We start from the raw sequence: 123,827 nt of genomic DNA, 5'->3' as shown, positions 1-123,827 counted from the left end.
AATGTAAAATATGGGGATATTTTTCCACTTTCTAGGCGACCTTAAGGGCACAGAATTAAACCTGTTACGATGTTGAGCTCTTTACTGGATATGTTGTTTTATAGACGCACATACAGAAGCATTCTGAAAATAGTCAGTGTTCAACAAGTGTTTATAAAGTCCAGTGTGAAGTTTCCAGGTCATCTGCTGGTGTTGGCTGAATGTGATAAAACACAGTGGACCAAAATCGATGCAGCCATCTAAGAGATTGCAAAGCACTTCATGCTTCCAGCTGTATGTAGATGCTGATTTCCCTTTCAAACAGGTCTTATCAGCCCACAGTGCCAAAACTGCCACCAAACGGTTTGCTGACCATATTATCATTGTTCTTGATTGACTAAACTCACCTGAACCAAATCTCAGGAAAAATGTCAGCAGTGCCACAAGCTGAGCGCCTCCATGAACAATAATGATAATAATGAGAAACTAAAAAGCTAACTTTTGTGAGCTTTGAGCCATAATATAAACCAAAAGAAGGCTGTAAATATTTTATTTTACAAGCAATGAATATGCAACGTGAAAATTTTCCTTTTTGAATTAACCTTCAGAAAACCCCCCCCCAAAAAACCACCTGTCACTATAATCTGTTCAGTATCAGTACAGGTGTGTCCTGATTTAATAGCTGGAACAACAGGCGTGCATCAATCAGAAAGTAGCCTTCTTACACAATATATTAGAGAACAGAGAATAAGTAATAAAACCTAAAATACAGTTGGATCCTCATTCAGACCATTTATCATGTAGAAACTGCCTTAAGTCCTGCTTTAAAAAAAGCATCTATTTTGGACACAAGCTTTTTAGGTATGAACCGAGCCAAAGTAAAATCAAGACTAAAATGCGTACAGTATATGGAAAGAGTGTTTAATTCAAAATATTCTCGTAACACATTTGGGATGATAAGGGCTTTTAAACAGTGAATCCGATGCATGGAAACCAGACAACAGAGAGTACATGCTGTACATCAAGAGTTTTCTCGGTAACTGGGTATTGCACGACTTGTCATGTATGCTGGACAGTTAACACATGTATTATTACTATAACTGGGTGTCAAACTGGGAGCTGAGAGCGGACGGTTTTCAGAGGACAAGCAGACAAAATTGGCATTCCACATAAAGAATTGCTCTACGGAGTTTATCTTGAGATGAGTTTTTGTCAACTGTGCATTTCATCGCATGACGGTGGACCACAGAGCTCCGGGCGACAGGGGCAAGGTCACCGACTGTCACCGGCTCATTACTGAGATGGAGGCGCTCGCCTCAGTGCTGACTCACTCTTAGCAAACAGCCTCCTTCTCAGGGGTTGCTGGGAACGCACTTCAAATCACTCTGTTTTCTAGCAGTAAAGTGACAATGTCAGTGCTTTATATAAACTTTTGTTCTTCTACTTCTGTTTTCTCTAATACCATGCATTTTCTATTATCACACTGATACAGTGTTACGTAATTTACATCAAAGCTAGTCTAAGCTGGGTAATCTGTAATTATTTAGTCAATCAAAACAAAAAAATCAAAGCAACTTTCTTTTTTTTTCTCAAAGAATAGGACTACGTCAGGTTTGGACTACAAAACAGCAGAAAGGTGTCAGGGTTTGGGGTAGAAAACAAGCATTGTGCGCATAGTTTTCCAGTTGGCACCTGCATCTTTCCATCTGATGACATCACACAGGTCATGAAAGAATGCAAACTACTGGCTTGTGACATTTTCCAATCATGTTACTTGTCTGCTGTTTTGTACGTGCCACAATGTAGGGTCAAGTGAATAAGGCTCGAGTCACACAGCCTTAGAGACCGATGGTGCTTACCAGTTGACAGCAAACATCCCTGACCTGTTTTAGTACATGTATTTGTTGCCTTGGTTGCTAGCAGACTGTTCAGGTTGTAGCAATTGTCAGAGACTCACCAGCTACTCACTGGTGGAGTGGTAGCGCCGTTGTGAAAAGTGTGATAATAACCACAACAGTTGCACCTTTGACTTTTACTTTGAAGGTGAAAATTTTGCGTTTTCCATTTTCCTGGCACTTTTTAAAGTTTATTTAGCACTTCGCTAGTTGTTAGTGAGTGTTTCTAGGCAAGAAGGCATCTTTCACACAAATTACAACCAAACTTGACACTCTGCTAACAGCCAAGGCAATTGCAAGGAGGTTTTTGGTGCAGCAGCCTCTTTGAGACTTTACCCAGCAACATCCAGCAACCACTTGCAAACCAGTTGGGGAATACAGATTTTACTCATGACCGGTGGTTACGTGACATTCAATATGACGGACAACTCAAGCAATGTGCACAAATTACCTCTATTACTGGTCAAATCATTTCAGTCTATAGCGGCGTAATCTCAAAGGCCACTGTATCATCTGAACCTGGCTTAAAGCTGCATACACTCAGGGGGCGATTTGCTTGACCCATCGTTTTGGTAAACGACGCATAAATTCCAGGGTAAGGGTTAGGGTTATATGTGTTTACGAGTTAACCCTCTAATTTACTTATTAGTACTTGCTTCAGCCACTTGCCTTGAAGTTGAGAAAAGCTTGTCTCAGTACCCATCTACTCTGTGGCAGTGTTTTTCCCCCCTCCTCCACCCATAGCAGCTTAAAGTTGCCAAATGTCATTGACTTCCTGTAGCATTTTACTACAAACCGCTTCCCGTGCAGATGCACTTTAAAAGGACAACAGCCATGCAAGCAACAAACCTAAATGCTAGAGTTAGCATACTGATAGTGTGATGTTTAGCTTTACTGTGTTAGCATGCTAACATTTGCAAATTAGCACTTTGTTCTGATCGGATGGGGGCATAAACAAATGTTCAGATCGCAAGAGTTATTAAAAGAAAAATTCTAAGAGGGTTATGAATGCCATAACATTTTGTTCACACAATTTATCGGTTAAAGATATTGCACTCAAAATTCAAATGCGACCCTTGAGCGGCTGATTGAGGAAGTTGGGTTCACTAGGATGCGCCAACCAGGAACTATTCATGGTTCACCAGCACAGCAGTTTTGAACATTGATATAACACCACTTTACAGGATAAGTGAAAGCTTCCTCCTGCAGGCAAAGCCAAAGCCAAAGGGAATATTAGGGAATCATTATCATCCTGAGGGTACATCCTATGGGGACAATGAATGTACAGGATTCACAACATCCCTCCATTGCTATATTATCCATGGAAAAATTACCCAGCTACACCCAGCTTCTCAAAAGCGACTTTTTTCCTGCTCTTCTATTTTAATGTCAACTGAGTAAACTTCATTTTATTTTTCATTTTATTAAATTATATGTATGTATATGTAATTTAAATCTCTCCATCAAGTGTTCTGTTGCTAATCTTTTCCTTAATCTAAAAGAAAGCCTATGAAGAAGTAAATTCAAGTGAAAGTACTTCTTGAGCAGCACAGTAGTGAGAGTGAGTCACTTTCTACACCTGTACACAGCTGTTTGAGGGGATGAACTCAACATCCCATGTGCTTCAAAGCAGGATTCAGCTTTGCTGTTTATAAGGGGAGTGTTCACATTTATTTATAACTGATCGGTGCCTCGTCTAATGCCTTGTGAATGGTCTCCAACAGCTACATGCAGAAATGACTCACAGAGACACAGACGGACATATTGGGAGTCACCGTGTGCTTATTCAGAAGATACAGTATGTTAAATACAGCACTTGGTTTTCCATAAACAGCAGTGTTTGGTCAAGACTAGATGCTTTTGAGGGCCGAGGGGCACATTTGAATGAATGTGTAAGGCATGACTGGCTGCTGTGGATGGGAGAAGGGATCTGAAGAGAAAAGAAGCAGGGAGAGGGACGGGCTTTGTTCCTATTCTGAGTCCTGACCCCCTCACCGCTTTCTTTTTTTTACCCCTTGACCGCTCCACTTTTCTAGCTCCTCCTCACACCTTCAGACGACTTCTTTCCCTTCTCCCTTTCAGTCTCAGTCTTTTCTCTAGCTGTGCTTCGTTTGGGTTCATGTATTGTGCTTGCACATGCTGGATCGCAGCATCAGAGTGCACTCATGAGGGACTTCAGGATTTTCAATCATTCGTTGCCACAGCCGCTTTTCCTCCCCGTACGAATCCATCCAGTCGACCTCCTTCCCATAGCTTTCCCCTGATGGGAGCAGAGAGAAACACACACATTTGTTTTACTTTGTTAGAACTAGACAGCCCACAGTTAATAGGATTTCCATATGCTTTATGATTTTTGCTTAATGTGCAAACTGTGCATGTGCTTGAAGACAACCACTAGAGTAAGGTTTGCATGAGGTAGTTTTGTTTCTTTTCCTCATAAACCATTAATGCCTTTCCTTATTTTTGTACAGACATATGGATGGATGGATGGATGCATCGTTGTATTTTTACTCAGTTGTATATAGCATTTGTATTCTATTTTTATCTTATTGTATATTTTATTCTATTTTATTCTACTGTATATAGTATTTTATTTTATTCTATTCTGTACAGTTGTGTACTGTATTTATTCTTATTTTATTTTATTCTAATTTTTGCTTCATAACTTTTGCACTGTCCACTTCCTGCTGTGACAAAACAAATTTCCCACGTGTGGGACTAATAAAGGTTATCTTATCTTATCTTATGTTTAGATTTAATTTGAAGAGAGTTTAAAATAGTGATGTCAGTATATGTGGAAATAACGCCTGTGACTCTAATTTTGGACATAGTTCGAAAAACAAAAACAAAATTATATTTATAAGTGCGGGAAATCTAAAATGTAGGCTGAAGTGTGAAAATGTCTGTTACATTGTGGATGTGACAGGACTGTACCAAAATTATGAATAAATATAAATAATTCTGACTTTGGCTCACGGGAAAATTAAAATTAATGCGATAAATAAAAGCATCCATTCAAGCAGATTAACAACATATGAGTTGTAAAAAAAAAAGAAAAAAAAAGACATTTTCTGCAACACTTTGACCGTAACAGAAAAAATATATGGAAATTTCTCCTCTCATAACACTGGCTAACCAGATTATTTTGTTTTCCTACCACACAGTCTTACCTGTGCCAGCTCCCAGCCTCACCCCTCCCAGGAAGACGTTGCTGGACACAGTTTCTTTGTCCCACACAGTCAGCTCCAGGCAGACGTTGTTAAGGTCTCCCGGCTGCAGGCCGCAGTAGGTGAAGGTGTGGTTCCACTGTGGGTTCACGGTGTGTCGCTCCACCACGGTCTTGTGCTTGGTTGACTTGTTGCTATCAGGGAGGAGGTATCTAAGAAAAAGGATACAAGTTACTTAGTATATGCTCAAGCTGTGTTTTCTAAGAAATCACAACTTAGTCCACTATCATTCATTTTCCATGATACAGAATCAATATACTGGTAGGGGAAAATGGCATAAATAAAAAAATAAATGCCGCCACTGAAAAGAAATCAGAGGAGGACAAAAAAATGACATGAGATGCTCCAAGAGATGCAAGACTGACCTAAAGAGCCATGAAACAGCTTCAAAAGTAGTAAAAAAGTGACTACAGAGGCAAAAAAATGAGTCCTGTTGTCTCAAACTCTGTCAATGTAACTTCATGATTTGGACTTACAAATGTAAATGATCTAAATGATATTTGACGTCTCATTTCAGAAAATGTAATCTATTTTTGGCATTTACAGTATGTTATTCTTCAGTTTAAAATCTGGCACTAGTTGTAAGTTATATGTGTGCTTCATAAAAGCTGCGCCTACTCTGACGTAAAACCTCATTACCTCATTCAAATTCATAAACCAGTGTCTCACCCTTTCACAAAAGGATCCGAGTAGCCTCCAGACTTGACAGCAGTGAGATTTTTGGCTCCTTTGACCAGCAGCTCAACCATGCCCCCTTCAGGCAGAGTTAAAGGGCTCGTCTTTTTGCCCTTCAGAAAACTCTTTTTCACTGTGGCGGTAGGAAAAGCAGACAAATGAAAGCGCAAGTTTATATATGTAACTTTAGATACAAAAAGAGATATCGATAACCTGTGCACACTTACTTACACAAAAAAACTGATCACGAGTCAATAAAGAAATGGCACCTTTATGCAGAATCAATAAAGGCATTAGGTTCAATAATATCCATCCCTACTAGCTACAAAGCAGTGACTCATGCTTTTAAAGCAGATGGCCCTTCATGTTTTATTTATTCAGGAATTTCAGGAGACAAATTTAATTCATGCAAACCACAGCAATGAAAACCATGCAGTCACATGTCACACATGACCACGTCAGTTACCATAGTTACATGCATCATTATTAAAAATATAAGCCAGCAAAGAGGAAAAGTTTCACAAAAGAAGGGTTTAGTATATCTCTACTGTGATCTGGTGCTGTGCTTACTGGATTTGAAGTCAATGAAAGATGATGGAAGCCTCAATTTAAACCCACCTTTAAAATGAAGACCTATGTTAACCAGTTTTTGTAACTTAGTATGATGAAATCCACACGAGCATCATCTGTTGTAGACAGCATAGTGGATATTTTTGGAGTAAGAACACAAACGTAGTTTTTCCATTTCTGTTCAATATTTTGGACATTTGCATTTTACGCATTTTAAATAACTACTGCATGCTCATGATGCAGTATTGTTTGGCTTGTAATTTTAGTCAGGTGTTGGGTGGCTGCTAGGCAATGCAATGTCAACAGAATATAGCTTGCATAATTAAAGTTTTGCATTTGAAATAAATTAGATGTTGTGAAATTAAAATGATACAATGCTTTTATAAGACATTACAGGAGCATAAATTACAAATGAGCCTCTTTATCTGTTGGTAGGTGGCTGCTAGGCAACATGATGACACTCCACGATATAGATGAGTACCTTCAGGAGCCTAAGATGTACCTGGTTGTAAGCAAATTGATGTTGTGTATTGTAGTGATAAAATCTGGTGGTCAGGTGGTCATATTATCAGGATTTTCACAAGAAAAGAAAACACTAACCCCAAAAAAGTCTCAGCTATAGCAGCTATTGTGCACATTGGACTTAAGCCCCTGGTTTAGAGCTGCGATTTAGCCTACTGCATTCCTTCCTTCTCAGATTTAGCAGACCTGATCCATACATGCATCTTATGACAAGTATTACACTTAGTTTTGGAGTGTGTGTGTGTGTGTGTGTGTGTGTGTGTGTGTGTGTGCATCTGTATGATTAAAATAGGTTATACAGAAAACCCCCCCCAAAGAATTTCCTTCAAACCCTGACCCCTGTGACACTCCTCTGCTTGCACCAACCTTAACTACACCACTTGCTCTACAAAACCACGCAGTGCTTTATAGATGTGTAGGAATATTTTTCACTAGTAGCAAGCAGGAGGTCAGTTTCTGTTTTTTAATCATTTGGGCAGCAGTCGAGCAGCCGCGCTGCAGTAATTGGGGATAAAAACCAGGGAACGTCTGAAAGTAGCGAAAAACAATGTTTTCAGGTCAGACGGGGATAAGAAGGGTTTTATTTTAGATCCAAGAAGGTTGGGCAAATATATATTTATCCTCATTAGCAAATCAACAACTCACTGGTAGGTCACTCATTATCACAAAGTCATGCTGTGCAGTCAAACATTATTCAGACCCTTAGAACTTCAAAGTTTTAAATATAACAAACATGTTAAAGCTGAAATTTTGAGATTTTGTGGTTTAAAATGTCCCTAATAAGGAGCTAAGAATAAGAAGAATAAAATGTAAAAAAGAAATTCAAATGTCTGACAGCTTATCTGCTGTTTGTATGAGAACTGAAACCCTGATGGCTGTGGGTGTGAATGATTTTCTATATCTCGCTGTTTTACCACAGAGAGAGCGGAGTCTTCCAGTACTGATGCTTTTTTGTTTCATAAAGATGTTGTAATAAAGGAGGAGATCAAAGTTATTTAGGATGGCTTTCGTGTGCATCTTTCCACCACCTCCCCCCAGCATGTCCAGTCTGGCTCCAATTACAGAGCCAGCTTTCCTCACTAGTTTGTCCAGTCTCCTTGCATCCTTGTTTCTGATGCTGCGTTCTCAGCAGACTGCTGCATAGAACAGCACACTTGCCAACACAGACTAACAGAACATCTGCAGCAATTTACTCCAGATGTCAAGAAATCTTATTATATACAGTATATCATACTGTAAAGTTTAATGGTGATGGCAGCCATGAATGTACCTTGTACTTGGTCCGCAGTCGGTGTGACGTTCTTTCCTTCAGGGATGTACTTCAACACAACAGTCAGTTCTCCTTTATACTGCAGCATTGAGTCTATACTGCCCTCCACCTACACACACACACACACACACACACACACATGCACATTAATAAACCAGATGCTCATATTTATACGAGGTAGCTGAAAAACACTATACGTGGTGATTCAGGCTGCCACCTTGGGCTGCAGCGTGTACCACTCCTCTATGTGGCAATCGAATTTCCAGGCGTCAAAGGCCAGCTCCACTTCTCCCAGGAAGCTGTTGCGTCCAAACCGGTCGTGGTGCCATACGGACACCTGCAGGGTTCGTGTCTCCAGCTGCGAGTGGCTGATCACATACTGAGAGAGAGGAAGTTGAAAAAAAAAAAAAAAATCCCACGAGAGAAGATCAGCTGAATGTCGCTTTATGATGTAACATATTAATTCATTGCTCTTTAGCTCTCGTTGAGTTTTCCTCTCACACACCCGCAGAGTCTCATTGAAAACAGGGTTAATGGTGTTGGCCTTGATGCTCGTCTTCCTCTTACTCTGTCGGGACTTATCTGGCAACAGGTAAGTCTTCACATACCTGCCACAAGAACACACAGCAGGTTATAACAGAGTCCTCTTACGCCATTGTGTGTGTGTGCGTGTGTGTGTGTGTGCGTGCTCTCTTACGCGTCTGTGCGCTGCCTCCTCTCATCTCCTACTGCCAGGTTGTGACATTCTTTCACGAGGACACTGAGAGCGCCGGTCTTGTAGCTGTAGCTGACATTGAGCAGGATCTCGCCGCTCACCTTTGCGTTGCCATAGTCACCGGTCTCGCTGTACATGCTCATCGTGCTGTTTATACTGCTCTACGAGGCCAAGGCGAGAGATAAAGGCGTAGATATGAGACGGCGACGATAAAGGAGGGAAGAAGGGAGACAGGGGAGCATGTGATGCGAGAGAAGTGATGAAATACAGTGGAAACAAAACACGATGAACAAAAGAGGAGGAAAATCTGCACAATGTTCAGACTGAGGCTCACGTCAATCATTACTGTCACTGGAAGTTTGAGGGAAGTGCAAAACGTGAAGCTTTCAGGGGGTATAAATGAGAAAAAACATTTATATTCTGTCTGTGTTTGTGAACTTAGACAAAACTTATTGCTATGAGTTAGAGAACCTGAGAGTAATGAGCCTGGAAATGTCAAGACATATGAAAGAATGCGTGACATGTAGCAGCGTGTAGACAATGTTTCTTAGAAAGGATGAGCTGATTAGCTTCCCTGTAGGACTTATGGTTTATGTAGTTCCCATCTGTATCAAGCTTCCAGTTCTTCCTAAATTTTGAACAGCCAGTTTAAAAATGTTAGTATCCTTTCATGTAGCTTTTCAAAGTTACAAATTTACTGTCAATCAACCTAACAATTTGTCACTTGGCCAATCTTTTAGAAGTTTAACAGGCATTTGTTGCCATTCTTGGAAATTTCAGAGACTGAACATTAAAGATGTCGAGTCCACAGTCACATCAGACCTGTGAATGCAGCAAACTGTGTCAACTGAGAGTCTAGAGAGATGTGATTTTGCTTGAAAAACACTTGTTGCTGTTGGTTGTCAGCTTAAATAGTCAGATCCACAGGGTTATAACTGCCATAGAAATAGGTCTGCTCCGTCAAATAAAAGACACATTAACAAACATGTAATATAATAAAAGTGAACATTTTTTTAAAAAGTTAAAAAACGGTAAAATTCTGACTTGGGTGGCAGCTCCTCCTGAATTTTCACTAATTTGCCCATCAAATTAAACAGTAACATTTTTATGCCACATTCACCACCACAATTTTTTCCCTCACACTGAACACTTGCCAAACCTATTTCTCTGAGGAAAAAAAAAATCTTTGCAATCACAGCAGGTAATTATGTCTGGAACATTTCTTTAAAAGCATGACTGCTGTAGCTCCAGACAGGTTAGAACTGGCATAATCCACTGATAATAATATTGCTGTCCAGGGAGCAAAGGACTCCAGAAGCCAGAATTGAGCCACGTTGGCTCTCTCACCCCACCTCTACTGTAAAGTCTTACTCATTTATTTCCTGCAGGAAGCCAGCATGACAAATGGCTTTGTTAAATGCAAGGGGCACTAAATTAAAGCACCAACACAAAAAAGGAAAAGTATGAGCAAAACCATGCAGTGAGCATGCAGTTACACTCAGAATATCATCTTATGGTATATTCATGAAAATTCTCTATATATTATTGAAACCTGCATGTAATATTTAGGTTCTGGTGCTTTGCTACAGCACCTTTACTGTGTGAATGTGCAATAAAAGCATGCACAACTACCAAAGGAGAGGCTTACAGTCTCAGCATCCGAGTCGGGGACATTGAGGTATCCCCACCTTCTTTCTGATCCAGGAGTGGAAGACTATTTATAAAAGAGGCAGATACATATGTGAAGAAAGATGGAAGAGGAAAGCGTGAGTACTGAGCTCTCTGATGTGTTAGAAAGGCTGAATAGGCAAAAATCACAACTTGTCCAGCATTCTGCTGTGAAATCTTAAAGTATGCAAGGGATAGACAGCTGCTATGAGAAAGAAATGGGACATAAAACTATTAACCATCTTTTAAAATCTTTTCAGATTTAAATATTTAACTTTTCAATAACTGCTCATTAGCACTGCTCATATTAGTTTGGATTCCATTTAGTTGGATGTGCAGCAGACAAATCTGCAGAAGCTGTGTGATGCTATCATGTCAGCATGGACCATACTCTCTGAGGATGTTTCCAGCACCTTGTTGAATCAAAGCAGCTCTGCAGTCAAAAGACTGCCCAAACCAGTACTAGCACAGTGTACCTAATAAAGTGGCAGATGAGTGTATATCAGCCATTAGACTGAAAATAATGACAATACAAAAAAATCTGTATTGCAGTTCTAATGAGTGCAATAACAGTATTTTACTCCAATTTTCCTCAGCACTGATCAGCAGGTATCTGTGTCATACACATGTACGCACTTTGCAAGCTTTTTAGTTTGCTACAGCCATGAAAAAACCCACTACTATTTCCTTAAAAGTCTAATAAACTTATAGTTTAGTTGATATTTATGATATTTATACGCATCACCTTTTCCCCCTACCTCACCAGAAAATAAAAAGGTTTCGCTAAAAGTGAAAAAAGGGAAAAAAAACCATCTCATAGATCATGGGAACCATTAAATGCCTCTAATAGTAGCTCATTGTGCCTTCATTATCCACAAAAGCCCTCTGTGCAGTGAATCACAGCAGTGGGCAGAGTATATTAGAGCTCGAGTCAGTGACAGCGAACTATCTGCATCACATCTCATCACCACCTTCTACTTCCATTCATACTGCCAACAGCAGCTCAGTGACTGCTACTGTAACAGAAAGATCGACTGTCAAACAGGCTGGCCATATCATCCATTTACCTACCCAGCTCTCAAACTACACACGCTCACAAAGGAGACGAGCAGAGCGCAGTGAGTCATGAATAAGACTGTTATCTCGACGTTTAAATAACTGCTTTTCTGCCAAAGTAGTTTAGAGCTGGCTGTGACTGATTCCCCTGAAGAAGTTAATATGCATGTCTGAATCAAGTGAACGTATGAGCAATTAAGTAAAAAAAAACACTATCGCTTTGATATTAAATGAAACTTTGATTCATGTGCTGGTGTTGTGAGATACCCATCGCCCCACCTCCAGCCCCTCCACTGAGGGGATTAGAAAATTACATTTAAACAGTTTTTATTACTCCAGAAAACAAAGAGAAAAACCTTAATAAAGAGTGTAGCGTGGATTATCCAGAGTACCAGGTCCATGGTCTCTGGATGATGTTTAAAATATAAACATCTTATTATGCTCATTTCTAACTCTGTATTTGTATTCTGGGGCTTGACTACAGCAGATTTGCATGATTCACAGATAAAGAGATGCTTCTTTGTCTCAGTCTGCCTGTTAGCAGCCAGTTGGTCCGGTTTCTGTCTGAAAAACGTAACATTAGCTGCAGGCCTCACCCCTCTCTAAGAGCCCACTCTCTCTTCTTCAGTTCAAAGGCTTTTGGTTGAAAACAGGTGGACGAAAAACAGATTCAGACCAAAGTTATTTTAAACTAAAAACTAAAACTGGATGTGAAAAAACATTTCAGTTAACTGAAGAAAAAAAGCACAAACCTTTGAAAAAAAGGTTTAAATTGGGAAAATGAAAATACAATTTAAAGGCAATATTCTTTGTTTGTAGATTCGTTAGAGTGGTAATGATGACGCTCTGATGCACGCGATTGTTGAGACTCTGCATGTCTATGAGACTGAGAGTCAACTGCTTTTAAATAGTTGTATTTATTGTAATACCTGAACTGATTTTCCTAAATCGTACTCGTGACATTTGCCCTCCATACAATAACATTTTAAAAGACTAAAACCAATAAAAACTAAACTGAAACTAAACATCTTCAAACAATAAAAACTAAACTGAAATAAAAACATAAAGGTAAAGAGAAATTTAAAAACTAATTAAGGAATATAAACTATAATCTGGTTCAGTCTACACAGTAGTAGTCTGATAAAACGGCTGCTGAGCTACATCAGGTAATTATATTGTCATATTCTTGCTGACAGATGACAGACGACGTATAGGCCGGCGTCATCCCACACCTGTGAGATAGGTGCCATGGATCAACTGCAGTGTAAATAGACAGAGTGCGATACGGCTGTCTTGTTTTCAATAAAGCTTCAAAAAAAGAAAAACAGCTCCAGCTCGTACCAAGAGGACAGCAGAGGCTGCGCGTCTTTTAGTTTCCCTTTCTGTTTTTGACGATTATACTGTATATTGTTTGAAATGGACAACGTGACGGACATGACGAGTGAGAAAATGCAAAAAATCTGACACCTTAGTCTCTTTATTGGAACTTTGTTACACTACACATGATTAAACAATCAGTCATCATGCCCCAGAACTCACAGGGGAGCCATTTTTATGCTAATGTCGTGTTATGAGCGCCGTTCCACTTCCATAAAACGATCATCTCGAAATGCTTCTGCAGGACTGCAGAGTGAGATCATTCCTCAGAGTTCGTTAGAGGCCTCACATTACTTTCATTGTTAGTATGAAATATTGATGGGTGCAGCTTCAAATCTTAGCTTTTCATATAAACACACATCTCCACTTTTGAGTATTTACATATGGATGACATATTTCCTGCAAAGTGCACATCATTAACCTACATAAACACACTTGTACCCCTCAAAGCAGTGACCCTTCTCTCCATACGACTACTTAGTTTACGGAAACAGGGTTAAGCTTTCCTATTACAGGAAGTGTTCGTGACACAGCTGACTCTGTGTTTGCACAGTCAACACTAGAACGCACACATCTGAGTCACACATCTGGCGGTGAGCATACAGTATGTGTGCATACGGAGCATAATTGTGTACCTGTTTGACCACATGGGAACTCGTATTACTATTTGATTTTGTGAGTGATCCAACACGGGTGTTACCGTTGACACGGCGTTGCTGAGGCGTCTGCCCGTAATCCTGCTGTGGGCTGACATCAGGGCGTCGATGTCCTCCTCCTCGTCAGAAAACTCCTGCGGATGACAGCGGATTCAGTCAGAAGGGAGATGACACGCGAGAAGCCGGCCAGAGCGTCTTTGTGCTCTGTGCAGTTTTCCACGCGGCAGCTGTGTGGGTGGACGCAGGCAGCTTCCATAAATTTAATCACACAGGACCGGACAGAGAGCGGTAATTCAATTTTCACTAGCAAAACCACACTGTGGTTGTTTTTACAGTAAACAGTGCGTGCATGAATGGATGAGTAGGTAAAGAAAAAAACATTTGAGTTTTTCTGTGCGCTGCTCGCTGAAAAACAAACAAAGCAGCCCGACACTGACCATCGCATCCTCCACCTGCTTTTGGCCTACATCTGTTTAGATGCCTGTCATGCTCTTTGAAGTGAGCTCTGAAGTGAAATTAACATTCAGTCCCACATCTGACGCATCGTGTCGAGTTCATCGGCCCACAGATCCCAAGCTTACTGTAGTGTGTAACCACATCATGCATAAATGCGCAACAAAGAAAAAAAAAAAAATCTAGGTGTGGCAATTTCCCACTCAGAGATTTATGAGTTTGTTTCAAAAATCAAATGTGGGGGGTGGGATGATGGCCCTTACCGTTTCGTTGAGCCCGGGGACTGAGCGGCTTCTGACAGAGAGGGCATTGTCACTGGGTTCAGAGCCGGGAGATAACAGGTCACACTCTGATCGACTGTGATCTGATGAAGGAAGAGAGGCAAGAAGGCAAGAGAAATGAGGAAAAACTGTTCTGAAGGTGCAGCGCTGTAACATAAACACTGAGAAATATAGGCAGACAGCAGCAGACTTTTGGTCAGATTTGGAAACTCATTAACTTCCTGTTTGCTCAATCGTGCCGTCTGCAGCAGATAAATCTTCTTGTTATGATGTGGGATTTCGAAAGTATTTGTTGCTTTAAATTTAATTCAGTTCAATTCAGTTTTATTTATATAACGCCAAATCACAACAACAGTCACCTTAAGGTGCTTTATATTGCCAGGTAGACCCTACAATAATACATACAGAAGAAAACTCAACAATCATATGACCCCCTATGAGCAAGCACTTTGGCGACAGTGGGAAGGAAAAACTCCCTTTTAACAGGAAGAAACCTCCAGCAGAACCAGGCTCAGGGAGGGGCGGGGCCATCTGCTGCGACCGGTTGGAGTGAAATTAATTTATGTTCCTAAAAAAGGTCTAAAAAACACGGTTTATTGAAAAAAACTTCAGAAAGATTCAAAAGAAAGAGGTCCGTTTTGGATCCTTGTCTTGTTGTAGAAGGTTGCTTATTTCAGTTTCACTTCTTAGCTGCATGCTATTTGCTTTCAGAGTTAAGTGACATTTGTGGAAATCCAATCTTCCTGATCCATCGGCTAAAGCAAGGTGCATATACTTCTCCATTTTTCTCTCTGAACATTTGAAACCTTGGATTGTGGCCAAACAGCTCCATCCGAACTCCATGCCACTTCCTCCCAAAGACCTTATGCCATAAAATCATCTTGCAGATTTGCACTAGACCTCAAAAAGTTGATTGTGTTCATCGTGCGCAGCGTTTTCAGTGGGAGAAATGTTTTACCACTCGTCCATCTGACTTTTCTAATTAGATTGCAGGTAAGGCTTCCTTCCGATATCTCCGCTGTGTAGACCCTGTTTGTGCTTCAGCACTTTACCATAATCCCCACGTCAGCTAAACCTTCCTGCAGGTACTCTGCAGTCATATGAGGGGGTTATGCAGAGCCTTTCTAATTAGAAAGTGCGCATTTCCTCCCCTCACTCAATGTTTTCTTCTTTTCTCCAGATCTTGTTTTGACTTCCAAAAATATCTCCTCAAATGTTTCTAAATTAAATTCTGGAGAGTGGAAACTGAAAGCTGAGGGGTCTTTTTTCATATCTCAAGTCAAGTTTTTAGATTTTCAGTCCATTTCCTGGAGGAGCCCATCGGCTGTTGAGTGCCAGCACAAAAAAAACTTTAAGAGCTCATTTCTGCGTCCTTCCTCTCTCTCTGTGCTGGAGGAACTGCCAGGCCTGGGAACTGAGAGTGAAGCCTTTTCCAAACTACACCATTTTGCCTTTCTCACCACTCCTTATCGTCACCATTGGTGCTAATGTTTAGAGCTGTGGTGCTTGGTCATTTATATCTGTTTGCTGAGCGGTAGCCAAACGGTACAGGTACACACACATTAAGTGATTCCTTAAACGTTTGCTCATGTTTTTGGTGTCAGAGGGCTGTATTACAACACTGTCGTTAAGGTGTCACTGATTTCTTATAATGACAAGTGATTAGATTCTGTCTATTGATACCCATTTCTATCTAACATTGCCACATGCTCCGTGGATGCATTGGAGAGCAACTTGGGGTTAGTATCTTGCTCAGAGATTTGTCATGCAGAATGCAGCAACCAGGGATTGAACCACAAACCTTCCAATTAGAAGATGACCTGCTCAACTACTTCCTGAGCTACAGCCATGTGCTACAGCTTGTATCAATCAGCTAGTAGCTGCTATCAATGGTTCAGGCTGATGGTGGTGGTGTAATGGCACACTTTGGGCTTCTTAGTACCAGCTCAGCATTGTGTAACCACCACAACCTACCCGAGGATTGTTGCTGACCATGTCAATTTCTTTATGACCATGTCAACACGAACCAAAAGCTACTTTTTGAATCTGCGGCATGAAGGATTTCTTGTGAAGACAACAGGGACAACAGAGCTAGGCTGTGTACCTAATAAAATGCCAGATGTGTGGCAGTTGTTTTATAAAAGCATGTTAAAAACAAAAGAAAACTGAATTAAAATTTTAAACCTGAAATGAGCCTCAGGCAGCTTAAAAAGTCTCAGAGTGAAGAATTAAGCTGTGAATAGTTCTTATCGACCAAATAATCAGGCACAGAAAAATACTAAGAGCAAAACAACTATTTTTCTACTGCTTTGGTCTGACAACTGGCTTTGAGTAGAGATCTTCATTCAGCAGTGTTTTAACTAAAACGCTCATCAGAGCCATTTTAAAAAACCTTGATAAAGTTACAGAGCCAGCAGATAGGAGCGCAGGTAAGCGCTCCCAAAGAGATGAAGAGGTTCGGCACTTCGGAGTGTGGAAGTTAATAGTGTAGTTCGTGCAGATGTGACATTTTCTCCAAAAGGAAGGAATAATTTTATGTTTTGTGAGCTACAGTCTGAGTTGAAGTGGAGACGAGTGTTTTTGCATCGTTCTTGAAAGTGTGACTTATTTTGATAGCTTGTGAATTATCAAAATGCTTGGGTGAGAGCTATGAAGCTGTGAAACGGTGGCAGGATTCACATCACCTCGTTGTGCAGGGACAAAAATGAAAATACCTGATGAAACCGAGGGCCTGGATACAGAAATGCTCGGGCCGGAAGGTTTCTTCTCAGGTGCGCCCTCAGGGTCGTCACTCTCTGCTCCTTCAGGCTGCATTAAAAAAAAAATATACACACAAACTATTAAAATAAGTTTTTCCACCCCAAATGTAAAAACTTTCCCCAATTTTCCCAGTGCGCTGCTGTTTGTGTGCATCGATTGCTGACCCTGACCCTCCGATTAGCATCAAGATTGGATGATCTGTCCAGAGACCGGGGACGTAGGTCTTTGGATGCCATGGACTCCATACCCTCTGCACCACCCCTGAAAAAACACAGAGGTCAGCTGAATGACAGCATCTAATCCAGATTTTAACACTGAAGGCAGTTCCAGAGACGGCAAACGTTTTAGCTTTGCTTCTTAAGCAGTTTGGATGCTGAAAATATTTCAGATTAACTTTTTTTACTTATTGCTTGTATTCTGAAACAAAAACAGAAAGAAGAAATGAGCCGTGACTCAAGACTTTTGCGCAGCGCTAAACAGAGATGTTCAGCACTGCATCTGTTTGCTTTACCAGTAAAGCGAGTGAGTTTAGTAACTTACTCGTGTGCTTTGCATCCTGCAGAGGAAATTTAATTTGGGCTCCTACATCACTTCAATCAAATAAGGAGGTTGCTTTTGTCAAAAATGTAATGGAGCAGAACCAACTTTTAGCCACCTTGGCGTTGCTGGTCTGTTAGCCTGGACAAAACTAGTTATTTCATCAAGTGATAAAATAACTGCAACTCCATGAAATGCTGAAAGTGAATCCCTATCGTCTTTTGTTTATCAGCTGCTCTGCTTTCTGTCTATATGCCTCTCTGTGCTGCCTTCAGGAACCATTAGAGCGCAGTCAAAATGAGGAGCGATACCAGGCGGCACAATCCAATTACTGCTTTTCTGCTTTACTAAATGTACTTTAAAACACATTCAGGGTCTCAGATATGTATATAAATATGTTATATATATATATATATATATATATATATATATATATATATATACACACACACATCAAATGACTGTCCACTTGATCTTTTCTAATGCTTTCACACTGAGGTGCACACTCAACACATTGCACATTTACTCTCTGATGATTTTATCCCGTCTATGTGCTGCATGTCCTCCATGCATTATACATTCATGTTGTTTAATTCATTAAGGTCAGTATGTGTTTGTATGAAGCTAAACAGCTGTTAAACTCTGCGTTATCTGCTTACCCTTTTCTCCTGGCACCATTGAGTACAGTTAATCTGTTGGATACTGCAGGCTCAGGTTTCTCCTGCTTTGAAGGGGCGGCCCTTTTTACTTCTGGGCCTTCGGGAACAAACGCATCAGCGAGTGAGTTTTGAAATCAGCACATTTCATGCACCGTTAACATGTCTTTTCAACTGTAATCATTCTGGTTTGAAGAACACAAGCAGTCGGACTCACTCAGTGGGGCGCTCAGGATCGTCTGTTTGACCACGTCACTGCTCAACTGCCCCCGCTCAAAGCGCTTAGACCTCTCCTCCAGGAACCACTCTCCGCTCGACACCTTCAGCTCCCTGTCGTACAAAGACATTAAAGGGGAATCAACACCTCAAGACAGCACATGTAGTAAAAGTAAAATCGCAGGAAACAAGAAGGAAGGAAAGTGCTCTTTTCTCCCATGTCGCACATTATTTCCAAGTCTCTGAATTCTCATTTTAATCATCACAACCGACTCAAAGAACTCCGGGTATATAAAGCAGGCAAAAATGAGAAAAACATTTGAATTTTAGCTTTGGTAATACTTTGCACATAGAAAAATATATTTCTCAGAAAGTGTTGCTGTTGCAATATTACATCTTTGCATTACTGGCCAGCGATTGCATTTCTGTCTCATTAACTAACACTAAACACGAGTTGTAAATCATACCTTGACACTTTTATGTCATGCTTTTTGCATTTTTAATCACCATTGTGAACGGATCCAGCACAAAGCAGAAAAACTATTGATTAGAGTGGTGGGCATTTACTTCTCTCTCTCCCTTTTACCCTCCTAACTTCTGAAATTAATCCGGCACCCCTAGGCGAAATCCATTTTTCTGGTTCGGTTTGTGATCTTCTGCATGTAAACCTTTTCGCTACACGTGTGGGCGTGAGCTGAGAAAAGTTTTACTTCTTGGAGACATGATCTTCTGGCCTCAGCATAATTATTCAGACTAAGCAGTGGAAAACCTGGCGTCTTTATTTCTCAGAAACATTTTTTAATGTGAATGTTTAGTTAGCTCGGAGCCACCATACACCGGTAGTTGGAAGCTTGGAGCTTAAAGCTAAAGCAGATTAAATCAAAAGTGGCATTACAAAGCCTTCGGACAATTACTCCCACCAGGAGCACCCAAAGGTTCAAAGAAACGAGGTTTGGAGATATTCTAACACACTCGGTTGAAACAGAGCTTGAAATGCCTCGTGTTATTTATCTGGGATTGACACCAAAGCTAATTAAGTTCAGCGTTAAAAATAACACCTTTATTCATGAGGGTTATAATGTTGAGTTATTGCTGAAACTGTTTTAGAGCGTAGCTTATTTAAAAGCACAATTATTAAGCTGCTGTGACACTAATGAACTGCGCAGGGAGGTGTTTCTGTTATTTAACCCTCCATCACAGAAATCAGCAGGCGGGGAGAATAACTGGAAACCTTCGAGTGCTCATTAGACTACATTTCTTTCGAGTACTAGTGCGTCAAGACGCTTTGTCACCCAGAAACTGGGGATATTTGCATTAACTGCACCTTTCAAATATTGTACGTACGGTACCAGTTTAAAAATCCCTGATTCAAAATATCATCACACAGGAGCCAAGGCTGGTGATGGCTCACGGTTGCTGGCTTTTTCACTGTCCAGGTGTGCGACAGTCAGGGACAGTGACTTGCCAGAGCAGAGATGGGATGATTTATGGTTCCAAACAGAGCTCACAGCACCTGATCAATCACACTACAGTAAAACAACCAGCTGAAAAATGAGGCTTTACAGCTACAAACAAACAAACAAACTAACTAACAAATAAGCAAAAACCCTGCGAATTTTAGAGGACAGAAAAACTCTAAATGTGGCAATGCTGCAGGGTAAGTTCAAGAGAAACTAACGACAATCGTGATTAGAAAGAAAAGGTAATGAGTGCTTCAAGTGTCAGAGAAAGATGTTGCACAATGTTGCATCTGTTTAGTCCTCACATGTTAGCTCATTTAACTTTTGAACATGATAGATCTACACAGACTAGCAGTGCTTTTTTCTCTTTTAAGCCCTGTAGATCACAGCAGTGAAACCCCAGGGCACCCTCACTGATGAATGAAGGCAGATGTGGTGCAATTAATCATCTTTAGCACAAAAAAAGCTTGAACGCTGCTCTGGTCCCCCTTCAGACGTCAGACTTACGTGAGCTTGTCACAGAAGGTACATCTCCACTGGCGTGATCTGGGGTTCACAACACGGCAGCTGCTGCAGATGCGAGACTGGCACTCCTCGCAGAGATCGCCCCGGTCGAAGATCAGGCCCAGGGTCTTGAGGCAGCGAGTGCACTGTCGGGCTCCCAAATCCTGGGGCCGGATGAAACCCTTTTGTTTGACCTCCAGCAGCTCATTCTTCAGCCTCCTGTAGGACAGAAATACAAGAACGTCACAGGACACTAAGAAAAGTAAACGTGATGACGGTGAGTTTAAATGGTGACATGGAAGTCCTCACCGAATCCTCTTCTCCTCTCTTTTCCTCAGCTTCTCGTCTTTCTGCAGCACCTTCAGGATCATTTCTCGTTCATGTTCCAGCAGAAAGGAGAGGTTCAGATCCTTCCCAGATTGCTCCATTGATCCCACGGTCACCAGTTATCCAGTTATGTCAGCCAGAGGAATAAGTTGCATGGAGGGCGTCAGCAAGAACTACATCATCCTGCGGTGTTCATCTTGTTCTTTTAGTGCTGGAAAGGTATGAATTCAAAGCTGCCAGGGTCTCTCCAGAATTTCTTCTTTTATTTGATTTTTTGGGGGAAAGCTGGAACTCCCTGGAGACCTAGACAAGGTCAAGCAGACACAAAGAAAAGTCACTAACATACATCTGGCATTAATAACTTTATAAATCATCACGGCTTCGAGGTAAAAATCCTGTTTGATCCTGGTTAATATACCTGTCTTCAGGCCAGTTTGAAAAGCATTAATTAAAATAAGACAATGATTTTCCGTATTACAAGTGGAAGCACAAGTAATTGGTAGACATTTGACGGCTCCACAGCAGCTTAACAACCTCCCAATTAGGAGCTGAGCCTGACATTCAGAGCACTGCACCCACATTGCTGAGCTTACATTAGCAAAGCTCTATCTTTCCGTGAAATTCCCGACAAGACGTACTAATTATCTGCACACCTGCAAACCAAACCACCCAGCTTCACGGCAATGGCTTTTATATAACCTGACACGGCCACAGAGATGGCAGTATTGCTCAGTCTGCTAAGACATGCAGATATCCATAATGCAGACAGGAACAATCATACACACAGGATTATATATACTATAGTACATATAGGTTTTATCATTTTTATTTAGTGAAATAAGCTTTTAAATCTTTGTTTTACTATGAATTCATTTCTCAGGATATCATTTAATCTAATCTTACAGAAACAAAAATATACTCTGTGAGTAGTTTTCTGTTAAGGTTAAGTCAACAGTGCCTTTTATAAATTTGTCTACTGAACACAAAGGAGCTCACATGTTGATGTTTCTGAGCTGCTGCTGCAGCCTTGCATGTCCGCGAGAGCACCATGTATGATGTGATTATTCTTGGTGGAAATCTGACTGCGCAGAGGTGCTGAGATCAGGTGCTCCAACCTGTACTAATGCTATTCTTGCAGCAGCACCCACCCTGCGGCTGTTTCACCAGAACAATAGCTGCCCTCCCTGCTGTCAGAGCAGTGCAGGCCTCTCTGGATCAGGAGCATATCCAGACACTTCGTCAGCCACCATTTAGTCCTGATATGTGTCCTACTCAACATACCTGGGACATGTTCATCAATAATCACTGCACTCATGCAGGACTGGAGAGAGATTCCTCAACAACAGATCTGGACCCTTGTGCAGTCCATGTGCAGATGGGTCACTTTCTTGTCCATACATACATTGTAATGTTGGTACTGTTAAATATTTTAAACACAAACTTCCACGTTTATGTTTTTTACTGACATGTTTCAACAGTTATTGAATATATTGCTTTAATTAGCACAACTTCATTTTAACCTCTAGCACCGTCACAAGGCAGCTTGCTTTTGTCCAAATACCTTCAGTAATACAGACCTTTTTGTATCACAGGTGAATCAAGACATAAGGGCTTCCATGAAAAGGTCGCAGCAGTCAGTGTGGGTCATCAGCAACAAAACCACCATTTGTTAAGGCATTAAGAAAAAAGAAGAAGCGAAACCATCCTAATGGCTGGAAGCTAACTACCCAGTGATGGAGCACTGGGATTATCGTCTTCGAGAAATGTAAACCAAATTACTCTTCAAATGAGACTAATTAAATGCAGCAGCACAGACAATATCAGCACCGAACATAAGGGAACATCACCAGAGGACACAATCAGCCACAGCGCTAAAAACAGAGTCAGAATTCCTAAACTATAATCAGTTTTACAAAAGACTGAAATACTCAATACTGAAAGCCAAACATGAACCAAAACAATCTGTCTGCAAACCAACTCTGTAGTGTTATAAACTTGCTAAAAGGCAGGACTGATCATTTGCAGTGTACTGTATTTAAAATCAATGCAGTACACTGCATTCTTCTGCAGCAGCTAACGGTTATTCATCTCCGCAGCTCTTCAACCTACAATAAAAGTTCTAGCTGAGCCACTATATTAATAAATAAAAGCACCTAAGGCACTCAAAAAGTACAACAACAACTTTAAAAATATAAATAAAAGAAGGTTGATGCTACAAAGCTACAGGAATATGAAACAATTTCAGTCGGTGTGATCAACCTGCGCTCTCCTCTCCTGCTGCCCGTGATTACCCTACCTATTAGTTTGTGCCTCTCACATGATTGGCCCTCTGTGCTACAATCCCATCAGTAAATATTAGCATGGTAACATCCTACCAAAACCAGGACAAATCAAAAAGCTGAAATTACCAAACATCATCTCTTTCATTGTTTGCATCTGCGCACGCTGATACTATTATTTAGTTTAAAACATTTGTGTTTGTTGGTGCAGCCTCAAAGAGCAGCAGGTTGGAGTTTAGCAGCGTCTCGCTCCAACACTTTTATATAATTTATCTCTTTTATCTAGTCTCCCTCGAATGTTGTTTTGATCTCTGTGCTTTGAAGTTTGTGAATTTTTAATCAGAAAAACAACCGAAAAAAAAAAGCAGAAAACTTACAGACAGACAGGAAGATGATGAGGAGGAGCTGGGAAACAAACCACTAACCCTACAATTAATAGCTGCACCATCTGAGCTATAGCAGTCCTGATTATGATAAAAGGTCCACAAGGAAAAGTGTAAATGAGTGAAAAAGCCAATCCTTCCTGTGCTTAGGAAACCCTGAGTGGCTTTGATTTCTTCTGATGTGTCTGAAAGTATCTGAACACACAGAGAATATTCTCTGTCTCGCTGCAGTGCCTGATCAAATAAACCGCTAAGAATATTGTGCACAATAAAAGCAACCACAAAGATGACATACTAATGCATATGGGGTGAAATGAGGACAAAATTCTGCCTGTGCTTGCGTGAATTAAGTCGGGAAACCAAATTTGATGGCTTGGAGAGATCCGCCCAGACCCACACCAGTCTCCTTCAGTCCTTATTCATTACTGTCTCTTTCATCCTCGTCCTTTCTTCTCTTCCCTCTTCCTTTCACTTTACATGAATTAGCACTAATGAACCGGCAGACTTCATCACGGCTTCATTTGCAGCCAAAGGCGCATCTTGACATCAGCAATTATGGCATTTTAAGCCGAACTCCAGCTGCATTGTAACCTATGAAGAGATACTGCTTCACCTTTTAGACGTCAGGTGGGGAGAATAATAAAAGATACCTTAGAATTTAAATGATTCAAGCAGCTGAATTCAGATATGCCTTTATCAGCTATTAACTTAATGTGTGATTTCTCTTGGAACAAGAAAAACTGCTCAGCAGCAAAGCCTGACTGATATATGGGCTGGCAAATATTTTAGGATGATATCAACCTGTCAGTGATACTGATAACAATACCAGTGCAGACATTAGAGCAGCAGTTTTATAGAGAATATAATGAAGAACAATATGTTTAGGATAGCTTGACACATCTTTCTATGCTACAACTCCGCTGTCTGGAGCAAATGCAGCTAACTAGCTAGTGATGAAAAGTCAAAGTTGGCTCAGATATATCAAGAATGTATGGAAGCTTGTTTCTATCACTGGAAAAATAAATAATTAAATAAAAATGGTAAATAGTAAAAAGGTTTACTGTCCATAAGTCAAAATTTCAGGTTATTACCTCAAAATTTCAATGCAAAAATCACAGTAAATAATTTGAAATTGGGAGAATACTTTAAAATTCTGACAAATGTCAATTTTTTTTCTTGTTTTTCAGTGGTGGAAACAAGCTTCCACATGAGATCTTTTACTCGCCAAAAATGGGTATCTGTCCCAGAAATCCTGGATTGGGTTGAGCCTCTGCAGCCATACTTCTAGCTTGTGCTTAAAGCCAAGGAAGAGCAAGCATTAGCATGCCAACTGTTTAATTTGGGGATGTTAGCATGCTAATGTAGAAGATGGCAGGAAAAACATAGGTCTTTATTGTATCTGGTCCTAAAGCAAAGACGTGGCCAAATATTGACCTTGTGATACGGTTCAATGAGACGTCAAAGGACTGGAGGATGTAGTTCAAATAACAGCTGCCGAGATATTCAGCCTCAAGTTGGAGCTGAAGAAAACGCGTTGTGACTGAGATTCAGTGGGCTTCTTCTTAAAGCTCAGAACAACATCCAGACTAAAATCTGTTTTAAAACCTTCTGATCTGCAAAGGGTTATTCATGCTTTTTTACATCTAGAATGGACTGCTGTGAATGCACTGTATACTGGAGTCAGTCAGTCATTTCTTTTCATATACAATTAGTCCAATAACTGTTGCCAGATTACCAAATAGGACAATACAGCAGCCTTGCACTGGTTCCCTGTGTATTACAGAATCCAGTGTAAACTGGTACAGTTTGAATGTAAAACCTTAAAATGTTTTGCACCTGCATGTGGTAGATAAGCTCTAGCCATGAACTCCTTCAAGATCGTCGCTTCCCAATCACTCGACCATCCTGAGGTCTAAGCTTTTTAGGAACTTTTTTAAATGTATTTTTATTTTTAACATTACGCACTTTGATTTAAAATTTGCTATATAATTACATGTTTCTACTTCCTTATCTGTTCAATACATGTTGGATTATTTACTTATTATTATTTACACTTACATTTAAAATAATAAATACAATGTTCTTATACATGTACTAGTTTTATTTTGTATCATATTTGCTATATTCAGCATTTCTCCCTCAATTTATTGCTTAAAAACTGTATGGTGCAATTTATTTAGGTCTTTTGAGAGAAAAATATCATACTGATGATGCAGAAGCCTCAACAACTCACAAAAATTCATGATACACTTGGCATTACAGGGTTAGCAAAATATATGTGAGCTTGTAGCTTCTGGTGGCATGAAAATGGAAAATCTGGAAACTAGCAAAGGACATTTTATCTCTGCATGAGCTAATTCATACTTCATGTGATCCTCTAACTGCCCGATCTAATGAAAATTACAAGGATTTCCACTTCTGCATGGACAGAAGCAAGAACAGAAAATAAGATGTAGTTACAAGGTGATTAATACGTGCCTTTAAAATATGAAAAAAGAAAAAAAAACCTCATAAAGGTCACAATCATCACTGTTGCCAAGGGATTTTGCTTGTTTTTATCAACACAATAATTTTACAAATACTGAAAATTTCTGTTATGATTGTGATAGTGCTTAGGTTTAGTTTTGTGCATCAAATAAAAAAAATACAGAGCAGAACAACACAGCCTATGTCACATGACCCTTCTGACGTACAGTCCGCTCACGAACAATAGTTGGTCAACAAGATAAATAAAGCAAAACTAATATTTATCTAAGCTCCTGTCATATTACAGTCATGGGCACTGCACTGTGTGTCTGTTTGTGTGTGCTACTGTAGGGCTGGTATCCTGATGCAGCCCTCCCTGAGTACACACAACACACATTCCCGCTACCGCTCTGCCCTGAGCAAACACGAGTGAGGAGGCAGTGAAACTCTGGGACCCGAGTGGAAGAAACACACTGGCTGCTCAGCTCTGCGCTAATAAACGTTGCTTCGAGGAAAGTACGGTGACTCACTGTTTCGTTCCCTCTCTGCACAGCGGTGGTTTTCATATTTTGCACTGTTCACAATTCAAGCATGTAATGGATTGTTTGTCACTGACTCTGTGCTCTATCAAGGACATCTGGCCACAAAGCCACACTGCGGTCTTCTCTGTGTTTTGCAACTCTGTGGCATTTCACCAGCTGTCAGTCTGGTCTTTTCTGCAGGTGGTCGAGCTTACAAATAGCAGAATCAATCTGCCAATTAAAGGCCGCAGGTGGGCTCCACTTGGCAGAAGAGCAAAATAGATATGAGTGAGAAATGAACATGCAACAAACGTGAACTGAGCATTCAGCGGCCGGATGGAATAATTCAAAGTCCAAGGCCACAGGATGCTGGTAGAAAAGCGTCGGTATTTTAATTTCAGCTCTTTTCTCTCAGAAAGGAAACCTTCCAAGGGGGAAAACAGGATAAGATGAGTCATTTTATTTCATTTCTCATGCTGCAGAAGGGTCCAGGTCTGTGCTCTACACACCAGGTGATATTTGGCAAATAACAGCCCTGCCAGACACAGCATGTCTGTCAGCCTCTGAACGACGGGTCTGTTGATATTTTCCTTACTGTCACAGATTCCCCTCTGAAGACCAAAACCAACACTGAGTGATCCTCGGTACGCGTGCTACGCTTTTATCCAGAGTCATTTAATACATTCATATGTAACAGAGCCTAAAGACAATTAAAAGCTGCATTGCTGCACTGTTTCTTCACTGTGAGGAGTATAAGCACTCATGTTGATTCAGTGTGATATCCTGCTGCTGCGTAGCTTTTTAATAACTGATTCTAAATGCTTCTGAACTTTTTTTCCCTCCCCCCACACTGAGATCCAGTCATCTTGGGTCCGGAGAGAAGACGGGGAGGAAATATGAAATATCAGAGTCACCATCTCCCTCGTGTTTTTCGTGTTTTGTTTGTAATGGTTGTTGTCCCCTCTGCTCACGTTGTTTTGCCGCTCTGATTAAAATAAACATCTGTTCTCCCCAGCTGTTTAGCACTTTAAGATTTGCAGAAAAAAAAAAATTAAAATTGAACTAAATTCAAGTAGTGATGTCGGGACTATCTCGAGCTCCAGTATGTTGCTAAATGGAACTCTATACACGCACCGTGACTGGCTTAACTGGAAGACTTTATGACTATAATTTTGTTATTTGAGCATTACTGCATGTTGCAAACAACACAATATTTCACCGAGTACACCCACATCAGTGCTTACTCATAAAGCAGTTAGTGAAGGAGGCATTCCCCTCTGCTCCACACTCAAGAAATGATGGGAAAAAATACATACGCAATTATTTAATACTGACTGCTAATGTGGTTGAAATCATTACCGCAGTTTATAAACAACAGAATAAATCTGTACGCAAAATCATGAAATTATAATCAAACTAATGTTGCGGGAATAAGCCAAACATTAGTCATATCCAATAATCTCGCAGGGGGTTAGAGATGTCCGCTATTTTCTACATTTAATTACTGTGATGATCTTCTTTAACAAACACTTTTTACTTCACTCATAAAAACAAAAAACAAAAAAAAGAGTTTGGCACCTTTATGATCTGCTCCTGTCACCTAAGAACAGGAATCTGAGGCCGCAACTCACACAGGCTCACCAGCATTGGAAAACTGATAAGTCTTGATTTCTGCTGTGACATTGAAATGGTAGGATCAGAATTTGGCAAAAACAAAGTGAAAGCATGGATCCATCCTGCCTTGTATCAATGGTCCAGTTGAAGGTGGTGTAATGCTGTATTGTTGCTGATCGTGTTATTCCTTTATCACAAGGATAGCCATGTCTCAAAGCTCAACCTGGTTTCTTGAGCATGACGATGAGTTCACTGTACTCAAATGGCCTCCAGTGTCAGCAGATCTCAATCCACAAGAGAACCTTTGAGATTTGATGTTTCGAGCAACCTGTTGCATCTGTGCCATGTCGAATTCTGCAGTTCTAAAAGCAAAAAAGGGGACACCTAGAAAGGTGTACCTAATATAGTGTCAGGTAAGTGTACATAAAAGCAATCACTGCCACAAATTGAGCCAGACAGCTGTAAATGCTAGCTTTCCAATTTTCTTTACATCGTCATCTGCTGCAGACAGTTAACCTTACAACTAGGGTTCAGTGCATCCCAAAGACCAGGAGCAGCCCTCTGTAATATTTTATGTGTGCCCCCCCACCCCCACCCCCACCCTGGAGTCTGACAAGGTAAGAAGGCACCAATGTACAGTTCATTCATCCCTGTTACTTGTGATATAACGATACAGCAGCTCAGAATGACTCCAAGGGAGCATTTTGCTTCAGCTTAACTGTTATGTTCCATCCATCATAGCCGATTAAACTCCCCAACATTAACAAACACAGCTGGCGTTGTCACTAAGGATTTAAAAAAAATAAACCAGTGAATTTTCTTTAAAACAGCAAACAAATAAAATAAGGACATAAAATAAAACGCTGCCGTCCTTTCGTCAGACAGCACATAGAGTCTGACTTCTATGGAGAGAAGGTGTGAAACTAAAACAGTAGCACAGCAGACTCCTTAATGTCAGCACCACAGGAATAGCATTAGCTACTGATCACTGCAGTATATTTTTAATTATAGCTCTCAATGCCAGATATGCGTTAGATGATATAAGGTTTTGCTGCAATTCGATAAATCATATTGGATTATAAACCTTGAAAGCCTCGCACAAAGCATTTCTGTGAGAGAGTTCTAGCGGGATGAGCGAGGTTGAGAGAACATTATATAGTGTGTTTTTGTAGAAATGTGGGTCACGCTGACTTCTTCAAACTGAAAATTCACCGGCTTCGACTCCAGCGTCAGACATGTTATTGCGGCAAGAAGCAGCTTAGATCTTTGACTCGAGAGATCAGTTTTTCCTTAAAGAGTTATCCCTTCACCTTTAATCAGCAGATTCTTCATCTCCTGGGAGGCAGAGGTTTTTCTAGATAACTTCCCCAGGCACAGCAATATATATCGCCCAAAGAAGTGTTTACAAGAACTGAGAGTCTGTATAACCTAATAAAGTTTAAAGATTTCCAGCTCTATGTATCAGACAGCTTCATTTATTAACAGTCAGTCAGTCGGGGAAGTTCTCCCCAGGATTAAAACTGGCAGATTGTGCTGTGGCTCAACTCTTTTGTTTTAATGTATAGCTTCTGAATCCTCCTGTGGCGATTCACAGGATGCTGAATCATTAATGCAGTCGGACTCGGTAGTGATGATGAATAACAGAGAGCATCCCTGATGACCATTAAACAGCGGGTCGCTTGACACAGCCGCAGACTACCTTCTGCCGGATTCAGACAAACAACACGGGGTCTTTATGTGGAGCACACACAAACACACAAGGGCAGACTTCCTCTAAGTGTAGGAAGCATCAATTATTCACCATCCAAGGTCAATAATAACACACTTCACAGCTGCTTACGCCTTGCCACTGCAAACACCAGAGAATATGACAGAGACTGACAGAGCAAATCCCTGTTTTCTTTGGATAGCAAGTGCCTCTTTTCCTCAGGTACAGTACACCTGTTTACGCACACATTTTTAATCACCACCCCTCGCTCGCGCGTTTGTCGTGTTCGTGTTATATTGACAGTGCTGCAAAAACACATTTCTGACTCATAAACGCTGCTTATGTTACCATGCAGACTGCACCAATACAGCAGACCTGCTTGAAAGAGCAAACAAATATAGAATGTAATTACAACCCATTTAACTGATATATTGATAGATTCTCAATTTATTGCCATCATTCAAACACTTTTGTTTTCAGAGTGGAAATCTTTACAGTCAGCACGCGTCTGTTGAGCATATTGAGATAATCAAAGATCCTTTCGATAAAGTGCTAACAGATGAGCACGATAAACAACTTATGCTTAAAATTAAACTTCAACGTCATCTTGGTGATTAGTCACATTTATCACAACTTCACATCCATTAAATTACAGCACTGTACAAAAGTCTTGAGTGATTATGAAAAAGGTCACGTAGGGTCCGATCAAATTAAAAGAAAAGGTTGTGAATGAATATGATCCTAGCAGGGGATTTGAAAAGATCTCCAAATAACATGAAATAAAATATTTTACTGCGAGATGCTCGTCTAATTTCGAACAGCCGCCAACCAATAGGAACAGGCCATTTGGTGCAAAAATGATGCTACTAAAAACAAACGCCTCAAGGTGTGTTTTATATTGTAAAGTAAAGACGCTACAATAATCATCATGTGTAAAATCAGATCCTGTATGGGAGGTGTGCCAGACAAAAAGCATCTGGTATTAGAGCAAACATCAGTGCATAAAAGACTATTGGCCAATGTACATGAAGACAAAGAGCAGCTGTGTTGGAGTAATGTGCTGTGGACACAGAGCTGTTTTGCACAGTTTGAGCGGACGTGTTTCGTGCAAACCAAAGAAAGCTTTTCGGGAGAGCCTCAAACCAGCCTTGAAGCACGGTGGTCAAAATGTGGTTTGGGGCTACTTCACTGCCTCGGGCCTGCTTCCAGTCATCGATTTAACAATAAATACTGCATTATATAAAGAGAGTGCTTGAAGATAATGTCCAAAACGTGTTGCTCAACCAGAGCTGGAGCATTTTAACAGGAAAGCAATTCTCGGCACTGCCACATACATCCATCTAAGTACAAATTGAAGGTATGACTCAAATGGGCTTGCTGTGGTTCGATTTAAAATGCTCAGATACTTTTATTTATTAAAAAAAAAATAAAATTGATGCCACGATGTTGACTTGTGTCTTGCTGGATACATCTTTACAGTGTCAGCAGGACAAAAACTATCAAAATGATTTTCAAGAGCGTGTGCTAAGGAAGAAACCTGTAGGTTTTTGGATAATTCCTTAATACTTTACAAAGGCTCTTCTAGTTTTCGTAGCCTGACCAGACCGACTCTGTGCCTCAGCTCTTGTGTTTCTTTAATCTTGCGTGTGCTTTGGATTCTGCCTCGGCCTGCTTCCTGTACGCCGTTTGCTTCCGATCTTTTGCACCTGTGAGTCAAACAGGGTTGTTTTTACCCACATAGTTTTACAACCAATCTGACAATGATGACAAATCTACACTCAGACATAAAATTCAATTGCTTCTCTAAGCGTCAGAATGAGATGAAGCACAAACCTCTTGAGATAGACGACTGCACGTGAAAGCCAGGCTCGGGACAACGTAATTTACCAGCGGAGAGTCTTCAGACTGAGAAGCTCTTTATAAAGCAGTTAGTGCACAGACTCTTACTTTATTGCTTTCTGCTGTGCAGATACTGACAACAATCCATAAGCATGTTCAGAATGGTTTCCAGCTCAACCGCCTTATCTGAGGACGGAAATAAGATTTATCCTGCTATCTCAGCCGTGCATCTCCACACCATGTAATCTACTTCCTGCTATCGGATGTGAACCAGTGTTCACAGTGGGGTGAAATCAATAGGCAGGCTGCGTCTTCACCGGAAAGCTCGAGATGAGATGTGGTGCGCTGGGGCAGAGTGGAGAGGTTTCTGGGAAGAGACGTGAGGTGGATTTGGGTGAGGACAAAAATCACACCAGCAACAATACATGACGTGTTTGTCCGACTGGAAAGCATTCGTAGATTTCTCTTGACTGTCTTATCTTTTTCAGTCTCTTGCTTAGACTCTAACACACACACCTCAGGGTAGATAATATATCTGCAGTGCACTAATGACCCTTTCTCTCAGCCTGGAGGTCTGTCAGACACACTGTTCGTGTCACTGCCAATCAGCGAGAACCTGCTGTCAGCGTGAATTTCCTTCACTCCTCGCTCATCAATTCATTCCCTGAACTCCCTGCATACCAATAACTCTGCCGAAACACGGCTCACCACGGTTTGTCAACTGGAATCCAATTTAAAACCTTAATTACTTGGTTGGCTTAAAGGTAATGAAGCAGCATTAGGTGCCGATACGAATAACCCACCTCCATCAAGCCTGACACTTTGCATAACGGTGACTAACACTCTGTCATCGCCTGATTTGGCCTTTTGTCTGCGAAGAAGGTGATGCCAACATACAGCAGAAAGACATATATAGAGAACGGCAGCCAAACTTTGCGATATCATCCTCGATTGGCTGTCTATAAGTCATCTTTCCTGGATGGAAGATTAGAGTGGGGTGACTTTGTTCACATATCTGAAGGCAAAAGCGCTTTAAAGCTGCTTCAAACCACCACAGGCAAAGCTGCAAGGTGACACATCATGATCGTAAAAAAAAACCATTACACTAATCTACAACCACAAAGTGTGGCAGAAGTAGCTCTGTGGAACCACGAGGGAGTTTTAGTGTCTCATCTCCCAACAGACAGTCGACCGCTGTGTGATCATAATTGTTCGAGTCTGGCTGTTTCAGAAGACTGTTGGATGCAAGCTGCCAGTTTGCTTCAAATGAGGTGCTTTTCACATTCGCTTTCATCTCCAGCCTCTCCATCCCCCAATACCATAAGCACCTTCCCAAAAACAGAACTGGGGGAAGTTACTTTAAACTACTCCTGCAACATCCCTAAAAGTTGTGACCACCTGTGTCGGAGAGAGAAAACGGGTTTTGTTTGAACTTCTTGTCGGCTGCTGAGTGAAGTCTAACAAATGTCTTCAAAGAAAGGATGACTGCTAGCTGAGCTATCCGATCGCTGCGTCTCGCCCTGTGTGAGAGCATTCAAAGCTGACTGCTGAGGAAAAGCTTTAGAAAACCTCATTTGTTCAAGCTTCATTATTCCAAGATAGCTCCCCCGCCCATGGATAACCCCACCGTCACACCAGGCGAAATACTTAATTTGTTTGTTTTGTTGTTACATATCTGCAGCAGTCTGTTTCCACTAATGTTGGCTTTGCAGACGTTTTTTTTGGCGCTTTCACAGTGCTAAATGTTGGAGGGAAAAAAAAAATCACTGCCCTTGACACTGTATCTCAGTAAGCTGTTAAAGGCCTTGGCAGCTTGTTACCACACAGTGTGAGCAATATGTCAAGAACCTGCCAATAGACATTGGTTAATTAATCCACACTTAGTGTCCCAGTAAGAACATCTGTAAACGGTAAATGGATTGGTGCTTATATAGCAGTTTTGTACTCAATTTGAGCACACAGAGAGCCTTTTACTAGACGCCTCATTCATCTACATTCATACAAGCACTTTCTTCTTAGCTTTAAGCTAATATTCACACACTCATACATCTGACATATGCTACAGGAGTGACTTAGGGTTCACCATCTCGCCTCAGGGTTTTCTGACATTCTCACTGGTGGAGGAGCCAAGGATCAAACCATTAACCTTCCGATTAGTACACAACGTGCTCAGGATATTTGTTTGTAATAGCAGTTGGATAAATCTGCCTCCTACTCACATCCCAAAATTTGTAAATTTTTTCCTATAAATGGGGAACAACACCTCTCCCCTCCACGTTTGCACAGTTTGGAACAATTATAAACACTTGTTGATTAAGACCTCATCAAAAATATATTGTAAATAGTAGTTCACTTCAAAGAACCTGATACCTGCAACCTCCCAAATATTATTTTGGATTTGTGGGAGACAAGGATGTTTAAAGCAGGTACAAACACTCAATAGCCGTTTGTTAGGTGCACATGTTCAGGTGTTTCACAAATATCTCATCAGCCAATCACATGGCAGTAACTCAATGTATTCATTGTATGGTCAAAGTAATCCCCTGGAGTTCAAACTGAGCATAAGAAAGGGGAAGAAATTTGATTTAAGTGACTTTATTGGTGACAGATGGGCTGATCTATTTCAGAAACTGCTGATCTGCTGGGATTTTCCACACAAGCATCTCTAAAATTTACAGTGAATGGGTTGAAAAACAGAAAATACCTAGTGAGCTGTAGTTCTCTAGGAGAAAATGCCTTCTTGATGAAAGGGATAAGAGGAGATTGGCCAGATGACTTCAAGCTGACAGTAACTCGAATAACCACGCGTTACAACGTAGATGAAGAAGATCATTTCTGAACCTTGAAGTAGATTTTAGTGATAAGTGCTGGTAGAGTGAGAGGGGTCAGATGGTAGGGCAAGAAGTTTTCAAAAACAACAAAAAAAGCATAGCTCAATCCTGCCTTGTATCGATGGTTCAAGCTAGTGGTGATGTAATGGTGTGTGGGATTGTTTCTTTTATGACCACAGCGTACCCATTTTCTAATGACTGCTTCCAGCAGGATAACGCACCATGTCACAAAGCTCAGATCATCTAAAATTGGTTTCTTGGACATAAAAATGAGTTCATTTTACTCAAATAGCCTCCATTTAGTACCAGATCTCAATTCAGTAAAGCATCTTTGACGTGACATCAAGTAGTGGATGTACAGCAGACAAATCTGCAGCCAGTGTGTGACGGTATGATGCCATTATAGACCAAAATCTCTGAGAAGTGTGTCCAGGACTGTGTTGAATTCGTATCACAAAGAATTAGGACAGTTCTGAAAGCAAAATGGGGTCTAACTGAGTACTAGCAAGGTATAACTAATAAAGCTGTCTAGAGTTTATAGAGTTTATATGAGGTTTTCCATCTTCTGCCTCTTTATACTAGGGCTGTAGATGAACGGTTACCTGCTCTAATGTTTACTGTTTGAGCAATTTCTCCTGGATCCGACTGCTGTCAGAATTACTTGGGTAAGAAGATCTAACCCAACATCAATTGTCTTTCAGGACTCCGCCATTATCTTTGGCAGCAGGAGGAACAAGCTACTGCTGAGAAACCAGAGTTCACTCAAACTTAAAGTGACTATTAGCTTAGTGAATGTTTACTCTGAGTCAGCTCCAAACTCAATGACACTTAAGAAGGAAATTGACATTGTGGCAGCATTTTGTTCAAACAGACAAACGAGAAGTCCATTACCAGAAGGACAACTCATATTAAAAAAAATAAAAACAATGGTAAGCTTACTTTTTGTTATGGTGTTCTGCCATCCTTCATTTAACAGCTTAAGCTTTGAGTGAGAGCATGTCAGCAATTTGTATAGTTTATATATTACATTATGTTAGTAGACACCAGATGAGCTTTTTTTTACTGAAATAAAATTATTACAGTTAGTTGCATTGCTAAAATGCTACCTAGAATGCATAAAATATGCAGATAATAAAAGAAAAACATTGGTTTGAAAGTTTGACTTGTGATATTTCGGATTAATATTTGAAAAAAATTTCCTTTCTTGACTTACTGAAAAGAAAAAAAGAGATTTCCTCCATGGCCGCCTTTCACAGTTAGGATACAAGCCACCGATGTTTAACACATTTGCTACCAATCCTTGACCAACATTTAAAGCGCTGCCCTTACAGCCATGAAGCACACATGTCACAGCCGCTGTAACATTACAACTCGCAGCAGAGCCGTCCTCTGTAATGACCTATCAAGCCTGCAGGCCTCCACAGTTCCCTGCCAGGCTCAATGGAGCAGAAAATAGGAAAAACAAACCAGCATAGACAGTTCCTCTAAAAAAAAGAAAAAAAAGTCTTATCCCCCCCACACCCTCTCTCAACCCCCCGTCAACTGTGCTCTCTTAATCTCCCTGCACTCCTCCTTCCATTTTTTCTTCTTTTCACCTTCACTGAACTCTCGGGCATCACTCTTATCTGAAGGCTGCTTGTCCTTGTGCTGAAAGGTTGCTTGTGTCATTTCACCTGCTAATTAAGAGGAAAAGGGCAGCGTGAGCTCAGGAAAAGGCTGTTTATCCTCCAAAACAAACCAGCAGAGAAACCGCAGAAGAGACAGAGCCAGAAAATTGGTCATGATTATTGTGCTGTGCTGTTAGGTGTTGCTGGTAAAATGAAAGACTTCCAGGAAGAGAAAAGCCCATCTGGACTTCAAAGGGAAAGATACTTACACCAGGTTTTTACCTTTAATGCACACCAAGTGTTCTGACCTCAAAAGCCTTGATTGGAGTGCAGAATACCTTAAAAACACAGCGGTTTGTGAGAGAAATACAAATCAAACTAAAACAAAGGACCTTTCTTCTCCTCATCTCAGCATTGTGATTACTGTTGCCTAAAACTAACAGCTCCTCCAGCATTCCACAATCAGGACAAAAAACCATATTGTTCCTCCTGAAGCCAAGGTTTGACTAATTTACGGACTCTCCTACCCAATACCCTGGCACAGACCTTTCCAGGGAGGCTGAGGAGTATGATCCCCTCTGTAATTGTACCATACCTCCAGCACCACTTGTTAAAAATAGGCACCACCACCACCTCAGACCTCCATGCAGACAGACCACAGCATCCAGAACTTCAGGCTGAATCATCCACCCCAGGGGCCCTGCTATGAGGAGAGGTTTAACTACCTCAGTGAGCTTTTCCCCAGTGATGGGCAAGCCATCCCCCTTTCCTGGGTCATGCTTACACTACAGAAGGTATGTCAGTGGGATTGAGGAATCCTCAAAGTTTCCAACTGTACACTGTATCATGTTCCTTTCCTGAGTCACCTTACGGTTTGCCAGATTTGCTTTTAGGCTGACACTGGCCTCACGCAGTTAGGTTTTTGCTTCAGCTGTTCAGCCAGCGCCGCACTGCATCTGGAGTCCCACAGGCCAACCAAACCCAACAGGAATCCTCGTTCAGCTTGATGACTCACTTCCTCCTCCATCTGATTCATGCAGGAACAAAGATGGAGTGCTTTGTAATTGTTGGAGCAACTGCAATTTTGTTTGGTAATCTACACTGAAGCTGATATGGGTGTATTTTTGAGGTCTTGTCTTATACAAGAGGACACAAAAAGAGCTGTCATGTTTACAGTGAACGGTGTACTGAACAGTTAAGACATTTGAAGGTAAACAACAAGACGAGAGGGAAAAGAGTTGGTTTATAGTGTGTGGGCTGCACACAATGCACCGTAAGCAATAATACACCATGTCAACACAATGCAGCTAGCAGTCATATTACAGAAGACAGCCCATATGAACAATGGAAGAAGTTTTATGAGCAGCACAGACTCGGAATGAAACTCTGACAAAAAGCTCTCATTTTAATTGAAATTGTTACTGCCAGTTCTGAATGAATCTGCAGCATCACATTGACAAGAAGAATCCAGCTTGCCCCTAGAATGACCTCAGAGTGACTGAAATCAACAAGATATGATTTTTTTTAAAGGGTAAAACCAAGAACTAACAGCTGCAAACACTGCAAAGCCTGTAAAACTAAATTACATCTGCAAATTGATCTGTTTGCACTTCTCTTGCTTTATAAAAGTGCATGACGTCAACATTTATACCCATTTACAAGACTTAATTTAGAGAATGGTTCTATAAATGGGAGGAGAAGATTTTACAAAACAAAAAGCGCCCAATTTAAAAAAGTACTCACAACTACACCGTCAGACGTGTAAAACACCTGCTGAAATAAGACAGGCCTCTGATGTAAATCAAAATAATGATTCAACCTGTATTATTATGTTTGTTTCCTTAGATTCTGCGTGGTCAGTGACAGAGATGCCATTTGGTCCTTCAGTCTTCAGTATGATCAGCGGCTCTCATGTCTGCAGTGTGAAAGCTGCCAGTTTATTCTGGCAGGACTGGAAAGCAGCAGTGAAATTGTCCAGAACTGAAGCCACAGTCTGCCGCCTGTTCCTCGAATCTGGCACTGTTTAGAAACTGTGAGACGGTTCAAGTGCAGGAAGTCTGTTTGTTGGATAAACAAAGATTTTCACTGCAGAGAGTCTGAAATCTTTACTTTTACTCTTTGCCATCATACCCTCTGATGAGGGGGGGGCAGATTTTAAAGAACAGATTAAACTAAGATTTAAAAATGTTGTCTTTATGCTTCAAGAAAACTTTACATAGTCAGATATGAAATTGATTTGCATGCTGCCAGTGCGCGAACACTTAAAGAACAAGAGACAAGAGCTTTTAGATTGAGGCGGGATCTCATTAACCCAGTTTCTGCTGCCAGTGCTGCTTCTTCTTCGAGAGGAGAGGAGTGAGAGAAATGTTTGGGTTAAACCAGTTCCCTTCACTAACATGGTTGAATATTTCATAACACTCCAGTACAACCAAATTGTACTTTCCTTCATCTTTTCAAGACACTACAAGCTAATGGACAGAAGGGAGATCCTCTGCATGTGTGCGTGCGTACATGTTCATAGCAGCATTAGTATTAATCACAGCGTAACAACTGAACAGCATGTGTAATTTAAGGCTGGGCAGATGCTAATGGATTATGAAAATTCGTATGATAAGCCCTGCATCATTTCGGCTGTATTGCGCTGTATGCTGGTACATTAGCATAACTGGAAAATCTAGACAGATGCACAATGAAATTCAGTGTTAAGCGTCTGGGCTGGCAGAGCCTCCACAGCAGATCGATGAATAAAGATCTTCCAGCAAAGACAAACTGCTGTTTTAGACAGACAGGTGGGACCTGAATCCTCCGGATTTAAAGCACTGCTGGATGTTATTTATCCCCGTAACGTGTCAGAGCATGCATTTATAATTTTGCTAGGGATTATGTTGTTAATGGCCATGACATACATTCATCTGAAATGGAACAAAACATTTTCTGTTCTATATGCCAGCTCCTGGCATCCCACATGCTTGTGGAAAATCCAGGCAAGGAGCCAAAACAACTGCTTCTGCAAAATAATTAGCATGCAGCAACCAATATTTAGAGCACAGGACGTTTTGACAGAAAGGGCATCCTGCTCTGCATTTCAGAGCAACCACAGACAATTACTGATTTCTCACATAGGCTGGAAAAAGGTTTCGTTTTGAGGTTCAAAGATGCTCCTCCAACTCGCAATTAGCTGCTTCTTTGATAACGCTTTCTAACAGGTTTGTTCATGCCTTATATTGCTGTAATTGTGCTTAATTTGTGGATTACTCATTTTTACAAAAGGGTGTCGTGTTGTGAAACATCACTTTGCACTATTATAAGGCGAGACTAAAGCTGCCAGAAGGAATGGGAGACTTCAAATTAGTACAAAAATTCAAGACACAAGACTGGGAACTTTGATTTGGCAGATTTTTAACAGCAGCTAAACTGGCTGATGCAACCCCAAAGCGTTTTGTTTTCCCCCTCGGGTTGGACTGGGGATCTTCTATTAGAAGACTTCTTATAGATTATAGATGTATAGCAATGCGTCACTCAAGGTTCTCATGGTCTAAAGCCTCAGTTACGTGGGAAAAAGTGTAGTCCTCGACTTGTTGGAAAGCTGGAGGTTACTGTCTGTTGCTAGTTGAAATAGGGCACAAAGAGGAAAAAAATGTCTTTGTGATTGCTGTGGTCACTAACAGATTCCCACGGTCGCCTGTAATTTGCATGGAAGATGGGAATTTGTCTGCAAACAGCTGTAACGACCAAGCAGTAACAAAACTTGATACGCAAACTGGAAACAAAGACTCGAGCTGTGCTTTCACTTAAAATGAACGCATTTCCAAACATGCAACTTTTACTTTAACTGCAAACTGTCATTTCAGGTTCGCATTGCACTGGCGCTTAGTGATTGGTTGGCGAGTAGTTGGCGTTTTCTATACAAACTACAGGTGATGACGGCAATCTGCCAGCAACCAAAGCAATCACAAGTAGATTTTTGGTGTATCGCCATTTACCTCTTTGTGAAAATTTCACCTAACTGCCAGCAACCTCCAGCAAACACTTGCCAACTACAGATTGGGAAATGCAACTTTTTTCTAGTGTCCCATGATTAGTAGTGGGTCACAAACTGGTCTCTAGGGTCTACACAAGTAAGTTTTTTTCCTAGCATCCAGTGGTTGCCAGGCAGTTGCCAACCAGTCTCTAGGTTTGCGTGACTAGGGCCCAGCATACTAACCTAATGTGAGCTAGGTTCTGCTCATAAGCAGGCTACTGTAATTAGCAGGCAGCTTGAAGAACAACTAGAAGCCTTTCAAAGCCTGCTCACCAACACATTTCCAGTATTATATCAGGATGATCTATGAAGAACTATTTCTGTATTTTATTCAGTAGACAAACCAACATTCACACCCACGTGAATCTCCAGCTGCATGGATATGAAAGTGAGCCAAGGTTAACTATGTGTTAGCAAATGATCTCTGAAGTCTACAAATTATTAGTCAAATATTTAATAATCTCTAACTTATGAAACTTTTGATATCACGCCGCACTGGATGTGTTGTAACATATAAAAATATATGTCAATGCACTGTAATGTCATTGGAGGAACTAAAACAGCTAATTTAATGTGCTCAAACGAATTAAAAACTCCATCATGGTCTGAGCTTAATGTAAGAAGAGGACTACTAAAGACACAAAACAAAAACACAACTGCATTTCTTTGAACTAACACATTTTTTCCCGAATCAACGCATTTCTCAGAACCAACAAAACCAATACGGACTTTGCCCTTGTCGACAAATATGGGTGAGGTCGGTGGAAAATTGAACTGAAACTTCTGATTAATGTTCAGGATTACATGATTCAAATGTACACAGCAACGAGGACTATGTTATAATCCTACACCTGTGAGTCGCCGTCTGTTATGACGATGACGGCATAAAGGCAGTGACCTCCTGTCTCATTCTGATAAACGTCCTTGTTGACCAGATGAAATATAAAACCTCGCCTTTTTCTTCAGCAGCAGGTAAACATTGCTTAGAGCTTAGCAGCTAGCCTGTATTGGGAGTTTCAATTCTTTTGATTATTGGCTCCATTGTCAAAAAGTTACTTTACTAATAGATTTTAACAGCATGTCACAGTAGATTTTAGGAAGAAAAAGTCGACTCCTAGCATCCAAATATCAAGATTTAACTCTAAAGCTCAAATCCAGTTGATTTCCATTTAACTGGACCACATTTTACAAGCAAAATGCCAAATAATTAAATGATAAATAACAGTCATTCAACTCTGTAATACCCCATTTGTTGGTTTTCAAACATACAGTGCTTTTTAATCAGTAGTTTTCCATTCATCATTCATAACTCTGCAGTCATTTCACAGCCCAGGTTTATTGCACATTTCCATTAATTCCTCACATCCATTCACGTCACTGCAGCTGGTTAAAATACTTATGATTAAACACCTTAATGTGCACGAAATGTCAACAATGAATTTAATTAATGCCCGTGTTACATGTACACCGTGCTGGGTTGATTTTTTCACTGGCACATCCTGGTCAGCATGCTGAGTGCTGTGAAACACTAAGATAAGGATACAACTTTAAATAAAAAAGGGGCATTTTCAGTGTTCGTGTGTGTGCACACTGTGTTTAGGCTCAAGTGTCCCATCATCCCACTGCAGCGCCCACAGAGGCATATGTCCACACATTCAAGGTTTATGGAGGGCGACAGTGAGGCATCACTCCCTGACCAGCAATCTATTACTCAACTGAGCCCTTTCTCTCAGCACTGCCTCCAAATTACATTTCTGCTGTCGAGATGCTTTTTCCCTCCCCTCCCACATCCGCGGGGTTGTTGTTTGGACAGGTTGCCTACTGATTGCCTTGCTGCTGCTGTGATTGAACAGGGATGCGGTGCATCTCTGAGGCCACGCGGGGCTATAGGCTGCATACCAAACGGGCAAGCAGCACGCGTTTGGAGGGCTTTGGATGAGAGCGCCATCAGTGAGTGGGAGGGAGGGAAACCCCGCACAACACTGCACTACAGAGATCAGACATTCAGTGCAGCAGCATGGAGGAGCTTTGTTTCAGCATCTCAGGCATCAGCAGTTAATCTGAATGTAATTGTGCACCAAGCTTAAACTCAATATGACTCGCGCTTTAAAGGAAGACAGTTCGATGTGTGAATCTCCATAATTCTTTAAGACATCTGTGAAAATATGAGTAAATGAACAATGCAGAGAGACGTCGTTTAAGAGGCAAAGAGGCTTCCCTACAAAGGCGGAGAATAACAACTACAAATAAAGGATTTCAAGTTTCCAGGCTTTCTAGGAAACTGCAAGTACATTATGTATTTTTAGCCCCACCTCATTCATATGTCTCATTAACAGACAGATGAAGCTTGAAATATTGGGGACTGCAAGTATGAGACATTAACAAACTGGTAAAATTAAAAGAAAAGACTGTATCAAAATAAAATCTATCACGAACCCTTCTGCAAGAAATCAGTTCACTGTTTGTTTATATCTGTTTCAATCTGGTAACAAGCTGTTACAAAAAACAAAACCATAGACTGTATTTAGCCAGATTTTATGTTTTTTGTGTGATTTTAGGCCCATTGTGTTAATAGAATACGGAAAAAATTTAAAATAACTGTTAAGTCAGACATGTGTGGGTGAAGAATATTAATGCATGACATATTGTTATTACTCGGCTCATATCAAGTTTATTCTGCCTTCCTCAAGCTTCATGCCACCATCTCCCAAATCCATGCTCTCCACTCCACTTAAATTAAATCCATTATATTAAAACAGAGGTGAATAAAACTGACCATTCGAAGAGACATTAACTTTATGTCCTCTCCTAAACTTCTGGTTTCACTAGAGCTTTGTGTGCGTGATGCTGTAAAGCGAGGGCAGGGTGAAGAGAGAGAAGCGACAGGAAGCCATTTTACAAAGAAAGTCTTGAACACATTAGTATAAATTTAGTCCTAAAGAGGAAAATTTAAGGAAAACAAAAGTCACACAAAGGTTAACATTGCTTTAACTACTGAGCTCATATCCATCCACTTAAGGTCACTAATTACGGTACGCCCAATCGCTCGATGCTGTCTGAACAAGGCTCATCTGCTGTTCGCTTTGTGAAGGAGATAAATGGAGGAAATAAACTCCCTGGTGTGCAGTATGCATTATGGTGGGTGGATATAGTTCCATTAACTAGTATACATTAACCCGTTCCACTTACCTGCCCCAGTGACAACAGCATCGGTTACTGGTGATCACATGAAAGGGACTATATGACGATACAGCCTAGAGAAGATCACATGTTGTTTTTCACCCACAGACATAAACCGAATGTTTGTTTAAGACACTTTCTGAAGACAGAAGCCATGGCCATCTTTTATATACAGTTTATGGACAAAGCCAAGGGAATTAATTAAATATTTTATGGATACAGCAAGTCAGGTGTGAGGCTTAGCTACTCTTCTTTTATCCATTACTATAACATTCAACTTGAACATTTTATCATACAGCGTAAGAAATCCTCACTCCAGCTTCCTCCCACAGTCCAAAGACATGCAGTTAGTGACGTTAGTTTAACTGGTGATTTTAAATTGCCCATCGGTGTGAATGTGAGTGTGAATGGTTGTCTGTCTCTCTGTGTTAGCACTGCGACAAGCTAACGACCTGTCCAGGGTGTACCCCTCGATTCGAACTATGGTAGCTGGGATAGTCTCCAAAAACCCTCCCTCCCCTCCCTCAGGACCCTGAATTGGTTAAATGGAAAAGAATGGAAGCAAGCGAACGAAATCAGAGGACTTTGGCTCTCAGACTCCAGAAAATATCTCATATAAAAAATAAAAAATAAAAATGATTATGACCACACCAAGTTTAGATTGAGGCTTAAATCCTGCACTGAGCAACATTTTGCCATCCTTCCTGAGAAGCTTCACCTTTTTTATCTGTAACAACAACAAGATCTCACACCTCACAACAATGCTGCGAGCATCAACCACAAGCGCAGCATGAGCTAGTCAGATGCTGCAATCTAGACAGCTACACAAAGGTGGTGTAGCTGTCTAGTTTGCTTTTTGAAATACGACTTTGTAGAAAGTATGACATATTTGTGGTATAATAGTTTTGTCTCAAGTCAATCTGATAGAAAGAGCCACACTCTGGCTCAAACTTTAAGCAGAGGTTTTGGATTTGCAGCACACAAGTATCAGTCTGGCACATTCGGCTGCAGCCTGCAGTGTCTGTTATAAGAAGGCATGTATGTGCACACATACAAATGCACGCACACGCTCCTCTATCCTGTGCCGGCAGATCCCGGAGACCTCTAATGCTGTGTGACTGCAATCCCCAGGGATTCTTTCTGCACTACTGGATGAGCTCCTCTGCCTTTGTGTTAAGAAATCAGGGAATCCCAACATTCGCTTGCTTCTCTCATTCTTTATTCGCCCATTTGTTCCCCTCTCAACCCCCACAGCGGGTGTGCTGCATGAAGGTTCGGTTATCATCACCGAGGCACCCTGCTCGAGACTACGATACAACAGCCTCAGCTGATAACCGCACCTATTGCTTAGAGGAGCCGAATGAACCAATTTGGGGAAGCGTCAGTATGACAAATTACAGCACGGCAGGATATTTTCTTACACTGCAATGGCTTGTTGTTTATGAAGGAAACAGCAGTGTACATTTTGCATCTTTCACATCGGCTTTTAGGGGTTCATAATAAAAATTATGCAATATATGAGCTCATTAGCTGAGCAGTGTTGTTTAAATCTACTCAGTGGACGGGGCTGACAGATGAAAACGTTTGCCTGTTCTCGTCTGAATCTGCTTTGTCAGTGTTAAGTAGCCACTCTGGACAGCAGCCAACCCTGTCTGAGGTCTAAGAGCCACTTGGGAAAGTTGAATTGGCCTTTTCTATTTTCACATTATACTGGCTGCTAAGATTTAACACTTGGGGCCAAACAAGAAAAGTAAATACAATTTAATTATGGATCAGCCCACATGTCTGACCTAAGGAGTAAACTTGCACCTCATTTCAATCAGTGCTTCAAATTATTAGTATTTTTTAATCAAATATTGCAAATTCAAACGAGTGACAAGTTAAAAAAAAACTGTTATTTTGATTTACACGAGAAAGAAACATTAAAATGGGTTTTTTTTCACCAGTTACGTAAATACCATTAGGTGATTTCTTGTTGCTTGAATATTTCAAAAAGTATTCAACTTCATCCTCTCTAAATCAAAAATTACTTTGCACTTAAAAAAAAATACTATCTACTAACAAATAATTCACTCTGGAGCCTAAATCACTGATGCAAAAATGAACTATTCTCAAGTGAAAGCTCACTATTAGGCTGTTGATTCAGACAAAACAAGGCAATCAGAAAACATCCTTTTTGCCACTTTTTCCTCAATTTTCTGTCATTTTGTATCCCAAAACAAAAACACACAAACATGCTTTTGAGTCACAGATGATTACTTATTCTCCACGGCTGAGGCCCCAAATTGATGGAATAGAAAGCCAACCAAGCATAAAATATTAATAAATAAATCCTGCATACATCATGTTTTCTTGTTGGTAGCTGAGCAGAGGGTTTGAAATCCTGCAGCTGATAACATTTCAACCACCAAATGGAGGAAGAACTTCTCATTTCTGGATCACCCACATGCACCTCTGCTCATCTGAAGCAAAACCCACCTCTGAACAGCAGAATGAGGTCAGCCTGTTTCTTTATCAGTGCAGCCAGAGTACAATGAGCACTGTGTCAGATAACCAGCCTAGCCTCCATACATTCAGCAGCATCCCGAGGCCACTGCTGTGCGCCTGTCACCTTTACGGTGAAACCCCCATGAAAAGCCCTGGTGGGATATCCTGGTGACTCCGCGGACAAGGTTATCACTAATTAGGCTAAAACTCGATTTATTTTAAGAAGAATAGGAAGAAACAACAGCGTTACACGGTCACTTCTTGTCACATCAAACCCAGCTCAGATCACTTGATCTAAACACGCACTGTTTGCGCTTTATTTATGTTTCACATCATCTTTAACAGCTCTTCGGTCGCCTGGAACAAGTTCAGCAGTGCAACACATTCTCAACAGGTTATTAAATTAACGAACAGGTAAATCTACCGTCGAAATCAGCGGAGGCAAGAAGGGAAATACCAGCTTTCTGCTGCAATGCACCTGCCCAAACGCGCCTAACTTTAGGTAAGAAGCGGGGCTGTCTGGACCCACTGATGTGTGCTCAGTCCTCTGAGGTCGTGGTCGTGATGGTGGACGGAGAGAGCCCCCTCCCCTCCTCTTTCGTCCCCGCAAAACAAGGAAAGGGCACAAATAAAACATCAGGAACTGCGAACAAGCTGCACCGGCTGACCATATGTGCCGTATGCAGGAGGAAACGCGCTGGTGTTTCAGCGTCCCGGAGCGCTGCCGGCTGACCTGCAGAGCGGCGGTGTCTTACCTGGTGTGCCCGCCTTTCACGGCGGTGAGGGTCCGGAGGGGGGGTGAGCACGGCCGGCTGCGGAGTCAGCCCGAGAATCATGAACCGTTTGAGAGCCTGTCGGTGCACCTCAGCACCGTCTGAAGGCAGAGATCCACAGCCAGGGTGTTCCCGACAGGAGGGGGCGTGGTGTGTGTGTGTGTGTGTGTGTGTGTGTGAATGAGAGAGAGACAGAGAAATGGCTCTTTTCTGACAATGCGACATTTATTCTTTTTCTTCTTATTGTCTGTATAAATTAAACTTTAAAGGGCAAGTCGGTTCATAAAGCGCACACTGCAGTGCAGATCTAGGCTGAGGGAAACTCCCTCTTGTCACTGCTAGTACATTATGTATTATGGATTTCCCTGCTGGCATCCTCTGGGAGTCTGTATTTCTGTGGTAATGGCCGCAGGAGATGCCTGCTGTAGAGTGACTGTTTATCTACTAGTCTCAGAAAGGACTGGGGGGGTTGATTATCTTTGGATAAAACACACAAATGAATATTAACAAGGCACACAACTTGTTTATGTCTGTGTGCCGCACACCTTTTAGTCAACACTGCACGAGTCTGGAATAAAAAGGATTTCTGGTTACATTTAAAATGTCAAACACAATCTGACTCATCTATCAACACACTAAGCAGCTGTATTTGTCTGTTTTTGTTCAACACACTGAGCAATCAGCCGCAAAATGGAAGTGAACTCTTTAATATAGTAACTCGTTTAAAAAAAGAACACCTACTGGGATCATTTCAAGGGGTTAGAGATATGACTGGATAATAATTTAATCAAATTAAAAATGTTGCAACAAATCTGAAAAAGTTAACAAATGTTTTTTGCCAGTCTGTGAAACTGGGGGTCAACATGCCCAGACACCCACCTTTGCCCACAGCCCAGCCTTCATTGCTAGGCTCAGCCTTAGAGATGGTGCCGAGTAGAGTCGCTGCTCATTTGGCTCAGAAGGAGCTGCCCAACCTGGAAGAAACCCTGGGTTAGATCTAGAACCAACTGGGAAGGTCATTTATCTCATCTGGCATTGGAACTCCTCAGAATCCTGCAGGAGAAACTGGAAAGTGTTGCTGAAGAAGGGCATCAACAACATCCTGTTTACCCTGCTGCAAAAAGTGACCCAAGGTCAGATAAGAGGAAGATAATGGATGGATGTTTAGCCATCATACCATTAAGCAAATGAAAATAATGCAGTATGATTGTTTTACAAGTAGGCAACTCCAAAGAAAGCCAAGTTCTTGAATATGACAACTCCTGGTAGTGTGCACAGCAAAATGCTATCTGTAAAAATAAAAAATGATCAGTCTAATAATTATTCTAATTATTCTTCTTTGTTTCTCCCCCAATACCTGTTCTTAAGTTTTATCAAAGAACACCAAACAGTTTAACACACACACACAAAACAAAGTTGTGTGTAGTCTTTCATTCCCGGTAACAAAGGGTAACACTTGGCTCAGAAGCTTTGATTCAACTGTGTAAAATACACTTTCTGGCAATTACAAGGAACTTCTCCAGAAGGCTTTAATGTGCTGTGGGTAGGGAGGGGAGGCTTAAGAGGAAAACACCAGGATTTTAACATTTTATCTTTATTTTAAATATCCCATTATGTTCCTCGGAAATGATTGTCCAGAACTTGGAAATCAATTGATGCTCCTTCCCAATCAGAATGGCACTTAATGCACAGATGAGAGAGAGATTTGTCTTGTGCAAAACAACAGGAGTGATATGTAGTCTATAAAAAATCTTATACTGAGTCTCTCTCAGTCTGTTAAATGTAGAGATAGGTTTGACCAGGGCTATAACTTCCTGCCAGTCATCCTTTATAAATGCTGTGTTTAAATCCATTTTGCATTTATGGGCAACATTTGGCAGCTTGTTTGCATCAGAGGGCCTGAGCAGAGAGTGAAATGTGTAATGGTGTGTGGGATGTTTTCTTGCCAGCCCTTTGGACCGGAGCATCATTTAAACACCACAGCTTACCTGAGTGTTGATGCTGACCATGTTCATCCCCCCCAAAAAAGAATAGTAATATAGTAAGTATAGTAATTTTTCTAACATGTTATACATATTTTATCAATCTTAGTCAGCCTAAAGGTTTCACAAATGTTTTCTCCTCTTGTGTCAGTATATTTCTTTCTGTGTGGCGCTTCTGTGCTAAAACGCTAAAATGCTTTTGTAATGTCTGAACTGAGCCACAGCGAGGCGATACAAAGAAAACAGAGTCCCGCTTCAGGCTGCGGGTCAAACTCTTTTCTTCGCTCGTTATCTGCGAACAAGAGGAAGTGAACAGGAACAATAACAGCCGACACACCGGAGACCACAAAGAGGGTGGACAGCAGTGTTACCTGTGACGGCAGCGATGGAGGAGTTTAACTCTGGAGAAGAGGTACGGCTTTCTTTAAGAGCTAAGTTCATCCAAAGGTCCGCAGCCAGCAGTAAACTTACAGCTAACTCAGCTAGCTGCTAGCTTAGCCTGTTAGCAGGGTGTGGTCCTGTTATCAGATTTATTTAAGGCGATAACATTTTTTTTTTAAATTTAACCCAGCCTCAAATACGATGTCTGTCAGCATTTATGCCACCCAGTAATCGAAATAAACCGATTTAAATACTTCTAATAGCAGTCGCAGTAAAGACGGTTTATTTATGAAGTACATGTCAGTCGAAAGGCCAAATTTAATGGACTGTTATCATGACTCCACTCTCAGATTTTTTTTCCCATTATTATTATTATTATTATTATTTAATCAGAATTCATTCAAAACGTTTTAAACTATCACGTTAATCCAAAAAAGGACTGGATTGATTATAATATAGTACACAAAGCAGATATGATAGTGAAGTCATAAATGACCTCAAAAACAGGTAATTTCTTTATATTCCGTATAACCCACTTGAATACAGCCTATTGACTAATATAAGCAAACATATCCGGCATTAAAACCACATAGAAACAATGATGATGATAGGCTAATTAGACATTCTCTTTGACGAGGATTGTACCTAATAAACTGGGCTGTCAGTGCAGTTAGAAAAGTCATCATCTGTGCATCACATCAGTGTAGTGAAGTAAACACATCAACATTTTCTTCTGAAATGTGGTAAAGTTAATTTAAAATAATATTTTGGGGTAGTGGGAATGCACCACATGTGGCCAAACATCTCTATCAGCTGATGTCACCCTTCTTCACTTTTTTACGATAAACTTTTCCCATTTCTCATTTTATGCATCCTCGATGCCTTTCCTTACCACCTCTCCACACATCTTAGTCCCTCACACCAAAGAAACGTGAGGAGAGGCGTTGTGTGATACGATCTGAGGTGTAACATTGCTCACGACAGACTTCATACTGTAGGATGACTTCTAATGAAATTCATAACACGAAACAATCACACACTTGCTTAAACAATGATGGGAAAATGTGATCATGTAGTTGATCATCTCATATTAATATTAATAACAAATAATACAGCTTTCTCTATCCTCCTGATGCAAACATCCTTCATTGTGGTGCACTGACATTGCTTTCCAGGTCACAGGGATAGGGATAGGAGATGAGGAGGCACAAATTGGAGAAATGAGAAAAGCCTTCAGGGGTGTCCAACTCCAGGCCTCAAGGGCCGGCGTCCTGCAGCTGTTAGATTTGTCCTTGATCCAACACAGCTGATTTAAATGGCTAAATTACCTCGTCAACATGTCTTGAAGTTCTTCAGAGGCTGGTAATGAATAAGTCATTTGATTCAAGTGTGTTGACCCAGTGTGATATCTAAAACCTGCAGGACACCGGCCTTTGAGGCCTGGAGTTGAACACTCCTGTGACTTGGTCTCAGATCTCCGTTATACAAAGCAATAAATCCTCGGCTATACAAACAGAAAGCACCGTAGGACAAGAACTTCCTGCTCTCATAAAAATAAAATAAAATGGTTATTAGTCACTTGCAGAGGTGAGGGCAAGCTGACTCATTTAGTAATAATTAGTTTAACTGTGATTTGATTTATTTGATTCAAAAATGTAATTAATGCAACTTTAATTTCAAAGCAGAATGTCGACCTTAATGAGAGTTTAGTGGTGCATTTATGGGCATGTTATTTTAGAGAAAATACACATGCATATAAAATTACCGAAGCGTGCATTTAAAAAAAACAAACAAACAAACAAATGAAACATGGACTTGAATTTTGCTGTGATTTATTTAGGATGCCTTCCAGTTCAGATTATTTTTACTCAGATTAAAATGAGATCTTTAACTTTTTCTTTTTAAACCAGCCACCTATGACATCACCAGGTTTAATCAAAATGTACTTTTTGAGGTTTTCGCCAGTGAATTTTCAGAAAACAAATAAAACATCCAGGATACAAATGCACGTCTCTGTTCCTTTGTGTCATAGGAGTTCAGCTGTGCAGTTTTGCAGTTGAAACTATGATGTATCCCATGATGTTGGTGTCAAAGTTGGCTGTAAAACAGATTTTGATTTGAGATTTTCACTTGAAGTTTTTAATATCATGTACTGGGAAAATATGATGAATTAAAAAGGGCCAAATTTGAGCCTGCCCTGTGTACTTCAATGACCTGTAACGAGGACTATTTTTGTAGCATGAACGTCAGATTTTGCGTCACTTGATTAAATATACGAAAATGATTGCACAGAAAAATCTGCTGATGCTGAGGGGCTCAGGTGGAAGCACTGATTGAACATTCATGGAATAACCCTGATCCTCCTTGTGTTTCTCTTAAAACTGATCCTGCAGGTCGTCTTTAATCCCGATGAGATTAGTGTCTCGGTAAAAGAGGTATGTTCTCTAATCCTTGGAAACATCATAATAAACATTATTTTAAATGCAATCGGATGGATGACCTCCTGTTTACTGATTTCGTCTCAGTGCGTTGAAGGCGTCATCGGTGGAACAGATTATAACCAGAGTAAAGTCAACCAGTGGACGGCCAGTATAGTGGAGCATTCACTCACTCACCTGGTGAAACAAGGGCGGCCGTTCAAATACATAGGTGAGCAAAGCTCTGTGTTCGATAACGTGAGCTTCCAGGACATCGTGCTTATTTGTGGCGTTTGCGTGTGAAGCGTTTGTTTGTTGTAACCCCGCTCTCTGATCTGTCGCAGTGAACTGTACCATCATGCAGAAGAGCGGCGCTGGGCTCCACACAGCCAACTCCTGCTACTGGGACACGGCCACTGACGGTGAGATGCTTCAAAAAACAAACAAACAAACAAAGATTATTTCAAAATCATTTAAATCCAATATTTTTAATTGGAAGTGGCACAAAAGATAACACATTGAAGGGATGTGCCACTGTTTCTCCTCCACATCCAAGAGGAGAAAATAATCAGTTTTATCTAATGATTTTTTTTTTTTTTTTTACTGATTTAAAACAAACAAAAAATAACCACAACAGTCCAAAATACAGAGGTATTCAATCACCCACAGCATAAAATAGAGGAATGATCTTCTAATAAAAATATAAGGAGATGACCAAACCAGCACAGACCTGCCTGCAAGCAGATGAAATCATAATGAAACCTAAACGCGTTCTTGTAATTATTAATCCCATGGAGGAAATTAAAACTCCAAAAATATTTTCAGCACATGGAACAACTTAACTGTTTGATCTACACTCGGGACTTCGTCACAAGTTGCTGGAGTTCTAATTTTTTCAGACTTTCATTAAAACTGAAACTTCCTGTCGTCAGGGCGCGCTTCACCCGTGTCCAAGGTACATGGAGAAGAGGATAAGTTAAAGGCTCAGTTTCCCAGACATGGATTAAGCCTAATCCTAGAAAACTTTGATTATGATTGCCATTGAAAGAAGTTTTTAGTCAAGGACTAGCCTTAAAGAGACTGGAGAGACTGATCTTTTATTCTTTTCTCCATGTAGCTTAGAAGTTGGTAAAGTTGTGCCAGAAACCTCCTTTCTTTCTGTTTTTTGTTTTGAATATTAGAATAAATCACATTTATCTTGCTATAATGCAGAATCTCCATTTAACCTAACATACACAGAAGCTGGAGTACCTAAGGAGAACCCGCACAGGGAGCCCCCAGAGAGGGGGTGAATTAAAACCCAGGACCTCCTTGCTATAAGGCAACAGTGCTAACCGCCACACCACTGTGCTGCCCACTTGGAGCTATAATTGTGGAAATAACAATAATAATAGTTAATATCCGTGTTTGGATCTTAGATATGAAACTGATGTTACATTTTGGATTAAACCGGATTAATTAATTTATGAGAGGTGGGCTGTAACACCCCCCAACATGTTGATGCATAAGTGCCATAGGTGTTGCTCAGTTTTCTTGATCTATTGAATAACTTGCCCACAAAACTGGTTTATAAAACATGTATTTTATGTATGATTTGGAGTAATTTCCTCTGCTTGTCTGTGGGTTTTCAGGGAGCTGTACTGTCAGGTGGGAGAACCGCACCATGTACTGTGTGGTCAGTGTGTTTGCTGTAGCTGTGGCGCTGTGACAGCCTGGCAACCCTGCGCCCACCTCTCCATCTTCGAACACTGTCATGTCTCAAACTTTGCTTGAATGACACTGAATATCCTCTGATTATACCCTCTGGTAGACGCTGACCTACAAGTATCTATTTCTCCCCGCAGGCAGGAACAACAGTTTTGGTTTGTGAGTTGGCAGCCTGTGAATATGTGCAGGTCTGACGGTGACAAAATGTTGTTTGGTCTGGACTGGAGTCATGATCTGCAAACAGACCTGTTTGAAAAGTATTTTCAAACATGCTCAGGTGTTTTCTTTGACCCAGAAGTACCACACGTTGACTGTATTTTTTTTTTTTTTCTAATGTGTAAAATCGGATGTCTGCTGTTTGTGTGCAGCAGGAAGTTTACATTCGTGTTTTCGACTGAAATATCTGAACATTCATTGGATGGTTTGTTATTAAATTTAGCACTGATATTCATCCATCCCTCAGGAAAAACTATTTTAATTTTTAATATTAATTGATGACATTCCTTCAGTCTCAACTGTGCTTTGTGCTGCTAATTAGAAAATGTTAGCATGTTTGCAACTTTGTCTCCTTCACTATCTTCCCTTAATAAAACTGAACTACGACTACAAGAAGTTTTTGTATGTTAGAGAAGCTCTAAGTAAGTAATCACTACAGTATACTGTATTTCTACTAGTCTACATTGATATTTTAATAAGTTATTGAAATGTTTAGACAGGACAGTGTGTTTTCCTGTGATGCATTTAATGGTCAGTCACTGTAACCAGGATTTTCTTTCTTTTTTAATCTGTAGAAAACCTTTAGATCTTCTGTATTACTGTTGAGTTCAAGATTGTTTTTGTTGAATTTTGTCCAATAAAGTCTTTAAAGGTGTTCCACAGTGTGTTTGAGTGAGCACTGATAAAGAGGCTGAAGGCCAACACCTTTGGATGAGAGGATAGATTTAACCAGTGTTGGAGTGAAACTTAATATATTACTGTCCTTGGTTTTTCAGTCTAGTTTCTGGTCTCTTTTTAGGACCAAATTTGCGCTCAGTGTAGCATAATATTTTTTTTATGCCACTTGGAGCATTGTGTAGGCATTTCTGGCACTGCTCTGGAGTGATTCAGTGTACCTGGCTCAGAGAAATTTTCATATTAGTCATGTGGGGTTCCACAGGGCTCAATACTTGGGCCTCTGCTTTTGGGAAGGATGACTGTTTCATTCAAATTTGAATTGAATGTCTTGAGAAACTAAAAGCTTGGATGGCTCTAAATCTTAAGTCTAAGTCTTAAATTTTAAGAGGTGATTGTTTTTGTTTCTGATGTCACCGGTGGCACAGTATGGATAGCCTACTGTCACAAACTTTTGTTTTAGGATGGACAGCGACTTTAGACCGGACGGTCAGATCAGTGCAGTGGTGAAATCCAGCTTCTTTCAGGTGAGACAGTTGGTGAAGATTTAAAAAAAAAAACAAACCATTGTTAAAATCTAATTTTAAAACAGTAATCCATACCTTTACCATGGGATTACTGTAATTCTTTGCATGTTGGTGTTAGCCAGTCCTCCCTGTCTCGTTTTCAGCTGGTGCACAATGCTGCCACATACCTTTTAACTGAAACACAAATCATTCCCAACATTTAAATGTCAAATTTCTTTTTATTTCTGATTAAATATCCTGGTTTTCTCTGTCCACCTCCACCCCACTGAAAAGCAGTCTTTTATAAAGGGTGTGCCAATGCACCTTTGCTAAAGTAGATAATTAAGTAAACACTGGGCGCCTTTAATTTGCATTTGGAGCATCCCACTAGCCACACAGATCCCTCCCAGGTCACTTCAGTAAGTCAGGATGGAGCAAAATTCATTAGTCATCTGCAACCGGGGAATTGTCAAAACAGGCAGTTTCACCGATCAGCCACTAGAGGTCAGCACAGATTCATATTGTGTGACAAGATCAAAATAATGCAAGACAATATTCACATATAAATATAAATTTAATTTCTTTTTTTTAAAGTACGACTTCATATTTTCAGTGCCTCCTTTTGTGTCTCTATATGTTTGATGTGTATATTAAGTTGTTGGTTTTTTTTTTGGCTTAAACAGTGCTTTTCTTATTTGTACAAACATAAGAAGCATTCATGTGATTCGCGAGGTCATCATCTCTCTGCAGACACGTCGCAAAAAGTAGTAAGTGCAAAAACAACCATAATCACATTCTTTCTCTTTCTCTCGCTTTCTTAGTACATTAAAGGTTGAAATAAGAATAAATACTTTTAACATTTCCAAACACAGACTCTTTTTCAGTTAGATACAGTAAATGTTTTGTCTGCACTCAGTGTAAATTTTCCAACTAAAGAGACAGACAGACAGAAACAGAGTTGACAGACATAATAAGCATAAATAAAAAAAGAAAAATGCAAACACATCCAAACAAAGCAGATCACTACAGCTGCTGCTGCTCAACAAATGAACCAAACCACCAAAGTCCTTTTTTTTTGTGTAAACGTGCAAAAGACATTGGGAATGTCCGTGCTTTACAGTAACATGTCTGGCGATGAAACAGGCTCTTTTACAATGTGTGGCGATTAACATCTCATCATCAAACACGAGCACGTCACGAAAGCAGCGCGTATTAATCTTAAAGCTCTTATTAAGGAGTACAAAAGCATAATTGCGGCCATAAAAACTAGCACGGGGCCGGCTCTCCCCCTCCTCTGCAGAGTAACCAGTTACACCTCGTCTGAGGCTCCACACATGCACGCCTCCATGCCAAAGAGACACTAAATACAATCACTTCAAATGCATTGGCTCCTTGTGATCAGTAAATGCAGCATATACGTGGACACAATCTCCGAACCTAAAGAAGAGAGTGAGGTGATGGTGCCTGTGGGTTTTTTTCTTGGTTTTAAAGGCTGCAGGATGAATTGTTGGCATGTAGTCTGATAAGAGAGGCTGCGCGTTTACAGCAAGGATAGTTCTCACATTAAGGACACATTTGCTTCATGTAGAATTGTGATGGATGGATGAGATCAAGGAGGGATCCATGTGGCACTTAAAAAGGTTACACAAGGTTAGATAATGTCCTCTTAATGGCACGTAAGAACTATTCTGATGCGTTAAACGGTGCAGTGTACACTGTGGCTAATGTCGCCATTTATTCCACCTCCTATGTTGCTGTCCATTTCGTTCGGCGTGTCGAAGGTGGTGTCATTGAGCATGTCATACGTCGTGTCATTAGGCATGTCGTCTGTGCTGTCGCTGGCTGTGTCGTGGGGCCGCTGTCTGGCTGGCTCTTTTTGCGCAGATGGGGTCGGGGCCTCCTTCACCATGGGTCGGTTCTGTGGAGAGCCAGAGCTGCACATCAGGCAGAGAAGCGAGGAGCAATCCCAAAGGCCCTGGGTCATGCTGGAGGAGAAGAGCCTCCGACATGGGTGGCAGAATTGGTAGAAGACCAGCATGAAAAAGATGGCGATGGCGTAGGCTACCAGGAGCTGCAGCACCAGCAGCGGGGCACAGATGAACTTGTAGATGTCTGTTTTATAGATGTACCACAGCAAGAGCAGCGAGGCATTTTCCACAAAACGCAACATGTAGTAGACGGCCATGCGATACCAGTTCTGGGACTTGTTGATGAGGTCTGGGTCACTGAGTTTCACCTGCACGGCGGACCAGCAGAACATGTTGATGCCGGCGTAGAGGAACGTGAGCATGCAAAGCACGATGGTGGTTCCCACTCTGGTCAGAGTTTTTTCTATATTCTCAGGGAAAGGGGAGTGGCTCTGCCAGAATAGGATCCAGGGGTAGAGGAAGAAAACGAGGAAGTTCAGCAGAACCACCGGCAGGATCCAAAACTGGAGCACCGAACTGAACAGGACCAAAACCACCACGCGAGTGGCGATCTCAAAGCTTCTCCACAGGAATATGCAAACATAAGCCATAGGCCGGACGTCCACTTCATAGTCATCATATTTGATCTTGATGGCCAATATGTTGCAGCGCAGGGCTCCATACACAATGGACAGGAGGGAGATCACCATCAGTGTGCCTGACATGCAGAAAGAGACAGAGGGATTTTTTTTAAACAGTTGGAAAAAATAAAAAAAAACAAATCTGCTTATAAATCTGTGAAAGTACGTCTCCAGTTTAGGATACTTTGCAGCTCATTCCATCTAAACACTGAAAATCTCCTCTACCAAGGTGAGTGTGTACATGAAGTACTGCGTTACCAGATTTCTGAGAGAAAAAATGTGAGTTAGAACCATCAATAATAGAGCTTTAAACTCACCATCTACTTTGTAAGGTACATCTGCTTGACTGCTAATTAGCATAAATATCTAATCAACCAGTCGCATGCAGCAACTCAATTTAGGCATACATACACGATCAAAGCAACCTGCTGAAGTTAAACTAAGCATCAGAATGGTTTGTGTGTGGCTGGTCTGAGTTTTTCAGAAACTGCCGATCTACTGGGATTTTCTAACAACTGTCTCCAGGGTTTACAGAGAATGAAAACAAGAAAATATCCAGTGATGGCTATGAAAGCTGTCACACACTGTTAACACTGCAGTGACGTTGGAGCACTGGCAGAATATCTCATTCAAGGACAGATATGACAGGCCACTGCACAGTCATTTCACAGCTGGAAGAAAACAAACATCCTGTGCATATAAAAGAAGCTTGGTATGAGTTTAAATTTCTGCTGTCAAAATTACTGTTTTTTATAATATTCGAGAACAGTAATAAGGCTGACATTTTTAGTTTTTTACAGGATAGACTGAATCACAGAGAGAAGTGGATGATACCATTAACTTGGCATTTTCTGCACGTGAACCTAATCTGTGATTACAGATTGCTAATTGGAACAAATCAAAAGCTGACTGCAGGTGAGTCAGAGCCTAAGTTAAACCTTTTTCCACTAGGTACACAGTATTAAAGTAACAAGGCACAAAGCAGAGATAGGGCTCTAAATACATACAGACCTAAACTTTTAGGTTTTTTCTCTATTTATAATTTAATTACATGCAACATAATTTCTTTCATAAAATATTTTACACATGCTGAGCCATTAAAATCCCATTTAACACTTCAGTTACTTTAGTTGGTTTATATACAAATTATGAGTGCAGTTAGACGGCTGTCTCTTCATGTGTTCACAGAAGAACAGATCGATTTCAGAAAGATTTAAAAAAATAAAACAAAAATTTGTTTGTGCTTTCCATGTAAGTGAACAATTTACACTCGCAAGAAAATAAACATGGGATTCTAGATTGGCGGTATAAGTAGAAATGACTATAGCAATATGGAGCCATTGTTTTAAGACAGATTTAAAATATGTCATTTAAGATTTTCACGTTCAGGATATGACACAAAATAAGACTGAGATATTTAGCAAATCTTTTATTTTGACCCAATTCAAAGACCAGATGTCCTACTTTGACTGTTTGAACCCTTTACTTGATTTCTCCCAGGAAAACTCAGGAATAGACCTGCTCACCCCCCACTCACCTCCCACCCCACATACACTCACACAGAAACACACACAGCCTGGCTCCCTGTTGGCAAACAGAATCACCATTTTCCATCTTCAGTATCAGAGAGGCGGTTACATAACACCACTTTGACTCATGAAAACATCCATTCTCTCATTTCCAATATCGCACTTAGCTGATCAGCCCACATTGTAGAGGACCTGTGACGGACTCTTAGTAGAGCCGGATGGGTGGACGATCCATAAAACTGTCCGGTCCCACACAAACACACGCTTACGTCATACGTACTCCCCTCACCTCTTCCGATGGACACCCCTTGTTGCAGGACGCAGATGTAGAGCTGCAGCGTGAGCTGGGGGGCTGATCCCAGGAAGGCCTGAATGACAGAGGTGCGGGCGAAGGCCGCTCGGTGCGTAAACAGTTTCCCCTCTGCCTGCCCAACCTGCCGCTCCACCTCCTCGGCTTGACCCCTGCGGGGCATCTGCTTCTTTCTTGTGATGCTGACATAAGGCTCCTCCACGCGGCCCACGCTGCCGTAGATGCAGAAGGCCTCCAGACACCTGAAACAGGAGAGGAGATGAGCGTGTGCATCGGATTTCATCCACCCGATGAAAGTTGGATATATTGTACTGTCTCATTAACAACCCACTAATAATAATAATTCAGCACAGTGTTGTAAAGGTAAATCTCTCTTTGTTTAATTTAGAAACACTGACCAGCATAAGGCAAATGAACTGTGCTTATCTTTTAATGGCCATAACAGCTCTTTAAGGAAAGGACTCATTTTCCTTCTAAGGCCGATTTAGTCCATTTCTCTGCTTGCTGATTATGTAGTCTTGTGAGTTTATGTGAGGTTGTACTTTACAGAAAAATTTATTATTCAGAGCTGAAATTTGATGTGTAACACATTAAGTTTATTACTGTTTATAATAAGTTTAGCTGAAGAATACTTATAGCTTATTAATGAGTCTTCTGAGTATTAATTCAATGCTTGTTGCTCAGAATTATGAGCAGCTACAGAAGCCCAAAGAGCCAGGGGTAATTTTCATATGAGCCTCATTTGGCTATCCATTATCTGTGTCAAATGAGGCCTCAATGACAGGCCAGAGTCATGTATTAGCAAGTGTGACTCTATAAACACTGAGGTGCATAGAGCGGGCAAAGCGCCAAAGGTTGAAGCAGCGTTGTCCTTGTCAAGCAGCGCTGATGCACAGCCGGTAAACAGCAAGTCGCAAGGATTTAGCCACAGGAGTGCTCGGGGACACACCGTTTATCAGCATGACTTACACTGAACAGACGTGCTTAGTGAACGTGTCACTGAGTTAGTAAAAATAAACGACGTCATTCAAGGGTGAATATCAGTCTCACGCTCTGTCTCTGCAGAGCAAAGCATGCTGTTGGGAATACCTGAACACCTGTAATACCACGTAACTATTCGACTATCGGTGATGCAAAATCATGCAGATGTTCTCATTAAACAACAGAATTGTGAAAAATGTGATCACAGCGCCAGATGGCTCGATTTCAGTATTTTTAAAACTGCAGCTCTCCTGGGATTTTCACCGCAGATGTCTCTAGAGTTTACTCAGAGACGTCTGAGTGAAAAACAACCAAAAAAAACCCCATCGTGTCAGCAGCAGTGCTGCAGACGGTAATGCCAAGACGGTCGGGCTGGATGGAGCTAAGAAAAAGGTTACGGTGAGTTAGATAACCGCTCGTAGCTGCTGAGCAGAACAGCATCTTGCAGTGAAAAATGAGTCCAATCCTGAGACTGAAGCTGAAGATGTCAGCTGAATACAAAAAGCTGTGGCTTTTCTGTTGGGGGAGGGGAGGTGTCATCTTGGTACACTTTGAGCTCATTAATATAAATCCGCCATTGTTTCAATGCCACAGCCTATTTTAGTGTTATTACTGGACATGTGCAGCCCTTTAGAGTTCAGCATGTTGTTATGGCTGCTCCCAGCATGTCACAGAGCAAAAGCAACCTGGATTTATTATGAACATCATGATGAGTTTAGTGGACTTCAAATGCCTGTCGAGCTACCAGATCTGAATCTGTCAGTCTCTGGTCTTCACCAGCTCCCGAGGAAAACATCTGCTTCGGATTCATATTAATAGTGACCCAGTTCACTTTTCTTTCTACAAAATATAGCAGTTATAATCACTATTTTTATATCCCTGATGACAGGTTGGGACACGTCACTTTATAAAGACGTGGTTTGATGACCATTAGAATAGTTTCCGGGGTTTTTTCAGGGCTAGCTGCACAGGCAGAGACCACCCTCACCAGCTTCTGATGTATACCCAGTCATTTTGCTCTACAAGCAGGCCTGAAATACCACAGAAACTGCTCACTTCACAAAAGAGAAACAAGATTCCTCCAAGTAAGCTTTCAAGAGTTAAAAGGTCGTTTCACTCCCAGATCAGCTCTGTGTATTTGTCCCTCTAGCCTGTGAGGCCTCTGTTCCCAGCAACATTTAGATTTTTGACCTGAAACATTACTGCAGAGTCACGAGTATTTTAAAAAAATGTTATTGGAAGTTTAAATACATCTTCAAGATAATTTGTTTAATAATTTCACATACAGACATTTAAAAATCCCACATTTATGCAGTTTTTTGAAGCTTTTGCACTCGTTTAAGTTGTACATGAGCTTTAAATTATTTAGAGTTGCAGAAAAGGCGGAAGTAGACTTCTGTTATTTTGACAAACTACTCTTCAGCAACACTTTAATGTTAAATAGATTAAAGAGCACTTCTCTTTAGGGCGACAACAGAAGAAATGATTAAACCCAACACAGACTTGTGAGAAATTTGAATACTTTCTCTGATGGTGACACACATCAAAATATCAGAGGTGTTGTTTTGGGAAGTTAAGAGGAGGAAGTGCTGCTGTGCTGTCTGCAGCAGAGAGAGAGACATTCCCCGGTCTGCTGTCAGAGATAAGGAGCCAGCAGTGACATGTGCTATTCTTAGATCTGCTCTTCACCGAGGAAGGAGGTAGAGGTCTGAACAGTAATCATTTGAATGCAGTCGGGAAAGTAGGGAGGCTGTGGCACTCAGTACGACTCTATTCACGAGCTGAATCATGAGGAGGCATAATTACCATATGTGTGGCTGCAAATACTGGTTGTTTAGATTGTCAGGATTGCCTGTCACACTTGTTAATAATATGGTCTATTAATTTTAGAAAACAGCAAAAGCTTGAATTGAACGGGGAAGATTAGCAAAACACCCATGAGTTTAATCAACTGCTCAAATAACTGATCTTAAAAAAAAGAAGAAAATTACTTCTTAAATCAGCTTGTTTTGTCCAACATGATGCATTTTCAGAGTTTCACAGAAACCAGTTGTGCATTTTAGCTCAGAAAGGACTTAAAGAGTGAGTGATAAAAACAGATTTGGTACTATGAGCATGTGGAGTTGCACTTCCATAGTCGTTAGCATCATTCATGGCATGAGTCTGACCTTTAGGTCAAATGAAAGATAGGATTTCCCTCTGAAACCTTTCTAGGTTTAAGTTTAAAAAACAAAAGTCTATTTTGATTTTAATAATGGAAACACCTTTAATGCTTAATCTTTACCACTGCAGATCAATCACTGGGTTCTATTGTTTACTTCCATTTGGGCAACTACTAAAATGATTTGCATTTGTGATTAAACTGCTGATCAGGTCCCAAAGGACTAGTCCAAAATTTCTGGTTTATCAAACATAGGAAAAAAAGAGGAGAAATGTACCAACCCATAACATAACCAACTTAGAACTAAGACAAGAGCAAGTCTTCACATTTCATCACTGAATCACACACATAGTCTGTAAACCACTCTTCTGTCCATCTGGAAATGAATTAATCAACCAACTGCAAACCATGAGTGGGTTTTAATGAGTTTACCAGAGTCAGATTTCCTGTTGTTTGTATGTTTGATAGCAGTTTCATCTTTGTGTGTACAGCAGGGATGCTTTCTATGTACAGGATTGGGCTCAGGCTCTTACAGTTGAAGGCAGATGGTCCACCCAGACCAGAGCTTATACAAAGAGGAAGACCGGGCCTATTATGATTTAAAGGTTTCTCCGTGAGTGTGGAGTGGCTCCAGTTTGGCTTCATAACGATGATTTAATGTCCTTTCAGTCATGAATAAATCAGCTTTGCCCGAACGATCATGGCTGAAGGTGATCAAACTGGTAGAAGACCTTATTGTACTGTAAGTGCTGGCTCAGCAGCCTGGCAGCTCTGTCGGTGTATATATGTAACATATATCGATCAACAGTGGCAACATGGATCAGCCTTTTGCTTCCGAGCTGAACAACACGGACATACAGCACATCATGCGCCAGTATGTATGCAGCCAACCAGACAAAAGGTGAGAGAAAATGAAAACAACAGCATGTGCGCAATGCATTCATCACACCATCTGTAAGCAGCTTATGCACTGGCAGGCCTGGCATGTTTTTAAGAGGGAAAAAAACATCCGTGGGCACGACACCTGTGGGAGGTAAGAGACGTGCCCTCTGCAGAACACAGTGGACATTGTGGATACAATGGGATCCAAGGCTTGTGTTTGACAAACGGAGATAAACATGTCAGCACTGACCTGACGATGGGACCGAGCTGCAAGATGTGCAACAGCAGAATGAGCGGTCTGTCTCTGCTCAGGTCCCGGTGGATGAAGGTGAGGGTGAGCTGCACGAGCACGGACGGTACGAGAGTGAAGAGGAGCGTGAGCCCCTGCCAGATCTGGTCTCCGGCGGAGCGGTACGTGGAGCTGAGGTACAGCGCTGCCGTGGTCTCGGCCGTGAACAGAGACACCGACACAAAGATGGAACTGGGGAATCGCATCCTCACTCACTCCGCCATTTGGGGAATGCGGCGCGCTGCTTCGCTCAGAGTCTGCACGTCCATAACGAAACCACCGAGTCGTCGGTTGGAGGAACGCCGCCGCAGGAGCAGCAGCTTGTCTGCGATATGTGAGGCAGGCGGGACGGCTTCACAGCCAAGTGTTGTCCCGGGGAGAGACTGCTGGGGGCGCAAGAAGCGCCGCGCTCTCCATTGCGCACTGAAGCGCCTGTCAACAAGATGATAACGCCCCGCAGACTGATGTTATAATGGTGGTGCAAACATCTGCAGGGCCATGAGGCTAAGAGTTTCAACTGCAATTGAGCAGAAGAAACTGACCAGTTTACTCATTTTATTTCTTTCCAAGCTCCTTAGATTTTATTTGGATAATTTCACAGGCCTACTTCCCATCATGGAACGAGAAAGCGCAAATACTAATGTCACATGAAATTAAAAACAACAAAAACAAAAATAACAACCATGAGCTATGACTAGTCTGTAAGGAAGGAAGAGCTTACAATTCAGACGTGACACAGGAAACTGTCTTTACGTCACACAGTCCCAAAGCTGCCTTGACCCTCCCAAATCATAACAAATGTTCCTCTGCTGCAGTGAAGTTGTGACAGAGAGACTAAAAACATTTGAAACTGTACGAGCACACACACTACTGTAACTGTATATGAGAAAAATAAGGAACACATAAGTCAGCTTTAAATAAACCTGACACTGTACACATCCTCGGTGTCTCCTGTCACCAGCAAGCTGATCCAAATTTTTTTGAAAGGGTTTCATTCAGACAGCGCTGACCTAAAGAACCCGCTGATTAGTCGTGGAAACCACACAGGTGGGACACCAGAACCTCCCTGAGGGCGGACACAGGAAGCACACTAACTCAGGCTGGAAAATCCCCAGACACTCCCATGGACCATGACAGTTACAGTGAACCAATCTTCTGATGGCTGCTTCCACCATGTTGCAAAGTTTAAATGATCTCACACTGGTTTCTTGAACGGGACAGTTCACTGCACTCAAATGGCCTCCACAGTCACCAGTTCAGTAGAGCACCTTTGGCATGTGTTGCAATGTGAGACTCACATCATGGATGTGCAACTGACAAATCTGCAGAAACTTTGCGATGTTATCATGTCAACATGGACCAAAATCTCTGAGGAATGTTTTCAGCACCTTGTTGGATCTGAAATCAAAATAGGGTCTATCTCAATACTAGCAAGGTGTACCTAATAAAGTGGGCAGAGAGTGTATGTGGGATATGACCATGATGAGACCTAGGTTGTTTTTGGCACTTACAGCTCAGTTAAAGTCCTGGCAGGAACAGGTGTGACTTGACATCTGGCCCATGTAAGGTTAAAATGTGCTTGCAATGAGGCAGCTGAGCTCACCCTGAATCAACTCCAAATGTGTCCCGTAACAGCTGCGGCCACAACATGTGTGGGCCACAGCTGGACCAAATATTCACCTCTAAATAGCCTGTAGTGCCGGAGTTAAATACTGATGAGAAAGCTTCAGATATTTTATTGAGACTCTGTTGTAGACGACATTAAGAGCCTCTCACCTCCAGGAATCCAGGTTAAGTATTAATATCTTCACATTGTCTTCAACACTCCTATAACAGATTAAAATAAAGGTAAAATATAAAATAAAAGATGTAATAGTGTAGTTTTTCTCTGCTCTGAATACACAGCTTCCATTAAATTACAAATGTTTATAGGCTGCAACAAAGCGAAGCGTCATTCTCCTCTTACGCTCTAAAAGCCAACTGTTCAGTGCCTCTACCAATATCAGGGACTAAGCAGCCATTAACATCCAGGCACAAGTGTAATTATTTCCAAAATGTGGGTTTTATTTTACCCCACAAAAAACAAAAATAATGTCAGATATACACAATCACATAAATAAGCTATTTTAAGAAATAAATGGGCTCTAAGAGGTTCAGCTAAATACAACGGCACCAAAAAATAATGCCTAACAAAATAAAATCAGCTGAATGTATATATTAACTGAGTAAACCATTTTAAATGCAGAGAAACAACAGGAATAAAAACTACATTTAATTTAGTAAAAAAACAAACAAAAACCCTGTTATGCCCCATGTGGTCATAACAGATGGTTAAGTCCATTTGTTTCACCTTTGGACTTAAACTAGCTCCATCTGCAACCTCCACTTTTGCTCTAACCTTAAAAGACTGCAGCAGGAGTCAGGTTGATAAAAGAACCCCCCAAAACTGAAAAATAATTAGTGCAACCTATACATACTTGCATATACCTATAAAATACTGTTAAAATATTGTAAAACAAGTATGTACACCATCATTTATTTATCTATATGAACCTCACTGACAGCAGTTGTGCAGTTGTGGACCAGCACATCCAAGCTCGATGGTTCCAGCTCTGAAAAGCATAAAAATACACTTGAAAGTGTAATATTTCTCTATTGCAAGTACTGATCGCACTGACAAGGTGATTTTCTTTTTCTTCTCTGTCACATTGTTCATAAAGCTGCATTGAAAAAGCTGAAAAAATATTACAGCAATTAAAGGTCATCAGTTTTTATGCAGTCTCCAATAACAGATCCTTATCAATCACCAGTGGACACTTTGGTTCTGTGTTTTCATGTATTCAGTGTGTTATCCTGCAAGGCCTTTCCCAAAATGAATAAAACACCAACGTCATCTCTATTATTTTGTCATCTGGACACTTTATTGGTATCAATAATCCAGTAGCAGGTGTTGTTTTAAACAGCTTGGATTGCAAATGAAAAACAGCAGCACACATGTACAGCTTGTAAATGTTTCACAACCGGCTCAGTTAACGTTGGGAAACTGCTTTGGTTTGCTGTTATTCACAGGCCTTTTTTTAATCAACACGAGCCGCATGTTCATACAAGCTTCCCAAAGCATTTTCAGTTTCCTGTATTCTCTGCCTTCTTATACTCTGAGAGATGTGATATCATATCTGAGAGCTAGAAATTTGTTTTTAAGGCCACATTTGCGCATTTAGCTAAAGAAATCCACCACACAAAGAGTCGCCTCATGAAACGGACTGAGTTGGACGAAAGTAAAATTCTCACATCGACAGCACACTTTGTTCTTTTCTCCTCCGTCTCCGTCAGAAAGGTACAGACTATCTATTATCTATAGGGTAAAAGTTGAAACAAATCACAACATATTGATCACTTTGAAAATACCCACACAGTAGCTAACATAGTTTTGAAATATCAATAGACACAAATGTCTGTCACACTGGTACAGGGTGTAACCTCAGCTCCAATGAGTGAGAACAGCACAGCGGAAACAAAGTGTTACTTTTATTTTGTCGATAAACACCAGTTACATCCCTTCTGTACCTCCCCACCCAGCTTTGATGATCTTTATAGTTTGCGGTTACGTACCCTAAACACATGAACTCAAAGGTCTGCGATATGTGAGCTGGTAAACTGGTAGAAAAATTTTAAAGGCATTTATGTGACACTCGTTTTTCTGTTTTCGATTTTTTTGTGTGTGTGACAGGGGTGTGATTGCCTTTTACTTTTATGTGTAAATAGCTTGTGTGTTTCTGACCTGAGAGCAGCATCTTGGAAGAATATCTCAGTTTCTCATCTCTGTACTTTAGTGCTGGGCTCTTTTCTTAGTGTGACCCTGATAAAGCAGACGACAACACAGACGGAACAACTCGGGCGCTTTGGGTGATGTAAACAAGAAGTACAGCTTAGTGTTAGCGGAGTCAGTGAGTTAGTTGCGGCCCTGCAACTTTGAGCCACGTTGTTTTTAGCCTATATTTGTTTACACCATTAAAAATATTGCACTGTACCCATGGATGCACTCACGACTATCACTGCATTACTTTTACGATACAGAAGCAAACTTGATGATTCTCAGACGAATCTGGAGTTACAAGAAGCATCTTTGTTTTTTGTTAATTGTCCCCAAGCAGATTTATTGATGTATACGCCCAACGGACATCTCATATAGACCTCCATCACTATTGACAACATTATAGACAGAAATGGGCAATGTTTTTGTGAGTGCCATGCATCGGATAAAGCCTCAAAGCTCAACATTCGAACAGAAAAAAGGCAATTTTTCTACAGCAACTTTCCTCTGTGTGATTTTGATCTAAAGCCCAAACAAAAACCATTCATCTCTTCACTCCCGTTCTGATCACGGTATCAATCCTGACTCTAAAGTTTCTATAAGTTGTTTAGCGATTTCACTGGGAAAGGGGCGGGGTCTATTCAGGTCAGTGAACAGCAGTAACCTGGGGTCCATTCACACAAAGACACTGAACAGAGGGAACTCTGACTGGTCTGGCTGCAGGAGGTCGACCAGGAAACAAACGGTCCCCGACAGGCCTTCGAACAGACTGTAGATGCTGGTCACTGAGCGAGAGCCTGCCTTGAATTCCTCAGTGAAGAGGAACTCTGCAAACCTGTATGGACAAAACAAGAATGGAGACACATAAAAACACAATGTGAAAGCAGCATGTCCAGAACTGAGCTATAACTTCTTGTAGCGATCAGGAGTGCACCTGAAGTTTCTGAACCTCCTTTTAAGACAATAAATTTGTATATGAAGATACACAATGTGGATAAAAGCATTAGGCCACACCTCTTAATCTTTGAATTCAGGTGTTTTCAGTGCCACAGGTCTATAAAATCAAGCACTTAGCCACGCAGTAAAACTCTGCAAACATTTGTAAAAGAGTAGGCTGTTTCAAAAGAGGTCATGATGCTCTAACAGGATGCCATCATTGCAACAAGTCAGTTTGTGAAATTTCTTCCAACCAAGATATTCCACAATCAACTATAAATGTTATTGCTGCAAAGTGCAAGCAGATCATGTAAAGTCACAGACCTGATATGCATATTGTGTAAAAGTCACATGGCAACGGCTGCTGTAGATATAGATAATGCGTGTTTGCCACTGGCTGCTAATGTAAAAACATGACCCACAAACTTTTGTGATGAAACAGTTTTTGTGATTCTTGTCATGCCAAATGTTTTCTTTTTCAAACATTTAAGAGTTAGAAAAGACTGATGCCGCACTCATTGTGTTGTACATGTAGCAAAAGCCAGGAAGCCTAGCTTAGCATAAGCACTGCAATGGCCAGGCTAGCTGGTTCCTCCTATGTAGCTTTGTGCTACATTATGCTGTCTTCTGTCTATACCTTCAAATAGACACGAAGACAGGACCATTGTGTCAATTCACTCATCTAATTCTTGGCCAGCAAAAGTTCTCAAAATTTTTAGCATTTCTTTAAATGACCAGCAATTTTACACACATCAGATAATGCTGAATACAGCCTGAATACTCGCTCTCTTTTGGTTATTTACAAAGCTATTATCACTTTTATGTTACACTTCTTAATAGCAGACATGGTTGAAACCCTGGCATCATCTTCCTGGTAGAAACTGGATGCAGTAGACCTGCAGAAACCAAACTGTAGATGGTTAGCTGTTGATGTTACCAAACCCTGAATTACACATTTCTGTAAAGGTTCTCAGTCATCCAGGTCATCATAGTCTAAGGAGCTTGGAAAGAAAAGCGTCTGGACTTCTTTAAGTGCCTTGAAGACGTTTCACCGCTCAAGCCAGTTAAAGAAGTCCAGACGCTTTTCTTTCCAAGCTCCTTAGACCCTGAATTACACACTGCTCTCCTTTACATAAGCTGCTTTGTTGGTTTGAAGTACCTCAAACCAATGTCAGGTCAGCTGTCAATCTGAAACTATTTTTCAACTCGATATCGACAAAAAACAGGTATTCAATATCGAAATGATTGCTGGGTTGTTGCAGCTTCCTGGAAAAGGAGGGCTTTCTTGCCTCTGAGCACGGTAGATGTATTTGGAGTTGCCTGTGAGCCGATAAAGCAGGAGGAAGACATATGCGCTGCCCGCAACTCCGTGACAAATCCCAGGACCTTTCTTCAGCAGACCTTTCTGCCATACGAGTTCTCCACTTCTAATGCATGTATCCAAGTACTGTGGCTTCTTATTGATCAGATAGGCTTTTGCGAAAAGGTACGCCACACCTGTAAAAGACAGGACAGTGTAGCAGTGGGGCTCTAAACCACGGGATACGAACACGATGGCATTAACAGCTCTAAGCTTACCTGGGGCTCCGTGGCACCAGTGCACCAGCTCGTTCTCCCTTTCGATGATGGCTCCCAGCTCTGCAGGCCAGTTACAGTTTTGCTCCTGATTCATGAGGAAATCGACGCTCTGCCACACAAGATCCTTCTCAGCCCCGCTGAGCATGTCTTGGTAGCTCAGCAGCATCTGCAGCACTGATGAAAGGCCGTGGGCCGCACCTGACAGAGGAGGGAGAGCGAGGTGTGTGGGGAGGGTCGCACATGCACAAACGAAATCAGGCATGCAGGAAAACACCATGCCAGGCACACAGACGGACACCACCCAGAGCACACAAGCGCAAACGCTCACAGAGCACAATGGGAGGACTCGTTTTTGTTTTCTCTTTGCCTCTTCCATTCTAATCCGGAGCTCACTGTACATATTTGAGAGTTTTGATACGTGACATAAAGTCCTATTTTCCAGCACTGAGGAAATACATCAGAAGCCCGAACTTGATGCAAGAACAGGGAAGTGTCCATCAGCTACATGACATCTGACCCAGAAAAGAATGCTTCAAAACTAGAGCTCACTTCATCGGCACAGTATTTACATGATGCAGGACTGCAACACCTGTACTAAATAGCTAAAAACACGCTGAAGGGATCCAGTAATATAGAGTAATTAAGCTTCAGACTATCTGGACACATGTGTCGTCTGGAGGTCCTCTAGCCTGAACAATAGACACATCTGCACACTGATCTAATTACAAGTATACGGACACGCTTCCAGCTGGAAATAAAAAGAGATAGAAGAGTAACCCTTTGTAGCCTTGCAACCATCAGACAAGATTATCTCCTGACAAGAACATCATAGCTGGATGATTCTGCACATTTTTAGATTCGCATCAAGCTTAACTGCTTTCCACATCCAATGACAGAATTTCCAAACTCTCACATTATAGGTAACAACTACATAATACTCAAAGTACAGTAGTAACTATGGTAACGTACAAATGTCTTGAGTCACTCATAATTTCTTTTTGTTTTGCTTCTAAAGAGCCAGACTTTGAGTCTTGAGTAGTAGTTTTCTAGGCTTTTGAAGGTCTTTCAAAAGTTTGGGTTTCTGTTTTGGACATTTATCTTAGGTCCATAGCTCCTGTCTCCATGCAACCATCCACTACCCCAGACTCCACTAAAGAAACGTCTTCCTCCTGCACTGGGGTTGGATGTGAATCGTAAGTTACAGAATCATCAAACATGGATGTAATTGGTTGGGATCCTGGAGCGAGACTTCTTCAATAATGCTAAATGCATGCAGGGAACCAAGACTCTCTGAGGCAGCCCAGCCCACCGTCTCTGAATTCACTTCAGGTCTCAAGAGCAAATCGATCGAGAAACTCCTCCAAGAGCAAACCTCTCATGACAGGCAAACTGAGAACACATGCAGCATCTTCAGCATATGTTTTCATCCAGGTGTTTCTAGTCTACAGATATCTCAAAATATAACTGTTCCACTTCCTCATCATCCTCAAAGACGTTGCGGTATCCATGCAAAAGTGGCCAGCAGGGCTATGCTTACTATGAACTCTGTGTTGATGTGAAAGTTACTTCAGCCCTGAGGGGTCTCTTCCTCTGATGCCCATCAAGGAAAAGGACAGTTAGTTTTACACACATGAACACACCAGTCCTGCGACAACAGAAGCTCCTGCTGTGGGCAGAGGACTGAAACTGTGAAAAATCCTGATATCTGTGCATTTACACTACCTTTATAAGGCACTGAACGTTGCACGAAGCTGGCGGTTCTTACCGAGGTATTCTGTTCCATAGTACGAGTACATGAGGGGGAAAGGCTTTCTCTTCTTCCTGGCATACTGTTTTCCTGACTCGATGATGGCCTGGCAAATTGATTTGATTTGATCTTTGCTCAGAATCTGCAGAACAAATGACACACTGCAGTTAACACCGATAAAAACTCAATAGGAAATACATTATGAAGCATTAAAATATTAAACATTTTAATGGTTGTGCGCACCCACACCGCTTTATGCTGCAAACTGACCTTTCTCCCAGGAGACATTTTAATATTTTGAAGCACAGGTGTAATTAAAAACATGACGGTTGTATTGATTCACTCCAGGCAGGCCCAGCGTCTGATAATGCACAGTGGCTCAGTGAAAAGGCTTCCTGTGCTGCTATTCCTCCCCCAGCAAAGCCAGGCCCAAACATTCCCAAGTACAGGTCTAATCATGCAAAATAATGACACTGACTGACTCGTGATGAATGTTTAAAGAAATAATGACAAGAATAAAAACTGGTAAAGCAGAAGCAGGCTTAATGTTTAACATAGATTATTACCTGTTATCTTTTTATGTCAAAACCAACAACACGTTCAGTGTAACTCCAGTGACTCACAACATTTGGTTATATTATGGTGACAAAGTGCTGTGAGAAATAAAAGCTTATGATTCCAAAATGTTTTAATGTGCGACACTCACGGATAACACTTTTAGAAATGTTGAAATGCAAATTAAATTGGCAAAAGTAAAGCATCAACATTGGGCTGCTTGCAAACTGCACCATGGTTGCATAATTTCCAGCTGCTGCCCAAAAGCTTCATTTAGACAGCTGTTAGTAACCCTAACTCTCTGGGACACTCAACAAGCATCAAAATTCACGAGTGGTGCGATTACTTACTTATTTTATGTAAAGGTCTACGACACATTTAAATAACTGACTTTGAGATGATGAAAAGTTCAAGACCTGTTAGCTTCAGGCAGACATCCACTACAGTGAACCACAGATGTCTGGGAAACTCACTTTTTTCTACTCCATAACAACCATTTTTTTTCCATTTTCAAACATCCATGTGGTGCTGACTCCAGTGACATCACTTGAACCAGTCTGTCTGGTCTCACAGATCTCTCTCTGAAATCACTAAAGGGTTTTTTTTTTTACATCTCTTTTTTCCACACTTGAATTCCCTGTTAATGGATAAAGGTGTGAAACCCACACAGCTGCTCTTTCAGCAGTCTCGGGTCATGTAACTCAGACGTCTGACAGAGTGCACAGAGACATCTCATGAAGCTACTTTCCACTGCTCCCTTGTCACGAGGTGTTACCTCAGCGGGTAGCTCTGCATATTTCATTTGAAAGATTCTTATGCTAGATGCCCTTCCTAACAAATTTATTCAACCTGAAAATGTGCACACATTTTTAACAAGTGGTTATCTGAGTTACTTTTGTCTTTTTCTGAGTTTGAGGTAGTCTGGCTGTTCTTCTCTGAGTTCTGATCAACAACATTGTTTTTTTTGTTTTTTTTGGATAATTCAAAGATGATAGTGTGGGGAAAATCTCAGTGGATCAGCAGTTGCTGAAGTAGTCATACCACCATCCCATTCTGATGCTCAGTTTGAGCTTCAGCAGGTCATTTTGACCTTGTCTACATTGCTTAATTGCACTGAGTTGCTGCCATGTTATTGGCTGAATAGTAATTGTTTTGTTTTTTTTGTCAAGATATGACTTAATGACAATGTGACTGGTCACTTGCAATGCTGAACCAGGGCCAACATTAGTTTTATCCCCACTTTGGAGGAATTTGGAAATTGTGCATCACACAATTTGTCCAGCAGTGGGCGCTACGGAAGCAAAGTAAACAGCGCTTCAACACAACGCCTTAAAACTTATACCCAGTCTCCCTGTGGTGCTATCTGCTTTTATCTTTACTTTGTGTAATTAATGGCGTGAGCAAAATCGGACAATTAATTGATTAAGAAAATCTTTATCAGCATTCATCGAGATGATGGATTTATCCAGTTAGTTACTGTCCGAGCAAAATGTCAACATTTCTGTGGGAATTTGAGATTTTCCCACAGAGATGTTGACACAAAATGTATAATCAGTAAACTAATAAGAAGACTGGTCAGTAATTAAATCAATAAACTGCAATATGAATTGGAAGTTATGACAGCACCTTGAGGTTCGAAATAAAAATTGGATTCATTTGTGCTTTTAAAATCTTGGTCTATAAAATAACCTTTGCAGAAAAAACTGACGTAAACAACCTTTTGGATTCAGATTAGCTACACATATTTATCTAATCTAGTCCATATGTGCCATATTTAGACCCGTGTTCCGTTACAGAGTGGCAGCTCAGGCAGCTGAAGTTTATTCTCGGAGAGGGATTCATCATTTTAAAGTGCGCCATGCTGTTGTTGTGCGCTCACCTCTATGCCCAGCTTCTGTTTGAGGACCAGGGCGGCGCACAGGTACCCAGCCCGCCCTACAAACAGCTCATCCGAGCCGCACTCCAGAAAATGAATGGGCGCGCACACCTCCCACAGGTTACGGAATTTAGTCAGCGGCTTCACGAAATCAGCCAAGCCCAGGGACTTGTAGATCATAGCGGCCACAGCGTAGATGCCCGCCCCGCCGAGCAGGAAGGCGGCACGCATGTTTTTGTCCGGCTCCGCATCCACGTATCTGACCGATATGTCGATGATCTGCTTGGCAGTCTTCAGGTAGACATCCCGGTACTCGGAGAACAGCGGGCACTCGCTGACGTGATACAGCATGTAAGCCACCCCGGCCGGCCCATCGTATAGCCCTCCGTCGCAGTCGCTGAGGTCGATGGGAACAGTTTTAAGGATTTTATCTATGCTGGCGACCACGACGGGCACGGCAGCTTCGGCGCCCTGGCCCGGGAGCAGCGCACCTTTGTAGTCGGAGAAACGGTTGGCAAAGCAGCGAGTGTTTTCCATCACCGACGAAAAGCCGATAGAGACAGCACGACGTGCACGCAGGCCCCACTGATAACGCAGATCCGTGTCAGCTACTCGAGGTATCCAAGGATGAGAGAAGAGAAACACTTTAATCGCTCATCCAATCCCATCAGGTCTCAGCTGATTGGACGCGAGTGGTGATGGCTCAGCCTCATATTGGCTGGAAGGACCTGAGCCTGTCAGCCTCCAGCTTGCACCCTCTCAGCAAAGTCCTTCTAGAAGTAGCAGAGTCACAAACAGCCACAACGAGCACAGAGAATTGTTTGGCCTCTTTTAACAGTAAATCACAACAAAAACAGGCTAAAGATGCATTTTAAAATGCAAACAAATCCTGAATGGTCCTGAAGATATACCACTCTGAGACAGTTTAACCTTCATAAAGCCCGTGCATTTCCTCCTATTAAGATAACTGTGGTGTGTTTCCAAGTGTTTCAATAAACACAACCAATCATTAAACTTAAATAAAGTAGAATAGATCAATAGAATATAAAACAATATGGCAAAATAAAGTAACTCAGTAAGGGAAAACCACACAGAAGACAGAATCTGAGTTACAAAGTAACATAAAATAAAATAAACAAGCTCAATAAGTAAAAGAAAAGTAACATTTTAATTTCTTATGTTAAAGCTGATCAAATTCAACTAGTTTTATGAAACAACAGCTTGCTTAATGTTGAAACATTTATCATATCAGCTGCTAACCCTAAATGTTGCACATACAATTGTACTATAACCCTGTGCTGTATGTTGTTTCGCAGTTAGAGATTTGCCATCATATTCTGTGAATTTATTTTTTATGACAAATCTGAATCTGCAATGGATCAGCGCTCCACAGAGGAAACTTTATTAATCCCTAAGGAAGTTATGTGGTCACAGTTGCTCCCAAACACTAAGAACAGTAACAGACTGAACTAAATGAAACAACACAGTTATATTACAAAGTTTACAAAATGTAAAAATAGCTCAGTTATTATATCCAGAATATTGCAGAGGTGGAAAATATATGATTAACATTTTTATTCTAACCTGTAAAACATGTTATTTGTTATTTCACGGTAGAGGATGTGCAAAAGGGTGTAACTACTGCACTGTATCCTGTACATTAGATGGAGGAAATGGCCACAGGCAGGAATGATTTCCTGTGTTGTTCAGTGGTGCTTTATGGGTAATATCAATCTCTCACTGAACGTGTTCCTGTGACTGGCCAGCATGTCATGTAGTGGGTGGGAGGTATTATCCAGCATTGTCCTTATCTTGGACAACATCCGCCTCTCTGACACCACCTTAAGTCCAGCTCCATCCCCACAGCCGCCTCTGAAAATAGAGATGACTTTGGCCCTTCCTGTAAAGTGCAGAGGTGTTTTAACCCAGTCCAGGTTATTATCTATGTGTAATCCGAGATATTTATAGTCCTCCACAATGTCCACGTTGACCCCGTGGATTGAAACAGAGATCAGAGGTTTCCTGGTCCTCATAAAGTCCACAATCAATTCTTTGGTCTTTGTCATGTTGAGCTGCAGATGATTCTGCTTGCACCATGTGACAAAGGAATCAACCACAGCTACACGGAGTCATCAGAAAACATCTGAAGATGTGCAGTGGCTGAAGTCTGTGATGTAGAGGGTGAAGAGAGAAGGGAAGAGGACGGTCCCTTGTGGTGCCCCTGTGTTGCTGACCACCTTGTCACAAACATAGTTCTGAAGATGCACATATTGTGGTCTTCCTGTCAGGTAATCAACAATCCAGGACACAAAAGAGGCATCCACCTGCATCACTGTCAGCTTATCACCAAGGAGGGTCGGCCTGATGGTATTGAATGCACTGGAAAAATAAAAAAACATGACCCTCAAAGTGCTTGCCTGCTGGTCCAGATGGGCGTAGCAGGTCCTCAGCTCCAAGGTGGGGCTGGTAAGTGAACTGAAGGGGATCCTGATGTGGCCTGACTATAGGTCAGAACTGGTCAAGGATGAGTCTTTCCAGGGTCTTCATGATGTGGGAAGTCAGTGCCACAGGCCTGTAATCCTGGACGCCACTGGGACGTGGCGTCTTTGGTACAGGAATAAGGCACAATGTGTTCTACATCCATGTTTGTCAATATAACTAATATTAATATCTTCTACTGTTCATCAATGTGAACTCATTCATGGCACTTAATCATATTGACCAGCAGGTGGCGACAAAAGCCCGCAGGCTCACTCTGGCTGCTATCCATGGTGCTGAAGGAAGCATGGCGCTGTTCATTGTGACAGAGAGTTCACTGAGCAGAGGTGGATGGATTACTTAACTGGGTCAGGAGCTTCGCTTCACCGATCACTTCAGATTGAATTGGTTGGTAAAATCAACTAACATAATTATACAAACACAATAATGGGTGCCAAGAGACTACACAGAGACTCAAAATGCACACAGAGAAACAAACCAAAGTCAAATGGACGAGAGGGTGCACAGGAAAAAGTCCAAAAGACACAAAATGACTACAAAAAGATCTGAAAGAAAACAACAACAACACAAAAGAGCAATTAAAAGACAGAAATTAACAGAGAGATTTCACTGCATTTGCTCACTTTCTACGAAACAAAGGTGAGAAAATCGCAAATGGCACACCAGCTCGAAATTTCACACCCGCACCACAAATTTAAAATAGGAGGAACACTTGCTTATTAGTGAAGGAGCACTAATTTATAACCTCTGCAAGAATTCAAATATCCAGCATGCAAAGGAAAATTAGTTTGTGTGAAAAATGTCTTCTTTTTAATGAGCTATGCTTGGTTTAATTAGGAGGAAAACCTTTTTTTCCTTTTTTTTTTGCAGATCATGGTGGAAAATGTTAATATATGAAATACATTGTTGTACTTTTCCTTAAGTAAAGAGTCTGAGGGCTTCTGCAAGCACTGATAATCTCATTCCACTTTGGTAATGGTTGCTGATGTCTCGTAAAGGAGTTCTCTCAATTTCAATTAAAATATTCATTGAGGTGTTTGTTATGTTGTTATGGTCCGAATAATTGCATTCCTTTTCTGACAAAGTCTGTAGTCAAATACAGTGTAAATAAAGTTTTGCTTAGTTAGCTTTTATTGGCAGCGAGAGCCAAAGTTTTACCAAAACAACCTTGTGAACATTCAAGAGGACCTATTGTGTTTTCCTATCACTCGTCACCACAGTGGAATTTAAATCAAACAATCGAGATGTAACTGAAGTGCAGACTTTCAGCTTTAATTCAGAGGGTTTAAGAAAAATGTTGCATTAAAAGTTTGGGAATTACAAATATTTTTGAAGTTCAGATCCTCTGCTAGATCTTGACTGCACCCACCTTCAGCTGCAGCTTGTTTATGGTGCATCCTCTGTCGGGTAGAGACCAGTCAACTGACTTGGTGATTGAGGAATATCCCATTTCTTTGCCTTGATTTGCTTTTGTACTTTGCTGTGCATCACTATGCACTTGCCCAGAGAGGTTTAGCAGCATTTGGCTGAATCTGAACAGAGACTATTGCACTGTACACTTCAGACATCCTCCTGCTGTTTCCATCGGCAGTCACATCATCAATAAGCTCTAATGGGCCGGTTCCACTCACAACCATACGCAGCCATGCCATAAAACTGCCTCCTAAATGTCTGATGGATGATGTGGTATTGGAGCATGAGCTGTTCCTTCTCCTCTTCAACTTAAGAACATGAGACAAAGGGAACTTAAACACTGGCTGATCTGACCACTCGGACACACAAGGGGAAACAAATACAAACAAACGAACAAAAAAACAAAAACTTTTACTTCAAACTTATAATCAGACAAAACTAGTTAAATACCTAAGCTAAATGATAAAGATGAATGCATTAATTACCCACCCTCCCGTGATGCTTGGTGTAGCCCAATCCATCCATCCATCCATCCATCCATCCATCCATCCATCCATCCATCCATCCATCCATCCATCCATCCATCCATCCATCCATCCATCCATCCATCCATCCATCCATCCATCCATTTTCTCCTGCTTATCTAGTTCAGAGTTATGGATGCCAGTTCACCTCAACAACCAACTGGACCCCCTAGCGCTGGTGAAAGAATAGAAAGAATTGATAACAAATAAGATAATTTAAGAAATTTGAATTTAATACATAAAAATTAACCAAATATACATACTACAAACAGAGTGCATGTGTTCCAACAGTAAATATGAGTATGATATTTAAACTCAAGATTTATGTGTCATTATTTTTGTTTCTGTGTGCACTGTATAAAGTGAAAATCCGATAAATTGTATAAAGGTGAAGGTGCATGCAGTTACCGACTTCATGGTTGTGTGGCTGCACAGATCCAAAGACTTCATACTAAACCAAACACTCAGTATCAGGCGGTTATCTGTGAGAGTAGACAGCCTCAGTTTCTGTTTGGCCAATCAGACCAAGGCTGGCTTAAAGGTTGAGGAGCTAAAGCCTCTTGTTTCACTCAGAAGATTAACTGAGGGGCTGCGTCAAGTCCAAGTGCCAGAAAGATTATTTTGATCCAGGTGTCATGCAGAGCCTCTGTAAAGTCTAAGAGTCAAAATACAGAGTTGGAAATGAGCACAACAGGGTCAATTTAACTCTCAGTGACAGCGTGAGTGTTCAGCCTTGCAGCAGTAAACTACCAAAACACAATTTACTGTATTATCACACGTTTTACTCTTTTGCAATCCCAGCAAATGCAGACTTAAAAGAAAGCTGCACTGTTGCTTTTTTAATCTGCTCTATTCAACCTAAAAGAAGTACGTGAAATGTTCAGGGCTATCACAGGTGTTAGGCACACGCTCTATTCATTACAGCTTTGTCCCTCTGTGTGCCATTTCCAAGATGATTCGAGTATTTATCAGAGTCAAGATTGTGATGGTGAAAAGCTTTGAGCGTTCTAATTTGAAACCAGACTGTTTTTTGCCACCATTTGCATACAAAGAGATAAAAAAAAGAGGATGAAGGCCAAGGAGATATGAATTTGGAAGTAAAGGCCATCTTATGAATATTGAACTAATTAAAAATTTTCACCACTAAATTTCACTTTTCTACCCCCCAAAAAAGACAAAGTAGAAGTGAAATAAATCCAAATTAAGCAAAGGCAAAGCTTTTGTGGGCATTTATCCTAAAACGGCGCGCGGGAGAAGAGATTGCTTTAACATCAAGAGAAAACAAAAGTGGATGCAGCTGCACTCAGAGCTCAGAAAACGTCGTTTTTGGTCGAGCTAGTTATTACGGCGGTGGAATCAGTGGCAGCTTCTTGGAGCGAGTTTCTCTCTGGGAGTTCAGATAAAAGCCCGGTTCAACTGCAAGTGCACTTTGATGGCCATTTTCCAAATAGCAGAAACGTATGCACACACTGGGGGCGGAAGTTGTGGTTGGGCGGGAAGGGGGGTACTTCGGAGAATTACCAAACACTGCAGCCATTTTGTTCTTTGAAAAAACATTTGAGGCAATTTTTAGTAAAGTTCTGGAAAATTAAAGTGGCTTGAGTCGTGCTCAGAGAAGCATATTTTCATCTGTCTTATCTGCTGCATTGATACAAGACAACTCAATTTGCATTTATATTAGAAAATGATTTGGGGCTCAACATGGCCCCATCTGATGCCCCAGAAAGTGATGCCTCCCTCTATGTCTCCAGCGCGAGAGACAGAGGCCTCGGATAGTGCTGCGGAAATCAGAAATAAATCGCGGTGCACCTTTGCAGAGGGGTCAAACAACGGCACAGACAGCATGAGAGCAGTCTGTATGCTTCTAGGACAATGAGAGGCTGTAAACTTGGAATTTTTATAAAGACAAGTTATCTATCTGGCATGGTCACAGGATACAGTCATAACATGGTGTGCAAAAGATAACTTGCACATCAGCATGTCGTAATCTGAAAGATTACACTGAGATAATATGGAGATTTTCGTTCATGAAGGTCACCTGGACTTTAAAAAAAAAAAATCCAACACACTTCTCTCTTTCCATCATTCATTAATCACACTACTACACAAATACGGCACAAGCAACAGACCTAAAAATCCAGCCAGGTTCAATGTAGGTCATCACTGTGTTGACACACTGTGTGTGTGTGAGTCACAGGAAGCATGCCGGTGGTTTTTATGTATGGCGCAGACATTCCTTGAGGCGTAGCGATCTCTAAGGAGAAACAAAGGCAGGCTCTGAAACATCAGATTCCTTATCTCAGTCTAGATGAGAAGTTGGGATCCAGTCAGGCTCAGTCAGGTGTGTGTTGAACTAAGTGGGCGGAAGGGGAGCGATCAACGGAACAGAGAACACAAAACTTTGAATGACAAACACGGTTAACATTGGGCATAATGAGGCACCATATTCAGTTCATAGCGGTGACTAAATCTCCATTAAGATCCTGAGTTTGCATGTCCTTCATCTCTGGTTTGGTGTGCATTTGTCACACTGATGTATGGAGAGAAACAATAAGGCATGTCAGAGCACAGATAAGTCAGTCCATCATCACTGCTCTGTAGCCCTAAAGTGGGCCAGCGGTTGGATCTCGGAGTGCAAGCAGAGCTCACTTGGCATGCCTTCCTTGCCAATGAGAGCTTAGACTTTCCTCCCTGACCGGGTGTTTGGTGGAAGAGAGCACTTTACTTCTCCCCGTCTGCTCTTCTTGGTTGCCAGGTAAACGTGATGTTCACCCAGTGTGGGGGTCGCATCCTTCATCTGTGTTTTGGGAAAACACAGAAAGATTAGTTTTGCAGTATCTCAACATATCAATCTCACAGTGGTTGCTTGGGGGCCTACACACATCTCTAATCGTCTGGTAGGTGAGGTGAGCACGGCCCATTTAGTATAGCAACACATTTATGTTCAACACCAACAGGTAGCAACATGCATGGATTTAAACACTGCAGTGCTTGACAGAAGTGCATTGTATTTGACCAAACGTGTGTAAACGGGCCAAAATCCTCCCATCTGTCACTGTCATGCTTTGACAGCGACCCATAGGGAGCAGACTTGGTGCATTAAACAGGCTGAAATGTGAGCTGCACATTTATGTTTTGACTACAAGGAGCTTGTGATATCGAGGCATTTGTTTCTGAAGTTGTCCTTGCAGGGCTGTTTCTCAAAGGGACTGCCATACATATACAGAGGTACGTGCAAAGAGACATATTGTTGTTTTTTTAGTTAGTTTCCAGAAAAGTTTCATGTATTTTTTTATTGTTTGAAAATGTTTAGTTTTGGTCCTTTCTCGTAGGCGTAGGTATGTATTGTTTTTTAATTTTATATTAGTTAGTTTTCTAAATTCACAAAATCATTTCACTGAGTTTTTTCTCTAAACTGTAACTTTGTATCTAATTTATGCTTTTTCAAATTAAGACATTTTGTTTTGTGTGTGTGTGTTATTAAATTATTTCTGATAACCAAACAGCACATTAAATCACAGCCTATTAGATTAATTGGCAACAAGAAGATGGCAAAAATACATGTTCAAAGTTTATCATCACAGTAAAACTTTCTCTCACCACTTGTCCTGATGCCCTGACAGGGTGAACTGGAGACTTTACACAAAAAGGTGGGACACTAGGAAAAAGTCCAAAAAGCCCAAAAGGATTGGGTAACAGACCCAGGACCTTAACAAAAGTGAGGGCCTCCATGTGGATCTCTTTGTCCACTTTCTTCTGCTCAGAGGTTATTTTCAAGGTAATGTCTGACCTCACATGACCTCCCTGTACACCTCCCTGTCATCATCATCCCAAACCAGACTCTGTGTGCTGATGTCTCGTTTGGGAAACTGCCTAGAACTTTTTCCGTTCGTGAGCCATGACTTCTTTAATCTGAGCTTCTGACAGGGTCAAAAACTGCTGTGGACTTTTGTAGGGCAGCTGGAGGGTCTGCTTGTTGTTGTCTGGACTAAACGCCGGTGTGGAGGTGGTCGTGCATTCCAATGAGTCGGCTCGTTGATGGTGGGCTGTGGTCAGTAAAGAATCACTGGAAGAGTCTGCTGACTGTGAGCTGTCCATCTTTTCCTGCATGGTGGTGGTGGAGGCAGTGGAGGTCAAGACTTTCCTCAGAGCCTCAGCGTGACCATTCGGACTAACCCGAGGAGAGCCTTGACCAGAATTTATAGGTTTCATCCTTTCCTCTTTTCTCTTTTCCCGAGCTCGTCTTTAGATTTCTCTCTGTTCCTGCGTCACATTTCCACACACTTAATGTCTTCAGGTGATTTTGCATTTCAATAAAATCTTTCATATTTTTCTTGGCTTTTATCTCCTGTATTCTATTATGGGTTTTTTTCTTCCAACTACATTAGAGAAACTTTATTTCAGACACTGTAGTCGATTTGAATATAAAAGAACAGGAAAATTAATAAAAGACGACATGAGGACAAAACACACTGAATGAACCAATAAGTAAATTTCTGTATAAGCTTTGTAAGCAAAGCATGAAAGGGAACATTCGTATCACATTTAGATTACACTTGTCAAATGTGACTTCTGAGCACAACGACCAAGATCCTGAATGCATCATTATACGCCACCCATCAACTTTCATATAATTTATTTGCACTGTATGGGTATGTGCTCTAAAAACATCATCTGTACACATGTGGAATTTACAGACTAGCACATTTGCTGCTGCATACAGTTTACCACAAGGGTGCTGCACATCATCATCACGGAGATCATCCCTGATGATGTGACCCAAATATCTAACTTTAGTCACCTCACTGAGAATTTGCCTCCAGTCCACCTTAGCTGAAGCGATCATTACTACATTATTTTTAATTGCTGATCTCCAAAATCAAACTGCAGCTGCTGCAAACCGTTAAGGAGATCAGCAAACATCAAATGATTAATAAGGCTCTCCTCCGTCACGATCCAGTATCCTGCTTGTTTGGTGTTTTAGAAAGATCATCTCTAAATAAGCTGAACTGAACGCGTGACAGACAAGTTTTCTAACCCCATCAGATTTGCTTAGTTTGATGTGAGTAGCATTCTTGTAACTGGTACTAATTTACCATGAATAATATAATAAAATGATTTCAATTGAATCAATAGTGCTGTCTTTTCTGCTGTGTATTAGAAGAACTTCTTTCAGAGCCTGTATGCACACATCAGTGCTGTGTTTATTTCTGAAACCAAGCTGAACATCAGTGGTTTTATATTCTCAAAGCCTTGACAGCATGCTAGTCAGAGCAACTGGCCTGTAGTTTTCTGTGCTGGATTTTACTTAACCAGTTTTGTCTGTGAAAATGTTCTATTTCGTACCAACAGAGCAGTTAACATGTAGTCTGGTAGGACGCCACGCATTAACAATACAACGTGAGCAATGCTGAGATTCTTCTGCACAGATCAGGGCTCCATGCTTTGTTCCCTGCCAAGTTCTCAACAGCATAGCACACTTCATCCCGCCTAACAACACGCTCATTGTTAGAAACCTCGCCAACATTAAACTTATCACTTTTAACACAGTTAGGAAATTCCCTACAAAGCTTTTCTCCACATTTCAACAACATTTTCAGCCCCAGAAATCCCATCAGGACTGGCTGCCAGAGGCGTCTTACTATTGTTAACAACCTCTTTCCAAAATTCATACAAATTATTCTGCAGCAGCTTTTTGTCCATGGAGTTTGCCCTCATGGCCTGCTCATTTCTTTTAATAAAGCACACTGCACATTTAAATCTTGCATTCGCACATTTCTTGTGTTCATACTCTGGTCCGTATCGAGCTTTACCTGATAAAAGCCACTTTTTAAAAGCTTCTTCAGACTATATATAGAGTTCAGATCCAGGGATAGGATTATATGGTTTTAGTCCTCTTTTGAAAGAATGGTTCAGCACCATCATTAAAGCCTAAATCAGTATTGTGACTTTGATTCTCCCAGTTCATGTTTTCGGCATCAAATGGTACATCAGTGGTGCCTTTATCGGTCTGTAAACTGTACTTTCATTTCCCATTTTTTTTCACTTTTTTTGTACTTTGTCAGTATAGACAGACTCACAACACTAAATGTCATAGCCAAAGGTATGTGGTCTGCTGTGGCCAGGTCATTTAAGAGCCTATTAGCTATGTCCTGCTGAATGTTCCTCCTTGTAGAAACCTAAAATGCTTTAACCAAACATGTATAGCACTGCTCCATCTCCATATTATTCCTTCACATAAAACCACATTTGGAGCCATGTAATCCACTGGCTTTTCTTTACCATACTTATTTCCCCTGCTCACAAATTCCTTGTTTGGTCTTTCTGATGCATTCATCTCTACTACAGTGTTTTCAACACAAATCCAGACTCTCAACCAAGAGAAACAGTCACAACAGCAGTAAACCTTAGAGCAACCTGATCCTAAGTTTATTAAATATTAACCCCACCCCCTTTTCCAGAATAATCAGTCAGTGCCCATCTCAGACCCCAGATGGGATCCCAGTTCTGTCATCGCATTTGTTGTGGAAATTTGAAATAAATCATGCTGCACACAGCCAGGTTGCCTTTGTTACAGGGTATAAGTAGTTTTACTGCTTTATTGTGTCTTTTATTGGTTTAGCTTTATAGTATGCTTTTATGCGTGTTTGTATATATATGTTTCTCACTCACTATCAATAACTCCACAGTTTTCCCTTCTCCTCAGGTTAAGAGCCTTGGTGTCATCCTAGACAGTTCACTTTCCTATAAATCTCACATCAATAATCTCACCCGTTCTGCCTATTTCCATCTACGCAACGTTAACAGATTGCGTCCTTCTCTTTCTTGTCCGCAGTCTTGTTACCTCCCGTATTGACTACTGCAATTCTCTTTTGCATGCTCTCCCCCAAAAATCCCTCCATAAGCTTCAACTGGTTCAGAACTCTGCTGCTCGCATTATCACTAGACACCCCTCCTACCAGCATACCACCCCTGTTCTTCAGGAACTTCACTGGCTCCCAGTGAAATTCCGGATAATACACAAACTTCTTCTGCTCACCTTTAAGGCCCTTCATAACCTCGCTCCTCCTTACCTTTCTGACCTGTTAAGCACTACCTTTTCTGCCTGCTCACTTCGATCTTCTTCTTCTATCCAGCTTTCTGTGCCTTCTTTCTGCCTCACCACCATGGGAAGCAGAGCTTTTAGCTGCTCTGCTCCCAGGCTGTGGAACTCTCTACCCCAAGATATAAGAAACATTGGTTCTCTCCTCCAGTTTAAATCTCAACTCAAAGCCCATCTGTTCAAATCTGCATATTCACTGTGAACCCACTGTTTGTTAATTTTACCTTGTGCTTTGTTATATTGTTCTTCATTTTGTCATTGTTCTATTATGTGTTTTATCCTATTGTACAGTGTCCTTGGGTGTCTTGAAAGGTGCTTTATAAACAAAATTTATTATTATTATTATTTGCATGCTTTTATTTTGAAGTATTTTTCCTACCCACACCTTAGTCAAAGATTCTTGACACCTGCTCACACTGCATAAAAGATTGTGTCACAGAGCATGTACAGAAGTGGCACATGCATGAAGATTGCAGAGCTTCAGCAGAGAGAGCAACAGGATGGAGAAGCCAGACAGGAGACTGGCCCTGGAACTGGTGTTCGGTATGATGGAGGAGTTGTATGCAGAAAGGTCTTTCTCAGCGAGACACAACCAATGAAAAGAGTGATTTCTGTGGCAGTTGGTGCTAGAACATCTATTTCAAGACTTTTGCACAGTCAGCTTTATGAGTTTTCTTTACATTTGTAAAAGGCTTAAAAAACAGTACACACAGCCTGACAGCACTCTGTGCACACCTCTGTAAACTAATAACATTTATAGAGAAAACCTTTCAATCTGTCATGGTCAGATAGCACACTCAGAATATTGTGTGCAAACGCTACCTCGTACATCACCGTGATATATCTGAAGGATTATTGACAGTTTCACTCAGTGAGGCCAGTTTGACACAGAGAAAAAGCAGAATCTTAAAAATCACCATCACAATAGTGATGATGAAAAGATAATTGGAAAATAAGGGGGAACAGAAATTTTGAAAGGTGTGACCTTCCCTATGTGGTCAAATTAACAGCTCTCCTCCTACACTGAGGAGACCATAAAGCGGCTGAGTCATCAGTAACACATGAATATGTAACTGATGACTTTAGCAGCATGAAATATAAGGCCTGGTTCAGAGCCAGATAGAGGCACCGCATAGGTCTTAAAAGTGGGACATATTGGATGATATATGGTGACATTTTGTCATAACTAAACGTGTTATCTCCCTATTTAAGAAGCAGAAATGAAGCCAATATGACAATCCAGAAGTTGGACTTTGTCCAACGTTGATGTATCTCCAGAAGAAACAAACTATTTAAATATATAATCGTGTTTTGTTTGCAGCTTGACAAGAAAACACCATCCGAAGAAAAAGAGAGGAATGTTGTACAGATTGTATCAGGAAGCAGTCTTTTAATAAACAATGTAAACAGTGACTGAGTGACAAGAAGCTGTTGAGACGTAGGTGCACTTTGAGTTATTGGCATACACCGCCGGCTCATGAAAAACGTTAAACATGAACATAAGCAATATATAGAGCATGTTATGTTCAATAAAGATTATTTATGCTGAGCACAAAATGGTGAAATATTGTGTAGCTGAGCTACATAATTCACCTTTCTTTTACAAGTGCTGTCTAACCTAACGTTTTTAAAAGCTTCATATTGAATTCCACAGCACATCCAATAGAAGTCCATTGTTAACCAGTATGATTAAAAACAAATCCACTTGATGGCATACGTGAAATCTCTTTATGTTGTAGTTAAGTCCGATTATCGTGAGTTATACTGATCTTTAAGGCATCTTGATATCATTCTGTTACCAAATGCGCAGCGTAGCCTCAATTTTACGCACTCCTTTGGTGTCAGTCTTCCCTGATTCCTTCATATCAATCATATTCTTGGATTCCTGCTTAGAAAGTATGTGCATATCAACATGTAAATAGCCCTCCCAGCCTCTCAGTGAGGAATATGTTGATTTTAAGTGTCTTTAACACATAATGGTAAGTGTTCTGTCAGATCACACTATACCCCCCATTCTTTAAGCCTGTGACGCACGCGTGAACAGGGAGGTATAGTTTATAAAGGCAGCCAACAAAGGCATGATTATTAGGACTGAAATAGCAGACTGAAGACCTCCGATATGTCGCTGGAGGATCCGTTCTTGTTAACCCCTGAGGACAGCACAGTTCTGCTCCTGAATGTTTCCAGGGTATTTTGGGAGTCCGCCGGAGAGCAGCAGCACCGCTTCAGCATCTGGCTCCCTGGTATCGGCATCGCTGCTATCTACGGGATCATCATCATCGTGGGGCTGATTGGAAATGTCACTTTAATGAAGACGTGTCTGCTGGTGAGGTCCATGCGGACGGTGCCCAACTTATTCCTGTCCAGTCTGGCTCTGGGGGACCTGCTGCTGCTGGTGACCTGCGCGCCGGTGGATGCCAGCCGGTACTTGGTGGACGAGTGGCTCTTCGGCCGCGTCGGATGCAAACTGATCCCTTTCATCCAGCTCACCTCGGTGGGAGTCTCCGTGTTCACTCTCACTGCTCTCTCCGCTGACCGGTACCTGTCGCACAGCCAGTCTGAGCTGCTATAACTCTTTGTGCTATTGTGTTAACGGCAGGATATGATGCTTACAAATGATGGGGGGAAATGCGCTTTTACGCATGGCTCCAGCATTGTAGACACAAGATGTAGAAAGTCTAATTTTAAAACAATCAAATTGCTTCCAAAAAATATTTTTATTATTTGACTGTTTGTGTAGTTCAGTTAACTCCTCTTTGTAAAAAGCTCTTAGAATCAGTGCTAGGCAGATGTTTTTTTTTTCTCTCGATTTATGTTTTAAAATGCTGCAGGAATTTTATAAATAACAATTTGTTTAATAAATGCAAACAGCATATGGTTTAACAGATTTGAAAAAAATATATATATTTAGAAAGCAACCTGAGCTAGATGATGAACTAATCTCTAATCGATTAATCTCATGCACAGTGTTCATATTTTCCCACATGCAAAAACAAGCATGCACCACTGCAGTGTCCCTGAATCCTTTGGGTTAAATGAAGAATCGGTTCTGTTGGTTTAAATGAGATTTTAGAGGATAGACATCGGGCTCTTGTTGGAATACTAAGTGCGCTATTATTTGTATAGATTGATTAAATATAGATAAAGCTTCACACTTGGGGGTCCGTACCCCTGCACAGAGTCAGAGGCGAAAAAGAAAAAACAATGATCTGAGCAGAAAAGTGGAAAAATATCTGTCTGTCAGACTCTCCTCAGATCTTTGAGAATTAAACAATGACTTTGTTGCCCCAGAAAATCATGAATGCAGTACAAAGAAAACATTTTCTTGTTGGTTAAACCAATCATTAAAAATATTCTTTCATTCTCCTGTAGTTGCCAAAAGGGTTTTCTTTTAGATATTGACTTCACACATGCATAGATGAGTGCACGTCCAAGGATTATTAGTCATTGTGCTGATCTAAGATCAAAAACAGGATCCGGGTGAAGATTGTAGTGAAGCAAATGTCTGAAAATGCGTCGAGGACGCTTTGAGTTTCCAGTGTGTTTAATTATCCTGCAAATTTAATAAAGACACAGGAAGATCGTGACAGTCAATCAAGCTGATTGCAGCGTAGCCATCAAAGTGTTTTTCTGTTTGTTCACTGCTTTGCTGCTATTAAGATATCTTGTAGGAAAACACTGAGCCACAGTTGGAGTATTTAACACCAGCTGTAATTAGCATTCTGACTCCCGCCACAGGAGCTTTTCTCATCTTCTGCTTCCTTTCATTCAAAGCCTGCTTTAATTTTCTCTGCCACAGGGAGATAATTTGGTTTGATTAGAAAAAAATCAACCGTGCCTGCTGTTAAAAATCAGCCACGAGATAATCATTTTTCCTTTTTTGCGGTTGTTTTTGATTGCATGCGTAATGAAGAAACTGCACTGAGCTCATCTTCATTCACAAATGCTGTTTCTTCCTCTAGGTACAAGGCTATCGTCAAACCGCTGGACATCAACAAGTCCAGTGCTGCTCTGAGCATCGGTTTACGCGCAGGGATGATCTGGCTGCTCTCGGTGACTCTGGCTGTGCCCGAAGCCGTCTTCTCCGACCTGCACACCTTCACCACCAGCCACACCAATGAGACGTTTGTGACCTGCGCCCCTTACCCTCACGCGGGGGAGCTCCACCCGAAGATCCACTCCACCGCCTCATTCCTCATCTTCTACATCATGCCCCTCTTCATCATATCTGTCTACTACTGCTTCATCGCTCGCAGTCTGGTCAGAAGCTCCGCGGACATCCCCGCCGAGGGACACCTGCACCTTCAGAAGCAGGTCAGACCCCGGGCTCTTCTTATTCTGCTCTGAAATGCAGAACAGATTCATCTTTTTGCTGTTTTTTTCTTTTCATTTTTCTTTTTGAGGATGATTCTGTTCTGATCTGAGAAGATTAGACACGGGACTCACAGGGCTCCACATAACAATTAATTAGCTTACCACTGGGTGCAGGGGTAACAGCTGTATCCAAAGTCTTAATTCACTTTAATTGGCACATTTTATCCAGATTAACATCTTCAGGAGCTGGAGCATTTGTTGCTGGGACCCTACTGATCCCCACTGTCCATTAAAGTTTCATTCCTACTCTAAAAACCCAGAAACTAACCTGCACTGGGAGCCGAGGATCAGTCAGCGGTCAGTTAGTTGGCTGAAAGGCGATTAGGTGGACTAATTTGTCTTTATTTCAAAGTCAACAGAGACCGGGAGAGACAAAGAGAAAGAAACTGTGGACATGATTCACACTAACTATCAGGTCATCGTACTCATCTATAATAATACTCAAAATTCTCGAATTTCTCAAATTTGTCTGATACTGAACCACATCTCTGAGTTTGCTGAGCACTTTGAAGATGTTAAACTGGGCCTCCGTGAATGAAGGACATTTTTCACTCAATGCACTAAAATCAAACAGTTAATAAAGAAAAAAAATTAGGATGTGCTGATAATGAAAGTAATTGCTGGCCACTGTCTGAAAACACATTGTTGGGTTTTTAGTTTTTTGAAGGTTTTCTGTATTTTTTTCTTCTTTTACTCCTCTGGTTGCCTGGTAACGTCTTCCAGTAAAGGAGTCCCTGAACCCCTGATTAACTGCAAATTATAGTTGAAAATTACGGTTTAGTGCAAATAAAAAAAAGAAAAAGAAAACCACGTTTTTATCTGCCAAAGTGAAAACTTCCCTTTAGTTCACAAAAACACAAACACAACCTTAGACTGTAGACTTTTATGTCTAATGAGGCCTTTGTAATGGTGTTACACACTGGGTTAATTGCTTAGTAAAGTCCTGTTTTGAAGCTTCAGCTTAAAAGTTCTGGCCTTTGCCATCCTAGGTTTATGAAACCAAGTGTGACAACTTCACATTCATGATCCTTCATTTATGCTACAGTGACTGTGTCCAATATTCATATGTATTTGCGTACATAGAGCCTGTTGAGAGAGTTTTCAACCAATGCAAATGCACTCAAAAATCCCAAATGTTGCTCAGCATTAATGATGATGTGCATCAGCTGATTAGTTAACATATCAGGGGGACAGGGATGGGAGCAACAGCAGAGTTCACCAGAAATGTGAACAAAATACTTTTTCCATTCAGGCTTGTGTTGATCCAGTTCTTACTCTACCAGGGTGCTGCAGTCTATCCCTGATACTACAGGTACACCCTGGACAGGTCACGGGCCTGTGAGACAGACAACCATTCAGTCTCACATTCACTCTTATGAGCAATTTAGAATCACCAATTAAACCAACCTCACTAACTGCATGTCTTTGGATTGTGAGAGGAAGCAGGAGTACCTGTGAGAACCCACGCAGACACAGGGTAAACTGTGTCTATGTGGGTTCTCCCCACTCCACACAGGAAGGTCCCGACCAGAAAACACTTTTCTTTCACTCTTCTCCCCAGCTGACTGATGGACCAGCAGCACACAAGCTGGAGTATCGACAGACCAGTTGCACCACATATTTCTGACACTGTGCCCATCTGACAACTGACAGTTTCTGCATGTAGACAGGCCACGCACGGACTGCAAAATGTGATAGCTTCACTGAACAAAAAATTCTCCACAAGTCAAACTGTTAATGCCAAATGATTCTCTACAGCACACCTTGCTTTATTGCTTCTTTTACTCTAAATTAGACCTTAATTTACAAAGTACATATCACGAAAGACTCAAAAACACTTAAACAAGTGACTGAGACCAAAACTTTATCAGCAAAGTGTTCACTGGGGTCATAAATTCAGGGCAAAGTTAGGTAATGTCCTCACAGACTTCTATACAGGCAAACTTCTCTTTTAAACCAGAGCAGTCGCCCCCTGCTGGCCATTGCAAGAATCATTTGGCTCTACTTTTCAGACCTAAAGCTCCACCCATCCATCCATCCATCCATTTGATGCAGAACTTACTGTCTCCTCTCTCTCCTCTCCTGTCAGATCAGGTCCAGGAAGCGTCTGGCTAAAACTGTGCTTGTGTTTGTCGGCTTGTTTGCGCTCTGCTGGCTCCCGAGTCATGTGATCTACCTGTACCGCTCCTACCACTACGACCAGGTGGACACGTCGCTGGGCCACTTCATCGCCAGCGTGTGCGCTCGCATCTTGGCCTTCACCAACTCCTGTGTGAACCCATTTGCTCTGTACCTGATGAGCAAAAGCTTCAGGAAACACTTCAAAAAGCAGCTGCTGTGCTGCTCCGCTCCCAGAGAGCTGCGCAGCCAGAGCAGCAGGAGCACAAATGTAACGACCGTCTGAACCAATCCGTGTTCATGAACTTCACACCCATGCTTCGGTAGGATTTGAGCCACTTTTGAGTTCAGTAACATGATAGAAAATTATTATAAATGAATTAAAGATCCTCTGAGGTCTAAGTTGTCGTGACCTCAAGCCAAAGTCTAAACAATCAGAATATGTAATTTTGGTTCTTCATACATTGTTCTCCAAATTCTTGACAATCAGGGAACAACGACCACATTTAAAATGTTTCCAGTTTCAAAAATTGTCAGAAAAAAGTTTGTTTTGGCCTTATATGTGGTCAGGGTTACCAGCTATCACAACTTATGCCCTATACCCCCCAAACACACACGCATGCACACCGCAAAAACAGTTGGTAAACAAAAAACCTAATTCCTAAGGTTCTCAGGCTGCTTGTCGCAAATATTGTTTACTCGAGGTGAATACTTTTTGTACTAAGTCTAATGTGAAAGGAACCAATTATGCTTATTTCATAGTTTCAGTTTACATCCTAACAAGAACAGAAAGGAGCATGATGTCTCTCTTTGGTAAACATGACTCTGATTGTGTGCCTATTTTAAGACATTATGGTGGATTAAGTGTTTAATTTATAAGCTGTATATAATTTAATTTACGGCTAGAATACACAGGCTGTATATGAATTGATTAATTACAATTATAGCCTAGCCATCCATCCATTAAATATCTATGGTTCTATATATAAGCTTTATATAACTGAAATCTGTTTTGTGTGAAACTGTATAAATCATATCTAGTAAAATACAAGCAGATGTTCTGGATAAACTAAAACCACTGCTTAATGTTGCAGGCCGTGCCTGCCATAGGTTACTGTATAAGGAAATGTATGATGAGTTGATCTCAGTGCTACACAAAAATAGAAAGGAAAAAAAAACATACACTCATGAGCTACTTTTTTATGTACACCATACTAGTACTGAGTTAAACCGAGTTTGATGGAAAAAGGTACCTGTAACAATTTTCAGAGATTTCTCTTCACAATGATACGACAACATCACAGAGTTGCTGCAGAACAGCTGCACATCCATGATGTTCCAACATATCCCGAAGCTGCTGGATTAAGATCTGGTGACTGTGGAGGCCATTTGAGTACAGTGATCTCATTGTCTTGTTCAAGAAAAGGGGTTTTAAGGGAAAAATCACCCACGCCATTAAACCACCAGCAGCCTAAACAATTGATACAACGCAGGATGGATTTCTATGTTCATGTTTATGCCAATATCTGATCCTACTAGTCAAAGGGTCCAGCAGGAATTAAAACCCATTGAACCAGGCAACGTAGCCTCAGTTTCCTGTCCTTAGCTGACAGGAGTGGCAGCTGGTGTGGTCTTCTGCTCCTGTAGCCCATCCAGAGATGCTCTTCTGCAGACCTGGGTTATTTGAATTAATAATGCCTTCCTATTAACTCAGATGAGTCTGACTATTCTCCTTTGACCCTGAAATCAATAAGACATTTTCACCCAGAGAACTGCAGCTCGTTGAATATTTTTTATTTTTCAGACCATTCTCTATAAACCCTTAAGAGGGTTTTATGGGAATAAGTCCAAGGAGATCAGCAGTTTTTGAAACAAACAATATCATGTTCAAAGTCACTTAAATCACATCTCTTCCACATTGTGATGCTCGGTTTGAACTTCAGGAGGTCGCCTTGATCATGTCTACATCCCTAAATGCATTAAGTTGCTTGCATGTTATTGGGTAATTAGATATTTGTGAACACTTAATAAGGTGGTCAGTGAGTGCATTTGAATATGAACATCTGTCAACCTATAATCCTAAATATAAAAAAATAAGTTATATGAAGTCTTCTTTAAAAACATGATGCAGACTTGTTGATGTAAAACCACAAACCATGCAAAATAAAACTGATGTTGTTGTATATTATATAGTTTTCTGTTGCATTAAATGACGTGTTCCACTCCCACTTGCGTTGTGAACCATGCATGAAATGGCTCAATGTTTATTTTGTTGTTTGTTTATATCTACAGTATGCCATTTTTAAGGAAAAATGTCAGCGGAGGAGCGATCGTCTGTGACATTTGAAAGTTCATGAGCTGTAAAATATTCAAGCTGAACGCAGTAAATTGTGCGCTTCAGTGTACTGCAGAGAAACATTAAGCCACATTTATTAGCTGTTTTTTTTATCCCATTATTAAAACTGTGAGATATCACACGTTGTGTGTGCAGTAATGTGAGGTAGTGAAGTGTTGATTGCTTGTGTACAGCTGTGCAGTGTATCAGTGGCATCCAGCAGATATTTGTTGCTACAGAGTAAGATGTTTGAAGATTAACCCAACAGCCTTTTTTTCTTCTTTTGATGTATTGCTGCAGCCATTAAAAGCAAGCAGTTGTTGTTTCATCTCTTTTATTTGGATGAATATTCAATTAAATTTTTATTTTGTGACTAATTTTTAGTCACGAAATATAACCTCAACTGCTCTGTGTCGTCCTTTATCGGAGTAAGAATGTAAATCCCAACAAAAATGAATGTACAGTGGTAAAAATGTGAAGAATAAACAAACATAAAATGGCCTTATTAGTCCAGCATCAACTTAGAAATAACGGATGCCTTCTTTCTTAACATTTTGCTGTATTATTATCTCCGGTTTTCCTTTTAAGCAACCTTTTTCTGTGTTTCGTTAAACCTAAATAAATATAAAACCTGGGGATGAGTTCGTTTGTATCGTAATAAAAAGTCTTTCACTGAGCTGGTAGTGTGACCTTTTCCTAATGAGCGACTCGACCGAACGGAGCTCGAAACTGAGACATAAAATCATCTTGTCGGTAATAATTATATTTAATTGCCTGATTGAGTTTTTTTGTAATGTCTGAATGAATCAGCAATGAATTAAGACTTAATTTTATATCAGACGTTTGATGGTAAGTGCTGAATTTCAAACTGAGCAGCAGGAGACTCATTAAACGCACACCTTTACAAATCAGCAGTACATGCTGTATACAGCCCTTACAAAGCCTTTCCTTAAGGCTGAGGTTTTTCTTTGCTGTCTAGGTAAAGACACGTCAAGTTAAATCTGTTCCAACAAGTTCTTTCAGGTCTTTGCAGAGGTGACCTTTCAGAGTGACATTTGAAGTCAGAAAATTAATTCCCCCTGAGCAACACCAGCCACAAAACACACTCTAACCCTCAGTTATTTGGATCCTTTACTGCCGCTGCTGTTTTCATTCAGTTTATTTTGTTTTTACTTTTCTGCCCCTCCTTATTAAACTCTTATTTTGAGCCACGGCTTGTGCAAGTACACAAATGTATCATTCACACGCAGCTCAGTCGTAATCAAGCAGAAAACAGAAGCTTTGTTCTCTTCAGGATGGCGTCTGAGGAGGGTCTTGTGACATAAATACACTCATCACCCACTTTATTTTTTTAACTGCTCATTAACAGAAATATCTAATGAGCCAATCACATGGCAGCAAATCAGGACATTTATCCATGTAGCCATAGTCAAGATGCCGTGTTGAATTTCAAACTGAGCTACCACTGGGATTTTCCTGCATAGCCATCTCTAGAGTTTACAGAGAATTGAGTGAAAAGGATAAAATATCCACAGAGCAGCAGTTCTCTTGGAGAAAATGTCTTGGTGATGTCAGAGGTCAGAGGGGAATGAGCAGACTGTTTCAAGCTGATAGGAAGGCAACAGTGACTCAGAGAAGGCAAAGAAATGCAGAACATCTTTGAATCCACAGTGAAATGAAGCAAATGAGCTACAGCAGCAGGAGAACACATCAGGCTGGAATTCACACAAGATCATCAAAACTGGACAACAGAGGATTTAAAAAATGTTTCCTGGTCTGGAATTCTGCTGCAACATTCAGATGATGTATCATTGATTAAGGCTGCTGGGGGTGTGATGGTGCAGGGACATTTTCTTGGGCATGCTGGTACCAACATCATGCAACATATCTGAGTATTGTTGTCCAAGTTAAGGACCATTCTGGACAGTACCTCCCAGCCACTCCATGAGGTCCAGTCCCAGGAGCACATTCAGTGAAAGACTTGGATTACCCTAAATGCACCACTGACCAACACAGGAAATCATTCCTGCCTGTGGCTAACGTGCAGTACAATTCCTCCATCTAAAACACTCAAATACACACCGCAGCACATCCTCCACAGAAAAAATAAAGTCAACATGATATAAAGTGCACCTCAACTTCAACTATTTAATTAGGTGTAATATACTGGAAAATGTATAACTACAGTGTTTTGTGTTTATCAGGGCTATTTTGTTATATTTTGTAACCTTGTAATATATTGTATTATTTGACTTAGTTCAGTTAGTTACTGTTCTAATGTTCCATATCACAAAGCTCAAATCATCTAGTTTTTTGAACATGACGACAGGTTCGCTGTGACCAAACAGTTTCTGCAGTCACCAGATCGAATTCCAGCAGAGCATCTATGGGATGTGGTGTAATGCAAGATTTATGTCATGGAAGTGCAGCTTCCAAGACATAACGCTCATGGAAGCTACTATGAAAGATTCCACAAATAAAAACACAGAAATGTGAACAAAACAGGCCACATGTAAAGTATACACAACCATTGGAAACATTTATGAGAAAAATAATTTTAACATAAGATTTGTTTTTTTTTATTTTTACATTCCTCTTCAAAACTTGCCACCTGCATTACCCAGAATGCAACTCTCTAACATTAGTGGTGCGAATTCTCCTGTGTTGTACTCATAGGCACACAGTCTGTGGCTGCTACAAAGCTACAAAAAGGTCTGATCTGCAGTTTTCACCCCCAGCTGATGCTTATTCAAATGACATCCACAAAGCTTCCCGTGGAGCTACAGTTTTTATACAACTTATTTTTTTAATATATGCACAAGTACTCCCAAACATAAAAGACTTTGATGTGTAAAATTGGCGATGTTCAACTTTAAAAACATTTTGGAATCATGTAAAATTCATGAGCGCTGAAAAGAAAGTACAAAAATACAAAAACCTGATACATTAAAGTCCCTGCAGGATGAACAGAGCTTATCCTGAAGCGTCCCTCCCTTGTATCCAAAATATTTCATTGAGCAATTCTCAGAAAGCTGTTATTATAATACTAAAAGCATCTGAATTGTGAAGCTACGGATGAAAACTCTCTGAATGTGGACGCCTTTTATCCTTTCTTTGTGAATGGCGAAGGAAAAAAAAAAGTGAAGGACGGCAGAGATGTGTCATCGGTAGAGGAGGAAGTCCTTGATACTGTGAGGGACAAAGAGGCTCGAGGCCCTGTACAGACGACTCCTTCCGAGACTTCGACGAATACGTAAGCGACAGAGCTGAGACAGAGAGCAGGGACCTGGGAACGGGAGACAGGTCACAGCTGTTAACAAAAGGAAGTGAGGGTCCTCTATGTAAGTGCAAAAAGGTCAAAGGTCAAGGTCAAGGTCAAATTTATTTATATAGGACATTTCCAGACAGACTACAGGATGCCAGAAACTGAAATGCCATTAAAAAGAAACAATGTAAAACAATAATAACAATATAAAACAATGATAGGACAATAAAAGAAAAAAGCACTTAAAAAACACACCTCTGCTCAGCAGTGCAGCTCTCACTGAGCTGTTTGGCTTCGACAGATCAAGAGGAGTCTTCGCCTCGGCGTTCCTGCGACACCCATCAGCTCCAAAGTCCAGGAGAAGATGCACAACGTCAGCTCCTCCCCCCAAAACTGCAGCATGCAGAGGACTTTCCAGCCCGCATCCGATCTGAACATCTGCTCCTGCTCAAACATGCAAACAGGCGGTTCAACACCTAACAACATGCAAATCACACAATTCTGATTAAAACTCATCCATGTGTTGTAAGTGATTTATTGTTAAAGCAGCATGTTGTTATATATTAGTAACTAATGAAAATTTTTTTATTTTTAATTCAAAAATAAATTCAAAGCACAGCTCTGATTAGTTTTGAGACTGGCTGCCACGTCTGACAGATTGGATTGATTAGAAAAGCTTTTAAACATGTGCTGATGTGAACTGTGACACCGAGTTTCTGCTCCGATGGAAAGCGAAAGAGAGAAACTGCAGAGTGTGCTACTAAAAGTAACTCAGAGCCCAGCAGGAACAAAAAATGTCAGCTGTATTTAAATATTATATGGCTGGAACGAACGGTTCTCTCATCTGTTGGTTCACCTTTGCTCAGCGATTATCGTTTCAAACGTGCAAAATCCAAGACAGACGTGTTAAATGTCAACTGACACCTTCAAGTGCCTCGGTTTGTCTGAGCCAAACTCGAAGATATGCAGTCTAGTTCGAGCATTTAAGTCCCAAAGATGAAAGGTGGCACAGAGAAAAGCTTCACAACAAAGTTATGTCAAAGGAAGAAATCCTCTCGTTTGAGAAAACACTAAATGAAATAATTAACTAGTCATTGCAACTCTGACTCAGTTTAAGAATCAAGAAGTTTTTAAAAAAAAATCTGATTCTTTCTTTCTGTTTTTTTTACAACTGTAGCGAATAAAAGAGCTGTTACTGTGTTTGCTGAAACAACTGTTTGATGGACTGGTTTGTGGAAAAAAGTGAAAAGTTTAACTCATTTAAAAAAAAATGAAAAGGCCCAGTCTATTATATAGACTGGGCCTTGAAGTGTCTTAGTTTTTATGACTGTACGTGATTTAAGATGAATCAGACGGGATTCTTGTTGTTTTACTTCTCACGATGAGTATCGTGGTGTAAAGAGCTTGAAAGAAGAAGGTAGCTGGACTTCGCTGAGGTTGTGAAGATGTTTCGCCTCTCATCTAAGACGCCTTTTCAGTTATGTTCTGATCAGAACTGAAGAAACATGATGGAGGAGAGGTGATACATTCAACTCTCTTTTGTTTCAAGCTCTTAAGACTACCAGGACCTACACAGAGTGCACTGTCGCAGTTTACACATTTGCTGAACATGAGTGAGATTCCTGGTTTGAAACTTGGGGTTGGGTCAGGAAGAGCATCCACTGTAACGTTTCTTCAACAGATTACATTAAATTTGTATCCAGTAAACTGAAAAATCTGGCAGCATTTGAAATATATAATATTGATATTTGAATTCTACTTAATGTGTCAGTAATAACAATCTAATAATATCAAAAATAAAAAAACAGAACACGCTCAGAGTAACCATAAAGCTCCTTCTAAGTATATTTAGCTTATATTTTACTTTCTTTAGTAAAAATCCTTCCTTTACCACAGAGATGTGTGTTTGCAGCTCTCTCTGGTATTTTATTTAACTTGCCACAGCTTGTATGTAATATTAGAAGTGAAACAAACAAAAAGCAAATGTGTGACTGGTGATTATTCTTGACTTATATTACCTGAATACAGCAGCACCTCTACGCAGGCTGCAGCCCGGGCCATGCAGGCAGAGTAGAGCGGCGTCCCAGCGTCCGGCAGCTCCAGATCAATCTGAGCTCCACGGGACAGCAGCAGCTCCAGACACTCTCTGTGATCTGGAGGAGAGAAAGATAAATGCTGACATGTAGTCCACATTTATAACGAGAAATTTCTTGCAGATGGATACCTTTGTACCTTTCTTGGCAGCCTCATGGATTGGAGATGCCAGCTGGTAGGTGGTGTGGATGGAGGCACTGTGCTGCAGGATGAGCTTGAGGCAGGCAGCACTCCCGCTGCTGCAGGAGTTGAAGAGAGGTGTGGCGCCATCTGTTGACACTGCCATTGCCTTGAGAATGACGTTTGTGAGAAAATGCATCCAAAAGAAAGGAGTGTACCTCATTTATTTATTCATGCATGTGACACAAACATACACAAACACTCGAACAGAGCAAACACACGAGACAACCAACAACTGAAAGCAGTTTTCCGCTCTGACCTTTCTCCAGAAAAAATCTAAACTCTTCAGCAAAAACACCAGATGTTGTTTAAGACATGTGAAAATAAAAATCTGTGTTAAATCAGGAGAATCTGTGAGTTCCCAAATGAGCTCAGCTCTTTTTGAACAGCACAGTTTCTGGCATCCTGTAGTGAAATTTACAGGAAAGTGAGTGCGATGCTCAAATCAATCAAATCAAGCACCTGAGACCTGACTGAGATGCAGATTTTTTTCAGCTGTAAATTAATTGGTTTACCAAAAGAACTGCATTAACTACACTTACACATAAGCCCTCACTAATATTCTGGTTATTTAACTGGACAAGCTAATATGATTTTAAATATAGGGGTTGTTTTTAATACTTGAAGGCCTAAAGTCCATCTGCTGGGTTTACTCTCTTGTGACACAATACCAAGTCTTTATATCAACTTTACAATGATAAAATTAATTGTTAGATTCCCCACCCCCAGTGTTTTATTAGTGTATGTGAAGTTCAGGATTGAGTTTCAATCCATCAAATACTTTTCAAATCAAAAGTGAAGGGATCCGCTTTCATGTATGATCAAAGCAATGAGACGGTACATAAATTCGTAACACTAAATACAAAATATCAGATAAAATAATTTGTTTTATGAGTTCAAAAATAATCTTTATTTGGAAAAAAAGACTTTTAATCCCTGCATTTCCAACCCAAATGCTCTTAATTTAATATATTTTTCAAAAATGTAGCCTTTTCTGTAACCTCTTTAGGGCGCATCTGTACATGATTTCAAAGTTTTGAGGTTCTGAAACGTGTTTGAGACCATGCTAGCACAACAAAGGAGTGTTGACGATAAGACATTCTTACAGTGGCTTGCAAAAGTATTCTGCCCCCTTGAACTTGTCCACATTTTGTCACATTACAGCCACAAACATGAATCTCCAATCGTGAATCTGTGGCAAGATCTGAAAACTGCTGTTCACAAACGCTGTCCATCTAATCTGACTGAGCTGGAGCTGTTTTGCAAAGAAGAATGGGCAAGAATTTCAGTCGCTAGATGTGCAAAGCTGGTAGAGACATACCCTAAAAGACTGGCAGCTGTAATTGCAGCAAAAGGTGGTTCTACAAAGTATTGACTCAGGGGGCTGAATAATTACGCACACCCCACTTTGCAGTTATTTATTTGTAAAAAATGTTTGGAATCATGTATGATTTTCGTTTCCTCTTCTCACGTGTACACCACTTTGTATTGGTCTTTCACGTGGAATTCCAATAAAACTGATTCATGTTTGTAGATCTAATGTGACAAAATGTGGAAAAGTTCAAGGGAGCCGAATACTTTTGAAAGCCACTGTATACTTCTGTGGGTTTTTTCTTTTTTTTGATGAAACCTTAATCCTAGACAAGTTAAACAGAATCATTTTCCAAGTCCTTGTTTGTCTAAGAAAGAAATACCAGGAGTGAGCGATGATCCCTTAATTATCTCACGTCACATACATCAACTTTATGCCTGACCTCACATTTGTTTTGGACAACAGCCAAAGGATCTATAATCTCCATCAGGCATCAAGTTCAAGGATACGCAAAATAAAACTTGTGGGTTTTTTGATGACAGAAAAATTAAACTCATCCTTCTTACATTTGCTCCATTATCCAAAAGAAACTTGGCACAAGCGTAACGACCCCCGAGGCAAGCCTCGTGGAGCGGCGTAATCCCATCCATGGTGACTGTGTCTACATGGAAGCCCTGCAGGGGGAGATCAGAGGATTTTCTTTGTACTTCTTTTCAAGAAGTCTTTGGGTTGTGCACTGTAAGTACTCGACGTACAAATTAAGATTTAAGGTTACCTGAGCGATAAGGGCTCTGAGGTGGAGGAGTCTGCCCTGAAAGGCCGCTTCATGGAGCGGAGTTCTGTCAGACCAGAAGTCTGAGACACAGAGAATCAAATTAGTTATGTTTCCACATTCAGAAAGCACAAAGACCAAGAGATCCTCCTCTCCACTGTAACCTCATCCACATACTTGATTTTCTGGTTTCTCAACATGACCCCAACCCTAAAATGCTAAACCAGTTTCATCCCAGATTTTATTGTCTACAGCAGCATCAGACTTTACATGGAAAGCTTTTAGGCCTGAAACACTGTGATGCAAAAACAAAACAAAACATACAAACATTAAACTCACCAGCCATCAGCGAGTTACACACCAACCCTCCGTAGACGGACAAAGGCCTCTCCCAAGGTTGCGACCACAGAGAAACGTCTGTTTGCACAGCAGCCATGATGAAAATGAAACAGCAGCAGATTCCTTCACCTCCTTCACCCAGCTCACCCAGCCAGATACACAAACCTGAATCCGGCCTTCCTCATTCTCTTATCTGGGCCCTTGGTCACCTCCCCCACATTACCACCTTCCACCCACTCTCACCCCAGTCCATGGCCAGAGTTAACGGTATGTGCATACATTACATTACAATAGCTGCTAGAATGATCTTGAGGCGTCTTCAACAAAGCACTTAAAGACACACAGACACACATAAGACCCTTAAATATATTATCGCCACATGAACTAAATGAAATGCCTTAAACTAACTAAAAAAAAAGTCCCTAGCTCCAGCAGAAACATTTTGTCTCAACATTGAACACATGCTGAACTTCTTGATATGATGTTCGTTTCTGTTTTGCAAATCCCCGTTGCTGACCCTGAAAAGCGACACCTCTTTATCAGCTCCTTTTTCACAAGGTTGTGATTTTTTTGGCACTCTTCCTTACAATCAGATTGATCTACAAAAATATTTCTTTGATGCCTCTCCAGGATCTGCAAAAATTACATGTGAGAACATAGTACATACCATACATATTAGAAAGTACACTTTAGTTCCCACGTTGGGTTGTCTGAAAGTTGACTTATCATTTGAAGAAAAAAAGAAAAGAAAAACAAGCTCCCAGGTTTCAAAGGAGTGGCAAACAAGAAAGCTACTTTTGGATGCTTCCTCATTCACAAAGGTATCGCAGCAGGTAGGAGTGTGTACTCCGCTGCACTACGGAGCCACGGCATTCATGATAAACAAACACGCTCTGACACGCTTCATAAAACAGTGGATTTTATTTACAAAACAAACTTTGAGGTCTCTCGATAAGTAAGTTACAGTAGCTTTGTTTCCCTGTGAGCTTACAAGCAGCCAGCCCTTAACCCCCTCTGTTCAATGTCATCTTTACATTTTCCAAAAGTGCTTATAAATTCTCAAGGTGTGCAACAAATTCCAGTTATTTAAAAAAGTCTCTTCCCAGCTCCCTTTTGGTGAGTAAATGTAAACAAAATGTTAGTCCGCACCATGAAGATCACATACGAAACGTATATAAGCAGTTTGATGAGAGGCAGAGGTGCTGAGAGGTCACCGTCATCAACTTTCTATTTCTGTTGCTCTCTCCGTGGCATGTCAGGAGTAAGCGTCATTTTTATTGCTCTTTTCCTGTCTCCACTGTTGTTGAGGGCCTGTGGCGTTGACGGCGAGATCCATGACCCCATCTGGCACCAGCCACTGCAGGAGCAGCAGGAAGAGGAAGTCCAGCACAGCCACAAACGCAAAGATGGAGCCAGCGACGGGGCCGCAGTGAGCCCTCAGCCTCCGTAACCGTCTGTCCAGGGGAAGAACTTGCTCTCCGACCACCCTGTCGTACACCTGACAGGGAAAAAACACGTTAATTACCTTAGTGTCCTTCAGTAGTTAAACATGTAAAGACCACCACCTAGGCATAAACTAGATTACATTTTTTTGAGGATTAGATTTGGATTTGTTTTAGAAATTCTAAAAACTGAAACAGACTTTTGTTGTTGTTTTGCTGTGTTTATTTTTTTCTAAATGCTGTGAAAGAAGAAGAAAAAATGGCTGATTACAGAATAGAAACTTCTGTATTTTAAAAACCTTTCTGGCTATTTGAATACAAGTTTTTATAGTTCACAGGGTGTACTTGAATGTGCCGTGATGTTTCACAGACCGGGCTCTGCTTACAAGCCGACATCCACTTCAGGGCTGACAGAGTGCACTAACACACTGCTAGCTTACTTGTAAAGTCATGCCATTGTTTAACAGAGCCATGTAGCACTGCCGAGCACTTTGAAAATAGCAAAAAACAAAACACAACTGTCAGGTCTAGCAGCCTTGCGTAACTATTGAGCAAAAGCTCGATAGAGAGAATTTCATACAGGAATTTGCATACAGCAGAGGTTTTCCCATACCTTTTAAGAGCATGTTTGTTAGAGAGTGGTTGCACTGACACAAAAATAACCATTAGAAATAATTAATGAACGAGCAAAGCTTGTCTCCAGGTTAGATGTGTTTGAGCATGTTGTACAATAAAAAATAAAAAAAAGACAGACTCAGTTTTTTATCTGTTTAAACCTCACAAGTTTCTAAGCATGAAACAAGAGAGAGCGTTTTTATAAATCAGATACTGTGGGAAATGTTTAGAGAAAACATGTTTATGCAAAGTTTGGTAACTTGGAAGCCTTATCTGATGTTGCAGTCGTCCGATGAGTTATCTGATCAAGATTCAGAGTAAGTGACTTTAAATTACCGTTTTCAATTTATGAAAATGTGATGAAAGAGCACACCTGTGTCTTTTCATACACAATAAAATCTTATGCTTTGATAGCATTTTCTTCAAAAATGTAAAACAAGCCGTTACATGCACACGGTCCAGTGTGGGCGTCTTTGGTGAACCTACTTTCTCGGTCCTCTCCGCAACATTCCTCCAGGTGTAGAGGTTTCGCACACGCGCGTGAATGGAAGCAGGCGACGGGACGTTGCCCGATCGTTGCAGAGCGATAACCGCTTCCAGACCGGCGCACAATGACCGGACGGTGGGTTCACACAGGGTAATCAAATCCTCAGGTAACACCTCAGGAATGCCTCCCACACGAGTGCTCACCACCTAAGAAAACAGAGACAAAAGAACAAAAAAACAAAAACAGATGCTGACACACAAATACACACACACACACATCCAAAAAAGACAGAACAGAAAAACAGAAGTTTTCCTGACGTATAAAATATGTCATAGAATGATTATTAGCAATATTCCACTATGTGTGTTTGACCTCAAGCTAAATCTAGCACCACAGCTCTTTGTGGACACCTGAAAAAGGAAGCTCTGCTGTACCTGCAACCTCAAACAGTGATGTCAGGGTGTACCTACTTTCACATCACTATGGCAACGTGACAATTTCAATCAAAGATGTACAAAACTATAAAGATTAGGAGTCATGGAAAATGAAATGCAATGGGCAGCCACTTTATCAGGTACACCTGTTTAGCTGCTTGTTATAGCAAATATCCGATCAGCCAAAAAGAAGAAAATATTCCATGCTCAGGAGTTCTCTGGGAAAAAATGCCTTGTTGATGTCAGAGGTCAGAGGAGAATGATCAGACTGTCTCGTCCATCCATCCTGCCTTGCATCAACAGTGCAGACTGGTGTCGGGGTATTTTCTTGGCACACTTCAGGCCCCTGAGTACCAGCTGAGCACTGATCTTAACTGAGTACTGTTGGTAACCATGTCCATTCCTTTATGGCCAGAGCATGCCCACCTTCTCATGGATGCTTCGAGTAGGATAACACACAGTGCCACAAAGCTCAAATCATCTCAAACTGGTTTCTTGAACATCACAATTAGCTCAAGTGGACTGAGCTTTGAGATGTGAAGGAAAGGGAGGTTCCCATTGTGGACGTGCAGCTGTCTGATGCTATCATGACAGCTGCACGTCCACCATCCATTTCTGTGCCATGAAGAATTTACGCAGTTCTGAAGGCAAAACAGGGTCCCACCCAGTACCTGCGAGGTATACCTAATAAATTGACATATGAGAGCAATCAACACAAGTATCCAAACGCTTTCCAAACAAACTCCACTTTACTGGAATATTACTAACAAAAAAATGTTAGCGTAAAGAATTCCAGGTTTACTAACTGAATCGTCTTTAAAAACATTTTTACTGATAGATTCATTATCGATTGAGCTCAAGGTGTTAAAGATAAATGTGTGTATAGGTCTTTTCGCAAATATTCACATCCAACAGCATTCACACTTTACACTATAAGTTGCTGCATTGTGCTTGTCTCCTTTCTTGCCCTGTGTTATGGCACAGTTCAACTTATGTTCAACTTTATGTCCAACCTACGTGTCCCAATAAATCACAGATAAAGAGCGGTTACTCGATGCATCTTCCCTTTAGCAGTTATTTTTGTAATCTCTGTACGCGTATCTGTGTAAGAATCTGCAGAACAGGCTTCTGACTCCAGAGTATAATTTATGATACAGTCTGACTAAGAAAGTTCAAAAGGGCATTACGTTATTAAATGCCACCTACGTGTGTTTCCCCAGTTTTTTTCCCCATAGATATGAAACCAGAGGATTCCCTCTAGTAGGAAGGAATAACAAACGGGCCTGTTTGTTAGCTCGAAGGCATTTTCATCCCAAAAGAAATTAAGCTCCCAACGTAATTTCTTTTGGAAATAACCTGGAGGTAAGAGCATTCTCTCATGGATTCTCAGGTTACTTTTTTCTATCTGTGAGTCTAACGTCACGAGATAACAAGAATGACATTTCCAGTTTCTGTTCCTCCAGCCATAAACCACATTAAGTTCCACTGTGTTGCGGTTAGCTGCTGTCTGGCATTTGCTGCTCTTACATAAAGGTCTATCCTCCCTCTCCCACGTCTCCCTCATGTACTTGAGTTTTTTTTAAGCAGCGGTATGAGATGAGCTGCCACCTACGACCACACGCCCACGGCGAATCTGCCACAAGAACACTTCACCATCTTCAGCTGAGTTGTGCTGGCTCCGCTGGGCCGAATGGGCTTCCACACAGCTGCTCCTGTGATCTGAGAGTGCCTCGTGTTGATAAACTTTAATTTTCATTATTACATTATTATATATTCTTTGTGACATGAACTGAACTTAACGTCTAAAGATTCAGTGTTAGATCTGTCGCCCCTCGGATGACTACCGGGGGGCAATTTAGGTCACATATCTGGCCTGTTTCCAATAAAATGACTGGCTGTGCATCAGAAGATGTCATTAACTTAAGAGATTGGCACACTAAACGGTGAGTAAACGAGACTGCCTTGTTAAAATCGATACTATGATAAAGCCAGATGGAAATATTGCACCATGTAATGACAAGCATGTACAAGTTTACCCCCTCAATCTAATAACATCATGTAGCCAATCCGGTTAAACCATCCTTCAGGTTGTGGCATGTCTGTAGCAGCAAGATGTGCCCTCTCCCATTTGAATTAAAGATATTTCCTTAAATGTTTGGTGTTTATCTCAAAAAAGTGTTTTTTTTCTGTTTCACTTTAAGTGAAATAAGGAAATCCTGACACTGAGAGTGACTGCTACCGGATTTTATATCATTGACCTTGTGTATGAATGATAGATGTGTCAGACAGCAGCTAACCGCATCACAGTGGAACTTAATGTGGTTTATAGCTGGAGGAACAGAAACTGCAGCAAACCTGGAGTCCACAGCTGGCTCCTTCCACAATGGCCATGCAGAACGCTTCAGTCAGCGACGTGTTGAGGAAGATGTGGCCTTGAACCAAAACCCCACGCACATCTTTGTGTTCCAGAGCGCCCAGCAGACGCACCCTGTGCAGATCGAAACACAGTGGTAGCACCTTTACTCAGGAACCCAGTGATTGACCCTGGGTTTATCTACTAATCTACAATCATTTCCAGGTGTTGAATAAACGTAAAGGAAACACAAAACAATGGCAGTAAATTCCAGTTAATTACAGTGGCTTGCAAAAGTATTTGGCCCCCTTGAACTTTTCCACATTTTGTTACATTACAGCCACAAACATGAATCAATTTTATTGGAATTCCACGTGAAAGACCAATACAAAGTGGTGTACACGTGAGAAGTGGAACGAAAATCATACATGATTCCAAACATTTTTTACAAATAAATAACTGAAAAGTGGGGTGTGCATAATTATTCAGCCCCCTGACTCAATACTGTGTAGAACCACCTTTTGCTGCAATTACAGCTGCCAGTCTGTTAGGGTATGTCTCTACCAGCTTTGCACATCTACAGACTGAAATTCTTGCCCATTCTTCTTTGCAAAACAGCTCCAGCTCAGTCAGATTAGATGGACAGCGTTTGTGAACAGCAGTTTTCAGATCTTGCCACAGATTCTCGATTGGATTTAGATCTGGACTTTGACTGGGCCATTCTAACACATGGATATGTTTTGTTTTAAACCATTGCATTGTTGCCCTGGCTTTATGTTTAGGGTCGTTGTCCTGCTGGAAGGTGAACCTCCGCCCCAGTCTCAAGTCTTTTGCAGAGTCCAAGAGGTTTTCTTCCAAGACTGCCCTGTATTTGGCTCCATCCATCTTCCCATCAACTCTGACCAGCTTCCCTGTCCCTGCTGAAGAGAAGCACCACCAGAGCATGATGCTGCCACCACCATATTTGACAGTGGGGATGGTGTGTTCAGAGTGATGTGCAGTGTTAGTTTTCCGCCACACATAGCATTTTGCATTTTGGCCAAAAAGTTCCATTTTGGTCTCATCTGACCAGAGCACCTTCTTCCACATGTTTGCTGTGTACCCCACATGGCATCTGGCAAACTGCAAACGGGACTTCTTATGGTTTTCTGTTAACAATGGCTTTCTTCTTGCCACTCTTCCATAAAGGCCAACTTTGTGCAGTGCACGACTAATAGTTGTCCTATGGACAGATTCCCCCACCTGAGCTGTAGATCTCTGCAGCTCGTCCAGCGTCACCATGGGCCTCTTGGCTGCATTTCTGATCAGCGCTCTCCTTGTTCGGCCTGTGAGTTTAGGTGGACGGCCTTGTCTTGGTAGGTTTACAGTTGTGCCATACTCCTTCCATTTCTGAATGATCGCTTGAACAGTGCTCCGTGGGATGTTCAAGGCTTGGGAAATCTTTTGTAGCCTAAGCCTGCTTTAAATTTCTCAATAACTTTATCCCTGACCTGTCTGGTGTCTAAATCCAATCGAGAATCTGTGGCAAGATCTGAAAACTGCTGTTCACAAACACTGTCCATCTAATCTGACTGAGCTGGAGCTGTTTTGCAAAGAAGAATGGGCAAGACTTTCAGTCGCTAGATGTGCAAAGCTGGTAAAGACATATCATAAAAGACTGGCAGCTGTAATTGCAGCAAAAGGTGGTTCTACAAAGTATTGACTCAGGGGGCTGAATAATTACGCACACCCCACTTTGCAGTTATTTATTTGTAAAAATGTTTGGAATCATGTATGATTTTCGTTCCACTTCTCACGTGTACACCACTTTGTATTGCTCTTTCACGTGGAATTCCAATAAAATTGATTCATGTTTGTGGCTGTAATGTGACAAAATGTGGAAAAGTTCAAGGGGGCCGAATACTTTTGCAAGCCACTGTAAATTCTATAACAGTGTTGGTTCTTTAATATACCACAGAAAGTTTCTTCATATGAGATTTGCTCCTGTGGAAAGAAAAGTGAACTAAAAGCTGTAATACAGACACGATTTAATATACTAATACTTAGACATGCTTTAATAGATCCTGAAAGATGCCGACATCATTATCTCAGGAAATAAGCGCATCCAGCAGTACCTGTCATGTAGTTGGTATTTCTCCCTCACTTCCTCCAGAACAATTCTCTTTGGTCCCTCTCCGCCAATCAGGAAGTGGAGGTAAGGATGTTTGAGACAAAGCTCCGGGATTATTCCACCAAGAAGATCAATTCCTGCAACGCAGGAAAGAAAGTAAAGACTTCCTTCCACTATTAGAGTAATGGAGTTCTCTACTGAGGTTCATATGGAAGGCAAAGGCAATAGCTACATAGTACACTTCATTAAATGTAACCTTAATGTCCTTAACATAGAAGGTAAATACATCAAAATGAGAGTAAGTCTATAATGTCTTAAGACAGTGAAAACAACAAACTTTAAAAAGAGATAAAGTCCAAGTTTCTCACATACACACGCACACTTAATAAGCCCGTGCTTTTGTTTGTTGGCACAGATGTAAGTCATCTTGGGTCAGCACGCACCTTGTTCCACAGAACACATCTACAGTAACGGTAAGCTTTCTTGGCATGCTTTGATCTTCTTCTGAGAACAGCTAAAAGATCTACACCTGATGACCTGAGAGGTCTAGGTGTAGTGCAACTTATTGCACTGGGAGGCCAAACCAGTGTGAGTTTTATGAACCAATAAAAGGATTTTACGGGTAAATCTGCATTGAACTGGAAGCCAAAAAAGTATTGGAGCATTATATTTACAGTGTATGCAAAAGATTCTGAACAAGCTGATGGGCAAGCCGTGAGTACTGAGACTGTGTTTATTGAACACAATATGGATAAGATCTTGGAGAAGCTCACGGCTCTGCAACGGAAAATTGATTGACCTGGTGACCAGTTATGGACATTAGACCAACTGCAAAATTGGATGCAGTTGTTCGCATTAACCCAAACAACCATCTGCCTCACTCATGCTGCTCCGGAACAACAAATTCTTACCTGATGACAGGACTGTGTTTAGTCTCTCTGCCCCTACCCTTCAAGGACACATGCGTCGGCTGAGGACTGTTGACTTTTGCTTAACCGGGTGAACACAGGATACACACACACACACACACATACACTGACACAGATGTACATTCATTACTCTCCCCCATTCCAGACACCCCAGATACTTGCTACCCACCCGATGCAGACAGCAGGTCTGTCCAGCGCTGGAAACGGCTGCAGGACAAGATGGCTGCTGTCCGCACCGGATCATTCCTTACCCCATACCCTCCCCCCGCTGCATGTCACGTCCTTTTACATGGTGTAAGATGTGAATATTCATTTCCTTTTTTGTGCTGAGGCGTTTTTTTATTGTCCTCAAACCGGTCTCCCAGTTAGGAGCCCAGTTTGAGTAGAGTTCTTTTTTTTTCTCCTCTTGTCCCTGATGTGTATACTCTCACTGTTTTCTTTTTGGCGCAGCCACGTCTGCATGCTGACTCTGATTCGTCTCTTTTCAGTTCTAAAACATTTTGAGAGATCCAGAAGTTAATGTCATCAACGAAGCTCACTGGTTTATGAACAGAAGTAAATAATAGGAGCAACTGTATCATCTATGCAAGACTGACAGGATGTATTATGGTTTTTTATGAAAGTGCCAAGTGGGAGCACTAAGAATTAAAGAGTAATGGACCGAGAACTGATCCTTGAGGAACCCCGCTTGAATTTTTATTTCTGCAGCTCTAAAACTATTAAGTGAAACAGAGATACATATACTGTACCCTTTAAGCCCAGGTTTGATTTCACATTTTTCTTTCCAGGGATGCTTTTCCTGAACTGGCAGAGCTTCCAGCATGTTTTACAAATGACTGTTTCTCTCTCCTGCCCGTCTTCAAACATAATAACAATGATTTAGCTGCTGCCACTCATTTGCAGTCCAGTTCTTGTGTAATTTGGTACTCTTCCACTGACACCATTTTTGATGAGTTTTCAGTGAATGGTAGGTACATGGATCAGCTGAAGGTCCAGGTGCATCTCTCTCTTACTGTATCAGGTCTTTGTTGGATTTTTTCCTGTTTCTTACGCACATGACTTTCAGGACTTTCATCTGCTGTAGATAGATTTTTAAAGGCTGTCACTTATTCTTTTGTCCTCCACTTTTCCAGTTTCCTCAAATGTAAGGACACACTATACACCATACCAAGATATCCTAAGTTTTAAGCTACTTGTAAATAAATAAAGTTAGGTGGCTCAAGCCTCTTGCACAGCACTGTATTATTGTATTAAGTACTGTAAAATAATTGTTGTAGGATGAGGGCCTGAACAAAGGACTGTGACCTATTCAGCATAGCACCTTGCTGCACCAAGTAGACGCAACAGCGTCTAAAACAATTTCTCAGTACCTTTCCGATAGACGAGACGGCTGATGACAACAATTGTGATCCTGTCATCTTGTCGCTGGGAGGGGTCTGGTGTGAAGTCTGTAGGGTCGACAGCGTTGGGAATAACGGACACTATCTCTGGGTCGAGTGCTGCGCGTAGAACTGTGTTCTCCTTACTTGTGTAGGACACACACACAATGTGGTTGGTGTCACACAGCGACACAGTCAGGAGCTTGTTGGTCAGGACAGAGCTGAGGTCAGCAAAGCCAAAAAGCGAGTGGTCAGTGAAAACCTGCAAATGACAAACATTTTAGCGATTTAAACCAGGATCATGTTAGAAACACGTGAAATTACCTGAATCACGTACTGTGTTAAGACCCATGGTCTTAGCGTGGAACAATGCATCATGGGCCATGGCAGAAAAGGAGCTGTGTGCATGCACGACGGTGATGCGCTCCCTGACAAACACACAGCGCATCAGCGGGAGACTGTGGAAGCAGGTGGTGGCTGTAGACTGGTTGTACATCACTTGCAGGGGCAGGTAGTAGACCTTCAGGCCATTGGTCAGGTACCGGACACCTTTCCTCCTGCCGTAGGCGTGAGTGACGATTACCACCTTGTGCCCCTTTTCAATCAGGCACTGGGAGAGCTGGTAAATGTGACTTTCTACTCCTCCCATGTTTGGATAGAAAAAGTCAGACACCATGCAGATGTTGTGCTTCCTGCTGTGGACCCTGGCAGCCTCTGCAGAAACTCCAGAGTTTCTCTGAGATGAAGGGTTATTCCCTGCTGCCACTTTCCGGCGCTGACCCATGGTATGCTTCTTGATTGTCTCTGTACTTGATCAGTGCTGAAAGAAATAGTTAATAGTTAACAATAAGTATAATTCTAATGGATTATGTGTTGTATGGGTTTTGACTTTAGCTGCCATGATGCCAAGTCTTGGAAATGAGATTTGAATCTCAATGAGATTTTTACCTGGATAAATAAAGGATTAATAATTTAAAAAAATTACTGGGAAAAAAAGGGGCTTCCCATCAGTGACTTTTTAAGCTAATCATTTTTCAAAGTAAATATATTTGACCTGAATCAGATGAATCATTGGTGAAAAAAAGTATTATAAAGTTATATATTAACAAAAAAAGGGCGATAGATATATTATTATATGAGCACCCAGATTCTCACTCAATGATACATGTGAAGGGCACCAGCGTCCTGTGACCTTGAATTGGATAAGTGGTTAAGAAAACGGATAGAGGGGTCAATCGACAATATATTTTTTATAAGCATTCTAGTCTACTGATAATAATAATTTAAAAAAAAATCATGGTGCGTTCAAAGCCTAAAGTAATATAGGCATTCTGACTGGTCTTTGACCTGCAAGTGTTGCTGTGGCTTTAACTTCTTGAGTTTTTATCCTCTTCTACCTGCAACTTGGAAACACTTGAAAGCCCTGAAAACTCTGCTCGGGTTCACCTGTCCTGAAATGTGATTCCATTGCTTATAATTAGAAACGCACAAAAATCTCACCACTACACGTCGACACCTCTCTGACAGTGTCAACAAAACCGCACATTAAAACTTTGCAGCCGATTTGTAGCTGAGGTGTTACATTTTATTTAACATTTAAAAGGTTGGAATAAAGAAGAAACCTTTTGACCTTTTGCCTTGGTCATTGTCATTCAAAGTAACCTTTGCAGCGCAGTCTGAATAGGCTTGTATACATATCATCACATACATGTTTGCACAGTGTGTGGGAGTTCGATATCAGCTCACAGACAACCCCAAACCGAGAGTACTGCCATGTCTATAAGTTTCCCACTTCTACACATTAGCACAAACCGAATTAAAACACTTGTGCAGATTTGCTGATGTGAGGTAGCCAACTCCTCTAACCTTCAGTGCATTTAGGCTTTACACTTGTTCGCATTATGTATAAACGTCATGGCGACAAACGCCCTTTCACATTTAGCCTTAACAAGCATCGCAGCTGACCGATTTCACAGTCCAAACTGCCTTACCGTGGGTGGAAAATCACTCTTTTTCCAGATTTGGTTTCATTTCTACATGCTAGCCCGGAGCTAGCCACTTAGCCGCCTGTGTTACTTCCTGGTGTTTTCTACGTCACCGGGAACGTAGTAGCTGACGTATACTGCAAGGAAGTGAAACTGTATGTGACATTTAAACTTTGTGGGTTTTTTTACAAGTAAAATAAAGCCAAAGGTTAAGATGCGTTTTTCTTTCATACTTCCTCGTTATAAACGTCTTTTAGTGCGAATGCTAAATACAGAAATTATCACCATGCCGGGTTTTTTTGTGCTTTGTTGCTGTTGTTGTTTTAACATTGTTAAAGTCACACAATAAAGTGAAGTAATGGGAAAGATTTACTTACACACTTTAATTCCACAGCATTATCAACTGGTAACTTAGATTACGGCTGTTTATAGACTAAGACTTCACTATTAAGGTTTTGCAATATTTTCCTTAAAAATATAAAATTCAGTGAAATACAAAACACTGATACAAATGACAGACTGAAGCAGTGATCCAAAACCATGTTGGCATGTGAAGAATTAGGAAAAAGCGTCTTTGCACAGCTTCTCTATGAATAGCTATTTCTTACACCACAAAAGTGATTTTCCAAGTAAACTTGTCAGATCTGTCACACTATTTCACATCATTCAGGGTTTAATCATCATTCCTCCCAACTATAATCCTGGGAACTTTACTTGAATTAGACTATAAATATCATAGTAAAAAGAAAGTACACCCTCTTTCACTTCTAAGTTTTTTAAATGTGTGAAAAGCTCTTTCATTACTAAGCATGCTTAAGAACTGTGCTGCCTAAATTTGTACAACATGTGAAATGCCCTACGAGAGGAAATAACACCTTGGATCATGTTTACTCAAATATTAAGCAAGCCTACAGATCTGCTCCCCTCCCCCACCTGAGCATGTCCGACCACCTCTCCCTACTCCTTGTCCCGGCATACACACCACTCAGGAAAAGGACAAAGCCCACCATCAGAACCATTAACACCATTTCTGAGGAAGCTCTCGCTCAATTGCAGGACTGTTTTGCTCTCACAGAGTGGAGTGTCTTTGAACAAGATGAGAGACTCGCACAACTGCAGTGCTGGGTTACATCAAACACTGCATGGACACTGTCACCACGGAAAAGCGGGTCCAGGTCTACCCCAACCGTAAACCCTGGATGACAAGCAAGGTTCAGGCACTGTTAAAGGGACGCAACTCTGCATACAAATCTGGGGACCAGGACATGTACAGCAGAGCAAGAGCAGACCTTAAAAAAGGCATCAGAGCAGCAAAACTGGACTATTCAAACAAGCTATCAGATCACCTCTCTGATAACAACTCCAGGAAGGTATGGGAGGGCCTGAAACACATCACCAATTACAAAGCCAATGGGACAAATATAGATAATATGGACATCTCATTAGCGGAGGAACTTAACCACTTTTTTGCCCGCTTCGAGAAAACTGCAGTCACCCCCACCATGATGATGATGATGATGACACCGCCTACAGGGATGAGGTCCAGCGACTGTCAGAATGGTGTAACTACAATAACCTCACCCTAAACACCAAGAAAACAAAGGAAGTGGTCATGGACTTCCGCAAAACAAGAACTGATCCCCCTCCCCTATCCATAAAAGGTGACTATGTGGAGAGGGTGTCCTCCTTTAAGTTCCTCGGCACCCACATATCCGAGGATCTATCCTGGTCCACAAACACATCAGCCCTAGTAAAGAAAGCCCAGCAGCGCCTCTATTTCTTGAGGGTTCTGAGATGGAACAGGCTGGAGATTGAACTCCTAGTGTCCTTCTACCGTGCCACCATCGAGAGTGTGCTGGTGCACGCCATCCCTGTGTGGTATGCTGGTTGCACAACAGCTGACAAGAAGAGACTACAGAGGGTCATCAGAACTGCAGAGAAGGTTATCGGCTGTCCACTCCCCTCCCTGGACTTAATTGCCAGCGCAAGATGTCGCTCCAGAGCCAGGGCAATTATAAAGGACCACCTCCATCCTAACCACCACCTCTTCAACATCCTGCCCTCTGGAAAAAGGCTCAGATCCATCAGGTGCAAAACCAACAGACTAAAGAACAGCTTCTTCCCGTGGGCTGTCAGAACTCTTAATGCAAACTAAGAGTGTGTAAAGACCTCCCCAACACATCCACTCTGACACTGCTGTTGATCATCTATGTGCAATATCTCAGTCTTTCCATGTTCTGTGCAATATTTTTGGCTCATGTGCAATTATTTTGGTCCTAGTCTGTTTCAATGTTTCCTACACATACACCATGTATATAGTTCCACTCACATATGTATACATATACACTGCTTTTTATTCTATTCTTTTTATTTTTTTTATTTTTTTTCCAGCCTTATTATATATTGGTTTCTCTTCTTATTTTAGCACCTTTGTGGTCCAGCTACCCAATTTCGCTGCGCAAGAAACTGCACAATGACAATAAAAAGCTCTAAGTCTCTCTAAGTCTAAGTCTCTTTTACATATCAAACATAAAAATAGCACCGTAATATACTGTGTCATTATTTATTTTACATAAATGAAGCCAAAATGCTAAAGGAGTGTATGAAAAACTAAGTCAATCCCTACTGCTTCCATAGGAATTAGGAGAGCGGCCAGGTGCTGCTTGGTAAGTCCACTCAATTAATTGAGCCTCAGAGATTGAGAGCAGAGGCTTGAGCAATTTACTGGTCTGGAGCATTCAGGTGTGCTAAGACACACATCTGAAGAAACCACAAGAATACTGAAAGAATATCCTTTGGACAGATAAGACCAAAGTGAAGACGTTTGACCGCCTCATACTCAGTGAAAAGTACTGTGATGGAGGGGTAATTATTTTGGCTTGCTTTGCACCCACAGAACCTGGGCACCTTGCAGTGATTCAACCGTGAACTCCTCTGTATACAAAATGATTCTAGAGTCAAATGTGAGGCCATCTGTCTGATAGATAAAGGTTGGTGGACACAAAATCATGCAACAGAAAAATGATCCCAAACACAAGAGCAAATCTAGAAGGGTGTGGCTTAAAAAGAAAAGAATAAACATGTTGTAATGGCTCAGTCGAAAGTTCAGCCCTCATCTCGACTCACTGGCTGTGGCAGAACCTCAAAAAGAGTCACACATGAATAACTGCAAACCTCAGTGAATGGAAACAGACGGTCAAATATTTCTCTACAGTGATGTGAAAGACTGATAAAGCCACAGTGCTAAAACTGGTTATACAATCTTTTGAATCATAGTGTGTGTTTGTTTTAATACACAGCTTTCGCATTTGGCTTATTTTTAATCAATAAAAAAATGACAATGTAATATCTGAGGTTTTATTTACTTCATATTTTTTATTATGTCCTGATGTGACTGTGTGTCACATTAGTTACAGCAGACATCTACTGCATGTTGTTACTTTGTCATACAAAAACATTTTTTGTTGATAATGCAGTTTTGCATGCAGGACTTTTATGTGATGGAGTACTCTGAAAGTGTGCTACACCGGACAAAAAAAAAAAACAGGATCTGTGTTCTTCTTGAAGCATGTGGTGTGCATGTGTTCATGGTTCATTAAAGAGAAATGAAAGCTCTTAAAAGGACATAAAAGTTACCCATCATGTAGTTTAAAAAAAAGAAAAAACACCTTTATTGCTGAACACAACTTTTGTTTTACTCTTTTTAATATACTTTTCTTTTTGGTGCTGAAAAAGGCCACAGATTCACATTTTACACTTGTCAAATTTTGGCGTACTGTCCTGACTGCGGTCGCAGTTTCAAGGCTGATGACCTAATTCCCAAAAAGGTACCAGAGCTGCACGGCTACTTAGTACAGTGATGTTTCACAGTTGAGTTAAGCAACATCATTTACCAACTTCTTACTTGGCTCCTGAATGTTTTTTCTATTAACTATACATTAGTTCGCAGGTCTTCCTCCCCACTGCTGTCAGACTCTACAATAAAGACTTTTGCAGCTGATCAAACACACAAACCCACACATGTGCAATAAGACTGCTATATGTGCAATTCTTCCTCTGACGAAGTTGTGTTTTTGTATTTTCCTACTCAGTTGTATATAGTATTTGTATTTCTATTTTATTCTATTGTATATATTATTCTATTCTATTTTATTCAATTTATATAGTATTTTATTTTATTGTATTTTATTGCATTCCAGTGTTTTCTAATTTCTGCTACATAACTTTGCACTTTTGCTGTAACAAAAGCAATTTCCCACCTGTGGGACTAATAAAGGTCATCTTATCTTATCTTATCTTATTATACACATTACCCTAAACCCTACTTATTTATAAAAATGAAAAAAACAAAACAAAACAAAACAAAAAAAACCTGGCATCTGGTATATATAGCTCAGACTTTACTCTTCACAAGGAAATCTGATGAATGGCATACAGAGAATAATCTCCTCCTCCTTTAGCTTTCAAAGTAGATGTAGTTTCCATGAGCAGGAACAAAAGATGAAAACTAGATTTTACAAACAGCCAGTATTGCATCAGCAGTGATTAATCACCTCCTTTGGCTCAGAATAAAGTACTTTCATATCCTCACTTTGAGGCTCGTCTGAGTTTGTGTTTGTCTGAGAAGTCACCATTTTACACATTTCCCTCACCGGGAAACCCTTAGCAATGAGAAAATGAAAGATTAAATTATTGGAGAGACACTGTAACAAAGCCAAATATCAACAAACACTATCAAAACTGTTAGTGGCTGATAAAAAGCTGCAGAAAGAGCAACAGAGTCACTCTGGTTTAACCAGTAATGCAGTAAATGTAGCATAACAAAACTCACTGTGAGACGTTCCACGACGGTACCAAATCAGCAAAAATCCAAGCGCCAAAACAACAGGGACCCCTTTAAATAATATCCTGAAAAGGGGGTCCAGGCTGGTTAATGAATATAGATCATTTCCTGGAAAAAGAAAAAAAATACAATAATTGATATTATGAAATGTTCCACAGTTACATGTATCTTGACTATTATCGTCTTTGCATTTAATGTCACAGCACTTTTATTGTGGTAGAAGTACCAGGCAACCCCTAAGATCAATCTTTGCTGAAATAACAATTTAAAATGAATAATTACCAGATGGGCATGTGACAATGACTTGACATATAGGCTCTGAGGGTAAGCTGTCTTTAGTCTCAAGTCTACTGTGAAAATAGTGGACGCCAGTTTCTTTAACCAGGCTGTATGTAGTAGAGATGTTAGTCGTGGTTAAATTTGACAGACACGTTCCATTTTTCCAAGTCCACTGAATGTTAGGTTCTTTGTAGCAGTCAAGCTTTACAACACATTGGTAAACATCTCCACCATTTGGGTGAGTCTCCCTGTGCTGAACAATATGTGTCCCTGGTGAGAGATGATTTTTGTTAAAATAATGAAACTTCATGAGTACTCAAAAATTGCTGGTAATCACAATGTACAACTTACCACAAAGCATGAGATTCAGAAAGAAAACTGTGTATTGTGGAGAATAAAAACGACAACTGTATTTTCCCTGGTCTTCTTTTGTGATGGTTTTTAAGAGAACAGAACAATTACTGCTGTCGTTATGAAAAAATGTTTCATATCGGTGGGACAGGTTGTCTTTAAAATCTAAGGTCCTATCATTATATCTGAAGATCAATTTTGGTTTCACCCCTCTCTTCCCATCTTCTTCCACTTGCCACTTGAACTCCTTATTCAAATCTCTATTAGGGCAATTGCATGGCAGGAGCACATCGTCTTTCTCAAAGCCTTTAACAGTGATGCCTTCACCTGCGACAGAAAAGATGACCAATCATAAGTCCAGGTATCAGAGTCTATCAAAATATACATTTTATTCAACTCATAATGTAGATTTATTTAATTAAATGTTACTTGTCTAAAGTAAATGTCACGAACTAGGGAAACATAAAACTTGCTGCTTCACTAAAGTGAAATAAATCCGACATTTTTCCATTCAGATTCTTAGTTTGAAGCACAACTGCTGTTAGAGTCACTTTCAGACCAAAGTACACAGACTTTCTCCTCCCAGTGACTCCTCACGGTGTATAATATTAGAACTAAACTGGATAATTCCCTCCATCAAATTCCTGAAGCTTCTAAAAGACCTGACATCATGATACAAACAGAATTCAGTGATTTGGGTTCATCAATACTACTACTACAAAAAACAAACAAACCAAAAAACATAGCATCAAGTTATGAAGTGGCCAACCTTTTAAATGCAAATAATTACTGGGTTTGCAAAGAGGACTGACTTCACATTTAGGCTCTAAGGGGAAGCCGTCTTTAGTCTCAAGTCTACTGTGAAAATAGTGGACACCAGTTTCTTCATCCAGGCTGTATGTGGGGGAGATGTTAGTTGACAGACACTTTCCATCCAAAGTCCACTGAATGTTAGGCTCTTTGTAGCTGTCAAGCTTTACAACACATTGGTAAATGTTTCCACCATTTGGGTGAGTCTCCCTGTGCTGAAAAATGTGTGTCCCTGGTGAGAGATGATTTTTGTTAAAATAATGAAATTTCATGAGTATTAAAAGATTGTTGGTATCCACGATGGATGACTTACCCAAAACCACAAGATTCACAAAAAAAAATCTGTATTGTGGAGAATAAAAACGACAACTGTATTTTCCCTGGTCTTCTTTTGTGATGTTTTTCAAGAGAACAGAACAATTACTGCTGTCGTTATGAAAAAATGTTTCATATCGGTGGGACGGGTTTCCTTTAAAATCTAAGGTCCCATCATTATATATGAAGATCAATTTTATCTCCACCCCTCTCTCCTCATCTTCTTCCACTTGCCACTTGAAGTCCTTTTTCAAATTTCTATTAGGGCAATCACATGGCAGGAGCACATCGTCTTTCTCAAAGCCTTTGACAGCGACAGTGATGTCATCACCTGCAACAGAAAAGATGACCAATCATAAGTCCAGTTATCAGAATCATAATGTTGGTTTTCCTGCTGCATTAAATTATCAAAAATAAACTTGACAAAATAGGAAAACACAGAACTTGCTGCTTCACAAAAGTTCAATAATCACAGAGAAACTGAGAAACAACTTGTGGGCTTTACAGCTCTGCTGTTAGAGTCATTTTCAGATCGAAGTATTTCTCATGGGGATCCAACCAGTGACTCCCAACTGTGCATTATATGTAGGATTTGCTGTATCTTCTAAAAGACCTGACGTAATCATAAAAACACAATTCAGTGATTTGAGTTTATCAATAGTACAAAAACAGCACAAAGTCAAGTGTTCTGAAGTGGCCGACCTTTTATTTGCAACCATCGATTTTTTTTTATTGAAAAATCTGGGCAGAAACATTTGGGGAAAATAGTAAAGATACCAATAAAGAGAACAAGAAACATATCTTTATATTGTTTTCTTTCATTGAAGAGTGTGGAAAGACAGTGAATAAATGAAAGAATGCAGGAAATAAGTTATCCATTTATGTAAATCATAATAATTCAAGTAAAATAAAAGTTTATTGTGATTTTGTATCAACTGTGTTTGATTTAATGCCATTAGTCTGCTGTAGAAAGTTGTCAGTTCCTGTTTCATTTCTTTGACACTTGAGCTGGTTTGATATATTTATGTGGACTATAATGAGTATAATAAACTAAGTAAGTAACTACTAGTTAAAGCTTTACTAGTTGTTTTCACCTAGTTCTTGTGTAATGTTTAGCTGAGTACATTCCTCCCTGTGAAATATTAACAATCAGCATATTTCACAACTGTACATTTCAAACAATCCATCCGGCAACTCCACATTTTTATTTACCATCCACCCACTCACTAATGTTTGTGTTTGTTACTCTTGTTTCACTTTCTGATAAATCTCCAGTATATCTGCACAGTTGTTTGTGTGTTTCGTGTTTTCCATCTGTTATTCTTTTACACTTCCTGTGATAACTGCCTAAATACTTCTATATTCAAATTATAATCCCTTCCATCGTGACAATTGCAGCGTGGAATTTAGCAACATGTTCTGGTTTAGGCATGAAACTAAGATATGTTTACACAACCACTCCTTGTTACAGATTTGAGTCTTACTTTGTTTGCATTTCTTCAGATTAAATAAAGAAAGTAGGGCTGCAGCATTTATCAAGTATTTCGAAGAATTCGAAAAAAAGAAAAGAAAAATATCACCACAAATTCTTTGCTTCGATGATGTAGCACGCCACTGTCACCATGGAAACCCACATTTGCGACTTAAACCAGGCCTGCAATAGAAACGTATTTAGTAGCAGCATGTGAATAAAAAGTCTGACCACATTAAGCCCACACAGCCTCCAGCTTTAAATAGAAACCCTGATAACACTGATATAACACTGATAACAGCAGCAGTGATGATGACCGCAAAGAGCAAAGGGGCGCAGCTGTTACCGAGACGAGAAAACGTGTTTGTAGCATTCAACACAGCAGCCACGTTCCTGCAATCACCAGTAAAACCTTTAATGGGAAAAAAGCGATCGGAAGCCCTTCATCAAAGCACCTGAACAACAAACTGACGAGAAGAAAAGCAAACTGTAGCCGCTCCATCCACCACTGTTTGTTTTAAACACAGAAAAATCTGCACTAAGATTCCAAAAGTTGTATTATAATCTGCAGATGAACTGATAACTTGGTCTGATACCATGTTTAAATTATACAGTTTACTAAAGGCTGACGGCAGCCGTCCCAATTTACACGGAAGCGCTCCTGCAGCAAGCAGGGGTGAGTCTAAAGGGGGGAATGTGGTGTACTACACCATATTTATTTCAAGGCTTTAACATTTTTCAGATTGAAAGTGAAATAATATAAAATATTGTGTTAAACTGCATTAATATTTAAACATATGAAAATAAAAGCTTTTTTAAAACCCAATAAAAATATACATGGGCCAGTAAAACTCTGAGCTACTGACCTGAAGGTTGTTAGGTTGGACTCCGAATTATTGTTAATATTAATTAATGTCTATACCATCATAATGTCTTATTTTCTGCATCACAAAAACTTTGCATCAAAGAACAGGGCAAACATCAGAATGCTGATATGGTTGTTTCTCTTCATTATAGCCACCAGATTCTCCTTTAAAGGCTTACAGACACAAAGTCACTCATTCACATTCACACATGTGTTTCTACATTTTAAAACTAATGTACAAAAACATATGAAGCCTTGAGAAAGACAAGGTAAAGGTACATTACGTTTGTGCCTTAGTTTACAGTGCATATATCTTATGTTATTTGACTTTGACCTTTGGCTGTACTTGAGTGTATTTATATATTTTTAAATTTAAGAAAATGGGTTTTTTTTAATAAAAATTTTAACATGGCAGATAAATACAAAGGGCTTTGTTTTCTTTTTCCTTTTTTGACAGATATAACAAAAAGAAATTAGCAGTTTCTAAAATAGAAACCAATGAGCAGTTCGTTTTGAAAGTCCTGCATTTTTTTGTCTTTTGACTATTAATAAGACAAGACAAAAATAAGAAAATAATAATTGATAGCTGCATCCCTAAAAGAAAGACATCAAAAGAAGCGGGTTTTATTTTGATGGGCACATCATTGTGGCCAGTCACATGCAATGAAAGACTGGGCTTATACCACTATATGAAAAAAGGAAAAGGGGGCAGATGTTCCGAAGACAGCAAGGTACACAGAGAGACAGGGCACCAGATTTAAATGCAAGCGTGTTGGGGGAAAGTGAAGGAACGGGTGACAACGTAAAAAGAGCGGCCTCTTACTGCATTTCAATGATATTAGAGACTGCAAAGCTAAGTGAAGAATTTATAAAATTAGGAGCTGGCTAAACTGATACCCTTTTGATTTTCAGCCATTTTCCATTGTGGAAAAGGTTTCAAACTTCTCCAGGCCTTAAACCTGAAATGTGTGTCTCCATAGTAGCAACAAATCCATAACAATACCGCCTTTATGAAAACACTGAATAAAATATTGCTTCTTGAAAAAGCCTAAATTCACAGTTCAGTATTGAATATTACATAAAATAAACTATTAACATTCCAGGTGTGTTTGAATGGCAGAGGTGCAGAAATGTCTGCATGCAGCACAGAGCCATGGCTCTTGTCTGAATGAGTGTCACAGGCCTGAATGTCGCTTGAAGCTGTTTATAATTCTTAACTTTTTTTTTTT

General features: G+C 40.8%; 7 protein-coding genes and 1 long non-coding RNA gene across 10 annotated transcripts; 2 read left to right on the top strand and 6 right to left on the bottom strand.

The window, feature by feature from the left end:
- Positions 1 to 886: 886 nt before the first annotated feature.
- On the bottom strand, positions 887 to 20,933 carry sytl5 (synaptotagmin-like 5). Of its 2 annotated transcripts, none has more exons than XM_031734694.2 (15): positions 20,787 to 20,933; positions 20,481 to 20,696; positions 18,515 to 18,627; positions 18,301 to 18,397; positions 17,269 to 17,365; positions 17,059 to 17,152; positions 14,327 to 14,427; positions 13,655 to 13,744; positions 8,836 to 9,014; positions 8,644 to 8,746; positions 8,356 to 8,517; positions 8,139 to 8,247; positions 5,771 to 5,909; positions 5,045 to 5,253; positions 887 to 4,134 (listed from the first exon to the last, which is right to left on the bottom strand). In XM_031734694.2, exons 1-15 carry the CDS (start codon positions 20,903 to 20,905, stop codon positions 3,992 to 3,994), a joined length of 1,971 nt encoding a protein of 656 aa, XP_031590554.2. In that variant the 5' UTR covers positions 20,906 to 20,933; the 3' UTR covers positions 887 to 3,991. The 2 variants fall into 2 exon arrangements, with proteins under 2 accessions (XP_031590554.2, XP_031590555.2); XM_031734695.2 differs by having other exon boundaries at positions 17,275 to 17,365.
- Positions 20,934 to 48,719: 27,786 nt separating this feature from the next.
- dynlt3 (dynein light chain Tctex-type 3) lies at positions 48,720 to 53,871 on the top strand. 2 transcript variants are annotated; one of them, XM_039600460.1, is made up of 5 exons: positions 48,720 to 48,907; positions 51,261 to 51,311; positions 51,402 to 51,525; positions 51,638 to 51,715; positions 52,925 to 53,871. In XM_039600460.1, exons 1-5 carry the CDS (start codon positions 48,881 to 48,883, stop codon positions 52,999 to 53,001), a joined length of 357 nt encoding a protein of 118 aa, XP_039456394.1. In that variant the 5' UTR covers positions 48,720 to 48,880; the 3' UTR covers positions 53,002 to 53,871. The 2 variants fall into 2 exon arrangements, with proteins under 2 accessions (XP_039456394.1, XP_031590556.1); XM_031734696.2 differs by having other exon boundaries at positions 48,727 to 48,907; positions 51,270 to 51,311.
- A 1,081-nt stretch (positions 53,872 to 54,952) lies between these two features.
- Positions 54,953 to 63,470, bottom strand: xk (X-linked Kx blood group (McLeod syndrome)). The gene is made up of 3 exons (XM_031734443.2): positions 63,059 to 63,470; positions 58,764 to 59,026; positions 54,953 to 57,022 (listed from the first exon to the last, which is right to left on the bottom strand). Exons 1-3 carry the CDS (start codon positions 63,301 to 63,303, stop codon positions 56,094 to 56,096), a joined length of 1,437 nt encoding a protein of 478 aa, XP_031590303.2. The 5' UTR covers positions 63,304 to 63,470; the 3' UTR covers positions 54,953 to 56,093.
- A 2,524-nt stretch (positions 63,471 to 65,994) lies between these two features.
- LOC116315998 (lanC-like protein 3) lies at positions 65,995 to 74,201 on the bottom strand. Its single transcript, XM_031734452.2, has 5 exons — positions 73,607 to 74,201; positions 71,191 to 71,314; positions 69,426 to 69,623; positions 69,137 to 69,344; positions 65,995 to 67,746 (listed from the first exon to the last, which is right to left on the bottom strand). The coding sequence occupies exons 1-5, from the start codon at positions 74,138 to 74,140 to the stop codon at positions 67,587 to 67,589; spliced, it is 1,224 nt and encodes a 407-aa protein (XP_031590312.2). The 5' UTR covers positions 74,141 to 74,201; the 3' UTR covers positions 65,995 to 67,586.
- A 13,059-nt stretch (positions 74,202 to 87,260) lies between these two features.
- LOC116316020 (gastrin-releasing peptide receptor-like) lies at positions 87,261 to 94,057 on the top strand. The gene is made up of 4 exons (XM_031734470.2): positions 87,261 to 87,679; positions 89,104 to 89,455; positions 91,605 to 91,956; positions 93,926 to 94,057. Exons 1-3 carry the CDS (start codon positions 87,261 to 87,263, stop codon positions 91,917 to 91,919), a joined length of 1,086 nt encoding a protein of 361 aa, XP_031590330.1. The 3' UTR covers positions 91,920 to 91,956; positions 93,926 to 94,057.
- Positions 94,058 to 96,481: 2,424 nt separating this feature from the next.
- asb11 (ankyrin repeat and SOCS box containing 11) lies at positions 96,482 to 102,292 on the bottom strand. Its single transcript, XM_031734626.2, has 7 exons — positions 101,931 to 102,292; positions 101,595 to 101,674; positions 101,386 to 101,493; positions 99,466 to 99,616; positions 99,252 to 99,386; positions 97,489 to 97,677; positions 96,482 to 97,254 (listed from the first exon to the last, which is right to left on the bottom strand). The coding sequence occupies exons 1-7, from the start codon at positions 102,025 to 102,027 to the stop codon at positions 97,130 to 97,132; spliced, it is 885 nt and encodes a 294-aa protein (XP_031590486.2). The 5' UTR covers positions 102,028 to 102,292; the 3' UTR covers positions 96,482 to 97,129.
- A 544-nt stretch (positions 102,293 to 102,836) lies between these two features.
- On the bottom strand, positions 102,837 to 113,781 carry piga (phosphatidylinositol glycan anchor biosynthesis, class A). Its single transcript, XM_031734552.2, has 7 exons — positions 113,671 to 113,781; positions 112,017 to 112,499; positions 111,671 to 111,941; positions 109,376 to 109,508; positions 107,264 to 107,396; positions 104,474 to 104,680; positions 102,837 to 103,428 (listed from the first exon to the last, which is right to left on the bottom strand). The coding sequence occupies exons 2-7, from the start codon at positions 112,461 to 112,463 to the stop codon at positions 103,186 to 103,188; spliced, it is 1,434 nt and encodes a 477-aa protein (XP_031590412.2). The 5' UTR covers positions 112,464 to 112,499; positions 113,671 to 113,781; the 3' UTR covers positions 102,837 to 103,185.
- A 5,039-nt stretch (positions 113,782 to 118,820) lies between these two features.
- Positions 118,821 to 120,942, bottom strand: LOC120433702. The gene is made up of 3 exons (XR_005608706.1): positions 120,261 to 120,942; positions 119,907 to 120,179; positions 118,821 to 119,464 (listed from the first exon to the last, which is right to left on the bottom strand). It is a non-coding gene; the product is annotated as an uncharacterized LOC120433702 (long non-coding RNA).
- Between the last annotated feature and the right edge of the window lie 2,885 nt (positions 120,943 to 123,827).

Source organism: Oreochromis aureus, linkage group 16, assembly GCF_013358895.1.
Source record: "Oreochromis aureus strain Israel breed Guangdong linkage group 16, ZZ_aureus, whole genome shotgun sequence".
Classification (NCBI taxonomy): Eukaryota; Metazoa; Chordata; class Actinopteri; order Cichliformes; family Cichlidae; genus Oreochromis; species Oreochromis aureus.
This window is presented reverse-complemented; position numbering and strand designations above follow the sequence as displayed.

What these genes read in the sequence shown, in the direction of transcription:
- xk (XM_031734443.2), bottom strand. Translation starts at nt 63,303, where the DNA reads ATGCGATTCCCCAGTTCCATCTTTGTGTCGGTGTCTCTGTTCACGGCC. An exon ending in CAGCTCGGTCCCATCGTCAG is followed by an intron (nt 59,027 to 63,058) that starts GTCAGTGCTGAC and finishes CTCCTGTTTCAG; the next exon opens with GTGTCTGGAGGCCTTCTGCA. An exon ending in AGGGGTGTCCATCGGAAGAG is followed by an intron (nt 57,023 to 58,763) that starts GTGAGGGGAGTA and finishes TCTGCATGTCAG; the next exon opens with GCACACTGATGGTGATCTCC.
- piga (XM_031734552.2), bottom strand. Translation starts at nt 112,463, where the DNA reads ATGGGTCAGCGCCGGAAAGTGGCAGCAGGGAATAACCCTTCATCTCAG. An exon ending in AGACCATGGGTCTTAACACA is followed by an intron (nt 111,942 to 112,016) that starts GTACGTGATTCA and finishes TGTCATTTGCAG; the next exon opens with GTTTTCACTGACCACTCGCT. An exon ending in GAGCCAGCTGTGGACTCCAG is followed by an intron (nt 104,681 to 107,263) that starts GTTTGCTGCAGT and finishes CTGTTTTCTTAG; the next exon opens with GTGGTGAGCACTCGTGTGGG.
- LOC116316020 (XM_031734470.2), top strand. Translation starts at nt 87,261, where the DNA reads ATGTCGCTGGAGGATCCGTTCTTGTTAACCCCTGAGGACAGCACAGTT. An exon ending in ACTGCTCTCTCCGCTGACCG is followed by an intron (nt 87,680 to 89,103) that starts GTACCTGTCGCA and finishes TTCTTCCTCTAG; the next exon opens with GTACAAGGCTATCGTCAAAC. An exon ending in ACCTGCACCTTCAGAAGCAG is followed by an intron (nt 89,456 to 91,604) that starts GTCAGACCCCGG and finishes CTCTCCTGTCAG; the next exon opens with ATCAGGTCCAGGAAGCGTCT.
- sytl5 (XM_031734694.2), bottom strand. Translation starts at nt 20,905, where the DNA reads ATGGAGCAATCTGGGAAGGATCTGAACCTCTCCTTTCTGCTGGAACAT. An exon ending in ACCTTCTGTGACAAGCTCAC is followed by an intron (nt 18,628 to 20,480) that starts GTAAGTCTGACG and finishes TTTGTACGACAG; the next exon opens with GGAGCTGAAGGTGTCGAGCG. An exon ending in TCAGCAACGCCGTGTCAACG is followed by an intron (nt 9,015 to 13,654) that starts GTAACACCCGTG and finishes TTGGCCTCGTAG; the next exon opens with AGCAGTATAAACAGCACGAT.
- LOC116315998 (XM_031734452.2), bottom strand. Translation starts at nt 74,140, where the DNA reads ATGGAAAACACTCGCTGCTTTGCCAACCGTTTCTCCGACTACAAAGGT. An exon ending in AACAGAAGCTGGGCATAGAG is followed by an intron (nt 71,315 to 73,606) that starts GTGAGCGCACAA and finishes TTTGTTCTGCAG; the next exon opens with ATTCTGAGCAAAGATCAAAT. An exon ending in CTGGTGCCACGGAGCCCCAG is followed by an intron (nt 69,345 to 69,425) that starts GTAAGCTTAGAG and finishes TGTCTTTTACAG; the next exon opens with GTGTGGCGTACCTTTTCGCA.
- dynlt3 (XM_039600460.1), top strand. Translation starts at nt 48,881, where the DNA reads ATGGAGGAGTTTAACTCTGGAGAAGAG. An exon ending in TTAGTGTCTCGGTAAAAGAG is followed by an intron (nt 51,312 to 51,401) that starts GTATGTTCTCTA and finishes ATTTCGTCTCAG; the next exon opens with TGCGTTGAAGGCGTCATCGG. An exon ending in CTGGGACACGGCCACTGACG is followed by an intron (nt 51,716 to 52,924) that starts GTGAGATGCTTC and finishes GTGGGTTTTCAG; the next exon opens with GGAGCTGTACTGTCAGGTGG.
- asb11 (XM_031734626.2), bottom strand. Translation starts at nt 102,027, where the DNA reads ATGGCTGCTGTGCAAACAGACGTTTCTCTGTGGTCGCAACCTTGGGAG. An exon ending in TTTTGGATAATGGAGCAAAT is followed by an intron (nt 99,617 to 101,385) that starts GTAAGAAGGATG and finishes GTCATTCTCAAG; the next exon opens with GCAATGGCAGTGTCAACAGA. An exon ending in CCATGAGGCTGCCAAGAAAG is followed by an intron (nt 99,387 to 99,465) that starts GTACAAAGGTAT and finishes TCTCTCCTCCAG; the next exon opens with ATCACAGAGAGTGTCTGGAG.